Genomic DNA, 131040 nt, shown 5'->3' with positions numbered 1-131040 from the left:
CATGAAGAAGCATCCTTCCACACTTTAAAATAGGGATGTTAGACATAAGGCCCTGGGGCCAGAATTGGCCTAGCAAAGGCTCATATCTGGCCCACTGGATGGATGTCTTTAGAAAATGTGAAGGAAGTAATTAATTTTTGGACATTTGAATGAATGCTAATAAGTTTTGCAGCTTTTCCTACTGATAAGGAACTGCCCCTTGGTAATAGATAAAGAATTAAATAACAGAAAGGTTCAACTTTCACCATTGACTATAGAAACATATGTTTTTACACTGGATCTGCAAAAAAGGGGCATTTTCTGTGAATTAACAGAGACCTTCTTTTTTATCTGATGAGCTACCAGGATTGTTTTTCTGTAATTTCATACTTTTATTTCTAGCAAGTTAAGCCAAAAAGTCTTTCTTCCATTAATGAGAGCAGCATTTCTTTAGCATGCGGAAAAACTAAGTTGCACTGTTGCAATTACTCTTCTTTTTCTCATATTAAGATAGTTCTTGTTTAGTATTAAGATATTAAATGTTTATTTAAACTTATTTTCACTGACAGAAAGGGGAGTTTCACTGGTCTGGCCCTCTTAAGATCAAAGTGAGCTTGTGACCCGTTATAACAATGAGTTGAAATTCCTGCTTTAAAACCATGCACGTTGGCTAGATTAATTAGTGATTCGAAACTGACTGTAGGTGAGAATGTGAGTGATTGTTTCTCTTTTTGTGTTTGTCCTGTGATTGATTGGCAAGCTTACCAGGGTGAAGAAAATGGATGGATGAACAGTTTTGGGTAGTGTGATATTAGCAAACACGATTCAGATGCAAAAAATTGAACAAGTTGGCTACAAGATGGAGGAAGGTGGAATGTTACATTTAATATTTTAGGTAAGTATGAAGAAATTTGGACAGTTATGAAAAAATATGGCAACATGGAAGGGCATCTTTATAGAAAAAACTCCAAGACTGTCCTTTAAGTACAATTTTGACCACGTGGTATGGGAATGTCCAAGAGTGTCGACTATTTTTAAAATGGTTAAGAAAAATCTCACTGCATTGTTACATATTTTTGTGTATGTATATGCATTTTTTCCTTTCTTTCTTTTTCTTTTTCTTTTTCTTTTTTTTTTTTTTTTTTTGGGCTCGGTCGGATGAACCGGAAGTGCTTTTTCGTGGCCTGACCTCTGCAGTAACGCTGACAGGGCTGTATGAAGCTGAAACTCAGCTCAGCGGAAGGTGGTCAGGGTTTATCTTCTGATATAAAGTAAATACTTTTCCTCTCTACGGCCTGGAAAACGGGACTTTGACACCATGAGTACCATGTTCGCAGACACCATTTTGATCGTCTTCATCTCAATTTGTACAGCGTTGTTAGCCGAAGGTGAGCCAAATCTGTCTGACAGGTCGAGGCAGGCGTTTTACCGTGCTCCAGAAAACACTGTTATAGCTCAGAATTTTACATTACTCCGGATTATATGGTAGGGAAACGTCTTCAATGTTATTAATATTCAATAATTCGCAATTTTGTTGCTTTTGTTGACCTGTACTTTGTTAATGACTGAATACAGCTTAACGTTTGTGTCTTCCGGTTAATTTCGCAATAAAAGCCTGAACTTACGTTTGAGACGCTTTCCTCGGGGAGAATATTGACTTCCTCGCTATCTACATTAACAATTTGAAAAAGATAAATAAAAAAAATATTTGTTACAATTTAATTTTGTCTAAATGTTTAGTTTAGATACGGAAGTAAGACATTATTTAACCACATTTGTGTATGATTTACATTCCAGAGTAGAAGTAGAAGTCTTTTTGTTGTATTTTGTCAGCCTATTAGAGCGAGTGATGAAGAGAATAAAGAATTTAAAGATGGGTAGTCCAGAAGACATACCTGTGGCAGTATGGAGATGTTTAGAGGGGAGAGAGGGCAGTGGACTTTTTAACTACACTGTTTAACACAATCTTAGAAAGTGAGAGGATGCCTGAGGAATAGAGAAGACGTTTACTGCTACCAGTTTTAAACAACAAGAGTGATGTGGAGAGCTGTAATAACTGCAGAGAGATAGAGTTGATGAGACATGCCATTAATCTATGGGAAAGAGTTGGTAAAGCTAGTCTAAGAAGAGAACTGATCGTCACTGAGCTGTGTGGACCATAGAGGAGGTCCATGGATAGAGTGAAGGAGGAATGCAGAGGGTTGGTGTGACAGAAAAGGATCCAAAGCTTATTGGATACTGTGGCTGCAGAGATTTCTTCTGATTCAGGAAAAGGTTTCAGAAATGTGCAAAAACTTCACATATTGATCAGTGTGAAATGTTGGAAACTTCAGTGGCAGTTTTCAATTTTTTTTAAATTTTATTTAAACAATCGTATTTTCTCCTCAGGGATTACCTGGGTTTTAGTGTATCGGACTGAAAAGTACAAGAGGCTAAAGGCTGAAGTGGAAAAGCAAAGCAAAAAACGTAAGTGACTCAAGTGTTGTCTTGTTAACTTGCTATTTTTTTCAGATTGTTAAAAGATTAATTTTGTCCTCTCTGATACTAGTTGAGAAGAAAAAGGAAACCATAACTGAATCTGCTGGACGCCAACAAAAGAAGAAGATTGGTAAGAACCCTGTAAACAAACCGGTGTTCTGCTTTTATGATCGGCCCTTCTCCTCTGGATAACAGTGTTTTGTGAATGATTGTGTTGCAGAAAGGCAAGAGGAGAAGCTGAAGAACAACAACAGAGACCTGTCTATGGTGAGAGATGTTTTGTTTCCAGTTAATATGCAGCCCAGGCTTAATGTCTGATACTGGGGTTGTCTAGTTATCGTAGTTTAGCGAGGTCATTCCATTTAAAGTCAACTGAATCTGAAAAAAGTTCCCACACAAACCCTTCAGAATGACCATTTCGTTTTCATTTCAACAACTGTAGCATATTTTTTGTTCTTAAATCAGTTGAGAGGCGGGTCAAAATTTTGCCCGCTGATCATTCCAGTCAAACCTTATATATTTTAATTTAAGTGTTTATGGTTAAATGTATGCGTTTTAAATCCTGAGTGTTTGTTTTGTAGGTACGGATGAAATCCATGTTCGCCATTGGTTTCTGCTTCACAGCTCTCATGGGCATGTTCAACTCCATGTAAGTTACTGCAGGGTAAAATACTGTTTCACATTTTGTTAAAAAGCTTTCTCTTTTCATAAAAAAAAAAAAAAAAAACATCAGGCAAAATATAAGAAAGTAACTTGTCCAGTCCATTGTTTTAAACAAGTTCCTTTTTTGGCTTTTTATGTTACGTTCAGTTTCGATGGAAGAGTTGTGGCCAAATTGCCATTTGTGCCACTGTCGTATATCCAGGGACTGTCACACCGCAACCTGCTGGGCGAGGATTACACCGACTGCTCCTTTATTTTCCTCTATATCCTCTGCACCATGTCCATCAGACAGGTAACGTCTATACTTTTATTGTATATCAGTGGACATACTCACCAGGAACGAGTCTGACTTATTGCTGGCAATATGGACAGAGCTTTCACTGCAGCTGTACAAGGACTAAATACTGTTACTCAGATTCAGCATAAACACCTCCAGAGGATATTATCTGGTTTCCACAGGGAGACCAAGGCAGTTGAGTTAATTTAAGTAACATGCTGTGTTCTCTACTGCCACCCTTAGGACAAATTCTGTATTGTTTGTTGAATACACATCTAACTGGTGTTAGCAGGAAACTGTATGTGTAGAATAATATACAGCAATATATCAGGGTTAATATCGTGCATACTAAGTGTTATCAAATGTATATTCTGTGCTGGTTTGGGTATTTGTTTTAGAGTTTCTGCTGTTTTCTTTTGTTTTGTTTTTTCCTGTAGAACATTCAGAAGATGCTCGGTCTTGCACCCTCCAGAGCTGCAACCAAACAGGCTGGAGGCTTTTTAGGACCTCCTCCACAAGCAGCTAAGTTTTCTTAATCAGCAGCCCAGACGTTCCTGCACTGCTGCCTGCAGTCATAGCGCCCCCACCAGCGCACAGACAGAACTGCTCCTGCTGAGGTTAAAAGTCTTACCCTTTGCAGCTACAGTACCACTACTTTGTTTGATTTCTTATTCATTTTGTTGTTTATTTAACATTAAACATTATAACTGTTTTGGTTAGAAATTATAGGAAAATTATAGTTCATTCTGTTGATTATTAAAGGTTACAAATGTCAGCTGTGCATTTAGCAAAATTCATGGAGTGTTTGGAGATTTTAAATTAACGATTGACACAGTAACATCTGATCCAGTTTCAGTATTATTGTATGTCATTGTGTACTGTTGTGTCATGCATATTAATAAAGTTTTATGATTAGATTTCAGGCATGTCTTTTTTGTTGTTGTTGTTGTTGTTTTTTTGTCCCTTTGTACTACCATCTAATTTAAAGGGAAGCTATGGAGTGAAACTCATTTGAGTGAACAAGATATTTTTAAGGGAAAACAAACAAGAGTATGCAGATGCTGCTGAACTAAATCAATCAGATCTTTTTTTTTTTAATTGTCAGTGACTAAAAGTTGAAACAAAAAATTGTGGGATGTAGCACAAAAACTATCCTTCCCATTTAAAATCTTACTAGTTATTGTCAAGTAATTTGAAGCCCATTAAATCATCAAGAAAAGTGTTTACTGAAGTTGTACATTGAGTAGGATGATGGTTTTCCCTCCCCATCGACTTCTATATGCAGTAACTGGCTTCTTTATGCATATTCAGGAGTCACTTCCTGCTGGCTTTAAGAAAACGTGCAGGTTTAAAGCACCAATCAGAAGCCACGGTCATGTTTTGCATACAATCTGAGGTCCCGAAAAGTGAACTCTGGGATATTACATTACAGAGCAGGTCTCCACCTTATTAAATTATCAGTGCATTCAGTTTTGCACGGGTAAACTCCACACATGCTATGGATACATTTCATGGTTGTATGAAACAAGCAAGATGCCACAATCTGGGCAGAAATTAAAGGAACGGCAAAAACATCAAACATCAGTTCTTGCTCCTTTCATAAATTTGCTAACAAGTAGATAAATACATTAATGAAATTCTCAAAGTATTTTAAACACTTAAAAATAGTCTGAACAGTACTTTTATATAGAGCTTTTTAATCCTGCTCTAATTAACACATCTCTCATTTATAATGTCTTTAATTCTGCTGCTGGATATTTTAATCTTTGCACCCGTTACACTGCCAGTATTAACTAATAAATCATCTTGTTTTAAAAACAGACCTGCATAAATTTTTACGGTTGTTTTTTTGACCTCTACTCGGAGTGTGTAACAGAAGAAGGCGTGGTCTTCTGGCTGCTAAACGGGCGTGAAGGTGATTAGCGTCTGCCTTCATTTCCAGTCCTTCTGCGGGAGCATAAGCGGTAAAACTTCAGCTACTTTTACTTGTCTGCTATCATATTTAAAATCTGCGCGCGCTGCTTTTCTTGTGCAAGTTTAGCTAACTTAATGTCCGTGCTAGCTTCACGTTAGCAAAGGGAGCGACCAGTTTCGATCACTTGTCCTAAGTTGCGCATCTGTTTTATAACTTTGCTACATAATTCCCTGCAGGCGCTTTGCATCTGGAAATGGCCCAGTCAACCCTCGACTCGATGCCCGGAGCCTCGACGGGGACCGTGGTTGTCACGGAGCCTCTGAACTTCTGGGGTGGAAAACGAGTGAAACCCAGGCAGGAGAAAAACGCTGAGCCCGTGTTTGAGCCTGCAACTGGTGAATATACTGCTCTTTAAAATCTGCTTTAGCCTTAGTGCTCCTGCTAAGGACACGTATTCTGGGGAAAACAAGTGACGGTGGTTTAAAGGCCTGCGGTTTTTCTGAAATATATTTGAAACGCTCAGATTCTGCTCAGACTTCTGTTAAGTATTGTAACATAGACATTTTGCCTTAACTATGTGCAGACTAGTAGACAAACAAAGGGCTGTTTTTTTCCCTTTACTTGATATTAGTATAAAGTTAACTGGATTTCATGCTTTCAGGTTATAAAGGTTAGGGATATGCACAGTAATGACAGGCAGGCATAAACATTTCTGAAGATTAAACAATGCAAGGGTCTGTTTTACATTTTAATGTTGCACAAAGAAGATCACTACTGTTAGTGAGGGTGTTTTTACTGATTCAGGTTAAAAATGTCAATTGTTAGAAATTGAAAAGAGATTTGATACAAAAAAAAAACAAACAAAAAAAAAAAATAGAAAAAAAGAAAAATGCATGGTGTAGAGCTCTGTAACCTGGTGTTCTTCTGGTCTCTGCAGGCCGGGTCCTGTGTCAGATGGTGCCCTGTGGGGCTGAGGAGGTGGACGAAGCCATACAGAGTGCCTATGCCGCCTACCAGAAGTGGAGCAAGATGGCAGGCATGGAGAGGGCTCGGGTGATGTTGGAGGCTGCTCGCATTATCAGGGTGAGACGGCCAAGCTGTTGTGTAATAACCACCAGCAGTCCAGGAAACTGTCTAGTTCAGTGTTTGTGCAATATAAATTGGACTTGACTGTTGGAAGCCTGCAATAAGACATTAGTTATTCATTAAAATGCACCCCTCCCTTCTCTGCTGGCCTACATTTGAACCAATTTAACCTTTTGTGTGTCTCTATTGTCTCTCGGTCATTGCATAATCTTAAAACAAGACATCTTGTTCCACAAAATTACTGATGAGTGTCAATTAAAATACTTCCATGCTTTTTTTTCCCTTTATGCATGTTAAAAAAATAGGAAAGGAGGGAAAAAATTGCAAAGCTGGAAGTGATCAACAATGGGAAATCCATCATTGAGGCTCTGGTGGATATTGACATTGCCTGGCAGAGCATTGAGTACTATGCCGGCCTGGCTGGTACACTTGCGGGTGGGTGCACCAATGCTTCTGTGTTTGTCAAAAGGTGCAAAAACCTCCGTTTGGTATTGTTTTTAACATTGTGCTGTCATTTTGGTGCAGGCCAGCATATCCAGCTCCCTGGAGGAGCATTTGCTTACACTAGACGGGAGCCACTTGGTGTGTGTGTGGGAATCGGTGCATGGAACTACCCTTTCCAGATTGCATCATGGAAATCTGCTCCTGCTCTGGCATGTGGTGAGTTTTATAACAGCATGTGTATCATCTGCTGTCAGTAATCTGCACAACAGAGGATTGCGACATATAGGAGAGCAGGGGACTGAAACAAGACAGACTAGAGAAGACATACTTTTTCATAGATGTGGGGGGGAGGGGGCAGAGACAAAACGGCAAATGTCCCTCTTTGTCTTAACAGAGAACAGGTTTATATCATATTTTAAAAAAAAAGAAAAAGAAAAAAAAACAGTAGGACATCTTCAGTGAGCAGTAATTGGTGAGGGTCCATTAACAAGAAGAGCCATCAGCTTCAACTTGCTGCGAGTGTGAGAGGCAAGAAAAGAGTGGAGAAAAACAAGAGTGAGAGAGACAAAAGCAAAAGATTGGCAGTTTAACATGCGAAGAGCCTGCTAAAGATAATGTAGCAGAGCCACAGAGCCTCTGTCACATCACTGATGAACACTAGTCCTATCAATCCACCTGTTGTACAGCTTGTTCCTGTCTGTTTGTCTTGTTTCATGTGACCATTCACAAAGATAGCTTTGCAGGATTTAATTGTGGTTGTGTTTTTTAGGTAATGCCATGGTATATAAACCCTCTCCAATGACTCCGGTGACTGCTGTCATCCTGGCTGAGATCTACAAAGAGGCTGGGGTACCTGATGGGCTTTTCTGTGTGGTCCAAGGTGGAGCAGAGACCGGCAGCTTGCTCTGCCATCATCCAAAAGTTGCTAAAGTCTCTTTCACGGGGAGTGTTCCTACAGGCAAAAAGGTACAGACCAGTACAGCATTGTTTCCCACACATGGACTGTAGTTGGGCTGCCCAGATACACTGAACTATTATTATTATTAATATTATTATTATTATTAGTAGTATTATATATTTTATTTCATTTATTTATGTTTTTTTTTTTTTTTTTTCAACCAGGCTGTAAACTGAATTTAGTGCTGTGGACTTGGACATTTAAACATGGGAATTTAGGATGCTCCCTTTTGGACTCACTTATTGGGTATTTATACTCCTGTGGGGAAATCTACACCGTAACTATATTGAAACCACAAACCCCTCTAAAATCCTACAGTGCGACCTGATTTGCACCTCCCTAGAAATGTAGTGTTATGGAAATTTTAACAATAACCTGCAAACACCTCGGTGAGCATTAGTTGAAGTGAGTTTAATAACATATTTCAATATGAAGAGAACCACTCCAATCAAACACTAGGGTGATCTCTGAATTGTGGCCGCCGATGCAGATCTTCAAGTCTACAATGAACCTTCTGTGAAGGTGCAATAAAACTTCAGGCCCACTTGTGATAAGTTTCCACATGCATGCATACAATTGGTGTCAGGAGTTATCTTGCTATACTCACTTGCTATATTGCTTTACTAGCTATACCGCTATTGTGATTGGCCTGTTCAACAACTGTTGATTCCTCATGTGCATTTCAAGTTACAATTTTTGAACTTGTCAATGAGAGAATAACAGTCATGATCTCAGTATAAGAAAGAAAAAAAGCGTAGCATCCAATTTTCTCAAATTCCTGGAACGAGAACTGAAGTTATAGGAACTGACATGACGGAATGTACAAAGAAGTAAACGATGTCCGTTACAAATATGTTTGCCCCTAAAAAGAAAACTGACTGCAGAGAGGCAGTGGGGACCCAGGAGGATAAAAGTACTGCATATAAAACACCAGGACGCAAACACACTGTAGTTAACACATAATGTACCTCAAACAAGCATTAATGCTGCAGGCTCTACAAAGATTTTCTGCAGAAATCTAAATCAGTCCTCATCCTTAAGTCTGCATTGGCTTCACTGTTCATCTTTCAGGATGTTGTATGAATTGGACAGACTCAGAGTACACCAACCTGGAGGTGACAACTCATGATCTCATGTTCTGCTCATGAGATCTCCTGCAGGGTGGAGGAGGGTCACCCTAACCAGCCTTAAAGATCTGCTGTTTTATTTTAAGCTAAAGGTGACTTTGTTATACAAGCCCACAGACCATGGCTGCTCTCTTTACTTTCAGGTCATGGAAATGTCTGCAAAGAGTGTGAAGCAGGTGACTCTGGAGCTTGGAGGGAAATCTCCTCTCATCATCTTCAAAGACTGCGAACTGGAGAATGCAGTGAAGGGGGCACTAATGGCAAATTTCCTGACACAGGGACAGGTGAGTCTGTACGTTGTACTTTTGTGTACTGTGCAGCCTGATGCAAGACAGACTCTTGGAGGTTTTGGTGTATTAACTTTGTGGTGAAATATGCAGGTGTGCTGCAATGGGACCAGAGTGTTTGTGCAGCGGGAGATCATGCCACAGTTCCTAGAGGAGGTAGTCAAAAGGACCAAGGCCATCCCTGTTGGTGACCCCCTGCTCGAGAGCACCAGGATGGGAGCTCTGATCAGCAAACCACAGCTGGAGAAAGTGCTGGGATTTGTCAGTCAGGCCAAGAAAGAGGTGCTTTTCATTAGAGGGAGTGGATTGGCTTTAATAGTTTGTGGTTTCTCAGTTAAGCACAAAGAATCTGTATTACTGTGGGTGTTCTTTAACGTAGCTCTTGTAATTATTTATTTATTTCTAGGGAGCCAGAGTGCTTTGTGGAGGAGATCCCTTTGTCCCCAGTGACCCCAAACTGAAAGGGGGGTATTTCATGTCACCATGCGTACTTGGTATGTCTAACACTTTGGTTAATGGTGGTACAGCACACTCAGCTTTGTTTTTTAACACACAAAGTCTCTCGACACAGATAACTGCAGAGACGACATGACCTGTGTGAAGGAGGAGATTTTTGGCCCTGTCATGTCCGTTTTGCCTTTTGACACGGAGGAAGAAGTGATCAAGAGAGCCAACAACACCACCTTTGGACTGGCCTCTGGGGTCTTCACCAGGTCAGTTTGTTGTGAGTCAGCAGTGTGGTGCAACTGTTGACGGCTTGCTCTTTTAAGATAATGAGTTTATTGCCTTCTGTTGGCTGTGGCTCAAGGTCTCCACAGTGCGGCCAATTCACTGCACAGTAGCAATTTCAAGTTGCATACCGACTGCTTTTCTCTGTATAAAAGTCGGTTCTTTTCCTCCTCCTACAGGGACATTTCTCGAGCCCATCGCGTGGCTGAGAACCTGGAGGCAGGGACCTGCTTTATCAACAATTACAACATCAGCCCTGTAGAGGTGCCGTTTGGAGGATACAAGATGTCGGGTAAGATGCTGTCAGCTTTTCATGGTCTGGGTAAATGCTGCATTTGCTCAGTAAATTAACCAGTTCTCTCCTGATCCCTGCAGGCTTTGGCAGAGAGAACGGCCAGGTGACCATCGAGTACTACTCCCAGCTGAAGACTGTAGTGGTGGAAATGGGTGACGTCGAAAGCCTCTTCTAAAGTTTTACACCGCTGTGCCAGAACTGTGACTAGAGCTCTTCACTTCTCCCTTCTTACTGTGTTAGGCTGACACATAATTAATGCAAAGTGTGTGGAACATGATGTAAACAAGCATAGATGCAGAGCACTCCCCCTCCCCCCCCAAGTATTCAGTACTTCATTATTACATCAGTAAGTGAAGGATAGCTGGATTTAAAAGTTGGGGTTTTCTGAGGAAACACAAGTGTGCAACGATGGAACCAGCATTAGAGGAAGACTTCTTTGTACTGTTGTTTGGACAGCTGCTCCTTTGTATCAAAATAAATTGTAGAAGCAAATTCTTTTTCTTTGTTGCTTGTGAGGTGAATGCTATACTACGGTGGCCCTGAGATGCCAAACGGACTGCAACTTAAGAAAACACCAGCAATAAGAAAAACGGCTCTTTAGTCTTATACTGCGGCTCCGCGTGGTTTCGGGAAATAAATTAGAAGTATTTAGCTGAAGTGTATTTTATTTATGTTAGTTTTTTTTAACTTGTAGTTCCAAATTGGAAGATTATTGTGACATTGAAATATAAAAAATAAAATCAGATTTTATTATTTTGTTCATCGCTCAAAATAAGCGTCACACTCGCGGAAGCCGGTGTACCCGCCGAAACGTCGTGCTTTTATCGAGACTTTCAACCCCAGGTAGGCCAGTTATGGATCTTCGGATCCACATTATGTCAGCAGCTGTTCTCCACCGTGAACTATGTTAAAAACAAACACCGCTCACGCCTCACAGATGACAGCTTACAGTCCTGCCCCGATTTGCAGACGCTGTGCGCAAAGGTTCAGGAGCAGAAGTCCCATTGTAAAGATATCACGGCAGACCCGACGATGTTTCCATGAACATGCTTTTCAGCATCTCTTTATTGACCACTTTTCACACACGGTTGCTGTACGCATACAGCAGGCTGTAGCTTTTCAGCTCACAACCCGACACACACCAACACAACAGCATAGATGGCACAGACGTTAAGGCGGCGAGGCGTGATTGCGGGTGCCGCTCAGGTACGTCCGCCTCCCCTGCAGCGGTGCTGCAGACCGCACCCGACCACACACATTAACCTGGTAAAATACATATTTAGGCAGTATTTTTCATCTTTTAGCAGCATAGTGCTTTTTTTCCAATTATTATTTTAAAAGTCAGGTCAAGGCTCCAAAAGCCCAAAGGCGATATAAGGGTACTACATGGATCATTTTAGTTCAGCTGGGTGTCTTTCCTTTTGTTATATTTCTGAGTTCAAAATGTGTTAATTACAGAAATAAAATGTAATTTTCTCTGTAGCACTTCATGGATTTCATAAGCAACACACCTTAGTTGTTCACACAAAGCAATAAAGGTAAAAAACAATATATACAGTGTTATCTTCATTTTAGATGTCAAAAAGTATTTGCGGCTCCCAGCGTTTTATTTTGCGTGGAAACCGGGTCCAAATGGCTCTTTGGGTCTTAAAGGTTGCTGACCCTGGTGTAGGAGCCATATGAGTTGTTCCATTTTTGACTAAGTGGGTTGGTTTAAATGGACTCGCTGTATTTGGTGCACGGGTGTGGGGCGTGTCTCATGAGTGTGGTAGATGATAAATGTGGTTGCACTCACCTGTTCACGGTACCTGATGTTGATGAGCAGAAAGGTATGAGCATGAGGCAAAACCTTCTCTTGAGCGCAGCTCGTATTATTTTCATGTATTTGACTGTAACTTGATAGTTTATGTATATTTGTGCTCTAATTGATGCCATTTGTGCACTAATTGATGCCATAGGCCAAGTTGTAATTTGGCATTGTAATTAGTAGTGATGGGCAGATGAAGCTTCATGAAGCACTGAAGCTTGTCATCCAATTGGTTCACCCCAGCGCAAAGCTTCTTGAAGCTTCATTTGCTCTAGTAGGACACCTACTGGACGTAAAAATATTAGTTGGCATGAATATGAAGAGTGTGTGGCCTTTTGCACACAGCCTGTAAATGTCAACAACAAAAGGAGTGTGTAAAACATCTATATTGTAGTGATGGCAGTATACTGTGTATATTTATACTGGCAGTATGGAAAATGATTATTTGGAAATGCCTAAAATGGAAATGATCATTTACTGTGAGGTGAGGTGTGGTTGGGGTGTGGACAGTGGTTGTGCTTTTGTAACGTTGAGGTATGGACAGCTACACACACTGTAAAATCTAATTAGTTCCCAGAACTAAAAAAAATTGAGGAAACTCGTTGCCTCAAAAAAAAACTAAGTAAAGCTTACTTAAGATGACTGTTAGGACAACTTATACATTGCAAGTCTGCAGTATTAAGAATAACTTGATATTTCTGACTGTACAATACTAATTGTTTACCTACTGACAAACATTTCAAGTTCAACTAAATGAAAAAACTCTTTGTGGTAACCTGAATATGATTAAAATAATTAATGCTCCTCTGTCTTATAGTGGACAGACTTTCTTTTGGGGGGGGGGCGAGTTGCACCAAAAATTCTGCTGCTGGTTCCTTTAACACCTTGTGTTTTAACAGCAGAAGTGAGTGAGTCAGCAGAAATACGGGGTGGTAGCATGAAGGAGGCGTGGTGTTGAAATAGACTGTGAAGAGCCTTTTCCAGTCCTTCTGCGGGAGCATAAGCGGTAAAACTTCAGCTATTTTATTTTGTTGCTTTCATATTTAAAATGTGCACGCGCTGTTTCTCTCGTGCAACTTTAGTTAACTTAATGTCCGTGCTAGCTTCACGCTAGCAAAGGGAGCGACCAGTTTAGATCGCTTGTCCTGAGTTGCACATTTTGCACATCTGTTTTCCAGCTTTGAAACATCCTTCCCTGTATCCCTGCAGGCGCTTTGCATCTGGAAATGGCCCAGTCAACCCTCGACTCGATGCCCGGAGCCTCGACGGGGACCGTGGTTGTCACGGAGCCTCTGAACTTCTGGGGTGGAAAACGAGTGAAACCCAGGCAGGAGAAAAACGCTGAGCCCGTGTTTGAGCCTGCAACTGGTGAATATACTGCTCTTTAAAATCTGCTTTAGCCTTAGTGCTCCTGCTAAGGACACGTATTCTGGGGAAAACAAGTGACGGTGGTTTAAAGGCCTGCGGTTTTTCTGAAATATATTTGAAACGCTCAGATTCTGCTCAGACTTCTGTTAAGTATTGTAACATAGACATTTTGCCTTAACTATGTGCAGACTAGTAGACAAACAAAGGGCTGTTTTTCCCCCCTTTACTTGATATTAGTATAAAGTTAACTGGATTTCATGCTTTCAGGTTATAAAGGTTAGGGATATGCACAGTAATGACAGGCAGGCATAAACATTTCTGAAGATTAAACAATGCAAGGGTCTGTTTTACATTTTAATGTTGCACAAAGAAGATCACTACTGTTAATGAGGGTGTATTTACTGATTCAGGTTAAAAATGTCAATTGTTAGATAAGAGATTTGATGCACAGAAAAATGCATGATGTAGAGGAGCCCAGCTCGCTTTTCATTCGTAGCTCAGCTCTGTAACCTGGTGTTCTTCTGGTCTCTGCAGGCCGGGTCCTGTGTCAGATGGTGCCCTGTGGGGCTGAGGAGGTGGACGAAGCCATACAGAGTGCCTACGCCGCTTACCAGAAGTGGAGCAAGATGGCAGGCATGGAGAGGGCTCGGGTGATGTTGGAGGCTGCTCGCATTATCAGGGTGAGACGGCCAAGCTGTTGTGTAACAACAACCAGCAGGCCAGGAAACTGTCTAGTTCAGTGTTTGTGCAATATAAATTGGAGTTGACTGTTGGAAGGCTGTAATAAGACATTAGTTATTCATTAAAATGCACCCCTCCCTCCACTGCTGGCCTTGTTGCATGTTACACATTTACCTGCAGTAAAACTGGACTCCTTTCAACCATACATAGCACAAACATTCACATTGGGAAGACAGGTCAGAGAGAGGTAGAATGTAAGAGAAACAAAGAGAAATACCCAACATCAGGGACAAGAGGAGAGAAAAAGATCTCTGCTCAAACTGAGTTCCCAGTGGGAGAGCAGTTTGAGAACAGTACAAAAAAACCCCCAAAAAACAGCTCAGCACAGAAAAGCACATGGATCTTCACATCTTACACCATGTAAAAAGGGCGTGACATGGGTGGGGGGTATGAAGGAGTGAGCCAGTGTAGACAACAGCCATCCTGTCCTGCAGCTATGCTCCAGCGCGGGACACAGACCTGCCGTGTGTGTGTGTGTGTGTGTGTGTGTGTGTGTGTGTGTGTGTGTGTGTGTGTGGTCTTTCACCAGCCGACACAGGTGGCCTTTTAAGGATAGTGTCAGACAGTCACAGCACAGTTTGGGAGAAATTGTTGTTCCAGCCAGCCATTTGACCTTGGAGCCTTCTAGCTAAAATTTAAATTTTATTGAATTTTTTATTTATTTAAATTATTGATTAGCATTCAAATATCTCAGTGAATACAGAATAAAGATTACCACAAAGCAAGAAAGCATGAGACAAGGCTAATCAAAAGGTATTGGCTGAAGCATATGCTTATTACGCCAACACTTTTAACAAAAGATCTTTTAGCATGCAGCTCATGTACATAGAGCTGAAAGCAAAGAATAAAACAAAACAAACAAAAAACAAAACTAACTTTGCACCTTAGATGAGTAACTACATTAAATTAAATTTCATTAAAATAATCAAAGCAAAACAACCAAGGGTTTCAGCATTATTATTTTTGCTCTTTTCATTCTTCTTTATTTTTTTCTAATACTCTATTTTTAAACAAGGAAAACAGAAACACATCTCTGCTTTATGTTTGTCCTTCTCTTTTTCTTTTTAAAGAAATCTGTTCCCCTTAAGTCATATTGACTCTCTCTGACTTTAAACAGCTTCTGAGTACTGCGGCAAAGCAAGTTATTTTGTGTTTTATACATTATCTGTGCCAGCATTCAACTAAATCTTAAAAATTCAGGGTATTCAGATTAATAAACAAAATGTTAGTTGGTTCTATATAGTTTGATTGATTTATAATTCTTATAGCTCCTTTTTTTTTTTTTTTTTTTTGTAACTTGAAAATAGGAAGAGTATTTGTTTTATATGCATTACCCCATATCTCCAGACAGTAAGTCATATATGGAAGCAACAGAGTACAATAAAGTGTGTATAATGATTTCTTGTTCAGGACATGCTTTGTTTTGGAGAGAATAGCAATGGTTTTTGACATTTTTGTTTTCACATGGTTTATATGTGACTTCCAGCTAAGCTTATCATCAATTATCACTCCAAGAAATTTATTTTCATGTACTTTCAATTTCAATTCCATTAACCCTGATTTTAGATACATTTTTCATTTGTCTAGTGCCAAAAATAATACATTTTGTTTTGTTTATATTTAATGATAACTTAAATATATTAAAAAACTGTATTGATATAAATAACTCCTTTTCCACTGTAGTCAGAAGCTGTTCTAGGTTTTTACCTGAGCAATACAGAGTGGTATCATCAGCAAACAATACACATTACAGAGATAGATAGATAGAGATATAAAGAATAATTTAGGGCCCAGCACAGAGCCCTGAGGAACGCCACAAGTTACCGTCAACTGATTAGATTTTACATTATTGATTTCGACATATTGAAATCTGTCATCCAAGTAACTTTTCATCCACTTGTATGACATCCCTCTTATACCATATCTCTCTAGTTTATTCAATAATATAGAATGATCAATTGTGCTTAGGCTGCTGCCCCCGCAACCCGGCCCCGGATAAAGCAGATGAAGATGGATGGATGATCAATTGTATCAAACGCCTTTTTTAAGTCTATAAAAACACCAACAGTATATTCCTTATGATCTATTGCAGTAGATATCCCTTCAACAAGTTCCATCACTGCCATCCAAGTGGACCTTTTCGCTCTAAAGCCATATTGGTTATTACTTAGGAGATTATGCTTCTCAATATATTTATCAAGTCTATTAACAAATAACTTTTCTAAATTTTTAGAGAACTGTGGGAGTAGTGATATTGGCCTGTAATTGGTAAATTGACATCTCTCTCTCTCCTTTTTATGGATTGAAATAACGTTTGCTATTTTCATTTTTGAGGGAAACCATTTGGATCAATTTAACCTTTTTTGTGTCTATGCAATGACAAAGAGACAATACAATCTTAAAACAAAACATCTTGTTCCACATAATTACTGAAGAGCTTCAATTAAAATAGTTCTTTTTTTTCCCTTTATGCGTATTTTGAAAAAATAGGAAAGGAGGGAAAAACTTGCAAAGCTGGAAGTGATCAACAATGGGAAAACAATCACTGAGGCTCTGGGAAATATAGACTTTTCCTGGAAGAGCATTGAGTACTATGCCGGCCTGGCTGGTACACTTGCGGGTGGGTGCACCAATGCTTCTGTGTTTATCAAAAGTTGCAAAAACCTCCATTTGGTATTGTTTTTAACATTGTGCTGTCATTTTGGTGCAGGCCAGCATATCCAGCTCCCTGGAGGAGCATTTGCTTACACTAGACGGGAGCCACTTGGTGTGTGTGTGGGAATCGGTGCATGGAACTTCCCTATCCTGCTTGCAACATTGAAGTCTGCTCCTGCTCTGGCGTGTGGTGAGTTTTATAACAGCATGTGTATCATCTGCTGTCAGTAATCTGCACAACAGAGGATTGCGACATATAGGAGAGCAGGGGACTGAAACAAGACAGACTAGAGAAGACATACTTTTTCATAGATGTGTGGGGGGAAAAAAACAAAAACAACAAATGTCCGTCTTTGTCTGTGTCTTTTTTGTTAAAATATGCACATTTGAAAAACTAGTTCTTCTGCATGTGCTTAGCTTGAATAGCTTAACAGAGAACAAGTTTATATATCATATTTTAAAAAAACAGTAAGACATCCTCAGTGAGCAGTACTTGGTGAGGGTCTGTTAACAAGAAGAGCCGTCCAACACAACCAGGAAGGGACAGCAGTCAGCTGCAACTTAGTGTGAGAGGCAAGAAAAGAGTGGAGAAAAACAAGTGTAGAGAGAGAAAAGCAATAGATTGGAAGTTTAAAATAGGAAGAGCCTGCTAAAAATAATGCAGCAGAGCCACAGAGCCTCTGTCACATCACTGATGAACATGTTATTCTTTTAAAACGTTACTTTTGGCCTGTTTAATACTGGATTCTACCACACGTTCCTATCAATCAGCCTGTTGTACGGTTTGTTTCTATCTATTCGTCTTGTCTCATGACCATTCACAAAGATGGCTCTGCAGGCCTTAACTTGCAGGATTTAATTGTGGTTGTGTTTTTTAGGTAATGCCATGGTATATAAACCCTCTCCAATGGCTCCGGTGACTGCTGTCATCCTGGCTGAGATCTACAAAGAGGCTGGGGTACCTGATGGGCTTTTCTGTGTGGTCCAAGGTGGAGCAGAGACCGGCAGCTTGCTCTGCCATCATCCAAAAGTTGCTAAAGTCTCTTTCACGGGGAGTGTTCCTACAGGCAAAAAGGTACAGACCAGTACAGCATTGTTTCCCACACATGGACTGTAATTGGGCTGCCCAGATACACTGATGACCTTCAAAGTAAATTTTGTTCTTTGTTTTGTTTTTTGACCTGTCCAATATTGGAGTGGGATCTGTTTACTAATATAGAATATTTTAGTTTAGAACATAGATGCACATAGGCACTGTGATGTCTCCATGTTAAGCATTAGCATTTTGTCTGCTGCTGTGATGTTTTGTTTTAAGACAGAAGTCAAGCAGGTAGAATGCAGTTAGCAAGCTGCCAAAACTGAAATGGTTTAAGAAGAATTATTGACTTCTTTATTCTTCTTCTTCTCATTATTATTTTCAACCAGGCTGTAAACTGAATTTAGTGCTGTGGACTTGAACATTAAAGATGGGAATGTAGGGTTATTGGCTCACTTTTGGAGTCACGTATTGGGGTATTTATTCTCCTGTGGGACACAGCCCTGACCTACTGTGATTCGCCTGTTTAGCAACTGTTGATTCCTCATGTGCATTTCTAGTTGCGATTTTTGAACTTGTCAATAAAAGAATAACAGTCATCATCTCAGTATAAGAAAGAAATGGAATCAAATTTCAGCAAATTCCTGGAATGAGAACTGAAGTCATAGGAACTGGCGTGAGGGAAAGTACAAAGAAGTGAAACGATATCAGTTACAAATATCTTTGCCCCTAAAGAGAAAACTGACTGCAGAGAGGCAGTGGGGACCTGGGAGGATAAGAGTCCCAGTGTTTTGTTTCAGTCAACTGGTTCAGCATATAAAACACCAGGACACAAACACACTGTAGTTAACACATAATGTACCTCAAACAAGCATTAATGCTGCAGGCTCTACAAAGATTTTCTGCAGAAATCTAAATCAGTCCTCATCCTTAAGTCTGCATTGGCTTCCCTTTTCATCTTTCAGGATGTTGTATGAATTGGACAGACTCAGAGTACACCGCCCTGGAGGTGACAACAGTAGCCCTTGTTCTGCTCTGGAGATCTCCTGCAGGGTGGAGGAGGGTCACCCTAACCAGCCTTAAAAATCTGCTGCTTTATTTTAAGCTAAAGGTGACTTTGTTATACAAGCCCACAGACCATGGCTGCTCTCTTTACTTTCAGGTCATGGAAATGTCTGCAAAGAGTGTGAAGCAGGTGACTCTGGAGCTTGGAGGGAAATCTCCTCTCATCATCTTCAAAGACTGCGAACTGGAGAATGCAGTGAAGGGGGCACTAATGGCAAATTTCCTGACACAGGGACAGGTGAGTCTGTACGTTGTACTTTTGTGTACTGTGCAGCCTGATGCAAGACAGACTCTTGGAGGTTTTGGTGTATTAACTTTGTGGTGAAATATGCAGGTGTGCTGCAATGGGACCAGAGTGTTTGTGCAGCGGGAGATCATGCCACAGTTCCTAGAGGAGGTAGTCAAAAGGACCAAGGCCATCCCTGTTGGTGACCCCCTGCTCGAGAGCACCAGGATGGGAGCTCTGATCAGCAAACCACAGCTGGAGAAAGTGCTGGGATTTGTCAGTCAGGCCAAGAAAGAGGTGCTTTTCATTAGAGGGAGTGAATTGGCTTTAATAGTTTGTGGTTTCTCAGTTAAGCACAAAGAATCTGTATTACTGTGGGTGTTCTTTAACGTAGCTCTTGTAATTATTTATTTATTTCTAGGGAGCCAGAGTGCTTTGTGGAGGAGATCCCTTTGTCCCCAGTGACCCCAAACTGAAAGGGGGGTATTTCATGTCACCATGCGTACTTGGTATGTCTAACACTTTGGTTAATGGTGGTACAGCACACTCAGCTTTGTTTTTTAACACACAAAGTCTCTCGACACAGATAACTGCAGAGACGACATGACCTGTGTGAAGGAGGAGATTTTTGGCCCTGTCATGTCCGTTTTGCCTTTTGACACGGAGGAAGAAGTGATCAAGAGAGCCAACAACACCACCTTTGGACTGGCCTCTGGGGTCTTCACCAGGTCAGTTTGTTGTGAGTCAGCAGTGCGGTGCAACTGTTGACGGCTTGCTCTTTTAAGATAATGAGTTTATTGCCTTCTGTTGGCTGTGGCTCAAGGTCTCCACAGTGCGGCCAATTCACTGCACTCTGTATAAAAGTCGGTTCTTTTCCTCCTCCTACAGGGACATTTCTCGAGCCCATCGCGTGGCTGCGAGTATGGAGGCAGGGACCTGCTTTATCAACAATTACAACATTAACCCTATAGAGTTGCCGTTTGGAGGATACAAGATGTCGGGTAAGATGCTGTCAGCTTTTCATGGTCTGGGTAAATGCTGCATTTGCTCAGTAAATTAACCAGTTCTCTCCTGATCCCTGCAGGCTTTGGCAGAGAGAACGGCCAGGTGACCATCGAGTACTACTCCCAGCTGAAGACTGTAGTGGTGGAAATGGGTGACGTCGAAAGCCTCTTCTAAAGTTTTACACCGCTGTGCCAGAACTGTGACTAGAGCTCTTCACTTCTCCCTTCTTACTGTGTTAGGATAACACATAATTAATGCAAAGTGTGTGGAACATGATGTAAACAAGCATAGATGCAGAGCACTCTTCCCCCCCCCCCCCCCCCCCCCAAAAGTATTCAGTACTTCATTATTACATCAGTAAGTGAAGGATAGCTGGATTTAAAAGTTGGGGTTTTCTGAATAAACACGCAAGTGTGCAACATTGAAGTAATCGGAAGAAAATTTCTGCCTAACAGCTGTCACATTTATGTACTGTTGTTTGGACAGCTGCTTCTTTGTATCAAAATAAACTTGTAGAAGCAAATTCTTTTTCTTTGTTGCTTGTGAGTTGAACTGTATGAATATGCTATACTGAAATCACTTCAACAGTCACTTCAAGGTGCTTTATAATGCAAGGTAAAGACTACAATATTAGACAGAAAATGCCAACAATCAGGGATCCCCCCCCCCCCCCCCGGGCGAGATGAAGAGCTTCCTTTTAACAGGGAGAGACCTCCATCAGAACCAGGCCTGTGGAAGAGCAGCCATCTGCCTCAACTGGAAAGATCAAAGGACAGCAGACCAGCGGATGAAGTTAATAACATACAATACATGAGTGAAAAGAGCTGAGTGGAGAAAAAATATTTAAAATAATTTGTTAAATAAGTTTAATATGGGAAGTCACTCAGCAAGCGTGGTCTAGTGCTGGGTCACCTGACCAAGCTCTAACTTTATGAGTTATAAAAACTTTCAAGGCCAAATTCAAAAGTAGAGAGGGTGCCAAGACTCTCTACTTTAGCCGTTTGGCTCTCTACTCAATAATTATTATATTATTGACGTAATATAATAAAAATATACTTTTATTACTATATGTGAGGAGAAGGATTTTAAGTTCCGCATTTAACGGAGTCAGTAAAGAGTTGATATTATGGGAGAAATATGATCTCTCTTTTCCGTTCCTGGTACCTGGAAAATGGTACTATTAATTGACATTTTAGTTATTCTGTAACTGATGTTATTATTGTTGATAATACTAATTAGCAGGTAGAATTAGGATTTTGGTGGTGTACAACCACAAACTTTGACAGCGCATTTGATATTATATGCTACCAGGTGCTTTCTAAAATTGCAGATCATTCACTCATAATGGTCTGCAATTCGTATGTGTTGTGCTTCATGTTGAAGCAAACTGAAGGTCCTGGTTTCTTTCTGCGTGCTCACGCTTCCTCCCAGAAGCATGCATGTTAGGTTAACTGTTTATGTCTGTGTATCTAGATGATTGTCTCGTGACAACATGGTTCATATTGTTAAACAATAACTGCTTTACTGATAAGGCAGCAGCACCATGTTGTAGTTTAAAAGCAGTTGTATGTTGCTATATCTCAAGTATAGAAATAAATGGAGCATTTATAAAGTAGGAATGTAATTGAGAACCTGCAAAGCGTTATCTGACACACACACACACACACACACACACACACACACACACACACACACACACACACACACACATATATATGTATATGTATATATATATATATATATATAGAGAGAGAGAGAGTATACAGTTAATGTACAAATTAATTACTATAGTAATATAGATTAATATAGATATACATTCAGTTTTTACATATATCACATTTGAACTCTAAACTCTAAACTGAAATGTTTGCTTAAATATCGCATAAGTTGTGTACTGGATTATTTGTTTACGAGAACATTTTGAATAAATAAACGTTATAGCGTTTCCGCCATGTTTAACCAGCAGGCTTTTACTTTGACAGTGATGAACCGGAAGTGCTTCTCTGTCGCTTGAGGTTGGCTAAATTCTACTTGAACAATGCAGGTAATAAATATGAATATATATTCTGTACGACAGTATAATGCCTTCTTAGATGCAGTAACATTCATTAAAATGTTTATTTTGTCTGATGACTCATTTTCTTGTTGTTTAAGTGACTGACTCTTAAGTGGCTGAGGTTATGCACTCTTTAGCCGTTTGGCTAGCACAGCTGTGTATTTGCAGTGTTTGGGAGGTTTTTAATGCTTTTGTTGTCTTTTAGCAACGAGAAGAGAAACAGTTAGAGGCGTCAGTGGAGTCTCTCATTTCGCGGGTGGCTCACGTTAAAAATGCTCTGCACAGTTTCATTTACAAACTAGAAAACGAGTACGAGCGTTTGACGTGGTGAGTAAAATTATTTTCATTGTAAAGCAGGCTGTTTTGTTTTAAAAGAAACGCGACATAGATTTAAGTCGAGCTAATACTTTGTTGTTCAAGCTGTTTTTGACAACAACATATAAACACGGTTTGTTCCTTTTATTTACAGGAGCAAATTTGACAGAAACTGTGGAAAATCTTGTCTTGTGGATATACAGATTTGATCTGAAACGCGTGCTTTGTGGATTATTTTGAGCTCTCACAGATGTGCCCTTTTTTGTCCTATAGGCCTTCTGTTTTGGATAACTTCGCCCTTCTGTCTGGTCAGCTGAACACCATCAATAAACTGCTCAGGAACGAGAAGACACCGTCCTTTCGCAACCAAGTTATAATCCCCCTGGTCCTGTCTCCAGACCGAGATGAGGACTTGGCAGTGAGTACCACAGCTGATAACACGTTTCCTCTTTTGAAAAAAGAAGTAGTTTCTCTGAGCTGTCTGTTTACCTGCTCTCAGAAACTCACGGAGCAGCGCGTTCCAGTGTTCAGCCATGAGATCGTACCGGACTACTTGCGGACCAAACCTGACCCAGAGGTGGAGGAGCAGGAGAAAACGCTGAGTACAGAGGCAGCACGTATTGGCCCCGATGTGGCCCAGGTTAGTTTGGACTCGCATAAAATAAAATATTCTGTCATTTTTGGGAATATTTTGCAATTTTTGTTTAAACCTTCAGGTTTTATTGTCATGAACAGAAACAGATCCAGGCTTTGAATAAGATTTGCACTACTCTGCTGGAGAAGCTAAGCAACCCTCGTGAGGACAGAGATGCAGAAAGCGCTGGTATGTTGCACTTCTGCTGCAGTTTTCTTTAATAAATTACACAAATACAATGGTGACTCTCAAATTTTATTTTATTTTATTGTTTTTACACAGCTATGCGACAGAGCAAACCGTCTTTCAACCCTGCTGACACTAACGCATTAGTTTCGGCCGTTGCATTTGGAAAGGGACTTTCCAAATGTAGGCCTCCTGGTCCCGTGGCCCCTGGACACCAAGGACAGGGGTCCATGATGAGTGGAGGTCCAACCTTACAGCAGGTCACTATTGGTGGGGGTTCAGGCCAGCAAGCAGGTATGGGAGGACCTGTGGCTCAACAGCAGCAAGGTCAGACAGGTAGGAGACTTGGAAAGCTGAGTTAGTATTTTACCTGAGCACAGCATCACAGTTATGTGAGAGCCAGCCATAGAGTGCTTTGCCGTGTTTCTTCAGTTTTCTTCAGTTTCAACATTTTACCGATGACAGTCATTAGTTTTTGAATTATAATGAATTAAGTGTGATGCTCCATTTAAAAATGATGGTCACTTTAAGAGGTAGGAAGGTGAATTATACAGGATATGTTAAAGACAAAGTTTTAAAACACCAGGCTAATAGCAAAAATGCTCAGTTCTAGGCTTCATAACAGGATACTCAAACAATTTTACATTATCATGCAGTTTAATAAATGGCCTTTTCCAATATTTAAAAAAAAAACAATAATATTGCACAAATGAAAAAACATTCTCAAGCTAATGTGCCCATTTTTCCCATGCAATAATCCATCTATGCTTCCACCCAAATGCAGAGGCTGAAGGGACCGTGGCGCGTACTGACGATTAGCCCTTATTAGGGGGCATTAACAGTCATATCTGATATATATATATATATGAGTATTACAAAGTAGTTGACTGTCATCCCTGGCTTTCCAAACGTGGACATGATTTAAAATAATAGATGGCATTTTGTCATAAATTTGGTAGAAATGCTAACATTTCTGCATAGAATTCATTTCTGTGGTCTAAGTATAGTTGTTATCATGTAGTTTACAGCTTAAAAACATGTTAAGGTGTGCACTACCTGTTTCATTTAACTTGAAATGAGCTTTCACCTCAAAGTAATCCCCATATTAATGCCAGGAAACTTCCCACCCAACATTACATTGTAATGAGATGATAATATTCATTTTCATATGGAAACTGCTTGTTTGTTTAGATGTATTGATACTGCTTTGAACTCTACAGATCATTTTCAAGAGTTTATGGACCTCGAAACTTGCACATTGACTGCTAGCTAAGATTGTCACAATACTAGAATTTATTGAGTATATACTCAGGGAACTACTAAATACCATTTTTGAGACCATGCTGACGATTTTGACCCCATCCTGCAACAATAGTAAAGAAAAGTAATAGTGAAGAACTCACATTTCAAAAAACATGTTGAATTTTTGCAAACTTTTTCAAAAATAAGTTGGATTCAACAAAATAGGTTTTTAAGATTCATCTGATTTCTTTTATTAATTAAAAAAAAAATGTTCTTCTTGTTCACAACTGCAGCCTCTCTGTCATCCACCATCCACTCTGCAGCTCTTTGCATCCTCAGCTCTGCTCTTCAGGCCTGAAACCCATCTGAATAAGCTACTCTTCTCCAGATTTGACTTTTTATTTTCTTGGATTATCCACTCATGGCTGTGCAGAGCAGCCTACTCGATTCACCATGTGTCCATAACCCGACTTGCCACAACTCTATATTCAATATGCCATCTGTCATTCATAATCATTACAGGCTAACTACAGCATGCTAGCTGCTGCGTTAATGAACTGTTAAATACTTCAGTGCTGTTGAAACAGACGATTTACTGACCTCTGAAATTCCTCCTCAAGTGTTGTTCAGTGTTATGAATGCTAACAACTTTAGTTGTTAGTGAGGGGAGGGGCTGTGTGCGTCACTGTCTGCAGACTGTCTTCAAAGATGGAACTGTTTGTATCGATACTATGGCAAAGGAGAATCTCAATTTGATAGTCATTTTGGAGTTGATTAATATTGGAGTATTAAATTAAATAAATTTTTTTTGACAACCCAGCTGTTAACACAGGATGTTTTGAATGATTTATATCTGCACTTGAAGAAAGAAAAAACCTTAAAGATGCATATATAGGGTTGATCTCTTCCCTTTGGTTTTCTCTCAGGAAAAATGCCAAGCAGCATCAAGACAAACATCAAATCTGCGTCTGGGTCAATGCATCCTTACAACCGATGAGCGGCCTTCTCACCTGTTACCATTCGGAGACTCACCTTCAGAGGTGCCAGCATTTACAGTAGAAAACTGTCACTTCTGTTTAATGCAGGGGTGGGCAAAACATTTTTCCAAGGGGCCTCATGAAAAACTGGGACTGTTGCGTAGGGCCCCCATTTATAACTTGAACTGATCATTATGATCTCATTACAAGGTTATTGTTACGTCCTTCCACAAGTTCAAGTTTCTTTTGTGGCGTCTTGGAGAAATGATTCCCCCATGCCTGTTTTAGTGCGTTAGTTTCATGGAGAATAATAAATACAAAAACAGCATGGGGATTTTTTTTTCACATGTCACTGAAGCTGTTGTAGTTTTTCATATCACATCTAAATGTCAGTGTTTGTTTGAACCACTAGATGGCAGTCTGCTTTCATTTCTGGAATTATAGTTTGGAACTGTAATCAGGACACTTTTTTCAATTAAAAACAATGTGCTCAAAATAATTCCTTGTTGTGTAATTAATCCACTGTTTACTGTTGTTTAATTATTATTAATACACTGAAGGTTTCTATAAATTAATAAATCTTAGTGCCTTGATGCGGAAGCTCTCGTTCTCATCAAATGACCATCCCCACATGTTAGATGTGCACTATGATCTGATGTCTGTTTCACATTTCTGCCCTTTATTTTTTCTTCTGCTCCTCTTTGTCCATTTGGCTGCAGTACCAAAGGTGAGAATAATGAGGGTGGACGTTGCTCTGTGTGGCCTGATAATGTCAAAGTGTTTAAGGGGGGAAATGAGGAAGTATCGGTGCTGACGTGTGAGGGGGGCCTCTCTCTGTGCCGGCTCTCTCTGTCCACTCCAATCCCTGTCCTGCTGCACAGCACAGTGACCGTGCTGCTGTCACAGCATGCAGACCCATGCCTGACCTACATACACCCTCTGTCCCCAAACAGGCGGACGTCTCGCTGTGTCAGCCGCCGTGGTCAGATGCTCTGCTGAGACAGCTCAAAGCTGCACAAGGTCACACTTGTGTCCGTGGATGAGGTCTAAATTTTAAACAAAGAGCTAACGGGCAACATCCTGCGAACATCACAAAACAGAAAGGTTCAGCTGAGGTTATCTGCCAAACTATCATCCAAACTTAGAGACTGCAGAGGACACACTAGGATGGACTGTTTTCATACCATCCTAGTGTTAAATTTGACTTTATACACAGAAATATATCCTAGATTCTTTGCAAAACATGTTTGTTTTTTTCTTTCATGATTTCTGCAAATAAAGTGACAAACTTGTGAGGCTCTTAGGTTTTTCCTGTTTTCTTAGATGGTCCAGTTACATATAATTGGCATATTCCAAATAGTATTAGATATGATGATAATCCAAAACCAGTCCTCCCGAAAAAGAACAAATGATTTTTTCATATATAAAATAGTCTATATTTTGACATATAAATCTACTTTTATTTTTAATTTAAGCAGTGATATTTACTTGCTGTCTCTGATGCTTTTATCTGCACTTCAGTCAGTTTTTTTTTCTTTTCAAACCACCTTTAAAGGGTAAAAATATATTTAAGTGCTTATTTTTTTTAAATCATTGCTAATACTAAATCTAAACAATCTGCTAAAGATCCCTCCCATTTCAGTCAGCATGCCATCCTGCTTCAGATTTCAAAATGAGTCAAACAAATCGTTTACTTTTCCTCTTTAGTGGTAGTTCATGTTAAAAGATGGCCATGACCAAGTTGACCATGCTTCCATTCTTATAATTTTCTGTTGAACATTATAAGAAAGTTTCTTCTTCTCATATAATAATGGCATATTGTAAAGAAAACATTGGCTTTCCTGATTGTCCAATCATTTAAACAGTTGCAGCGATGTAAATTGCACTCCCTGGTGAGTGCACATATAGTTCTGACACACTATCAGTGCCCCGAAACCACCGTCGCCACCGCATCTGAACCTTATTACAACAGCTAATCGTCTCTCTGTTGTGCAATTAGAGCGTTCATTTACTCCCCGTCATAAAATATGAATCTGAACAAAATCCATTTACGCTGCGGTACAAAACCAAAGTGAAGCAGTTTTATGAATTTGGTAAAAGTTATATTGGCACCAGAATCTGATTTTGTGCCTTACTACAAAAATGATTTTGGATTAGACACGCAATGTAAAGTCATTAACTTTATGGCAAAACAGCATAAAAAGTGTAGGAAAAACTGTGGACAACACAAACCGATGTTGTAAACCTTCAAACTTTTCCCTGCATCATCTAAAAGAAATAGTTTTGACACTCCAGCCTTTTAGTAATTTAAATGATCATAAATAAATAAACAAATAAAACAGTAGCTTAATAATTAGCAGCCAAGGTAATACGACATTCATCAGATACACTAGTTTTGCTTAAAGCTACAGACTGACTTTAAACTGTGCAACTTTGCAGGAGGAGAGCAACTCTTAAATCACGTCTAATTAAATATTTCATTTAGCTGCCTTATTAATTAAAATATATTTAAGCAGCATATTGAATACAGATTTCCATGGAAGCCCGTTTCTGCCACAAAAAAAAGTATCCATAACTCAAAATTTCGACTTATTTTCTCGAAATTTCGACTTATTAACTTCAAATTTCGATTTATCAACTCGAAATTTCAAGCTAGCTCTGCCAATCAGTAATCTATCTGGAATGCGCACTAAAAATCCCCATCGCAACAAATTGGCGCTTTTCGAGAGTACATTTGCTGAGAGTAACGCCATGTGATTCAGCTAATAACACAAGCCACACAAATCAGCAATTTGTGCATTCATGACTGGTTGTAATACTGGTAGCTTAGCTATAACATTTGTAGCTTAGAGCTTCAGCTTCTGGGTAACAAGGAAATGACATCATTCACGTAGATTGCTGATAGCAGTTAACATCGAGATATTAACTCAAAATTTTGAGAAAAGTAAGTCAACATTTCGAGCTACTTTTCTCGAAATTTTGAGTTAATAAGTTGAAATTTCTAGAAAATAACTCAAAATTTTGAGTTATGGATACTTTTTTTTTGTGGCGGAAACGGGCTTCCATAGATTTCAGTGCACTCTTTATGAAACAGGGGGCATGTCACCGTGGAAAAGTACACTCTTGTCAAGATAGAAATATACAACTATAGATGAGCAGTACTTTGTAATGAAACAAGTAACATGCCCCCTACTCCATGAAAAAATTCCACCAGATCCTCTCATTATTCGAGGCCCATTTGTGCCAGTATCTGTTGCACATTTTGTATATGAGCCTTCACATGATGTTTCATAAGCTTTTTTTCTCATCTCCATTGTTTCCTTTAATGATTCTGCCTTTGTATGACACATCAGGTCACAGAGACCATAACAGGGGTCATCAGCGTTTTACTTTTGGTGCACATTGAGGTTTGGGATTTGGCCCATTCTGTAAAATGATCCCTGAAATTACTGTTTTGACAATTAATTGAAATTCATAAAATCAAGACTGTGTGCGAGGAGAGCCTCAGAGAGGTTTTATATCACATCCAGTGCCGACTGCCTCTGAGCCTCGCTGTACATAGTGGATAATGGGGAAACTCAATATGACAGCTGCCTCCTAAATTACAGTATACACTATATAGCAGGGTACACAGAGCAGGGGTAACTAGACGGTTTTTAACCAGACACAAATCCGTCCTGACAACATAATCAGCATTGCTATCTTTTGAAAAGACAGGATTTCCCTCTGAAGCGACACACTGCAGTGACCAAATGTGTCAAATGACTTCATGTCCAGAAATGCAGGAAAAACATTTAAGAAGATAAAAACACAGAGACACAAACCCCAAATAAATGAGCTCACAGAAACAAGCGAGCAAGAGAGTGGACGTGAATAATCCTTGCATATGACTGAGCTAATTATTCCAGCAGCCCTGGATACGGATGCTCTTCATTAAATATTTTTTTGTTTCATTTCTGATTTATGTTTTGGAGAGATAACTTTCTCATTTATTTAATAAGAGCATCTCCTGGCACGGTTTTAAAGGTTTTCTTTATTTTTCCTGTAATTGAAGAACATGATAAGGTCCATAACTTGCTCATTATGGAAGCTTAAGGCAAATATAAAGAAAGAGTTTACAGCCTTAAACTCCCACACCCCAAAAAAGGCTCAAATATTCTGCAGAGTCTAATTCAAATGTTCCACGGTTGAAGTCACTTGAAAGGCTCTGATGACGCACGCGGATCTGTGAAATCTTTTCCAAATGTCTTCTTTATGAAAGTTGGGATCAGAGGAATTCATTAAGGATCTGTGGGTGGCATAGGCAAAACGAGTACTGAGGCTTTGCCAAACTGAACTGTTTCCAAATCTGAAATCTGCAACGCTGACTGGAACACACCCACAGTCACTAATTACTTGACCCTATTCCTGCGCAGCCTTGTGGAGTTATTTTGTGATTCATATACGGTCTATCAGGAGAGAAGACGACTTGTTTCCTTGAGACAAAGCTTCTCCACCTCAGACCTTACATCGTCTACTTCAGAAACCATTCCCTCAGGCGCATGTGTGCAGCCTTGTGAGTGTGTGTGTGCATCGTGTTGGCAGATGCTGTATCGGGTGCACATTATGCATTGTGAATAATCCTGCCTCTTGATGAGCCTTATATTGTCATCGATATAATGTGAGCCCTGAGCCCTCCTGCATGTGCCACATGCTTTGTGGTCATTGAGGTTGAAGAAGATTGATATGAAATTCCATTGGCTTAGATGTACTAAGATGAGGTCAAAGAAGGCAGATGTGATTATAATGAATGTTTGTCTTAGCCTATAGAGAGACACAATCCTGTGCTTGTTCCCTGTCCGAGTGTATAGAGCAGAGAGCTGGATTAGACTCTTAATCTAATAGACACCAAGGTGCTTTAATTAATTCATTAATTTTTTCTTTCAATCAAAAATGTATTTTTACATTTAAATTTCTTCCTCGAGATCTTAAATTTCTGTTATTTTCTATTTTTAAGAAACAGCATAAATGAGAAGTCTCCCTAGTTATGATTAAACAACATGGAAAGCTGTAGTTGCACATTAATCCTATACACCATTTTATTGTATTGCATCTTATTACTGTTCAGAGATGAATGAAAATGAAACTGCAGAGTTTGTGGTCAAACTGGAAAGGGACCATGGGATACATCCTTGGCTCAGCTGGTAGAGCTGGTTTGATCCCCAGTCTCTCCACTTGCTGAGAGTCTCAGGCCACCAAACCCCAAGTTACCCTGCAGGGCATCAAAACACCTTGCGTGGTTATGTGTGTGTGTGTGTGTGTGTGTGTGTGTGTGTGTGTGTGGATGAGAAACACACTTCAAATACTTTATAACACTGCAAAGTTTAAAAGGACTATATAGGTGCTGGCTATTTAAAATTTTACCCTGCTGCCACTGTGACCAAGCTGCCTATCCGGTCGTTAAGTGATGACGTGACGAATCCTACTTCCGGGTCTAAAGTAGTAGCGTTTAATATAGCTTTTGTGTTGTTAACATGTTTAATGTTTTGTATTTTCTTCTATTTAATCTCAAAAAGCTCCTAAAACAGTCAGTGATCACTGTTGACCTCCCTCGGCTTTTATTACCGCTAATCATTTATTTAAGCTCAGTTTTTAAAACCTTAGGATGTAACTACAGCCCAGCCCATGCAGCAGTATATGAATGACTAACCTCGTTATCTCAGTTGTTCTCCTGGCTGAAGTTTGGTCCTTTTACAGCATCCTGCCATGTGATTACATTTGTTCCTGACCACCGAGAACACTCACGTTAACTTTTATCGAGTGGGAAAAAGTTAGCTTGTTTATATTATGCTAACATAGCTGTGTCGCTAGCGGTCACGTAGCACATCATTATATACCAGCTAGCCCAACTTCAGTAACCCTACAAACGTCACTGCTGTTTAGTTTCCTGTCTTCATTTATGTTGGAAGTGATAACAGAGCTGTACGTTTTAATTTGTTTCCAAAACCCCGCAGTCAGGACATGCTATATTGTATTTAGATAGAAGCTAGCGAGCTAACTCCCTGCTAACTTCTAACTCCGTTAAATGTCATAAATTCCGTTTTCATGGATGCCTGGATGTTAAACTCAATTGTTACAACTGGTACAGCAGAACGCTGATCATTTTATTAAAGATGAAAGACTTTAGACAGTTTTTCAACTCTCAGTAATGCCATAGTGATCGTTTGATATATGGACCTGCAGCGGAGTTTAGGCCCAGACACGACTAGTGACGTCAGACTTAACGACCGGATAAGCAGCAGAAAATGCCTTTCAATTAATTAATCATTATTCAGACAATCAATCATTACTTCCTCTCAGTGCACAAAAATACAGCAGGAATTTTGGGAAACGGATACAGACATTTTACACCATTTGCATCATAAATCATCAGAGTCTGTACAGTAGTGATCAACATGTACAGTCCATCCAGACTGTGACATCACCCATGGGTTACAGAGTCCTGCTATGAATCCTCAAGCTGAGTGATTTGACAGTTACCAGAGATCACAAGTGACAGATCTGATGGCAATGCTACACACTCATACGGCAGCAGACAAGGTAGAGCTAACACTGCTTTATCTCTGATTTGACTCTAGTAAGTAAAGTTTATTTATGAAGGGCTTCACAGACAAACAGTCACAAAGTGCTGTACACAGAAAGAGTAAACTAAATAAGAACTTTAGTGCCATAACAGCCAATAAAAAACCCAAAACAAATAAAAACATATTTTTTATTTAGAAATGTTATGTATTTTCTTCTATTTAATCTCAAAAAGCTCCTAAAACAGTCAGTGATCACTGTTGACCTCCCTCAGCTTTTATTACCGCTAATCATTTATTTAAGCTCAGTTTTCAAAACCTTAGGATGTAACTACAGCCCAGCCCATGCAGCAGTATATGAATGACTAACCTCGTATTGTGGATGGATTATCTCAGTTGTTCTCCTGGCTGAAGTTTGGTCCTTTTACAGCATCCTGCCATGCGATTACATTTGTTCCTGACCACCGAGAACACTCACGTTAACTTTTATCGAGTGGAAAAAAAGTTAGCTTGTTTATATTATGCTAACATAGCTGTGTCGCTAGCGGTCACGTAGCACATCATTATATACCAGCTAGCCCAACTTCAGTAACCCTACAAACGTCACTGCTGTTTAGTTTTCTGTCTTCATTTATGTTGGAAGTGATAACAGAGCTGTATGTTTTAATTTGTTTCCAAAACCCCGCAGTCAGGACATGCTATATTGTATTTAGATAGAAGCTAGCGAGCTAACTCCCTGCTAACTTCTAACTCCGTTAAATGTCATAAATTCCGTTTTCATGGATGCCTGGATGTTAAACTCAATTGTTACACCTGGTAGAGCAGAACGCTGATCATTTTATTAAAGATGAAAGACTCTAGACAGTTTTTCAACTCTCAGTAATGCCATAGTGATCGTTTGATATATGGACCTGCAGCAGAGTTTAGGTCCAGACACGGCTAGTGACGTTAGACTGAACAACCGGATAGCTCCTCGGTTCACAGTAGCATCGCTCAGCTAACATTCTAACAGCACATTTGAGTTATTCACCCCCTCCTTTGCTGTGCTGAATCATAGCGTAAGCAAATCACTCAGGACTCACTAACCCCCTCCCGACCCCATCTTTATATTTCCTTTTTTATATATATGAAAGTTGCTAATATGTAAGGAATGTCTATTCTCTGAATGTGTAATATATGGTGCATTTTGTTTGTATGTTAATTTTACTAATAAAAAAAAAAATGGCGCAAAGAAAAAAACAACAAAAAAACTAACCCCCTCCCTTGCTGTGCTGAATCGTAGCATAGACGAATCACTCACTCACTCACCCCCTCCCTCCTGGGTCACGTCTTCTTCTTCTTCTTCTTCTTCTTGGTTGGCAACGAATGTTAAGGCGCATGACTCAGGCTCCCCTGCTTCAGAGGTGTTTCCTGTGTGCGCAATTACTTGTGCTCAGGCTCGTAAAATGGGTGAGATTGTGGATTTGTCGGGGTCGTTTGATGAAGACGACTCTTTCGTGTCACCCATTGATTCTGTAAAAATCTCCACATGTGACGTCCCTGAAATGATTCCCGAGGACAAATTTTGATTCAAGATGGCGCCGAGTATGGCAGCCTCGTCGCGAGCTCCCCCAAGCAACAGCTTTTTTCTGTGTTTAATTTTACTTTTCCTTCATTTTTTCGCGAGTAGCACATGTCTCCTTGTGTACGACCGACAAACCTTACTGGACATAAAAGACGGTCTTTCTTATAACTTTCCGGAGTTCAAGTTTTGCAACACGGACGCTCCGTTTGCAGACCCCCCATTCATCTCACCTGAGACGCCTTTGTTCTCTGGCCCTGGAGGCCGCAAACGCCGACGCAGAGGGAGAAGATCTGGCGTTCTGGTTCGACTGAGACGGCGCACTAACAGACCACCGTTACCCAGTTTATTACTGGCTAATGTGCAGTCTCTGGAGAACAAGCTGTGCGAGCTTCGGGCACGGATCTCATTCCAGCGAGAGATGCGGGACTGCTGCGTGATCTGCCTCACAGAAACCTGGCTATCGGACAAGGTACCAGACTCCGCAATACAACTACCGGGGTTCTCCGTGCATCGCGCGGACAGGTCACAGGATCTTACTGGGAAAAGCAGAGGCGGTGGTGTGTGTTTCATGATCAACAACAGCTGGTGTGATTATGCGAACGTGCACCCGGTCAAATCCTTCTGCTCACCGGACCTGGAGTACCTGATGATTAAGTGCCGGCCATTCTGGCTACCGAGGGAATTTACAGCAGTGATTATTACGGCTGTTTACATTCCCCCACAAGCCGACACTGACCGAGCGCTCAGGGAACTGTACAGCGCGATCAGCAGCAAGGAAACCGCACACCCAGAGGCAGCGTTTATCACAGCCGGAGACTTTAATAAGCGAAACCTGAAGAAAGTCTCACCCAAACTCCACCAACACATCCATTTTAACACTAGTGGAGACCGGCTACTCGACCACTGCTACACCTCTTTCCGGGATGCGTACAAAGCCCTCCCCCGAGCCCCATTCGGCCAATCAGATCACCGCTCCATCCTGCTCCTGCCCGCCTACAGGCAGAAGCTGAAACAGGAAGCTCCAACCCGGAGGGCAGTGCACTGTTGGACGGACCAATCAGAGTCTGCGCTGCGGGACTGTTTTGATCACGCGGACTGGGAAATGTTTCACGTGGCTGCTAGGGACATTGACGAGTACACAGACTCAGTCTGCGGATTTATCAGGAAATGCGTGGAAGATGTTGTCCCATCCAGAACAGTTAAATCCTTCCCAAATCAAAAACCCTGGATTAACGGAGATGTTCGCGCGGCACGGAGCACCGCCTTTGCCTCCGCAAACACATCAGACTACAAACACGCACATTACCAACTCCGGAAGACGATCAAAGCAGCCAAACGTGAGTACAGGGACAGGGTGGAGCAACAGTTTGACAACCCTCGGAGTATGTGGCAGGGACTAAACACGATCACAGACTTTAGAGGGAAAACCAGCACACCGCAGACCACGGCCTCCCTGTGTGAGGATCTAAACGTATTCTACGCTAGATTCGACACAGCGAACACCATGAGACCGGACAGTGTGCGCACCGCGGAAGACGTCAGTGCGCACACTGTGTCTGAGGAGGATGTGCGGAAGTGCTTCAGGAAGGTGAACGCACGCAAAGCTACTGGTCCGGACGGGATTCCCGGCCGCGTCCTCAAGTCATGCGCGGCTCAGCTGGCTGGAGTGTTCACGCACATCTTCAACCTTTCCCTCTCTCTGTCTGTAGTCCCAGCCTGCTTCAAAATGGCCACCATCGTCCCTGTACCCAAATCCTCCACCATCTCCTCATTGAACGACTGGCGACCTGTAGCCCTGACCCCCATCGTAAGCAAATGCTTCGAGAAGCTGGTCAGGGACTTCATCTGCTCTGCACTACCCGACTCACTGGACCCTCTACAGTTTGCATACCGCCACAACAGGTCCACTGATGATGCCATAGCCCTGACACTACACACTGCCCTGTCACACCTGGAGAAGAGAGACACGTATGTGAGAATGCTGTTTGTAGATTACAGCTCAGCATTCAATACCATCGTTCCCTCGAAGCTGGACAGGAAACTGCAGGATCTAGGACTGAGCAGCTCCCTCTGCAGCTGGATCCTTAGCTTCCTGTCTGACAGACGCCAAGTAGTCAGACTGGGCAGCATCACCTCATCCCCCATCACACTGAACACTGGTGCTCCACAGGGGTGTGTACTGAGCCCTCTCCTATACTCACTCTACACCTACGACTGCACAGCCACTAACAACTCCAACATCATTGTGAAGTTTGCGGACGACACTACAGTGGTGGGTCTTATCACCAATGGTGATGAGACGGCTTACAGGGAAGAGGTCAGCGCCCTGACCCACTGGTGTCAAGACAACCATCTCACCCTCAACGTCGCAAAGACAAAGGAGTTGATAGTGGACTTCCGGAGGTGCAGAGAAGTACACACCCCCATCACCATCAACGGCGCTGCTGTGGAGAGAGTGAGCAGCTTCCGGTTCCTTGGTGTACATCTGGCTGAGGATCTTACATGGTCAGTACACACAAACAAAACAGTGAAGAAGGCGCAGCAGCGCCTCTTCTTTCTCAGGAGACTGAAAAGATTCGGCATGAGCCCCCGCATCCTCAGGACCTTCTATCACTGTGCCATTGAGAGCATCCTCACTGGATGCATCACCACCTGGTATGGCAACAGCACCGCCTACAACTGCAAAGCTCTCCAGCGAGTAGTGCGGTGCTCTGAACGGATAATTGGAGGTGAGCTTCCCTCCCTCCAAGACATCTACAGGAAGCGGTGCCTGAGGAAAGCGGGGAGGATCATCAAGGACTCCAGTCACCCCAGCCATAAACTGTTCAGACTACTTCCATCAGGAAGGAGGTTCTGCAGCATCCGGTCCCGTACCAGCAGACTGAGAGACAGCTTCTTCCACCAGGCCATCAGACTGCTGAACACGTCATAGACACCTCAGCTTCACTACTGGAACTTTAACATTATGCACTCCACACTGTACATTAATGCCACTGTTTTGCACATGTCTCAACTCTGTATATTTTTATATATTTTATTTATTGTTTACTCTATTTAATTTGTAAAATATGTGTACACACACACACACACACACACACACGTAGAAAAATATTTAGTATACACATCCAGAAATGCATATACTATTATATATTGTACATATATTTATTAGTTTCAGATGTAGCCATTCTTGTATTTTGCTTGTTTACATTATTGTATTAAGATAAGATAAGATAAGATAAGATAAGATAACCTTTATTAGTCCCACACGTGGGAAATTTGTTTTGTCACAGCAGGAGTGGACAGTGCAAAAGTTATGAGGCAAAAATTAGAATACAATAAGAATAAATACAGTACACAACTGTACAGAATAGAATAAAATAAAATACTATATACAGTAGAATAAAATAAAATAAATATACAATAAGATAAAAATAGAATACAAATACAAATACTATATACAACTGAGTAAAAATACAACGATGACAGAAAGGATTATTGCACTTAGTATTATTGCATATGTATGGATGTGTGTGCTTGATCAGTAAAGTCATTATTATGGAGTCTGACAGCAGTGGGGAGGAAAGACCTGCGAAATCTCTCCGTCCCACACCGTGGGTGCCGCAGTCTCCCACTGAAGGAGCTGCTCAGTGCTGTCACAGTCTGCTGCATGGGGTGGGAGATGTTGTCCATCAGGGATGACAGCTTAGCCGCCGTTCTCCTGTCACTCACCACCTCCACTGGGTCCAGAGGGCATCCTAGAACAGAGCTGGCCCTTCGGATCACCCTGTTCAGTCTCTTCCTGTCCCCAGCAGAGATGCTGCCGCCCCAGCAGACCACACCATAAAAGATAGCAGAAGCCACAACAGAGTCATAGAAGGTCTTCAGGAGTGGGCCCTCCACTCCAAACGACCTGAGTCTCCGCAGCAGGTACAGCCTGCTCTGCCCTTTCCTGTAGAGGGCGTCTGAGTTATGAGTCCAAACTTCTGCACAACTCTGTTGCTTGTGAAGCTCGCACACAAGAATTTCACTCACATGTGCTGCACCAATGTACCTGCACATGTGATGTGACAATAAAAGTGATTTGATTTGATTTGAGTTAATCAGAGCTTGAATATGACCAGAGAAATGTTGATCAAAGCACAGCAGGGTGATCCTTCACTGGTGCCTTGTTTTTCCTCTGTTGTGGACAGAGAGGGATCTAAAGCTCCAGTAAAATATTTCATTTGTTCTAATTTGCTATGACCTCAGAGTAGGGCTGTGCGATGTGACCAAAATCACATATCCCAATATAAGCATCTATAGCCCCGATAACGATATAAATCACAAAAATGTAACATTTTCTGTAAATTCTGTGAATCTCGGGCAGCTCGACTCAGCTGGGCGTCGTATACCTGCGATGCATGAAACGATACATAAGTTGTAACGGCCGCCGTTTTCTTCGTGAGTATTTATTCAACTGTTCTAACGTTTGAGTCTAAGGTTTATTTTTAGCACTTGGCGGCTCTTTTTTGCTTCTCATCTATGGGCTCAAATTGTGGTCATAAATATTTTGTTATTTATTTGTGGGGCGGTCGTGGTTCAAGAGTTGGGAGTTCGCCTTGTAATCGGAAGGTTGCCGGTTCGAGTTTCACATGTACTTTTTGGCTAAGTCCACACACAAATCTTTTTTACACATACAAATCTTTTTTACAAGTACAACATATTTATGACCACAATTTGAGCCCATACTCATCCGTAAACACTCTTTCACGTCATTCAGTTTATTTTGAAAAGTCTCAACAGGATCTTGAGCTTTATTGTGAAAGGGAAATAAACAAGCGTACACGATGGTTTTACCGTCCTTGTTGCTAACGACAACACATAAAAACAGTCGCTACACCCTCTCCAGTGACATCACACTCCAGAGCTGACGTCGGTGTCACGTGATACATATTCAGCTTTGATCTGGTCCTACCAGCTCATAAATAGGGGCGGAGGCAAGGCAAGTTTATTTGTATAGCACAATTCGACACCGAGGGTTTGCTTTGCAGAGACATTAGAAACAAAAGTTATTACAGACACTAGTAACGGGATCAGAGAACAGCACAGAAAAAAACTCAAATGGATTCCTTTAAAGGAGACAGTCCACAGGAAACCAGGCCCATAGAAATATCTGAAGAGGAGATGCAGACACTTCTCTTCAAATCCGTCTTTATGACCCGTACACGGGCAGAGAGACGAGAAATGGATGAAAAAAACTTTATCGTTCAGTTTGTTGTAAAGCTTTCAAACACCATTACAACAAAAACTAAATTAGTCATAAAACCCATCGACATGTTTTCACTCATCAAAACAGTCACAGAAAAAACTGCAGGAAAATTACCTGCAGAACTGCCAACATCTATAAACAGGGTGGTTAAGTCTGTTTTCCATGGACTGCAGAAGATGTACAACTCCAAGGACTTGCTACGATTTTTCACTGTATTTCGTCAGTCAACATTTGAAGAAAATGTCTCAAGAATTTTAATATCAGAGATCAATAAGGTAAAGGAGAAAAGGATAAAGGGTTCTGTTGTTTGGGAAAATCAGACCAGTCCTGCTGAAACGTCTGAAGAACAGATCCCCAGTCCAGGGCAAAGGACACAAGAAACTAAAGAAAGAAACTTTATAATTCAGTTTCTTGTTAGGCTGAACAACATGGTCGCCTTAAAGACAGGCACAGCAACAAAGCAGGTCAACATTTTTGCCATTTTAGAAAACGTCATTGAAATGGCTGTGGGTAAACTACCCGCACAACTTCCAAAATCTTTAGGCAAACTTGTTAGAGCCGTTTATAAGAGTCTAAAGAAGACATATAAGTCTAAACTGATGGTACAGACTGCCATGGAATTCAGGCAGTTAAACTTTGAAGATAATGTAGCAAGAACGTTGATATCTGAAGTGAACAGGATGAAGGAGAAGAGGATTAAGGTTTTTGTTGTTAAGGAGAATAACAACAATTCATCTGAACAATCCTCTTCAAAGACCACTAGGAACTGTTGTTCTTTTGGGAAATTTTTGAAAACATTGTTTCCCTACAAAATCATAGTCGAAATCAGGCTATGATTTCGACTATGATATATACAATTCACAAGATTTCAACAATTTTAAAATCCTACAGTGTTGGTTCTGTCTCGCATCAGCCCCATCCAAACAGGTCGCGGCAGATGGCTGACCCTCTCTGAGCCTGGTTCTGCTGGAGGTTTCTTCCTGTTGAAAGGGAGTTTTTCCTCCCCACTGTTGCCAAGTGCTTGCTCGTGGGGGATTGTTTGGGTTGGAGCTTTAATTTTGTAAGGTTTTTACCTTACAATTTAAAACACCTCGATTCAGAACCTCTCACTGTTGTTGAAATTGTTTGGCCCTTTCTGTGAGGGCACTGCATGTTCTCAATCTCATTGGGAAATGCTAAATTTTGCACATGAATGCAGATTTATTCTAAATTGCAAAATGCATTTGCTAAAAATAAACAAACTAAACTAATGCATGGCTATGGTGTATTTTTATGAATCTCGTACTCAGGTAATAAATACTTTTGTCTTATTACTGAGCAATAATAAAGTTTAAAAAAAAAAAGTTAAATGTTTCCCATGTTTGACCCAGCTAGGACCTACTAAAAGTGCCCACTTGGCATTGCCCATATAGGTTTAATGTGAAGAACCCAAGTAGGCCCCATACAAAAAGCCCAGTTTGAGCCCATGCCCATATGGTACCCATCCAGCCCGAGCAAAAACCAGGTGGGGCCCATATATACATGTTGGCTGGGTACCGCCCCTGGCTCACAGCTCAGTGGACATTTAGATGAGAAAATATATTTGACACATTTAAGGAAAATACTAATAAAATAAAAAATAAATAAATGTTCCCTTTCAAATTTTTTATTTGCTCTTTTTTGCTCTATAAAATAGCTGTTTTCTTTTACAATCATTCATCTTAGCAGTAGGATTTACATTAAAAGAGAAACAAATTAAGTTTGAGTGAAAATATAAATTTTTGCACTCTCTGGTCAACTGACTCAGTGACTCAAATGACTCAGGAAATCCAATTCACTTTGGTGAGTGACTCATTAAAGCTCGATTCAGTAAAATGAACCGAATTTGCCCGTCACTACTGCTGCTGACCCACAGCTCCTCCCATACCTGCTTGCTGGCTTCATCTTTCACAGTCGGAAACTACACCCGTCTTTTTAAACGGTCATTGGTGGAGATGAGATGTTGAGGTTCCACCTCAGCCCAGGTGATATGCCAGCTATATGCCAGCTTAAATCACTGGATTTGCCTTGAGCCATCATGAATGCTCAGTCTATATTTATAATTTACAAACTAGCTAGCCACATGTGCATCAACTACCAATTTGCTATCTGGGCTCTTAACATAGTAGTAACGACATGACTTACTATTTATCAGCACAAACTTATTACTGTAGAACGACACCGTTTTTGGTACAGTTAATTAAGGATAAATTGTACAGTTAAGTAAGGAACAGCCCTTCGTCATGTTTGAGTAGAATTCCTGAACATAGCTCAACAGACACGTTAACAACTACTTATTTTACAGGCGGCGCGGGGTTTATGATCTCTACAGCACCTAGCCACCAGGGGCAGTGTAGATATGTTGCCAGTGGCTCTGTTGTGCATTGTCATTAAACAAAACTGACAGCACATGAACTAGCAGGTACAATACCAGGAGCAGCAAAATGAAACGGGAACTTTGATTTTCTTTCTCTGTGCCTTTTGTTTTTATGTTGGTGAAATGAGAAAAGGTAGGAAAATGTTTCCTCACAAACTTAATATATAATAGGTATCATATACATTAAAAACCGTTGCTTATTAATGAGTTTTAACCAGGACAGCAAAGATTTTAACTTGCGAATCACCAACTAAATGCTTACTGTGAATGGTATGCCCTTATTAACCTAATAATAATACCTGCCAATGGATTCTTATTAGTTTTGAAAAGGATTTAAACCAGTTCAATTTAAGTTTTTAAGAAAGAAAGGGGGTAATGTTCTTTAATTGCTCTTAATCTAAATCCCTTCCCAAGGTAAGGTTAAAAGAGTTAAGGTGGTCCAGATTCTGTTGCTGATTGGATTTATACTTTCATGATGTAAAATGAACAATGATCAGTGCAGTCTTCATAAAAACCTGCAGTGCATTTGTCACGGTACAGCATGTTTTACAGCCTTTTTTTTGTTAAAGGACTCAGACATTCAAAAGAATGCACAGCGATTTTACTCAGAATGGGATTTACACCTTTTCACCATGTAATGACTGAATCAGTCTCACAATGCCTTTTTTGGTTTGCAGGAGAACATGAATAAATTAAAGCTACACGTCCAGCACTTTTTGCCTTTCATTCCTGAAACACTGGCTAAAAGAAACCCTTTGATAGAAATAAGGAGGCCTCTCCATGTAATTACACTTGATCATGTTTGCATATGTCACTCCCACAGTCTCTGTCACGCTCCCTGATTTTGGATGCTCCTGGGAACCTCTTCCTAATCCACAAGTTCATGTTTCAGCCCCTTCCTTCTTTTTATTTTTTTTTTCCAGAGGAGGGATGAATTGAAGAAGCAGAATCAGACATCCTGTCTGGTTTATCTGGAAGAGAGAGATAAGTGTGGATTCCGCCTCTTTCAGGGAACGCACATTAACCATGCCTCAGAGGGAGCGCTGGGTGTGGGGAAGGGTGGTGGGGGATAGAGGAGGTGTCTGTCTGCCGGGAGCACACAGCTTTCACTCACTGTGAAAACTGTGAAAATGTCCCCTTCACACCCTCGGCAGCTCAGGCCAAGCTCCGGTGCTATGTTAGTGGTGATAAAATGCCTCCATGCCACAGCCTAGTTGGAAGTGAGACGTGCAATGCTATCCAGAGGTGTTGGACTGACAAGTCTACAATGTGTTAACTTGTATCCTACAGTGACTTCTGACCCTGACCCTGTTACAAAAGTCTGCTGGAAACACCGCGCTCAAGTTTGTGGTGGAGAAAAGCACAAAGAGCAAACAAAACTTCACCAGAAAAATGACAAAACCTCCGTTTATGCAACAAAAGAAACTATTTATTTGGGATACGCATTGCCAGTACAAATTAAGAGACCATAAAACCTACACCTTTCAGCTATTTTTCTCCACAGAAAACAAGTTTTGAATCGGAATTAAAAAGACAATAGTTTTCCATTTGATACCTTTTTACATACGCAGAGATCTTAAAAGTTAAAACCTGTCAAGAAAAAGGCTCCACGATTTCACTCTGAAATCCTTATAAAAAAGAAGTTAACATTCAAAACACTGCAGTACGTTATTTTATTGAAGAACAAAAAGACATGCAACAAATAAAACATTTCATGTTTTACAAATTGGTCATCTTTCTTTTCATGTCCCTTTTACCTTTTATATTCAAAAACTAAAAAGCATCATTACATGAAGCTTCGATAATATTTGACAGGCAATGTGAAAAGTAGAGTTAAGCCTTTTTTTGAGGGGTGCAAAAACAATCCTCGTGTTTGCCTTGCATGGCCGCCGCTGTCAGTTCACTCCAATGACTTCCAAAGACACGACTGAGGCAGGTTCTGTGCATCATTTCAATGGTGCTCGCCCCCTCGGCTGTAATACTGAGCAGGTGAGTCGAGAGGGGAGCCGCTCTGAGTCATTCAAATGAGTTTGTCTGTTGCCATCACGCCGTCGTAGATCTCAACGCCCAAGCTCTGAGACATCCATGATTTCATACGTGTGTAATAAATACTGTTAAAAAAATACCTGTGGTTTTCAGGCTGTTTGGGATCTCGGGACTGAATTTTCTCTCAGGGTTCAGTTCAGCTAAAATAAAAGCCAAAGAGAGGGCAATGTTAACGCTAACTTTTCACGTCACCTTTAATGGGACAGTAGCCATTTTGGACGCAGGGTTGTAACATGTGACATGAGTACAAAAGAATAAGAAGGATTTCACCGTAAATCCAACAGGAACTCAAAGAGGCTGCGTTAAAATAGCTACTGTCCAAATTCAAAGATGCAAAAAAAGAGTAAAGGCGCATATCTACATACTGTATATAGAGCATTCTTGGGCAATTCACACATAATGGTAGCATAAAAAGAAAAACAGTCAAAAGAATATCAAGTGAAACAAAAAAGATGACTTATTTGCAAAATGGAGACACATAAAAATATATCCAAACATCTTCTGGATTTGTGTGCCATCAGGGTATTTGTTTTCATTTGAATTTATATAAACACTACTGTATTCCAAGTGCATTTTTCTGGCTTTGGATACAGAGTACTGGAGCATAATGAGATGCTCACTAGCACTGCAGATACTAAAACCATTCAAAAACAGGAAAAAGAAAACCCTCGATAAAGCTGATCCCAATGAGGAGGATAAAATTCTGCCTTTTTTTGGTATCAAAGTATGTAAATGCTCATGAGGACTATTGTAATCATGTATACATTGTACTGTACATACGACAAAGGTCACAAATTTAATTTCACATTTCAGATTGGCATCATGTTCATGAGTGTAGTGTCATTTTAAACAAAGAAAAAAGTGAATAAGTGAGAATATAATTACTTTCTAACGTCAGACGTTCTCTCTGATGTTATCAGAGGTTACAAAACAGGTCAGGCAGATCAAGATGAACACATGCCGATTAGATTTGTGACTAAATCCTGAGGATTCAGTGAGACATTTTGAACAGAAAAAAAAAAAAAAGAATATTGCAGAGACATATCTATTACATTTTTTAGCATGTTCCAGTTTTACAAACTTTAATAGGAAACGATTATTTATTTTTATCAAATTTTGCACATTTTTATTGACTTTTCCAATTTATTTATTGGAAAAGAATAAGTTGAGCAAAACCAAAAATCTTCTGTTCTCAAAATGATTCGTCTCGTGCTCGGACTTTTGGCACAAATGTGATTTCATACATGAATGAGAAAGGACATGCGATGTGTTCAATCCTGATGACATGATACCTTAAAAACTGAATTACTGTTTGGTTACCAGCAGTATTTGGATCCGTTTGTCTCACTGTTAGATTTAAACAGTTTTTCTTTTTTTTCACATTTACAAATGCTCCCCTTTGACTTTAATCAGTAGATGTTATTGTGCTTTAATATATACGTCTTTGAGCTCAATTCCTTAATTTCTCGCTTTAAGATTGTAAAGTCTCTGCACTGTTGTACCGCGTGTTAGCTGAAACGTAGCTACTATGGCACAAAGCAATAAAAGGTCTTAAATGTCAGTGTCTGCTGTAGAAGTTCTGAATACAAACAATACAAACCGAGGCTGAATACTTGGATATCAGCTTACTAATATAAATGGACTAACATAATAATAATAATAATAATATGTCACAATGTATGGCATGAGAAATTTAAGGACATGAGACAACAATGTTTTCAAAATTCACCTCCAGAGCTGAACTTTGGCACAATAGGTAAAAAAAAGAAAAGTAATCTGGTATTGAAAACAGACGTGTAACGATAGGGCTCGATGTGGTGTCTGATAAATTTGTAAAAATACGAAACTTTGTAAAACCGAAGCCGTTTAAATTTTGTTTGCTATGTTATTATTTCGAATAGAGGTAGTGTGAAAGCATCTCAATTTACAAGATGTGGGCCAATACGCTGCTGTGAGCCTACTGTGTGAATATATACTGTAAAGAGAAATACAAAGAGGCAACATGGACATCAAGTGGAAACTGTACAAACTGTGTGGTGTGAATATGAGTCCCCTACGCAGGCTGCTAACGGTGCCGCGGTGGTCCAGATAGGAAAAGTGAACAGTTTTATCCGTAATGGTGAAAACGTCATCTCCAGACCCCGACTGTGCCGCGCCGTTTCCCATCCAGTCCCAAAAAAAGGGGGTCAGGGTATAAGTTTTGGAAGGGAGAGTTGTGGTGGATCGAGGAAAGTGGGAATCAAGAGGAAGCAGGTGGGTGGAGGATCAGTTGGAGGTATCGGAGTGAACGCTTCCAGGTCCTTCTGTAGGTGATGTCACTGATGAGGGGGTTGGAGCATCTTGCCAGCCGCCGTTTGCCTGGGAGGGGAAAAGAATCAGAGAGAACCAGAAGTGGGGCGTGAGTGAGTTGCTCTTCTGTTCATTACTCGATTCAGCTCAAACACACTGAGATAAAAAAACGAATAGAAGTCCTGAGGGCAAGATAGTGCACCAACGCTGGGATACTTTGAACTACGCAGTCAAACACAGCCTTAAGTCAAACTGCCTCCTGGATTGGCGGAAAAGCTAACACAGCTCACATTACAGCTAATAATTCAGAATAAGACTGACATAAAAAAAAATACTGCCGTGTTTCCAGCTGAGCAGAAACAGAATTACCCCATCATACACTGCACACTCACTCATTTAAGCAATGACAACAATAAAGAGAGGAAAAGTCAACTTGTGCAAGATTTCGTCTTGAAATAAATTCCTGCTGCTGTCATTTTAAACAATATGAATATATGTAAATTGTATGGAAGGGCGTCTGAAACAAAACATGCACTAATTACGATGCTGACAGTAGGAATTAACATACAATAAGAACTCTGGAGGTCCTTTTCACCGCCAGAGACAGGCCTGTTAAAGAGCATTTAGGGTGTTAATAGCGAATTTAAAACCATCAGAAAAATTGGAAATGGTCCTCGACAGCCTTTCATTTCACAGCTTGTAATGTGTAATCAAAAGTGGAGGGGTCAGATTGTATAATGTAATCACCCGCAGCAGTCATTATCCAGCAGGCTTTTTTGTATTAGACACAAGATTCACTAAAGTCTGTCTTGACAAGTCTCTAAAACTGTTTGTTTTTTTCGGGATACAGGTCGTTCCTGCATTTAATTAACAATGAAGTTATAAAAGCGTTGCCATTTTCGATATATATATATATATATGTATATATATATATATATATATATATATATATATATATATATATATATATATATATATATATATATATATATATATAACTTTTATGCAAAGACAAACCAAAAACCACTTATGATGTATTTTGTAAATTGTACATTACAACAAAAGTGCTTCTATGCCCTGAATTCTGCAAAATAAAGGCCAAAAGAGGTTGAGATACCTCAGTGGAAAAAATCTAGTTTTCTACAAAAGACAGCTTTGTCATAACTTACTATTATCTGCTAAAACATTATATCAAACTAAACTGTCGTGCATGGATTGGAGAAAAAACAGGCAAGTGAAGAGCAGAGATTCCTAATTTACCAGCCTTAGCAACATAAATCACAGGCAAACAGGCTGCCAGACAGATATCCTGCTCCTACATTATGCATTGCAGAGCTTCTTTACAGGGTATAAAAGTGAATAACACAGCATACTGTGGCAGTGTAAGATGTGGTAGAGCAAGCAGGCGTCCAAGGAGAACCGTATCTGTGAGGTCAAAGGACTGAGAAAGAACAGGGCCTGAATACGTTAGCGTCCTCTCAGGGTTAGCACAGCTAGCTGTGGGATGCGCTCGGAGCAGCCAGGAAGCCTATTTGAATACACATACATGTTTTTATACGGGAGACATTTCATCTGATTATCATATGGCCAGTGAGGCACGACGACGACAGCGGAGGAACCCAGCCGCGGCTGTGACCGTCCTCGTCCTCAGCGCGGCTCGCTGTCAGGGCCATTAGTGTGGCAGGAACATGATCTGAGCAATGCGCTTGGATTGCTGTCCCAAGTCCACACTCTGCTCTCCTTGTGTCTGTCTTATCGATTTTCCCCTTTACGACACGGCTTGTCGCTGTGAATTTCCCTACTGTTTGCCGCCGCCAGCTAGCAACCCCCACCCCACCCCTCATACCCCCACATCTAAACCCGAACTCTGCAGAAAAATAAGACAAACACGTCGGGGACAAACCCCTATGGCACATGAGGAGTCGTTTCCAGGAGCGTGAGGTTTTATTTTTAGCGGGACGGTGCTGATGTCTCCTGTGGGGCATTAATGGGAACTTCTGGCCTTGGGGCTGCTAATCACGGGTCAGGTGGTCAGAGGGAGCTGAAGTCCAGAGCAAAGAGGTGTCACCTGTTTGTGCGGCTCTCTCACGGCTGACCATACGTGGCTGCAGGTGCTACTCCAGGCCTGATTGAACATGACAGGCTCAGAAGGCGGCTCTGCATGTGTGTGGCCAGCACCACGCCTGCGTACGGTGGGTACCGTGCTGCCTGTGGCACGAGTGCTAGAGAAGCAATCAACTAGGTGACCATGGAGTGGAGACAAGTCCTACTAAGTGGCATTCTGAGCCCTATGGCTTTGAAATAATTGGTAGGGAGAGAAAGGAAAAACAAAGGGGGAAAAAAGGAAAGCTTACATTGATGCCCTGCGGACTGTACATCTGGTTGGCTGTGAGTCCTTCACTGTATCCGCCTGTCTGACTGATAACATGGCGAAGGGTATCCACCTGAAACATTCAGAAAGAGCAGACAAAGCAAGGTCAGAGTCAACACAAGAGAAGCACAAGAGAAAAGAGAGAGATGACAAGACAACAAGAGAGACAACAAGAGTACACTGCTGCAAGTATGTCCTTGGAGACAACAAAGTCCAAAACAAAAAGGGAATTCAGGATAAAGAGATGTTTGGTTTTTGCCAGCTGAAATCAAACTGTTTGTAGGATGAATACAGGATGACAAATCTTCTGCCCTTGAGACTGGGGTATTAATGACTCTTTTCCATCAAGGTAAAAGTAAGCAGCTGGGTGTTTTCTTTTGGAGGGGGTGTGCATGACAAGGGTAAAAAGGAAGTTTATTAGAAAATAAGTTGAACACATGCTCTTATGCCAGCAAGATTAACAATATTTAGATTAAGAAGATTCGTCATTAACAGCATGTGCCAGTCAAAGCAGAAATCATTAAAACATGACAAATAAAAGGTCCCCTATTAGTCCCACAAATGCTATCCAAGTCCCACTATAGAAAAAGGGTCTGAATCTTATTTTGTTAACAAGTAGTGTATGAGTACAAGTAAGTGCACAGAGGTAGAGGGCAATTAAGTCCCGCCCACATCAGAGGGGAAACAAGTTATTAGAAGCCTCCATGTGAGTTTCATCTGTTAGAAGAAAAAAATAAATAAAAAAAATTCCCAAAAGCACCAGGGTGATGGAAAACAGTACCAACAGGTATAACCCACATCAGTTTGACTATTTCAGGCAGGACTGTGCTTAATTATTATTAATGAGAGTCATTATTTGTTGTTAATAAGTCAAATATCAAAATGTCAGTTTTACACCTATATTTCTGTAAGTTAAAAGCTACTTGTTATGCATTTCCTTACTTTCTGCTTGTATTAAATATGGCAAACATTTCAGATGCTTTTCTTGTCTTGGCTCGGGATGTTCTCACTGAGAGGGGATACTCTTAATATGATCATAACGTGAACACAGAGGCTCCACCCACTGCTGTTCAGACCTATTTATAAAAGTGGCCAATCAGGAGGAAATTGCAAGGGAGGGAGCTAAACTGAATTGTTTCAGACAAAGCTTGAACTAAAAGGCTGCACAACTCCTAGTATAAAGTAAATACAGATGATGATGTTGTGGTTCATGCAAAGCTATTCTAAGAATAACAAAAAATGGAGTTTGAAATGAGAATAACAGTTGCATAACTTCCATTGTAGTGGAATGTGGATGACTCAGAAAGCATAGCTGGTGATAAACTTAGTTGACTAAAAGATATCTAACCTTAGCTTTGTAACTGCTAATTAAATACTGAATGCTAAAACACAAAAGTGTAGCATCAACTGAATCGTTTCCCCTCCAGTGGGCGTGGCTTTTTGAGGTTGAATCAATGCAGTCCATCTTGCTAGCTTCCTTGGAATTGGCTGGTTTGGCTGTAGATGCACTGTCATATTTCTGCAGTTCTTTTAAGCTAATATAAATTAATTTAAGCATTATCAGATGCTTCCTGATACTACGAGGGTGAAATTACCCTAGTTACTAGTTAATTCATCTAAAACCTGTGCATGACGAGTCTGGCGTTACAAAGATCAGTACTCGATCCGCCCCTGTATCACCTTCTGTTCTGCTTTGGGGCCCTACCTGCGACTGCACGTTGGCTCCCACCTGAGCCCCCTGGTACGAGTCCCCATTGAGAGACTGCACGCTCATGAACAAGTCCCCCGAGTTTGACATGTTAAAAGAGCCACCAGAACCTGAAAGGAGAGAGGGAGCAGTCGAATCACAGAGAGACAGAGAGCAAGCAAAGAGGAGCAAGTCAGCCCGTTCAGGAAGCAGCCTGGAGGAGCAGCATGCAGAGGGTTAGCTAGCAGCCGTGCAGGCTGTTAGACCAGGGGGGGGTGAAGTGAGGACCGAGAAGTAGTGTATCAGGTATATGTTTTACCAGGTAATCTGTTTACATATTAGCAAAAAAGAATTAAGAAAGGAGCCCAGATTAATAAGAAATGCACTCAATTGCTGTCTCATCCAAGTAGCCTGGACTGCTTTCATTGAAAGACAAAACTATCTTTAGTGATGGTGACTTGTTGTTGTGTTTTTTTGGAGAATACAACATTTAAAAGACATTTTAAGAAGCCCGAAAAAGCCATTCTTCTTCTTAAGTCTGATATTTCATCAAAGGAAGACAGCAAATGATAAACATTTCCCAACAACACTGGACTGTAGAAAAAGATAAGTCTGGCATTCTTTCAAATTTTTACTACTTTATGCAATACAGAGGCAGAGGGTTTGTCTGCCTCTGGAGAAAATACCACAGAAGAAGAATGATATAACGCTTATGCAAAAAGTATGGGGAGAGATGTTTTTTATTTTGACTGATTAAGATGAGGGGGAGCTGTTACTACAATAAACGTGTGGCTAGGGGGGGTCACGGTGACAGAAAACAGCCTGGGAATCATCACAAAGTAAACATGGCAACATATCAGAGTCTTAGTGTGGTACTAGGAGGATTATCCATCACCAGAGGGAGCCATAACAAGGGGAATAGAGGCTAATAAGATTTCAAGGTTCCAAGATGGCTGCCACGCCAGTCCCATTAAATGTGTGTCAAGTCTGCGAGTGATATTTAGGTAATTTAGGCACAGGCAGGTGGTCCTTTCGATCCACCCTCAGACCTAGGGGTTGCACATCTTTTGATGTTACTGGATTACTGCTGAACTCTGAAGCTGGTCAGTTTGAGGCCTAGGGCTACCTGGACTCCACATGCAGGAGTGTAGTTAAACTACCGGGAACAGCAGTCAACAGGTTTTTATATTTTTTTCTCTTATTTCCATTTCATTTGCCATTTATCTGTTCAATGTTAGTCCTGAATTAAGAACTACTTCTGCTAAAGAGGGATTTGGCAAAGATTTTTAAATCAGCTGCCTTTCCTGACACAGAACTTTTGGGTATTTGTCTTGTCGCAGTCTTGAATGGGATCTTTTACATGTCAGGCACATGTGTAAACCACTACACTATGATTATATAAATTATATTTCTCCTGGCCTGAAGATCATCTTCACTATTCAGGCTAAAGCTCTATATATCTATCTAAACATGCGAGCTGAGCTTTAATGTTGTGGCTTAAAATGCAGAATTACGACTGCTAGACATTAAAGCAAACTAACGCTCTGTTTTCAATCTTAACGTTGTTATTTGGTAAAAACCAAACAATGTTTTTGTTAAGTGTTCCTAGGTCAAATTAATATCCACTACAAAAATTGCTATAAAAATTGATTACATAAATTAACTTTCATTCTTAACTAAAAATAAGTAATATCTCATAACAGCAGGGCATTGCAGTTTTTAATAAAGGCTACTAATTAAAACACGTAGTGTATTTAATTTTAAAAGCTTTATTTCACCTGTGGCTATTTACACATTTAGCAAAAGAAAAAAGAAAAAAATTGATTAAATATTAATGTCCTGTAAGACTTGAATCCTTCATTCTACTAATGAAAGAGGCAACTTTAACATTTTTCTATATATTTTAGGCAATTTAAGCAAGTGTGAATTGAAATTTATGTTGCAGGTATTTTTCATATGAACATGGTATAGGTGGTATATTAAAAAAAACCCAAACAAACTACAATGTGTGTATGAAAGGTAAAAAAAGGAATGTAGATGTGATGGTTTGATAGAAGGTGGCAACGTTAACTCTAATTCTATATACCGGATAAGGCAGAAATAGACTTTTCTGGAAAACCTGAATAGTTTTGATGTATTTCGGTTGGAATGATACGTTTTTTTCCTCTGATTGGCAGCACTTGGTAACAGTTGTAAAAAAATATGAAGTACATTTTTTGATTGCCTAGGATTAGGTAATCGTGATGAGACGTCAGAGTTAATCATCTCTGTACACTAATGTGGCTCAACAAGAAAAGTAAGTGGGGTCAATTCACTGTTAGTCTTTTTTCCACTGTTATTCACCAAAAATAAGAAAAATGTAGAATACTACCAGACTTATCCTTAGAGTGTCAGCAGAGACCGTGATAAATACAGAGTTTAATAAGCATACATGAAGAACAGGATTAATTGAGACCCAGACAAGAGGACAGTGAGATTATGGAGACTTGGCACGGGGTTCAGGTCGTCTAATCGGACATATTTTAGTACTAGGGGGGTAATTAGAGTCGTGAAGGGGAAATGTTTAATTTGTTCAGCAGTAACGATGGTGCTTTGTCAGGTTTTAGGCATGTTCTGTGTATAACTGAGTTTGCCTGACAGATCTACTTTTTGCTCCTTTACAAATTACCAGCATCAGCAATGAAAAAACTCTAAAATTGACTAAGTTGTAGTACACAGAGGAGGCACATATCTAATAGCTGAGCAGAGCCAGGGACTTCCTGTCTCACCTGCAGAGTTTGGAGTTGAGGGTGAATTTGCTTGGCTTCCATGTGAGGATGCATTAGCCGCATTCACGGCAGTTCTCGCAGCGTACATGTTGGCTTCTTCTTGGAACTTACCAATGTTTTTCTTGTATCTGATTCTTTTATTCCCGAACCAGTTGGAAACCTGAGCAGACAAACAAAAGAATATAGTTTAATTGTCACGACATATTACCACACAGAGGCTCTCAGAAAAACCATGGCAGTGTTTAGCTTGCATGGCCTTAATGGCATGCAAAACACTGCAGAGAGCCTCTGTCAGAGGTATGGGCTTCACAGACTGGTGCTGTGAATCTGCATTAGTGCCAGAATGGAATGATTGCCAATAACAGTCTCATTATGTCACCATGACTGCAGCTATCATCAGAACTCACGCAAGCACCAATCAGTCAACATCCGCTAACACCCATTACGGCTAATGGACTCCCAGATGAAGCCGGGGGGGTAATCCCAGCGCTAATGATAAACAACATTAAAATGAAAACCAAATCAATCCTGCAAAGTTTCCAATGCACAGAGTAGGTAAACATTCTCCTTTATTATGGCCAAGAAACGGAAACTCTACAAATCATTCGGCTACCGAGCTGCTTCCACAATCAGGCCCAGCTGCACCCTCCAATCATTCCTTAGAAATTAATGAAACCAATTGAGAAAACAATCCATTCCCAAATGATGGATTCAAAACACAAACTGCTGTTTACCTTGGTGTTGTCATTGCTTTCCGTATTATCAACTCTCACAGGAGTGAAACAACCTGAGTGCTGGAATGCAAAGATGTTTTAGTCTTCGCACTCGCCATGAGACAGATGTTGGTTAAGTTACCGTTAGATTTAATCATCAAATGCCTCAAATGATCCCAGCGCTGAATTTCACAAGCTGAAAGCAGCTGCTGATTAATCAATTAGTTGCTTTCTCGAAGATGTTCGATTAGAAACTTCAGTCTATTTTATTTTCACTTCGTTTACCCCCCAAAAAATACGTGCACAAAGTATGCTGGATTTCTCACCATTTGTGTCACACTTTGTAAAAGTACTTGGACTGTATTTAGAATTTATGTTGCAAGTGGTGCATGTGATCCACTATAAGATTAGATCAATAAGAACTATGACAGCTGAGTTGTGCTTAGCTTGCATTACTTCAATAGGAACACTGTGTCACTGGTCAAAAATAGCTTTGTCTGGTTTGATTTACGAGATTACAGACTCATGACAAGGCGTATTTATACTTTAAGCCCTTTGTTGTCTCAATGAAAGGCACTGCTAAAAGATTAGAGACGCTGTCTGTACTCATGACAGTCACAAAACATATTATTAGGTTACTTGCCAAGACGCTCTGCGCCAGCTTCATATTAAAACTCGTCTTTGTCCTGCTACTCTGTGTACGGCAGTGTTCCTACAGGTGCTGTGAGGTGGCGGTGATCTGCGGTGTACCTGGGCCACTGTGATGGCGCACTTCTTTGCCAGCTCTTCTTTAGCCTCCTCGCTGGGGTAGGGGTTACTGAGGTGCGAGTAGAAATATTCATTCAGGATCTCTGTCGCCTGCTTGTTGAAGTTTCGTCTTTTTCGTCTGCAAAGAGAACAGTGAAGGTTCAAACGGGGATAAAATTAAGTTTAGAGCAACGATAACAACATGGAACTGGTAAGAAACGCTGGGGAACTATCATTACAGAGAGAAGTCATAAGCGCTCTGATCTCAAAATCAAATTTGCTTATTTCTCCTCCAGCCTTTATCCACAAGGTAACAGTTTGGGACTTTTCCACTGCAGAGATGTTTGCTTTCTCTTAAATATAATGGGACGAGACAATCGGGGAAATTGTAAAAGATGGATGGACGTGTCTTTTTTCTTTAGTTAGCCAGCCTCGCCCTCATTGTCTGTAGTTTGGCAGAAAGAAAATTGTTCCTCCATAAAATAGCTCATGACAAAGTTTGTGCATTCTTACTATAATCAGGTCATGACTTTGGAAAGATGCATCGCTGCTGAGTTTTAAAATGTATTCTTGGCACTTACGCACCACAATGCAAGTGTCATTTAGTTCCAATGTATTCATAAGACGGCAGTCATTTCTACAGCGGCCATCTCCAAAACTGAGGAAAAATCTAAAATAAACTGCACAACAACTACAAATGTAACCTTATCCGAAATCTTGGATTCACTTTTAAACATGACATTTCTGCAAGTTCACCCTATTAAATATTGTGGTTGCTTTAATATGGAGGAAGTGGTTTTCAGCACGCCGATACCAACTCAAGCCGGTCATCAGTTATAAGCCGAGCATCCGTGATGTTGGCTTGACACCAGCACGGTCTCTGCGGGTTTATCTGGCCTTGATGTGGATGTACATTACCCCCCTTTGTGAAAACCTCTGCTGCACCAGAAACTTTCAATTTAGCTGCAGCTTTGCACTGAGACACTTTGTCAGGACTCAAGAGAACAATTAGGCCCAGAATTGCTGCACTACAGCTCTGTTTATGAGCATCTGAAGAAAGCATTAGGGCTGGCAATAAAAGCACATAACTGGGTCATAATAATTAAGTCAATATCTACTATTAATTGTGGGGAGATAAAGAAGAAATCACAGTCTCCATTTTTTAAAAGGTTTAATAGCAGTGTTTGCCTTTTGAATATTCAGACATACAGACGTTAAAACCAGCCAGGGTAGGGCTCCGCTTTAAACCGTAACACTGTTTTGGGAATATACTGACTATGACTGCTCTGGATTTGTGTACTTGCTCTGTGATTAGACAGAATTTTTTAAGTTAAGTGTTTTTTTCCCCTTTTAAATATATATGTATAATTAAAGGACAACAATGGAAATCTTATTTTACAGTTTTAAAGTGTGCAGTTTAAACCTAAACCCATTCATTAACATAATATTTAACTCAAGAATTATCACTGGGATGTCAATTAAACGTATCATAAATAATTGTGCATTTGCACATGTCTTTTTTGCATTCATACTCACAAAAAAGAGATAAAATACGCTGAATAGTAATTTGAGTAATCTCTATGTTTGATAATATAATTTCAAATTTCATTGTGGTGAAAATCTGATATTCTGACTGCATTACACCAGCAAATATGGAACAGCTCTAGCATTTATTTTATTAATTACACCTTATCTAGGAGGAATTAACTATTAAATACGTCACTGTTTTCAAGGATAAAGGATATATCTGCAGTATAGTAATGTACAGTGGGTTGATCAATAGTTTTTTTTAAAACAGCTATAAAGTTAGTGAGAATAATAACTAAATAAAGAATTTGCAGGTGACAAAACTAAAACTACAAACTGAAATATGTTACAATGTTCCCAAACGCTTAGAGGAAGTGTACAGTTCAGTAGTAATGCTCTCGATGGCCACGTTTGACATTGTTCACAGTTAAAAAAACGGAGGTCCACGCTTCAATTTTAGAGCAGTTTTAAATAATGTGTCAAAAACGTGCTCTGGTGTCAACAGTGAAACTTGGGTTACAAATTTTTTTCAAACTGCTGACTTTATCAGTCATAACTCTGCATTCTCTCTCTTTATAAGCTTTTGATCACTTTTTCGATCGCTCATGAAAGGTTTGCGTGGTTACGTTGTTGAGATGCAGCTTCACTGAAATAGCTTTTTAAAGCTCACCTGTATTTTTAACAGCTTTAACTGAATTTTATTGCAACTTTATTGTATGTTGCTGTTTTGTGTGTGTGTGTGTTTACACCCATGTAAAACCTCAGCAGGAAATGCTAACACGCATTCTGTCATGCTTTGAATATGAAAATGAATCCAGCGATATCCTGCCAACACCACACCTTGAAGCAGACAGATATCACATGCTGGTGGCTCATGAGTTGACCGACCCCTCCATCTCTTGCACTCATCAGGTCATATCTGCGTGTGCCACGTCTAAAGAGGGCTTTACATAAGCTGGAGGGGAACCCTGGAAAATCTCTTTCCGTGGATCCACCGGTGAGGAGATTTGTGCTAAAATCTCTGTCCCCCGCTTCGAAAGCCTGGATGAGAATATGTAAATGTGCACAGCATGGGCTCTAGCAGCCAGTAGATTAATCAGTGGAGCTGAGCATGGCAGTGCCTCTCAACCAGCGAAAGCTCTTCCTCTCCCTTCCCCTTCGCTGCTGCACCACCACAATCATTTGCAAGAGAATAGATAGGGAGCTTTGTAAGGCAGTGCATGCCTCATTTAAATGTTATGCCTCCAACTCAGACAGTGAGTGAGATTTATCCTTAGAGAAATGTATGCAAATCCAAAGCACGCATCAAAGAGAACAAGCGATTACATTAAAAAAAGGAAGCAGTTAGTGTTTTGGATCATGCACGAAGCTCTCATTGGCCAGTGTTGCTGGGTATACAAGTCCAAATGGCACCCAGTCATGCAAACCAGTCCAGCATGTGTGGTAAACAGCATGTGTTACACCACATTTATGGCATGATAGGCCTCCTACATCAGCCATTCATATGGATATCAGGCAGAGAAGGAGAGCACACGTAGAGGATTTTGTAATTTGCAGCACAGAGCGTGCCGTGTACGACCTGAACCTGTATGCAAAGGCACACACCTGGCATCGAGGAAGCGGGAGCGCAGGATCATCACGGCCTCGCAGGTGCTCTGTTTGAGCTGCATCTGGATGGCGCTGAACTTGCGGTGGATGATGCTCACCATGCGCTCGATCTCTTTGGGCGAAATGGGTCGCGTGCGTGACTGCTCTCTCAACAGGTTCATCACATGGGTAGTGAACTCGTTACACGCCTGTAGGGAAGATAAACACACACACATAGGATTACGTTCAAGAGCACACTTCACTTAAGGTCAGACAAAACTGCAGACGAGACCTCAATTTGTCAAATTTGCCGCGCAGAGTCGAGTATTTAAAATTCACAAATCGTGCGCTTTTCTTAATGTAGTTCTGGGGCAAGCTTTCTCGCAGAGCCAAGGGGGAATATAAGCACTGATATATTTCATATTTAACAGAAATGGTGATGGCAGTATGTTGAGAGGAACCAATGACAGCTGTTCCCCTCTCAGACACACTTTTTACAGCATAGCCAACCCTGAGAGACGAACATGCCACAACGTTTTATTCATCGCACCCCCCCATGTGACACCAGCCGTGAATCTGCCACGATATTACACTCCGACTCCGCGCCTCTTACTGCCGCCTCTTCTTTATTTCCTCTCCTCCTGTCGATCTCTCCCTGGATTTCGCCGTGTCAGGCTTTGTCTGTGTCTGTCTATCTCTGTGTTCATCTGTCTTACTCGCCTCATCTGAAAGGGATGCTATTGTCATGAATGCATCGGTTATCAAGGCAATGAGAGAAAATCACCCCCTTCCTTTAAAGCATCCCTTCAAGACTATACTTGGAATACACACAGAGGCTGCATATGATGGACTATTCTGGGGTAAAGACACAGTCTAAAGTGAATTCTTACTGACGTGTACTGAGGAAACAGTCGAAGGGTTGCCACTTGATTTAAGAGTGATCCTGCCTCAGCGAGGAGTAAAAAAATCTGGATTAAAGTTCAGGAGGGAAAAGCAGATATAGGAAGATGGACCAGCTCAGCAATATATAATCAGTTTTTGAACTGATTTTGTACTTTCTGTAGAAGGACTGCATCTTCAAAGTGTGCAGAGCTGGAAAACCCTGAAGTAAAATGTGATAAAGTAGTAAAAAACATGTTTTTCTCGTCAAACTCTTGGAACTTCATAATATTCCATTTTCTATCACACATAAACCTGCAAATTGCCACATTTGAGAATCTGAAACTAAGAAAAGTTTTGGTCATTTTACTTGACAAATAAAATAAATCATTGCTTACTAAACATTATTTTTCTATCACGTTTCACAGTTTTTAAAATCAAACTGGAACCTCATCAAGATCCATCTTACAAGGCAAAGCTTACAAGCTGCCTTCAAATAGCTTCATCCCCTGCCAAGTCATCCCAGGTGCATCTCCTAAACTTGCTCATCACATCTTATTGCATTCTTTGTTTTTTGTGGTTCACGCATAAATCCGCGAGGAAAGATATATGGACCGCATAAAATAATAGCTACTCGAAGTATAAAAAGTATTAGAACAAGTCTCACATAAAAACAGCATCTCAAGTTTAAAGGGCTCTTACAAGTACATATAAGATGTTTCATTATGACCTTATTTAATTTAAAGACTTTTAAGGATACACTGAGAGCAGCTTTAAGCGGCAGTTAAGGCCATTGTTTAATTAATCGAACTGTAGCTCAATAACCTTGACTCAAACTTGAGTCGCTTCAGGCTTCGCAGCACAGAATATATCACTGCTTCATTCCTTTTTTCAAAGTTTTCAGCAGAACTTTTTCATCTTTTCCAACTGTTGCAGAAATCCTTCCCCCCGCGCTGTCTGGGAATCTCTTTGCTCTGGCAGTTATGTATCATAAAAAATGCCTTTAGAGACCACCGTGCTTGCAGGCCTGAGCCTCTAGCCCTGCTGTGGTGTGCGTGCCAGGCTACAAAAACGTGGAGATGCACGACAAGCTAAAATGGCATTAAAGTGCACATCGTGATGTTGCTTTTGATGTGTCCTGCTGTCACAGCAAATGCACAGGAAACTCCCTAACATCATTAAGCTGGTCATACGTGTGTGTGTGTGTGTGTGTGTGTGTGTGTGTGTGTGTGTGTGTGTGTGTGTGTGTGTGTGTGTGTGTGTGTGTGCACTAAAAACACTATTTCAAAAAATCAGTGTGTTATGGTTCTGTGGAAATTCTCTATACGTCACAGCCCTATTTTCCCACTCTGTCAGGTGTTGGTCTAAGGTGCATCGTCTGCTCTTACCTGTTCATACTTCTCCAGCTCTGTGTGGTAGATCTGTCTGATCTGGGTCAGCTTGGCCCTGTAGTCAGAGTGCTCTGCTGAGTTGTCGGCCCCTGCCCCTCCAGAGGCGGCCGCTGCAGCCGCCGCTGCCGCAGAACCTCCGCCTTTCTCCGGTCCGGACACGCCCTCTGCCAGAAGCATGTTGTCCAGTCGCATGAGCTGGGGGTCTGGGGGCTCCTCCTCCTGGGCGCCGCGAATGCTCAGCACTGCGATGACAGGAGAGGGCCAGAGGTCAGTCATAAAGGTCGCACCTGCAGCGGTGTGATGCACCGTAACAAGCCGTAACCGTGCAGCTGACACCCCTGAGCTGCACCCACACATCCACCAGCTCAGCGTGAGCCGTGCAGTATAACAAAGACCGACACACAGGCTGAGGGAGACTGAAGTCTGCCTCACTGAAGGAAACATGGGGTCTGCTGTAAAAAAGGACCATTTGAAGATGGTGCTGCCTCCTCTCATTTATCTATTCAACTTTCAAATTCAACCTCCTAATTGGTTTCACGTTTGTTTTTCATCCAAAGCTACTTCCACAAATACCCCAAGAAATTAATGACTTTGACAGGCCTGAAGACGATCTATGGAACGAAGCTCTCATGATCAAATTAGATACACTCCTTTTGGAGACATAAGCTTCTTTGATTTGCATGTTTTAGATATTTTCCACAATTTGTCCACTCTCTCCCCCCCCCCCCAAAAAAAAATCGCACAGCTCTCCCATCAGGCTTCTGGTCACCCACACTTCCTTTTTTAATCAGCTCAGCTGGCTGCCAGATTCACTTGAGCTCAAGTAATTAGTCCCCTTATTTGGTTAATATACTGACAGAATAATAAGCAACAACTGTTTTGACAAATATTTCCCTATTCTCAGTTTCTAGGTTGTGGAATTCGTTTATTTTTTCTTGGGTTACGTCGTCTTTTTTTTTTTTTTACATTTTTTAAATTTTTTTGACAAAACCCGACATCTGAAATAATATTTTGTTTCCTGTTATTTTAGTCAACCTTTCTTCCTTAAATGGATATTAACATTAATTTAAAAACAAACAAACAAAGCAGAAAGAAAACTGCTCTTCCCATTTGATACAGAGTAATCCAAATTCACGGTTAAAAAAGGACCCCAGACTTTTTTAAATAGTCTTTGTTTGTCCTTATATCTTGACGTTTTTCTATATACGAGTAGGTTTGAGATAATTTCTCATTTTTCCAAAACAATGCTATAATCATTTTGGGAATTAAAATCAAAATGGGTACAATTTGACTATAATCTTGCATTTAAATCAAGTAGAAATTGCACTGAGGCAAGTGGAAATTCTTTTAAGAAATATTCTGAAAGTCACTCTGATCACCCCCAATATTTTAAACTTTTCACCAGGACTTTATTTATTCTTTACAGCACTCATTCAGAGTTGCAGCTGTGTATGTGCCTGTGTGGGTTTTAGGTGTGAGCTGATTTCACACCTAAAACAGTATGGTTTAAGTATTAATAGCGTCAGTAAACAATCTGATCAAATACTCCTCTTTGCCACTAGAGGTCTCCCTTGCCATTCTTTAGGACATCCAAGTCCCCACCTTCCATTTTCTGAGGTGAAAACACAGGCTCAGACTCTTCCTCCTCCATCTGAGAACCATCCATTTCAATATAAAATCCCTTCTCCTGTGTGAAGCGTTGTGCTGCTAGCATTCAAATTGACCCCAGAGTGGACATCGAAGGCACTCTGACGGCAGCTGGTGTTACCGTTATCGGACCTAACAGGAGCCCTGACTCTGTGACTTTGCGCCCCTTGAGTGTCGATAGCCATTTAAAACAATACCACTTGTCATTTGTCTCGTTGTCATTGAATGAGAAGGGACAGGCACGGAGCACTTCATTAATTCAGAGACAATAGGAGTGCTTGGTGCATTAACCCCAGACTGCTGTCCGGGTTGGTAGTCCTGGGCAGGGGGTCACTGGGATGAGAATGAAGCCTGCTGTACTTGTAGGGGAAGAGGAGGGGGGCTCCCACATTCACCCCCACCTTTGCCTTTAAGTGGACTGGAAATGCAAATATGGCAACTGTTGGCGAGTGGAAGAGGTCAGGGTTTCAGGCCATAGACTCAGCGGGAGGTAGATTGAGTGTGGGAGGAGTATTGGAGGAGAAATGGCGGCGTTGGGGGGGGGACGTCTCTTGAGATGGCAAGACAGTACAAACATCCTGTCTCGTTACCAAGACTCTTTCATCACTCCAGTAATGTATAGACAGGCTTAGAGGGGAAAATCTCAGATGGCTTCACACGCGCCTTACCTCCACACCGTCACAACTGCTGCCACGTTATGACCCAATCAAACCTGCTCCATCAGAAACTCTAAACCCGCCTGTCTGCTTTAGTTAACGTACATCAGCAGTGGCCCCGCCGCCGCTGCCGCTCCCACGGCTCTTGAATGCTCACCAGTACAGAGAGGCACTTTTTCTACATTTACCACCTCATAAATGCCGATCTAAAGTGGGTGTTAAAATAGGAGCACACCACAATATCCCATGGACTAGCTGCCCTTTCTGGAAGTAATTTTTAGTAGGAAAACATCTCACAGCAGTACATACTTAAAGAAGAAAAAAGAAGGCTGACAACTTACATTATGGTAACACTGAACTGAAAACAGGTTGCAGGATTTATAGGTCAAGCCATACTGAAACTATCTATCTGAGTTTTAGACATAAAGAGTTGACTTAAATAACACCTCTTCAAAATTAAAGCCTGTTAACGTGCTGTGTAAGTAGAAGATTGATATTTAAGTGGAGCTATTTGATTAATTAATGTTGGCAATGGCCGGTGTTTCTGTTTTGTTACATCATTTTTCCTCTAGTTAACTGTTCAGACGGTGTGATGATGTATTAGACTTTAAAACCACTCATTAACTCATCAGTTATGAAGATGCTTTGTTTCATTAGGATAAAGGAGGAAATGAAGACCAAAATCAGCAAAAAAACAAAACAATGCTTTCTAATGCTGCCTTATTAGTTGGTTAGTTATTGGTTATTATTAATGAGACATTCAGTTTATTCACTATTTATTAAACTGCTAGCAAAGCAGAAGAACACAGCATTAGTCCAGCATTCTCTGCAGCAGCTCTGGTTTCCCAATGACAGTTCATTTAAAGGAACACTGGGAATGTGCTTTTATTACATGAATATCATAAAATGTTGTTAATTTAACAAAAATATTGCTGTTTGGCACAGCTGCCTGAGATTACTGACTACAGTAATTCTAAAACGAATGCCCTGATTAATTTTAAGTGGGAACTGGAATGTCCCCTCAAGTTGGATCTCCAACTCGGAAAGCTGGAGAACCCCCAGCAACCTCGGCTTCACAATCCAAGATGGTCACAGAGCCCCTAAATCTTAGTAAATCTGTGAAACGTGTAATCTGTGCTGCCACTGTTGTGTATTTGCGTCTCACTAAACAAGCCATACACAGAGTACTGTATATGGCAGAGTACAGAGTGTTTTTGAGCAAAAGATTACAGAAGAATAAACATTAGACAACATAATGTGTGACACATCTCTAAAGTGGCTAAGACAAAAACTATAATGCAGTTTGGGTGTTTTGAAATTGGCCCAGGACTTTACATTTGGTGCATCTGTAATAAAAATGATCTTTTCAAAATTGACATAAAGCACATGGGACAAGATATCGTTTCCTGCTTCCCAAGTCCAGGAACAAAGAGTAAAAGTCCAGAGAACATCAGCATGTCTTCACAGATGTTTCAGGCAAAAGTCCTAGACTAGATTTCTTCCCTAACCCATAAAATGTCTAGACTGTCAAATGAAAATGGAACATAAAAATTCCCTGTGTCCACAAAAATGATTCAGTTCATGTCTGCCAAGTTCCAGCTTAACATTCAAAGTGTTTATTTTACTTGGCTTGAAGCTCCTCCAACATCAGTCTTAGAAGAGTGCCTGTTGCAGAGAAGGTCATTTCTTAGGAGATCTCTTGGATGGGAAACAGAAAAAGTTCTAGCAGGCTGACATTTTTTCTCTACGAATAAGAAAGGTCATGGACAAATGGAAAGAAAACGACTGCATCCAGCAATGCTGCTTATTCAAAGCCCTGCATTGTGCTCAAAATCAGTAGGTAACGCTGTCTTAAACTGACAATTAACACAAACTCCGACGTGATCCCCAGGCCTCGCTTGTTGACACGTGTATACCTTCGCTAATCAGCCCGCATATCATATCCTCCCCTCGTATCCCGGCTCCATTCTTGCTGCTGATCCAGCTGTCTTGGAGAGCATCTGTCAGGAGGGACCCAGGAAGGAACAATGCATTACGCCATGTTGGCTGTGTACTGTCATCCCTCATTGACAGCACATTGTCACACTTACAGTGTCCTCTGAGCTGGGAACAAGCTAAGTAGCTGGCTGCCTATAATATCAGCTCTTCCTGGCATCTTATCGCAGAATCTGACGGGAACTCGCTCTGAGTGGGGTTAATCTGGATTTCTGCATTCATTTTTAATTTAAGTGCCTAATCAGTGCAGTCATTGCCCCGCGATGGGTAGCTTCCCTTACGGTGAGAAAAAACAAAACAAAACTGCAGACCTGCAGTATTTGGAAGTGATTGAAGCAAATGATGATTTATTTCTTCCACCCTGAACCTAAAGCGCATAATTAAAACCATGGAGGGATTATCTCAAACAAATACAATTAATAAGGAAAAGAAAGGGATAATGTGCCTCCATAAAATTGGCTTTGCTGTGGGTCATAATTACACGACTCAGTGAGGGCCACTTTATTGGCTAATGGCAGCCTAATTGATTCATCCTAATGTATTTCGAGCCTTGGGTCTGGTGGGCACTCCCTGTCCAATAGTGCTGGTGAACTTACTTAGCCACCCGCAGACAAACACTGAAGGTTCTCTCAGGGATAAACAATTATCTGTGGATGTGTGTGCGAGAGATTTCCCCCCACTGCTCGTCGACAAGCACGCGTTTTTTTGTATGTCTCTAATGGATGCCATTTCTCTCTTGGAGGTGTTTCAAAGATGGCTTGTTGTCAGACGATGCCTTATTCTCCCCCCCCCCCTTCCTGTTGTTGACAAGCAATTCTCTCAAGGAGGCACGCACCAGGCTTTATTGCTTTGCTTATGCGTTAATAAAAACATGGGATTTTTTTTTTTACCACAGTAGCTGTTGTTATTAATGAATTTATGAATCGGATGCACAATAGATGATTTTGCCGGGAAGAAATCACGTATTCATGGTGTCTCTGTGTGGATGGATTGGGAGAGGATGGTTGGTGGTTTTACTGCTCTGTGTACATGCTGAGAGACAAAATGTCACCGGCTGAGAAGACAAAAGTAAACTGGAATGGGAGAACACGACATTTGTTTAACTTCCCAACATCTGGCCTTTTACAAATCAAATCGATATTTAATAAAAGCCAAGGGCAATTGGCTTTTGGAGAGGTGGATGTTTAACTGTCTGGTTGTTTCTCTGGGAATATTTATTTCATTTCCGCGAGGCTGAGGGAAAAAGCTTTTGCTCTTTGAGGGTAAGCTCGGAATATCATGCTTGGAGATGATTAACGTCCTTGTTTGGGGGAGAGCAGCTTGCCTAAACCTCCTCCCGCTCCCCCCACGTTGCTTGTTTTTCAGCGAGCACATGTGTAACATTCTCCGTTTCCCATTTATTAGTCATCCGAGAAGACTGGCTCATGGCCTTACATGAAGATGTCTGTGGGTATTGAAATATTAATTGAACAACTTGCAACAGAGATGCACCATTTCAGAGAGGCTCTGAGTTTGGGGTTGGTCTTAACTGAACAAAGACCAGAGAATAACCCGTCTTCTCCCTCTGAAGGAGAACGAACCGTGGCAAAATGAAAGTGGGCCGGTAGCCTGGGGCAACAGAACTAGTGTCTTTGGAGAAATGCTGTGGAAGGACACAGGTCCATTATAGATTGTCACATCATCTCACCATACTTGATATGATTCAAGAATGTGCGGAATATTAAAATTGACAGCAAATACAAGCCAGATCCAAGTCTAAAAATATACTTTTGAGTCAGTGACAATATTTGGGATTGTATCAAAAGCTTGTCAGGGGATTAAGATTTCTTCCAGGACACTGCCTGCATCTTCGAAATGATTCAGTTTTTTTGTGGCATAACAATATCAGACTCAAAGAGTTACTGCACACCATGCTCTGCAGTCCAGATATCTTATCCTATCAGATTAACAGAGGCAAATGGCAGGCTGTCAAAAAACATTACCATATGTAATCCCCTTCTAGATTTCGGAGGCATGTCGACAGGGACTGTTGGCATGGCAGCCTGTCACGGAGATCGGGTGATTGGGGGGAAGCCTTATGTTTAATTAATGACGTTGGGCTGGTCTGTCATAGTTAGCGAGATGGACGGTAAAACATAAAGGCCTCTGACAGAGATTGGATGCCTTAGTTCAGACTGGTGGAGACCTTTGGAGGCCTCCCATTCTGCACCCAGATACTGTGAGCTGCACTGTTACGTCACGAGGAGCGGCACGGGGAGAGACAGCCAAAAGTGACACTCGATACCGGTCAGGTGACAGCATGCTCAGTCAGATCAACAACTGCCTGGTTTGACATTTTGAAGAGCTCTTTGCCAGCAAAGACTTCAGCCGCTCATGTTTTCAGTCAGTTTTTCAGTGGTGCACAGAAGATAGGGCTAAAAACACAGAGTAAATATGTATTTGGGTTGATACTTCTATTAAAATTCAAACTTCTGCTTAGTTTTGAATATAAAACATCATCTTATCTTTCTATCCAGCCTATCTGATGCCACTTAACTTACTGAGGTTTTATTTGCTCAAGCATTAAGCAAGCAGTCAGCAGTAACAAGAAAATGCATAGAAAACTTCACAATTTAATCAGAGTAAAAAATTCCGGTATTTCTATATTGACTAATTTTCTGTATGCATATGCATGAAATATGGCAGCTACTCTGCTCCAACATCTGTACAGCTACGATGCTATTCTGCCACATGTGCTGCAGACAGAGCTGAGCATACTGAATAATGGAGTCCCTCTGCTGGACAAACTAGCCAGAAAGTTTTCATGTCGATCCACATCCATAACAATTTATTATTAATAAGCAAATGTCAACTGAAAAATGCTGTACATCAAGCTGGCTCTAGTTTACAGGCTATACTGCTGGATAAAACTTTCAAATCATGCTGAAAGGATGAGACCAAAAAAGAAATGCCAGGAAAAACTTGCAGTTATATTGGCTTGTCACTCTGGCCTGGCAGAAATTATTTATGGCAATACGACAGTAAACTGCTGTGGATAATTTTCGTTATGTGTGTTAAGAATTTGCTTTAAAATACGGCCTTATCTTGTACCTACAGAGACGTCGTTTTATTCAAATGATATTCCATTGTAAACTTGGCTGTAGGAACTGTATCAACGGTGTACATTACTGTGTATAAATGAATCATAAAATATAAGCTAGTGTATGCACGGTGCTGAAAGCGTGAGCTAAACAGTAGTGTGTTGTGAATGACGTCTAGCAGAGGGAGTCATGCTAGGACAAGGGACGGATTAATTGCACTTCAGGAAAGTGCCTGAAAAAAACAAGTGAATGCTAATGTCATCATCTCACATGGAAAACTGCCATTTTAAAAATATGGTTATTTATTTGTGCCATTTATTTATGACTGCAGTCACTCAGTAGCCCTTTTTTAATCAGAAACATTCCACCAAGCAAACGCGTCATCGTGACCGACTGTAGTTGAAATCCAGTAGTTGTTAACTTATGTCGTTGTGAAAATATTTTAACTTCAGTAGGTTTTACATTTTTCGCAACTGTAAAAATATTCTTATCTTCTCTTCGCTTGAAAAATAACAACTAGATCATTAATTTGGAGCTTTCAAAGAAAATGCATGTGAGTAAAATCCCTATATTTTTAAAGTAATAAACAGAATGTGGTGTAATCCTGCACTAAACAGTCCTTCTTTAAAACATTACTGTGTGTCGGGTCAAAGCCAAACGCTTTTGCATTATTAACCCTTTCTGGTCAGGCAGTGGTCGAGCCTGTCTGTCTGGATTTGCAGTGACGGGATTGGCCCTATTTGTTTGTATTGGTGCTTCAGTGGACACACTTCATTGTGGTTTTAGCAGTTAATAAATCACAGTAGAAGCCCCCTCTCTCTACACAAGCCTGTGCTGTGGTGGTCCTGTCACAAGGCAGGCACCAGAGCCGAAGCGACAGCTACATGCTAATTCAACATCGGCATAATTCATTATACAGTCGCAAGTGTACTGGAATGGAAAGAGAACCAACATACACCAGGAGGAAGACGACAGGCATCAAACTGTTAAATCCTGCTCTCCTTAAGTCCCCTCTGTTTGCCTTTGTAAGGACTCAAGGATCGCTGCCGGTGATATAAAATTATACTTCATTCATAAGATATGCACAAAAAGTGCTTTGGGATGTGTGAAGAATAAAATTATTTTACAGCATTTACTTTAAATGCATAAAGTCTCGAGATTCATTTTAATTGAGGAAGGTTAACAGACAATATCACAGAGGTTAATGGACAATGGCGACAGTTAAGTGGCAACTGAGCTCCTTTACTGTGTTGTTAAAAGGAAATCTGCCTTTTCATGAAATATACTAATCTATACAGACACTTCCTGTAAGTCACGCAAAAGCCAGTGTAAAATGACATATCAAAAGGCAGAATGGGAGTTACTGCACTAAAGGGGAAATTAACAAAAAGATAAAGAGTCAATTAAACCGATAAGGCCTCGTGCTCTTCAGAAGGTGAAAACCAAGGGGAGTGGAGCTGACAGCCTTCACATTAAAGCGCTCCGCTGCTCTCTCATCCACCATGTGGTCCCTCTGCTTTGTCACCACCAGTTCAGAAGAGAAAGAAGCAGCATTGTCTTTGTTAGGAAGTCCTGATCGCACACACTGCAATCGTCTACTGATACCACTAATGGAGGGAATTAGAATTGGATCCACCGAGGTCTTAGGGCCACTAATAACACAGCAGACAAAAACTTACCACTTAAAATTTACAGGGGTTTTTTTTTTTTTTAGTATATAGTTGTTCTTCTTCTGACATTTTAGAAAAAAAAAGTTTTTTAGCAAAACTAAATGCTTGACCTAATCTCCCAGCATCCAGGATGAATTAGTTCACTGACAGCCTCGGGCTTCCATCTAGTTCCGTTAATATCTACTCAGCCAAGAACGGCGAAATTTACTTTTCCAAAGAATATTTCAGTATATCTGATTAAATTAAACAAACCATCTTGAAATCCCTGTCATAGTTTGAGCAGTGAGATGCAATTTCTTTCATGTCATTTAGAAAAGTTGCAGAAATGTATTTTGTTACTAAATTAGAAGAAAAACCTCAAGCTTCACTCTTTTCATATTCTTCATTGGTTTGTATCCACTGCTGGAGATCATGAGGTGCAGACAAAGTTTGAGCTCTTTTTACATGGTTGCATTTTCAGCTCATCTGCACAGTCTCACGAGGTTCTGACCCACAAAGTGTAGAAACATGTATAAAAAATTACCCCTCCCCACAAACTTCTTGTGCTGGGTTAAGAATACCAAACAAATTCAATGTTCAGTGTAGGCAATTAAGAGGAATACCATAAACTGCTGCCTTGAATTGGCTTGGAGACAGTATTATGTCATTAAAAAGGAGCTATAAGAGGCAACTTTCAATGAGAACAATGCAAACAAACTGTAGTGTTTTAGATGATCATAACGGCTTTCTTTGTCTGGAAAAAAAAGCTTAAAAGTGAGACCTGGTTTATTCTTTAGCCTGCTTGTCTCGTTGCCATGTGGCATACAAAGGAGTGCACTGTGTTCCTATTGGTCAGCTAATGGACTTGTGGTGAAAACTGATGCCAGAGAAGATAACTGACTTTCTATTTTTGCTGTGGGTGGCATTCAAAGATGTCCTCTATGATACTCTACATGCGATCATATGCTGATGCAGCCATTATGATATAAAATACCCACTGGGTTATTAAGTCCTGCTTCAGTGACTTGATTTGTAGTATTATGGCTGTCAGTATCCTTCTTTTTCTTTTTCCGAGTTAGCAGTGGCCATATTTGGTCAAGTGGGTGAAGTGTTATTAGCAGAGCCTATTGAGTTTGGTTTGGAAGCTGCACACATAAACACTGCAGGTATGCCCCTGTACTGACTTAGACAACTATTCAGGACCTCTTTGTCAGATAACTGCATTAAAAATGCACCAAAAGACACCAGTGCTTAGTGACTTAAACCACCGACAGCAGACAGCTAGTGACTACAGCTGGTAGTGTTAACACACTAATATCAATTAGAAAAGCAATGCATTAATATTGTTCTTAATTTATTTATAACTTTTGTGAGATATAAAAAGATTAACCCTTTATGCTGTGTTCAAGAAAGTGAAAATGACCTCCAAAGACTAAAAAGTCATTTTTGTACAAGCCTGTAAAATTTTTACTTATCCTGTTGCTTTGCTGTGTCGCACAAAGCTTTAATATATTCTATATAACACCTTAGCATAATTTATAAAATACTCAGCCATTTTGCATTTATAATGGTGTACCTTTTGATCATGTGCTTTCAGTTCATAAGTATTCGATCCTGCATAAAATTAAACTGACAAATATCAGTAACAAAAGGCACAAATATAAGCCCATCTGCTTGGGTTCACTCCACTGTGGAACTTTTTCATACGACACTTGGATGGGTAGCAGTTAAAGAGCATCCAGACAAGTGTTCTAAGTGTCCCTCATGAGACACTGAGCGTCCAGCAGCATGCACCAGACTGGGGCCATCCAGAACCTCGGGCACTGTGTTGACTGGGCCTGCCATGTCATTAACAGTCGCCTTGATCTGCTCCACCTTATTAAAACCATTCCTTCAGGAGAGCAGACGAGCATGTCACAGTGTGAAACCAGGCCAAGGAGGGAAGGTGACCACACTGCCACCCTGAGCTTGTGCGGGAGGGGCGGGGGTGGGGGGGTACAGTGCAGCGGCTTTGTTGTCAGCCTCACCGCGGACCCCCTGATGTCCCTGTGATTCCCTTGTCAGTCTGTGTTAATAGAACTCCCAGTGGTTTTGCTCCTTCACATTCTTATCTCCTGTAGCAGGACAGTCACACGGCCCAGCAGTGTCTGTTTAGCCTCAGCTGACCAGACACAACTGCTGTGTTGAATATTGACAACGCCTCTCATGTTACTAAGAAACATGCTCCCGCTTCGGTATGCCGAGACTTAACCAATCCCCACATATGTTCAGTGAAAACCAAACTGGCACCACACGACCAGAATTAAGTATTATTAGAGGTTGACTTCCTTATACTGGTGAACTCTGGAGTTAAAAAGCTACATCAGAAATGCACAGAAACCCGGGACTGAGAGGCCTGGCAGCTTCCAGCTCTGTCCCATTCCATCTATTTGACTACACACAGTGATGTGTGGCATGTTTCTCAGAGCACAGCTCTCCTACCGCCAACCAGTTTATGTAAAAGTGATTAACAGTAATTAATCCTTAATCACCATGATTAGCCAAGTCGCAGTAAATTAAGCCACATCTGGAGCAGCTGAGGGCTCGTGAGTGGCAGCAGGCATGCTGAGTGTAAATGCCACTGTTTACTGAGGTCTACCTGAAACATCTGAAAGCAAACAGCACAAATATCACCTCAGTTGCCTTGTTTGGGCTTTGTGCCTTTGAGAACTGATGATATCCTTTGAGTTTTGTAACTTAAAAACAAATTCAGTCCACAGATATCTGTGCTGTACAATGTAATTCAACCTACCGCACTATTCAAAAATGGGTTCACTAACTGAGAAATCTCTCAACACAATGTGATAACAAAGTAGCTTTCAGAGGCTGCTAGTCATACATCACAGTTTAAGTTTTATCCGCCTAAATTACAATTAAAAAGGATTGATAAAGATGCTGTAATAAGCGGGACACTATTAGAAGTGACAAAATCATTTAATCTGTTGATGAAAATGAAATTAACTGGCAATAAATTTGATAAATTATCCCACGTCCATTTTAAAGCATAAATTATTCACAGCGTCTGGTTCCAGGTTTCTGCTTTTCCCAGAGTCTTCACTGATGTTTGAGGCCAACACAGTGAGTCTCACACTGGCTTACCAGGAGTATTTTCCAAAAACACATAAAATAAACAGTAATTTTTATAAGGATTCCTTGAACTGTGACCAAGTGAGGCTCTGTGTGAGAGCTGAAGAGTAGTTTCTCGCCACAAATCAGCAATACGGCATCTTTTTCTGATTTTGGTGATGCGGCTAATGTGTTATCAGTCAGTGTGACAAACTTTGTAATTCTGCAGCATGTAAATGTCAATGCACCTATGAACATATGTGCAGGAAACGCTTCCGTTCTAGTCAGCTGAATGTCACCTTGGCATTTTTGACATGAAAGCTGCTTTGAATAAATTATACTACCTTAAAAAGTCAAACGTGTAACTACAGGAAGTGACAATGAAGTTGAGGAAATGGATTGTTAGGCACTTTACATTCATGGTGGGGCTTTTTGGTTGAGCATTAATTGCTAAAGTTAAAACAGACAGAGGTGTAGGAGCGTGGTCGTAGTAGTAGCTGATACAATTTTAAAAACATACAAAAGACATTCATTGGGATCTTTTCCTGCTTCTTTCATACTTTTATTTGCAAAGACTATCTAGTATAATTATATTATTATAACATTAGTTGTGAATAAATTATGTAATAAATTTGATTAGTTAGCATACAGCTAGCATCGTTTAACAGGACTACATTTATTAGTTTTCGTCGGTGCAAATGAGACTTTTTCATATGATTTAAAAAAAAAAAAACTCATCTAGGTGGTACAAAAAAGCCTCAATTACTTAAACGGTTAACTGGGTTTAGCTTTGAGCATCTACAATAACTACATAGAGAGCACGTGATATTTTATCTGTTTTGACTGTGTGAAGTGGCTTTGTGGAGCAGTATTAGCACTAATGTAAAAAAGCGTTGTGAAACAGCTGAGCTTCCAGTGACGGAGCATGTAATCACAAACCAAAGCAACATATCTGATGTTTAATGGTTATAAAAGTAGAAACTTTAAATTGGGAAGGTAATATGCACACAAACACATAAATATGACTTCAAAAATATAATTTTTGTGTTGTGTTGTTAAAGCATAATATATTTACATGCCAGTAAAACACTGAACAGTGATTCAACCTATACATTAAATATCGCAGTAACATATAACATGTGCGGCTCTTTAATTACGACTATGTCAATTATTTGAATTAAAAAAAAGAACTTTTGGATATTTGTATTTTTGGATTTATATTTTGCAGGACGTACATGGCGACTAAAACCGCCTTCCAAGAAACTGACCTCCTACATCTTCCATAAACAGACACCAGAACAGATTCTCCACATTCACAAGGACGTGCAGGCAAGCACAGAGTCCACAGAGTGCCTGCCCCTGTGTGTACCCGTGCTGAATTGTTGATTGGCTGAGTTGCCTGAAGATGTCTCGGGTGTAGCAGCAGAAGCGGCGGCGCCTCTCTGTGGCTTTTTTCCTGCCAGATAAATGATGCAGGAGGACTGGTTGTGTGCCGGGAAACTGGTTCCATCACAGCGGGTGTGCTGTGTCTCTTAGCCCAATGTTTCTCTTGTGCCCCCCTGGAGAGATTTCTCCCTGCGCCCCAGTCTCTCCCTGTTACACAGCTCCAGATTAATTACACACTTTAATGAGCTGAATTATTAATGGGGCTCTTACTTGGCAGTTTAAGGAAATGCAGAGGAGAAGATGCCGTTGAGCATCGGGAATCGGGGCTCTCATTAAAACATCACACAACGCCTTTGGGACCAGTGTTATTTAGCCAAAGAAATAATAGGATTTGGTATTTTACATATCAGGAACAGTGAAGCTACTTGAGTGTGAATCCACAGTGAGAGATAGCAAGACGTGCCCTGCAGAGGCCCGTGCACAACATTATGTCATTGAGACTGCAGGCCCGAGGAAAATGAGAGCCACAAAAGAGGCTTCCTTTCTGATTGTTCAGCACAGATGGGAGCAGTAATATCTGAAATGAGGTGGACTAAAGCAGGAGTGAAATGAATAAAAAGAGAAGCAATTTCTAGGTGAATATGTCTTATTCTTCTCTCCTCCAAAAAGGAATGGTTTTTCTCTGGAACGCTTACAGCAGCGAGAATGTTCATCAAAATCAGGATTGTGGGAAATTCTCATTATGAAAGCTGCAAAAAAAAGCTGCAGGAAAATGAGATTATTCACATGATATAACGCATGCTGATAAGAGAAAATCCCACAGTGAAGAGACAGGAAATGAAACCAGGAAACAAGTTCCAGGGTTGTTCCTGAGTCTAAATTTATATTTCTGCTGGAGCTAAATTCAATCACCTCACTATTTCTATGTATGATATGCATGCAGGTATTTGTGTGATGTCTGTCTATTCAATAAGATGTTACAACATTAGCAATATTGTACAGCTCATATATCCAATCTGACAGTGCTGTGTAAGAATAGAAAGAGGCCATTTGTTCTCTAAGTGCACTTCAGTGTATTCAGAGCTATTTTTTGACAAAGCATCTTTATCAAGAAAATGTTCATATTTCCGATGTCATGATGCGTGTTTATCAGACAGGTTGTGCTGCACTAACATTCGCTGCATGTCTTGGGAGCAGCAAACGGCTTTCACACTCGCTCGTGGAATCCACACTAGGATCCCAGGGGATCTCTCTCTGTTTGTGTACAAGCTGCTGCCAGAGATGACTGTTCCCGGTGTTTGGGAGGAAACAATAACAGGCTCATTGCACAGTCAGATTATATTACAACCCGGTGCTCTGCATGGCTACGACTCTGAATGGATTTTGGTTTTATTGCCACATTTGAGAAGACACTTCAGGAAAACTGAAGACAGAGCATCTGACAAATAAGATTGAGATCTGAGTGATGATTTCGCTTCTGCGTCTGAGCAATATTAGCACATGCCCCTGATTAGTAATCACCGTGAAGAGTAATCAGATGACCCAGAATGGCCTGGGTGACCATGCAGGCAGGCGTCTGGATGGGACGGTGCTTTTGTGCAGCCGTGCAGCTCCAGACACAAAGCCCTGGGGACACTGCTACCACAACACAGTGAAACGCAACCACACAAGTTGAGTGCTGGGGATTTTTAAAAAAATGACCAAGCAGCTCATTACGTGGGCCCTTTTTGGGTCACGGAGCAGATGCAAATGTAGGTCAGAAGGAACCCCTGTTGTCAATCAAGAAAGAACAGAGAACAGGGTGGAGTAATAGTAGAGGACGGAGAGGGTGTCTCCTTCGGTGAAAGATCGCGCCTGCTGCTCTTCACAGCCCATCCCCAAGGACAGAGGGGATCAAATCATCCACAGACGAGAGGAGTGGTGTTAAGCTTCAATGAGGAAACTTAATTAGACTCTTGCTTGTGAGGTTAATTTGAGCTAACCGACGCGAGTAAAAAAGCATTAACATTTTTCTGTAGCAGGACTGGTCCAATATCCAGCTCTGTCTCCAGCCTCGTGTCAGCGTGCCATATATCACCACCGCACCAATAAAGCCTGTATCCTGCACGGTTTGCAGTTGGATGATGAGGCTGGTGTGACCTACATGCTGCAGACCTCCAGAGAGTCCAGGATCTGACTCCTCCAGCAGCCTGACAGGGAGTAAACTGCACACGTTAAGTCACCTTGAAGCAAGATTCGCTGTCACATTTCCATGCTTCAATTCCTTTAAGATGACTTGTGTTTTTTTTTTTGTTGTTGTTTTTTTACCCCTCTTTGAGTGCAGAAACACTTAAGTGCATCATCTCCTCTTACTCTTACACTTTTGGCCAATTCAGGCTCCTCTCGGAAAATCTCGGCATGAGCAGCAGCAGCAGCAGCTCCTCCAACTCTGTAGCACTTCATTTCACCTCACACTGAGCTTAGATGCAGCGCTAACTGCCTAGAGGTTGACACTTGTCTGAATAATGTTATGCTAATGCTCTAGTCTACCTGTATTTACCCCTAAGTGCAGCAAGCAATCTGTTGATTGCGAGAAAGCAATTTTCCTGAAAGAGGGGGAGAGCGGGCTGCGAGAAAGACTGAATGAGAGGGTAACAAGAGATCTTCTTTAAGCTGCGGCAAAAGCAATTTACAGAGGACGACAATTTTCTCTGGCTGTGAAAGGAGTGCTCTCTCTAATTGCGCCTACGCAGAGCCATCAAGATGGGGATACAGAAAATAGCAGAGCAAGGCTGCACATATCCCACAGCAACTTAGAGGTATAAGCAGAAAACAGGCTATAAAACCCCATCCCTTTTATTTAGACAACGATGGGTTCTTTTTTTTATTTAAATGAACTGAGGTGGCCATTCATACATAAAGAATAGCTCCCATAAATGCAGGCTAAGACTAATTATGTTTAGGTGCTACATTATATATAACAAACTACAGCAAACATGATGACATGTATAAGAGAGAATGGCTTCCATTTCGCTGCTCTCGTTTCTTTTCTCATAATGCAGCTCCAAATGCTATGATGATGAATGGGGACATTGTCCTTTTAATTTGTTTGTTGGTCCTTGTGTTGCTCGAGAAGGCAGATGTAGAAATTAATTGCTCTTTCTGACAGGGAGCGGGGCTGGTGTTTGTGTAAATGTGTGTATGTGTGTTGGGGGGAGGTTGAGAAGGCTTCTAAAAATAAAGCGGCAGAACCGTGTGTGTGGTGCCAGATTGGGCTCAGAGCTGTGCTCGTCTCGCTCTGGCTCGACTTCTATCTGCCCGTGTGATAAAGCTGCTAACAGGCCTTTATCAGAGAGCAAGGGGAAATATGCTCCTGCCAGATTAGGCCCCAGACTCTGCCAAGGTTATAAACAGCCTGTTATCTGTGTCCCAAACAGAGTAATCCACGCTCTATCAGCACCCAAACATATGGGCCACACAGAGCAGAGATAGCCACTGATGGACACTTGGTTTTAATTGCAATGAGAGCCAGCGGAGCATCTCTGGGTGAGAAAAAGGACATAAAAAAGGTCTGTTATTGTGGACATCTCCCAGGCCCCAGAGTAGCTGGCCAACATTCACAAAGCCCAACCTCGACCTTTCTGCAATGCTGCACCTGCTCTTCCCTGTGCGCCGAGGCGATATCATGAATGAGCAGGGCAGCATCACTGTTACATTTCCAGGAATCTATTAAACCCCTGTTGGATATTTGTTTCCCTCTCAAATTAATATTTTCCCTTTTCATCCCGTGTCATTTGGTGTCTTTGTGCATTTCTCCAGCATGCTAAATTAGATCTTGGCAGCAGCAAGTACGCATTAATTTGGTTAGGCGCTGATGGGCTATTTTCAGTTCTCGACACAACACGGGCTATTCTTCAGCCGAAGCTTCGCAAAACATCAGTTCTCAGATGCACTCTGGCTCCCTAATCAATAACAGACTTAAACTCCCCCGGATGCAGCCTTGGTAAACAAGAGCCACTCAGACGCTCTGTCTTTCAACACAAAACGCACACTCAAACGAGCTCAGAAAAAGTCTGAGTGAAGTGAGGACAGCAGACAAAGATGATTGAGTGTGAACTGAGTCTTAAAGCCCTGCAGGAACCATGTAGTGCTTGTGCTGAAAAGGCTGCCGTTAATATGAGCTATTATCTATATTTCAGACACCAAAGAATACCTCATCTTTTTATTCAGCTTGTTTTGATGGGCTGCTAACTGACGTTTGGACACTTGTTAGCATAGACACAATGCAATGACGTAGCATCTTAGAAATGTCATGGATGACCAACAGGAAACTGTTTACACGTCCCGCAGAACAAAAACGAAGATTAGCATTAATTTAGTGTCATGATTTTGTTCAGTATTAACTCATTTCTACCTCCTTTTTGATCTTCACCATCTCCCGAGCTGCTAAATGCTCCACCTTGGGACGAAATTGGTGAGCACGTAGCTGAGTCAGGAGTCAGGACCACTAAAATCAAAAGACATTAAATCTTTCCATCTGTAGTACTTTATATTTTGCTGCATAGTTCTGGGATCTTGCTCCTTTTCCACATGCAGGTCCAGACGACAGGAGAGCACACGTTTCCGCCCTTCCGTGCGCATAAGGGAACATAAAACCCACCTGGTGTAAAACAGAGCAAATTTATCACTGAGTAGCAGGGGTGGAGGTGGGTTGCAAAGTGGCTTGCAGATGCAATTGCAGGGAGGCAGGTTAAATAGGGGGCCCACTGTAAAAATTGCCAGTTACGTGATTGGAGGGCATCAGCTGAGACGTCAACTAATGCGGGCTTTAATTAAGATCAGCTGATCTGCTGCAACTGCCTGAACGAATAAATAAACTTCTCTGTAAAGATGAAGGAAACTGCAGATAATTGTTAGTCGATTCATGGCAACAAGAGAGCCCTTTGACGTTCCACCCAGTCATGTGATCCACTATTAATATAACTATAATTGACAAGGGCAGTTTTTAGCATAATTGCTTTGACAAAACAGGAAATTATGCTGCCCTTTGCCAAATTTATGTACAAAGGATCCCATAAGTTTTAAGGTAGTATTTAAAAGAACTTTTCACCATCTAACAACACTGCATTCTGTCTGCATCACTTTGACGATCAGACATTCACATGCACTTCATTGTGTGACGTGTAGGTCATAAAAGAGCTGGACACTTTACATCTTTTCATTGTTGCTCGGCTATGCGAAGCACTTTTCATGCCTACGACGCTATCAGCATCTCCATGAAAATGCATCATTCTTCTGTTTTTTTTAAGCATTACCATATCTCCACCTGCCCTCATCCTTCTATATAATAGCAGTGTTTTCATACTGCTCTCCACTGTGGCCACTGGCAAACACATTTGATATCAGATAAGGTTGCGTGGCACATCTCAAAAAACTATTTGTGAAAGACCGCAACATGGCTCTTCCCAGCTTCCAGCTGCCATTACTGGAGCACTTCGAAGTAATTTAAGCTCAAAGATCAAATGGTTTTGACCTAATTGCATCTTGGGAGTTGTAGTTAATGTTCAGTTTTTAAATACACAGTCTTACACTTTGATTGATGTTGCTTTCAATTTAATGAATTCATTAGAAAAAGTTTTAAGTACATCTAACAAAGCTAGTTCTCTAAGCTGTGTGGGTAAGCTGCAAACACATTGCCTTCTTTGGGATTAACAGTTATCTGAATCTGAATCTAAAGTATGACCAGCTGCAGCACTTGTAATCGTAATGACACGGTCAGACATATTGCATGCATTGGTTTTAACTGCTTGATACACTTATGCCAGTATGGTTCCAGATTTCATCAGTTGTTTTGAGGAAATGTTACCAGTGTGAAATAATGACGTGAATATATGTATTCAAAATATAAAAAATGTATTCTTCCTTAAAAAGGATTGCATTTAACTGATGTAGCCCATACGAACTGAAAAATGCACTCAAGCGTTACCTCGTGTGGATGCATGTATTCCTACATTGCAGCTTAGTTTTGGCATCGCATTATAAGAAGCTATACATACAGCGAGTTGCGAGCTGTAACGAGCAGCAGCTCCTGCGTTAATGAGGACTGAGGTAAATCTGGGAGAGATTTAGACCCTCTACTAGTCTCTGTCTCCTCATATAAGCAGCAGCCTGCTCTTTCTGTCAGCAGAGCTGTGATCTGAATACCTCTGCCTTCATAAAAGATTCAGGCTATATTGACTTCCTACTTTGGTTTCCCCGCAGAGCCTACCTCCCTGCTTCCTTTTAAATTCTGCTCTCGTGGCTAAGGATGCGCACCTGCCTCAGGAAAGAAAGAAAAAAAAAAGTCTCCGGCTTAACATGGTGCTTTTATAGCCTTTTCTGAACCACATCTAGAAGATATCATTCACTATGCAGGATGTATACGTCTCGGCTCGGTGCATCATGGGAAGATGACCCTGAAAACAAAAATAAAATCCTGTATATCTGACAAGAAGGTCCTGGCTCTTATTGCTGTTTAGTTAAATGTACTAATCACACGGCTGTTACAGGCTTACAGGGTCAGTTGGGGATTACTGGCATTATAAAATGCCGTATCACATCTGCTATGCTAAATATTGATATATCATGTTCCTTTTATTTCAGCATCTGTTACCTGCTCTTTACTGCACATCATTACAGACACCGGCTGGGCTCATCTGTCTCGCTATACAATATTTCAAAGAAAACCTACACAAAAGGGCACAAAGTCTAATAAATTCCTCATTTTATATACTGCTCCCAGATTTCTTAGTCCTGTCTAATAAAGTTTTAAATGTCATGAAGGACCTATAATATGGATAGTATAAACTAGAGCCAAGGAAACCATACAGTGCTCTGTCCCGTATCTTTTTATCCAATAAAGTTTTATATCTTTGAATCAACTATAAAATGGTTTTGAAATAGTCAACAAGGGGGTAATTGGGCGATTTTATTGTTGTGGTGATCTGTCCCAACAGGCTCATTACTCTTTCCTGACAGTAAATGAGAAAACTGTATAGAGTAGTCTTTCAATAAGCCTGTGCAGTCTGAATTACACTAATTAAGATGTATTTAATTTGTCTTGCAAAACAAATGAAGTGAGAAAAAAGCAAAAATCAATGATATGTGATAAGGATATGGGCTCGGTTGGTCGCTTATCTTAAATCTTATATATATCTATATAAGAAAGGCTGGATTGAAGCAGCGCAGCATGTTTTTGACCTCTAAAAGCAGCGATAACCTTCTGGCCAGGATCTCTGAGTTGAAGTGGTCGAACAAACAAAAGCAGACCAGCATCTCCAAGGCGCAGCATTTCACACTTGGGTAGAGGCAGAGGACGGGCCTTTAATGACACACACACACTCCCCCAATCCCCCCACCCCCAGTCACCTAGAATGAACACGCTGTGCTGGAAATAGACCGGAAACTCTGCCTCCACGGAGGCCAGAAACCTGGTGATGCCTGCCTGCCAAACAAATCCTACCACCCTAGCCAGAGACACACACCCCCCCTCTCAACTACATCTCAATCATCCAAACCAAACATGATCGAAGCATGTTATCCGCTGAGTTATAATGCAGACACCAGCACTGAGCAAAATGTGCACACACTTCCATCAGCTGATGTGCTGTCCACTGATGTGTGATAACGTTGTGGATGGCACAAAGCCCAGACTTGAATTTTCCTGTCGTGTTGTGTGCAGCTACCAACAAAACATTACACTCGCTGTACAACAAAATCCTCATCAAAGCAAAGAGACTATTTCTGTAGCAGTGCATCTGCTCACTTTTAAAATCCAGGCTGTGAAGTTTACAGTTAAATGAACAAATTTCGCAATATCACAACAGATATCTGAGACTATGTTTTAAACCTTTTAAAATGAACTGGCCATTAATACTGAATGGAAACTACTTTAAGGGAGCCCGTGCAGTATTCAGTATAAGTTTCAAATTATACACACTGAAACAATAACTCGGTTACAGATGAGCCAACTGACAAAAACTGGGAAGTATTTTAAAAATCATGCAATCATCAAATTACATTTAAGTAAAAGTGCCAAAAACTGCCTAATTCTAGCTTCTCGATTTTAAGGGATTTGTCTCAAGAGGTTCTAAAGTGAATCTATTTATTTTTTGAATTGCAATAAAATGTTTGCTTGGCATAATCTGGTTTGCAAAATAGCACAAAATAGTGAAAAATGCCCTCAAAAGTGAATGCAATTAAAATCCTTAAAAGCCTTTCCATAGTTGGTAGTTTCATAACACTTGAAACTACCAACAACTAAAATTATATTATTTAAAAAGACTAAGTTAAGGCATTCCCCTGTTGGCTTAACTTCTCATGTCCTTTGTTGTTGTTGGTTACACTATTTTAACATGTTCTAATAATCAGTTGACACCCACACAGCAAATGTAACTGATGATAATTCATCGCTCGCCCTAAACTAATTATTTGTATTTCAGGTCAAACTTCTTCTATTGTTCTTCTGTTGTAACCTTGTTCTGTTAGTAAGGCTGCATACTTTTAACTGTTTTTTTTTTGGACTGGTGAAACTACACATGCAGTGTTTATGCCTGGGTGCCCACTGAAATTACACTTATTGCAGATAATGTTTCAAAATAACTGCCAAAATAGGTGCTCAGAGGGGGTTTCAATATGGCTGCCAAGTGGTGAGATTTGCTTGTGGAAGGAGTTTAGTACTACAGACACATTTTGATTTGCACTAAGCACTCAGCTCCAGCTTTTTCTAAGCAGTTATTTTTAAGATTTTGATTTCAATCACTATTTCCATCGACCTTTTTTGCACATTTAATATGACATGTAGGTTGCTTATATAGTATTAATACTGAGTGCATTCTCACTGATTGCGCTCCTTGCCAGTAAAAGTGACATGGCTAGTTTGCTGTTTGGAAACAGGCCATTTCATACATAAAGCAACTCACCTGTGCCTCTGTGCAAAGGCTCCCAATATTAAATTCCACCTCCCAAAATGGATCCAGCCCCCCCTCCCGCCACTCCCGCTCCGAATTCCCTGGCTTCCACCAGTCTGTTATGACAAAGGGAGTAAAGGCAAGCAGCACTGGGGTAAAGGCTCCAGTCTCCTAATGAGCTTCTCTGTTCCAGTATGTTGCATAAACCCATTACCTCCCAGCACATTACCTCATTCATTTCTTATATGTGGATAGCTCTCCTCTCCCAAGAGCATGGCATTTCAGACACGGATCGTGGTATACTGCATGAACATACACACTTGTAAAGTCTCAAAGTAAGAGTCTATAATGTTTCTATTTCATATAGCTATTGAGTTGACCCTGAGATATCAGCAAAACACAGAGGGGGGAAAAAAGAAACTCCACTGGCAGGAGATCTATTATTCGGAGAAAAGACAAAGAGAGAAAAACAGAAAGAGAGAAGGAAAGAAAATGTCTCCTCTTGCAGTAGCATTATCTCAGTATGTGGCAACTATTGCAGTGTGGGATGAAAGACACAGGAGGGAGAGAGCGCCACTGTGCCTCAAGCTAATCTGTGGATGCAATCCAAGATGATGGGGTCCCCAGATTATCGTGCAATTTGTCTGATGGTTGAGTTTAGTAGGTTCTCAGATAAAAACAGGGATTTCAGTAATGAACAATTCTCAAATTATAGCTTGAACAAATAAAGCAGATGCTAAACAACACTAGGGTTCAGAGGAATTTCGGGGCCTTGTAATGGCACACATGATAAGTATGGATCAATGCACATTCCTCAGCTCTAATTTCACCAATAGTCATGCATTTCTAATCGTGTCTACTTTGCCATTTTCTTTTTCAATCACTGCTGAACAGCGGTCACTTCCTACGGTCGTCTGTATCGCATTACTAGAAAAGGAACAGATTTTGCTCCTTAAACTGCTGGAAGTCTTTAAGCATCTAGGCAGGACAAACAAATCCATCAAAGAAGAAGCAACTGGAATTTCCCCATTCAGCAGATGAACAATTTTCATTCACTAATTATTTTCAATGGCAGTCACAATCACTGTGATGGAAAAAAAAAACCATTCTGCAGAATGTGTTACTGGAATGAGTGGGATTACGCTATTCGAGCCCTTGGAAGGCTTTTAATGTGAAGCAGCTAAACAGGAAGTATTGCAGTAAAAAAGATCAAAGTAGTGGTAGTAACTGAAATTTCTGTGTTTTTAGCATAAATAATCTTTTCATTTACTAATTATTTCTAATTTTACCTTGCAACTTTATCCAAAACTCTTCCATGAGTCTTCCGATTGCAAAAGATGGGCATTCGTAACGCTACATTTTGAAGACTAAATATTAGCATTTTCACCATCACCTTGTTGGTTTTTGGAGCCAGAAGAAGAGGGCGGGGTGTTGCCCGCTAAGTTACCCATTAATGCTAGCATGCTCAACAAAACTGGAGCACAGATGTCTGGGGCATTTGTCAAACAATTCAAATAATCAAATAGTCAAAAGTCAAATAACGCCATAAAAGTGTTTGAGTGATTCAAATGACTGTAGTTTAGCACACAGCGGTCGAGTCCTGCTCTCTATGCTAGCTTGTATTTCAGTTTAGCAGCCATGTCTCCTAAAATGTTTTAAATGAAGGACTTTTTTTTTTTTTAAATCGTTTCTGTACAGTTGTTACTGTGCAAAGGTGAGATTAGCCACAGAGGTCAAATCAGTTTCTTGTCTGTTAACATTTTTCATAACATTGTGAATTAATATGGGGATTGGTTTTTGCACCCAGCCTCTTGCAACTTGGTTATATCCAGCACATTTACAACACTGAGCAGGATGTACTGAGAATTAATTCTGGAATAAAAATGAAAAGAAAAGAAAGACAGAGAGCGATTATAGGAAGTTATTATGTTGTACTGATGTAAGTAGTGCTATTTGTGTGCGGAAAATGTATTTAAATATATAAATATACTTGTAAAACAGGAAATACTAAGACTAAAGCTTGTCTCCGTAGCTCTCATGACAATTTACGCCATTATATTCAGGCACAGAATCATCAACGAGACACACGTCTACCTTAAAGAGACGCAAATGTGCACATAATCTTTCCAAAGTCTTCGTAAGCATGTATAACACACTTTGACCCACGCTTGTGCAAATCAAAGATATGACCGGCTTTCATGTAACAAACCACTTTAAAGAGTGTTGTCTTGATTGATTGTGGAATCACAATGAATAAATCTTGTCAAATATCAATTAGGCCATACTAATCCTCTGTCTTTTCCCAACCAGAGAATATTTATGCCCGTGGAAGACGATATTAAATTACTGCGACAGCCGCTGCTATTCACAGCAGCTTCACATGTGCCGTAAACTGAGAACACGCGTGTTAGCTCGCACTCTCAGAAGCATTTATTCAAATTCTCCAACACCTTAGCGGGAGATCGGGCGAGTCTTAATTCCAGCTCCGTGTCAGAACACTTTATTTTGTCGCCATAAATCAAAAATGATCCCAGAAACAATGGGCCTATTTCTCAAGCGGACACCGGCTCGTTCCATACTGCAGAGGGAGACTGTGGCTCTGAATAAAGCACTCAATATGGCACAAGTGTTCACATGGATATCAATATTTAATCAGAGTTAAAGGCAGCTGCAATTCACAGAGACAATAGATGGGAGTTTATATGGAGTGCCATTGCCATCAGCCAAACCATTTTTGGAGTCTGCATGACTTCCTTGGCACTTAAATGGAAAAAATAAACAATGATCCAATCAAGGCCAAGTGGGGATTCTGTACCATGTTCCTGAATGCAATAACTAAATCTTCCTACATTACACGTGATGAAGAGAATAACGTGAGATCTTGTCTTGTACTTAGTTGATTCATCGCTCATATTTACCACTTCTATGGCAACGAGCACAGAGGACACTGATGTCTGTTGTCGATGTTATTGTTTGTCAGGCTGAGTCAATAAGTAATGTTTCAATCTGAGCCATTTGGACTTCGTTAGAGGGCCGATCACAGCCCTCACACATCAATCAAAGGAAACACTGTGAGCAAATGTGTCCCCTGTTATAATTGGATGCAGCCCTTTTTTCTATCACACAGTGACAGTGTACGCAGCGCTGGAAAACTGTAATGCAAGCCGCAGTGAATCATTCTGTTTGAAGCAGGAATGTCTGCAATATGAAATCCATATGAATGTTTCAAAACCTCCTCCAAGTTTCCATTAAAAGAAAAAGAATCTTCTAATAAACTGCCACAGAAAATTGTCACCATCTTTCTCCTCCTTCTAAAGGAGGGATGTGAGGTTTGGTTTGGCTACTGTCCCCTGCATGTGGATCCCTTCTCGCCTTCACTTTCTTCCAAAGCTAAGTTAGAGAAAGAGCATCAAAATCCCAGCTTTAATAATTGAGGGAGAGACTGCAGGGTACTCTGCTCAGGCCTTCTTGATGTGAACAGTCCTTAAAAGATGCATGGATGCCTCCCCAGAGGGAGATGGAAGGGCTTCATGGAGCCAATGCTCTGTACACTTAAAGATTATGTGTGCATCCGCTAAAGCAAGATGACCAGAAAAATGCTCAGAGGACCATTATTCTCCACAGAGTGGTTTGAGGGATGGGCACCGAGCTAATAAGATGCTATCAATATTCATGCCTCTAAATCAATTATATCCACATGTACTTCAAATGCAAATCGTTTGGCAAGCGAGACATTTTCAGAGTGACTGTGCAGACTGCAATAATTGAATCCAGGAGATACAAAGCTAGGTAAACAAGCACTTAGACACAGACTTAGCTTTAGAGGAAGCGCAATAAGGATTCCAGTAAACATAAATGTGTCAGCTGTTTACAGCAAACACATTCAGGGGTTTCTAGTTAACTCCGGCTGGAGCTCAGGCTGTGCCTTTAAAATGTAATCTCTGACTCAGATGTATCGCTTTCTTCTCACCCCACCATTAAGGCTAGGGCCTAAATTATTGATCCCCTGCCTTCATCAGCATAGCAGTCACGTCCGAGCGCAGGGGATCTAACTCCGGCTGTGTCCCCACGCTCCAGCCACTGAAATAATTAGGAGGAGTTCTCATTAAGGGAGAATGAAAGGTTGAGAACGAGAGGAGGGGAGAGCAGCCTGAGGGGCATTCTGGGTGTTTAATGTCTTCCCCTGGGCCTCCAGATCATTCTGATCAAATCCTGAGGCTGTGTCTAAAGACGACAGGCCGTGCCTCAGGAAAATATGTGCTCTGCGTGGACACACAAATAATACATCAAGACATCAAGAGAGAGGAGCAATGCACGAATAAAAATGCAACCTTGTGCTACTAGATTAATAATAAATTGTCACTATTTGGATCAATAGCATGAGTGCATAACCTCATCTGTATACATAAGACTAAAAAGGCTACTATACATGCAGTGTGTTTAGCAGTGTGAATGAAGTGGAGCTCAGCTTGTTTTATTTTTGCTGCTGAGGGAATCCACAGGGCTTTGGTGCCCCAAGGTAGTTTCCTTCTTAACGCTTAGTGAATCATACAGCCAAATATTCCACACGCTATCTGTATACATGTGTGTGTGTGTGCTGTAGAATGCAAAATGTTGCCTCTAAAGAGAGGTTGAAAGTATAAAAAGAACATGAATTAATTGAGAATGGCAGCGTAATGAATATTTGATTTGTAACTATTTATAGAAGCCAAAGACATTTTAGACTGTACCGAAAATAACAGCATGCTATATGTGCCAACGCTGCACAGGGGGAAAAAAATCACCTTTGATTCTAGTCACTCTAGGACTAGATTAGACCAAAGAGCTGGCAATATGGAACTTGCCTCATTCATTTTTCAAAATAAGAGTGCATTACAAAGAAACTGCATTGTCATGTCTCTCTGTAGAAAGACACACTGAGCAGTGCCTGTAAACTGAGTTTGTGAAGGAGCGAGCACAGGAATTTGCATGCTACAGTTACATTCGTGCCAAAATGGCTTTCCCAACGACTAGTGAAGTCCATGAATCTTTTTGTCACATTGTGCTTTCAGTGTCGGCTCGCCTCATGCTGCGACTCCCGAGCTCTCTAAGTAGCTCAGTGTCGAGGCCACACCCCTCGTTAGTGGGGAGGGTTCATTATGCAAATGATCCTGCTGGAGCGGTATCAACGAGGCGCACGCTCCGTTATCATTTTCTGCCGCCGGGGCTCTTCTTCTCCCCGATCGCTCATACGGAATCATGGCCTAATAGCATCCCATTAACATAATTGCCAGCACAACTAGTGTTCCGTGTCTCAGAGCCACTCTGCTGCTCTTCCAGCCGAAAAAGAGGGAAGACGATGGGTGAGGGTGAGGATGGGGGGGGTTGAAAAAAATTTAATTAAGCCAACGCATAGGCCACTCCCTCCCACAGTAAATGTGTGTTTTCCTTTCTTCTTTTTTCCAAACAGGCAAGAGGGCAGAGCTTTTGTTTCCAGGAGACCTTGAGAGTCTCCCCGTGCTCCTGAGGAGCCGGCGAGGTGCTCAATATTCCACTGATGAGCTCACAGCAGACGCCAGAATCATGCCCAAACCCAGTCTGCCAGGCAAAATAAAATCCACATTATTTTTTAATTAATCCTTAATTAAAATATATTACAGCGCTGATTCCGCAAATCTCTCTAATGTGAAGATGCAGCCCATTCGAGCATATTTACACATCTTTAATTAACGCAGCACATTCTTTTAGCCTAACAAGCCGTGGACTAAGTGCCGAGGTGGACCAAAACACGGTCGTGACTGTGCAGCGTACGGAGATGCTGTGAAGGAGGCCCCTTCAAACACTCCCACGACACAACACAACGCCATCCACTAAGGATGCACCACAGGGTTCTTTTGTAGCCGGTGGGTGTACCGTCACTCAGTCCATTAAGGGACTGCAGCATCAGCTATAGCAGTGAGGGGGAATAGTTGCAGCAGGAAGCCACAATCATGCGCTGCGCTCCTCCTGCATGCTGCCATTACCACGCCCCCAGCTCTCCTCTCTGCACAGCCACCCGTGCTGCTCTGATGAATTGATTGACACCATTTTCCATCTTCCTGCGCTGTCAGAGAGAGAGAGAGTGAGCCACACAAGGAGGCCTGCTCCTCTGGCTCTCAGGCTGCAGCACTGTGGTCACTTCTGAAAGGTCTCCACTGGGAAATAGACCCACACACTTTGACAGAGAACCGGCATCGCTTTGCCTCAATATGTGTCTTGTATACTCATAAAGTAAAAAGAAAAAGAGAGAAACAAATGATATTGCAGATTTACCAGAAACACAAATGCTCATCATGAAGGCGCTTATCAATGTGGGCTGAATGTAAGAAATCTGTTTCCCCACTGCAGCCTCACAGCTCAATAACACGTCTGGCCTCGTTACGCTTATCACAATGACAACTAAATAAGCACAATTAGCAGTCACCCGGGCATCCACACTGCTGCCGATTTCACTCCCCAAATTATCCCGGAGATCCCGAATCTTAAAAAGCAACAATTCCTCATCAAGTGAGGCTTAATAATCACACACATCGAAAACCAAAAAGAAGGTTAAAGCAGCATGTCGACATCAGACACAGCTCTTGTGTTGTAGCATCAAACTCATTGCTGCGCCACAGAGGTGTTTTTGTCTATTGTTGTTGGCTCATTTTTAATTAAAAGATTAAAAGTTCGCTTGTTTCTGGTGGTCAGGAAATCAAGGCTCTCTCAGTAACAAACTTAAAACAAACATAAACACACACAGACACATTCAAACCGTTTCCTCTCTCTCTCTCTCTCTTTCTCTCTCTGCAGCCTGCTTTAATTTGACACCTTGAGCTGGGGTAACTAGGTGGGGAGTGAGGAGCCGCAGAGGAATTCATTAGGCGCGCCACTGCAGGGTCCTGGCTCAGAGCGTTAATGACATTGGAGGATAGGGAAACGAGACAGCCCAGACGTAAAATGAAATAAACATGAGGACTGTCAGTTCTGACAGCACCAGCAAAGGGGACAGAGTCATTTGGGCCGGAGACCTTCAGCCCGCAAGATCAGACCAGACGGCTTATGGACCAAAACAATATTAGTGTGGGAGCACAATCATCCTCACCAGGCACTTAGATTAACACTGACAGATACTGTGTGTGTGTGTGTGTGTGTGTGTGTGTGTGTGTGTGTGTGTGTGTGTGTGTGTGTGTGTGTGTGTGTGTGTTTGCCTGCATTGATCTTTCAGGGTTTCGCTCTTCATATCATTAAAAATATCCATCACTTGGTGCTCCTGCAGCATTCAGATACACGACTGCAATTAAATTATTAATGTCACAGCAGCCCCCACCCACCCCTTCACCTCCCACCACCACTGCCATACAAATGCACTCTTAATGTGGCTGCTGAAAGACATTAAATATACAGCAATCTTTGTCTGGCTTCACCCTGGATCAATTTAGATCACTGCAAAAATAACACATGCAGGGGAAAAATAGAGATGCTGGCCGCATAGCATGAAGACACGAGAACGGGGATAGCGCTCACTATTTCATGTCACTTCTTTGAATAAAAATGTCATGCACTGGCAGGTAGATCAGGAACAGAACAAGGACAAATTTGCTTCAAAAATGAGGCAACGTTACCATGTTTTTTTTCTGCTCTCTTTGTCTCTCAGCTTAAAAAAATCCAGAGAATAATTTTAAATGGTAAATGGACTGCTATTAATGCTTTTCCAGTCTTAACAACCCTCAAAGTGCTTTAAAACTACACATTCAGTATTCACACTGACTCACACACAGTACTTTATGCACTTACATGCTTTATTTATTGCACACATTTTTATGCCAGGGGAAATATAAGGTTCAGGATCTTTTCCAAGGACATTTCAACATACAAACTTGAGAAGCCTGGATAGGCGGCCTGCTCTGCCTTCTGAGTTGCACCACCCACAGGTCATTTTATGGCCATGTTCAAGGTGTACTAGACTCATGATCAGTGCTGACTCCACAGTCCGCTGAGGCCCTGAGCAAAGATTCATAATAAAAGAAATGCGCACTTGGCTCAGTCACGTCACGGCCAGCAGGGCTTGACTACTACGCTACGTTGCTAGCTATCTAATGTTAAACGTCAAAGTAAATAAAAGAAAACTTGATGATAGTGAAAGTTACGTTACTGAAGTGTCTCTCCTCAGAGTTACTATTAGAGTAGCAGCTTATTTGACTTATTCCGCCTTGTATTTGATTGTTATCATCAGCCACGCCTCTGGTGATGATGAGTCGGCAGCCTGTACTTTCAAGAACTGCTGTAAGGTTAAGTGATTAGAGGATTGCATCTGCCATCAATGACTGACATGAGTTTTATTGTGTAATTTTTGCTAATTTAATAGTTTGCCTCCTTGAAAATTCAAAACATTAAATAATTAACTTAAACTGAATAACACTCCTTCTCTTTGTATTGGCCCATAACATACAGAGATACTCACTGGGATTCTCATCATATATGACTAGTGATTATAGCCCTGTGGAGAACTGCCATTGCATGGTCACATCACATGGTCTCATAGTTAAGTAGTTAAATGGAATAGAGCACCAGTGTGGAAATAGGTATCTTACTAGTTTCTGAGCTAACATGCTATCAGAGCTCCTGCTAGGCTAGCTTGGTAGTTTTTAACCGACACTACCATATATTTAAGGTTTTCCCTCTTGATCATCAAATAACACATATTACCCTCACATCTCTGCTCATGTAAAGTTGGCAAAGCTCATTCATTTAGGTCCTTAGGGATGCCAGTTTTCTCTGATTTAGAACAAAAATAAAGCCAAATATGTCAGTTTGTACTAATTTATTACATTAAATGAATATGTAAGAGTGTGAGCACACAGAGGGAGTACTTGTACACTTGTATACTGGACCGATGGTGGATGATTGGAAAATTTTAACATAACGCCCAAACCTACACTGTAGTACAGTTACACAGTATTCTAAATGCTATTCCTGAAGCTTTGAAACCAAAGCTAGTCAGACTTCTCCATAGCTGCTTTTGGACAATTAAAAGAAAATCGTGTTGTCAGCTGAAAGACCTGGACTCTACACAAAGAAACAACAATGCATACAAAGAAACGAGTAATTCTTTTCGAGCACGACCGAGTGCGGTCTGTGTTTGGAAGGCCTCTTCATAAGAGCCTTTTATCCTCGTTCCTCAAAGGACACAATAAAGCTGTCAGTCAGTGTGTCAGTCAGTCAGGACTCAGCCCCAGTCTGTAATGCTTTCGGACCGGGACAGTCTCCTCTGGTGGATGCTTCGTATCTGACACGAGCGCTCTCACACAGCTGATGGAGCTGCGGTCTCTTGCGATATGGCGACTGTGAATGGGTGGCACAGATGACCCTTCTTTCCAAGCTGCTCAGCTTCAAATATAAGGCTCTGTTGCAGCAGGCATCTGCCTCGACAAATGTGTGTGTGTGGGGGGGGAGAGGTGAAGGGAGGGGGGGGGGGGGGGGGGTACGGAAGGGGGAAGTTGCTGACACCTGTCTCTCCCAGGATGAGCCCGCCTTTGTGACGTGGGAGCCTTGGTTGGCTGCCGGGACAGGCCCGAGACAGATATGACAGGGCCGCTGACAAGGGCCAGGCTGCACGCTGGGAGCAACACTGCAGTCCAACACAAACAAGACTCCTGCTCTCTTTGCTGGGCCTGCAGTGAGAGGCAGCTGAGAAGCTTCAGTCAGCGTGCATTGAAAGCAATGCTGGAATCTCAGCGCTGGTAATCAATGTTGCATGGATGAGCCTCTAAAACACAAACGCTGAACATCAAATGCGGCTTTAGCTGTGTTAGTGGCAAAGGATCCGTGCTTCTCTGAGACTTCAAACTCAACAAAGGAGTGCTCTCCTCTGTGCTGGATCTGTTCGTTATGTCAGCCTCGCTTGGCACGGTTATGTATCTGAGCTCCATTCCAAAGCAGACGCCTCCTAATTGTTATCGGGTTTGTGCTGAGACAGTCTAAGCAGAGAGACGCTGATAAAAACTCCCCTGGAGCTGATGAGACTTCTCACAAACAGTTGCAGAACTCAACAAGCTCTAGAAGTCAAGGTACAGTGGCGGGTGGGAAGGCAGCAGCAGCGCAAGTCGCCTTGCTCTCTGACCACAGTTAGAACGATATGACAAATCGGCCTAGTTTTTCTTTTAATTAATCATGCCTTGCTGACAGCTACCTGTGCCACACATCATCATTAGTCAGGAGGAGAGGAAGCCCCAGCCACATATAATAAGAGAGGAGGACACACCTCATTAACTAATTTTCCTCCATTTATTTTTCAAAGTAACAAAACTATGATAGAAGCAATATTTACACCTGAATCTGATTTACCTTTTTGTTGTCTTTTACAGTGAGTCACATCACTCTGTCCTATTAATACTAGCGGACTATGCCACAGTTTTCACATGTTGTCTGACTCCAAGTTCGATGACCAGTATAATAAATCAGTGTAAAACTGATTTTTATCAATAGTAACTGTTCTGTATTACAGCCCTGATTTTTAAATTCGTTAGATTAGCTAAAATAGGAAACTACTCTCAGGATTTTATCATTTTATTCATTTATTTTAAAGAATAGAGTTACGACAAAATGCAAAATACACTAATAATGAGACAATGACGATTTAAAATAAAACTTTTGAAGCATTCCAACATGTCTTTTCTTTATATAATAAGCAATTATTCCACAGTCAATTCCTGCTATATAGACAAACCTCTACATTAGCCACAATTAGCTGTATTTTGGTATTGGGATATTTATTTTTTAGACTAAAGTGAAATCGAAGTCAAACCTTTCTCATAGAAATTCTATAAAACAAAACACCACAAATAGTGATAGAAGAAAAAATATACCCTTGAATCGACTCCATCACTATATACATCTAAAAATGATGCTATGCTTCTAAATTTAACCGAACCATTTATGCACCACTCGCCAAAAACCTGGGAAGACGATTTTACTGGATGTCTAAACAATGTGGGATTTGGTTAACCAGTGACCAAGGTTAAAGCAGCCAGTGGGTTTGCTGTGAGACACCATTCATCACCATGCTGCACTAGCATGTAGCAACAATACGTTTAGACTGTCCAGAGGATAGATAACCTCACCATACAACACAGAATAAGCTGTAACACCATGAAATCCATAACATTGCATGCAGATGTAACCAGCAAAGCAAGTCTTTATATTTAAAAATAAAAATGCTGCCATCTGTAATGCTACTCTGTGTATGAGGAGTAAATGTTGTGTGGCTGTTTAATCACAGTCGTTTCGCAACCAAATAAAACGTCAATCAAGTGTTGCATCAAAAAAAGATACATGATTTAAGCCAGACAATGGCTAGGTGTGACGTGGGCGTCTACTAAACCTTCATTTTTAGATTTAAATGGACGTGTTTTTAAAGGGAACAACTGGCCAACCAGAAAACAACATCCAAAGACATCTGGTGCTTTGTGGGCAGCAACGTGATTTCTAGGAGAAACGGTTGCCCAAGTTGTAATAAGCTGTCAAAAAAAGCCCAAAATGGCTTGTATGTCCATCTTTGTATTTGGTCTGTTCAATTATTTAGACTCTCATCTGTTTGACTCCTTCCAGACTGAAAGAATGAATTTAATTAAAGGGCAAAACGCTGTCCACAGACCGCTCCACAGAAATGCACATGTGTGACAACAAAAGTCATTGTTCCAGTCTCTCACAGAGAGCTGATGCTGCCTCTCAGCACTGGGAAGCCTGCAGATGATTGACAGCTCCATCTTTATAGAGGCCATCCAACAAAAAGGCAGAGAGAGAGAGGCCAACCCCGCCCACTGAGCTGAAGGCGCTTGGAGACCAGTAGAGATAAAAAAATAAAAATAAAAGCAAAATCAACCGTCTTAAAGGCAAACAAGAGAAGCATGGCACCTCTTTTAGATTCTCTTTAACGCTCGGTAATACTGATCCTCAACAACTTATAATTGGACTCATTGTTTATCACAGTCAGTCCAAGGTTTACCTTCCATGCAGACATTTTAACAGGCTTCCATATGTTGTCTAATCCACAGTGTTTTTCTTATTTTACCCATAAGGAGATAATTACCAGCTTCATAAGGCAATAAACAGCTTCTTACATCGAAGCTCTTGTACCCAAAGATCACGTATCCAGGATGCGGTAGGTACAAATAAACACAATCGAATCACTTCCATTTGCAAGGCAAAAATATTTGAGGTGAGATAGACTGCATGAATTTGGAAAGAGGGTTGATGGATATCATCTACAACATTGGAGAAAAAAAAAGCTGTTAGGGTAATAGCCTTCCTGAACTCACACAAATAAATGTTCCACAGCCTGTTCTGACACAGTTAAAAATGAAGAGAAATGTAGCAATGTAAAATTCTCTACAAGCTGTTAATATTTCATGAGTAGCCATTCTGACACTGTCAGTGCCTACCTAATTTGTATGGCACGCAAGGAGAGGGGAAGGGAAAGCTGGAGAAGGGAAGAAAAAAAAGAGGGCGAGGCGGATGGAAGTGGGAAGAAATAGAAGAAGATATAAGATAAAGGTGGAAAAGTGTCTCCAAAAAGATTTCAGTCTGCGCTGAGCTGGCTGACAGTGAATTTTTTGGAAGTCAGCATGGTACAAAGAACATTTGAAATGGCCCATTTAACAGCACCGTACTCCACTCCCAGCCGATGCCACCATTTGCATACTTCATATCAGATGAAGATGGATGGTGAAAATCAGTGTCACTGAGATGAGCGTTTTATCAAGGTTACACTATCCTCCAAACTCCTTAAACCTCTTTATCTCATCTCTGTTGTCGGAATATTAACTTATCAACACAATCTCTTTACAGCGGAGGCAGGAGCAGAGCGGATTTATCAGCTAGAAGAGCAATGACAGGTCGGCCAGTTGGCTGTTAGAAATACAGCTAATGATTATGTTGATTATCAATTATTATCCTGATGTTTTTTTTATTTGGCTGATTAATTGTACAATTAAAAAAGGTGTAATGTTGGAATAACGGTGCAATAATACTGCTAGAATAAATAAGAAATTAATCCAAAAATGATTTGTCACTGGTTGGATTTTTTTTCTTCTTCTTCTTCTTTTAAAATTGGTTAGTAGGATTATCATAGGCTAATGGAAACTGCAATGACCCCTGCACCTGATGTTTTCCAAGAGGTCTGTCAGCGGTCTAACTTCACTTTGTAAAATGTAACTTTGTACAAGACAAATTGCAACATTAAAATACTTCCTCTTATTAAGTTACCAACAGAGTCTGTCAGATAGCTTATTTTAGCTAGTTTTGTAGCCTTTTCCAGTTATGCTTCTTGTATCTTGTATAACAGTAGACACTAAACACCATTCTGAATTCCTTGGTAAAGAAAACCCAACTAAAACATGACATTAGTATTGGAATTACATAAAGCACATTCACGTTTCATATTCCTTTGGCAACGTTAGCATCACAGCTAAAGGTATGACGGAGCAACAGGATAAATGTGGATGAAATCTCATTTAGAAATGATTTATTTGGTATATTTATTTAAAACAAAAAGTGTAAAAAATGAATGCATCTTCAGTTTTATACCATGGACTGTTCAATCAATTAAAATTTATTACATTTGTCAAGTCGTGTAGCTGTCACAGTGACAGTGTAATAAAACGAACGTGATTTTGCAAACTGGTTTAGTTTTATTAGAAATAAAAAACGTATTTTATGCTGACTTCCTGTAAAATTCAAATATTAGCCTCGAGAATTAGTTGTACTTTGAATTTTAGAAAAATCTTTTGTGTTTTGTTTGTACTGAAAAACAATTTTTAACATACAAATGTAACATTTCAGAGCTCAGTAGGTGCACGGCTTTAACAGAAGTGCTTATTGTCTCGCTTGGATGGAGCAGTGACCCCCTTGTAGAGTATTAATGAGCCCATTTCTCCTCCTCCAGACAATCCTGGCTCAAACAATGTTCACATCACAACCTTTCCAGCTCTGCAATCCATGTTTAGTGAAACATCATTATACTTTTCGCTGTCAGCCTACAGAAGCCTTCCCTTTGTGTGCATGATTAGCTTCTGGTTCCTCATTATAGAGGTGCAGATCCATTTCAAGCCTTTGTGACTCCCACCTTTACTTCAGTCCACTAGTCATAAAAATGTCATAGCAGCTATAGAACACACTGGCCACAGCGAGATCTAGCAGGAATCACACACTCAGGGCCAAATCCAACAGGGCAGACACGGCTGGTGGTCACACTTTAGAGGTCGGTAAGGAATCTCTGCATATGACTTTCCACATGCTCACCCTTTCCAGCCTCCTGACACCAGTCTGAAAGTGACTTCAACCAAGAACACATCCTCCGCTCACTTCCCTGGTGTGATGTTGCACCGCAGAGAGAAAATGACAGACCATTTATAAAAACAGGAAGAGCAGCTAACTACAGTAAGCATAAGCTATTTCTGGAAGAGGATGTCTGCAAGTAACAAAGAGCTGTCAAACTCTAACAGGTCCACAGTGAAATGAAATAAGTTGAAATAATTGCAATTAAAAAGCTATGTCAATGCAGAGAAACTTCACGTTTTACTTCTATGTTCCCACCTGCTGCGACCCCTGCTGATGCTGCAGACAATCACACTCCACGCTTTAAGTTTCCCTCCACATCGCTGGTGTCGGTGCTGGGAAGGCATCCAAAGCCACAATACATTTCTGCTATGGAACATTTGTTTCCTTTCAGGGGGGCACAGGGCCCCAACATGCTCCTTCTACATTTTTCTGTCCTGCCACATTGCATGACAGTTTATTTTGGGAAGCGCAGGTTGGCACCTGAGACACAAAGCTGACAAAGCACTAGGTGTCACTTCAATGAGGCCAGTTGGTTCCATGACAATGCCTCTGGCCGTGCAGTCCTACAAGATGGACAACACTGCGCTGAATATCTTGGCAAAGTAGGAAAAGAGGCATCAGCTGTTTGCACAATTTCATCTTCAGAGGGGGATAAAGCGACACGCAGATTCTAAATCTGAGACTGTCGCAGTAGGGGTTCCACCTCAGATTACTGGACATTAATAAAATCTGAACTGCTGTGATGGACTGTTCACCCGCTGAGTGTGTTTCCTTGGCTCCCACCCAATGCCTGCTGGGAATAGATCCAGCACATCCAGCTCCCTAAATAGGAACAAGTGGGTAAGACAATAGCTGGATGAATGAAAATCCAAATGGTTGTGAAAACAACGCACACAAAAGAGGACTGTAGATCTGAGGGAGGGAGGGGGTGGGGGTGGGGGTGGGGGGGGTGTTTCAGCACCTTACTTGAGTGACAAATAAGGACCAACTGAGAAATTCTGGGCTGATGTCAATCTTTGAAATAAGCTTAACCAATATCCAACGCCAAGGTCTATTTTTCCCATCTGTCTTTTTTGTTTTTGTTATAAATTTGAAACTTAAAGAAACTTATCATAAAGAAATAATTCTTTCACAGCTGACAACTCATGGTTAAAAACTGGCCAATCAGCTTCAGATATAAATGATTCTCTGGTGATCATATTAACCTATGTCACATCTCCCAGGCACTAATTGGAATCACTCCAGTTGGGAACTGATTTGGATAATGTCTCCAAACTTGCTTTCTCATGATGCTAACTCTGTAAAGTCAGTAATCTGGCAGTGTAGCATTTCCTCTTTCCTCATCTTCATGACTGCCAATCAGTTAACTGGTTCTGAGGTCTTCTCTTTTCTTTCTCTTTTGCCTTACTCTTCTTTAATGTTTATTAGCTCCAACACTGACAGCAATCCTACCGCCAACTCATGTTTTGAATTTGTAATTACAACGTAATGAACAGGATTTGGGGAAAAAAATGGAATGAGGAAATCAGACTTTTAGAAATCTAAACAGCAGTGGGTGCATCTATAGTGGCATGCTAATATTACTAGTAGGCTGTTGTGTTTTACAACTATGGAAACAAACTTACTTGCATGACTTTGTATATTTAAGATTTTTCCATCTACAGGTATTGTGTCAAATCTAAAAATGTTATGTTATACGACCTGGAAGTGCTCGAGGTACAGCATCTGACAACCACATCAGCTAAATTAACATTAGTCCTATATATCCAGATATCAGGAAGTAATGTCAGGAATTATTTTTAAACTGGAATTTTTAAGTGCTCGGTTTACTGCTGATGGATTAACCAGAAATATCCATAACACTATCGGATCATGTAATAATTTTCAACAATTTTAACAGTCCCTAAAATTTAATGATGGTGAATCGTTACATCATCCAGATGTAGTTCTCCTCATTATTTCCTTCCTTTGGTTGAATTACTTTGTCTGTCCTCAAAACTTCCAGTGGAAAAATCACACTGCATGAATAAATACTATTATGTACCAAAGCATCAGAATCACAAGAAGGAAAACATTAAAATTTCCTTAAGTTGCAGCAGCATGAGCCTCAGTCAAGATATAATGTTTTCCATGTTTGCCCCATAGTTACAGTCAGGATATAGATGCTGTTTAATTTTGTTCATATTTCTTATTAATCGCCCCTGTGAGCGTTTTTTTTATCATAGCTGGTGGAATGACAAAGAGTCGTGCAGCATCAGTGGAATTGTGACCTGCATTAGCTCGGCCAATTATGAGCCTTCACGGGACACTTATTGTTGCTGTGCGAGGCTGATGGTGGAGCTGAAAGAAGAGTCAGCAGATCCGAGTGCCAGTCACTGAAATCAAAGGGAAATTTACGACGCGCACGATAAGCTGAATGGATACTCGGAAAATGCACACGTGACACCTCGGAGTTCAGTTTACTGGTGGTGGGAAATCTAAAATACTACTTTCCAGCAAATGAAGTGCTGTATAAATACACAACTTGAAACGTGCACACATACACACTCCTGACTGAGCAGTGAATGAATATCCTGTTTCCCATAATGCAGTGGTGACTGAGTGCAGATAAGATTACCAACTGCTTCAAAAAGACACACGCGTACAAGAGCCCGCGTGCACGCGCTCATACGCTTGTACTGTAAAGTGACAGAGCAACTGCTTTGCTGTGTTAAATATCAGATGCAAATGAAAAGAGAAAATCTATCATGACTCTAATGTGGCCTGATAGGAGGGGGCGCACTCTTCTCTGAGGAGCCGAGCGGTGTGAGGAGGGTGATGTATGGAGGAGCTGGATGAGAGGTGAAAAGCGTAGCGAGACGGACGGAGGGAGGGGTGGATTGCTGGGAGGGAAGAGAGGAGGTAAGGGAGGGGGGGCAGGCAGTCCTGCCAGACTCCTGAGAGCCCAGGGCAAAAGTGGAATAAATGTTGATTAGTGTTGATTTTGTCCAACGAGCACCCGGCAACTGACAGTGGGACTAAGCTGCAGCGAAAGGGAACCATTAATCTTGGTCTGGTTTAAGTAGTGTATATTAATTTGTGTCATTTCCACTACGTGGAGAGAGGCCTCTCTCTCCCTCTCTCCTTCTTTTCTCCCTCCCTCCAGTGTTTGAAAGCTGTGGCAGTCGAGCCTCCTTCGTGGCGAACATACAGTGGAAGCCTGGAGGTGGCGTCTGCAAGTAGCAGCAGGGGAGAGTGGAGGAAATGAGATTCCAAACACTACATTATGGAAAATGAACTCCTGGGGGGTTGGTATGGCAACCACATTCGAATGTGCCATTGCATGTTCAATTTAACGTGCATAACAAATTTGTAGACTTGATTAAATTCGTAACATATTAAGGAGGCCAGTATAAAAAAAGGCAGAGCAAACCTGCAGGGACTGAGATTGCAAAGAGAGCCTTGATCGAGGTAAATGGCAGAACAGTGATATTTAGGCGCAGGAGTCGACATTCAGGTAAAAGATTGAGGCCCGCGCTCTTTTACAAGTCTGCTTGGATCTCGCCTTCAGTCTGTAATCTCCACACTGGCAGAGCTGCTGGGAGCTAAATGTAATTTTTTCTACAAACTGCATTCCAGTAGCCTTCAGCAGAGAGGAAGAAAATCATTCATCAGTTCAGGAAATTCAAAAATATAAAAACGATGTAGAGCTGCTGCTTCCTTTTCACAAGGATGAGAAGAGAAATGTGTCCTGGAAAAAAATAGATCACTTTCCTTCTACGTGTGATGTCAGTGTTAATTACCAAATCGCAGCACACTAAGATTCCTATAATTAAGCTCCTTAATATGATTAACATGTATCAATTAGGCGACTGACAATTTGCATAATGTATAATGTAACCACATTGTTCTATACTGTAATGGTATTAGCTCGCCATTTACAATGCTGTCACTCGCTGATGATTCTGTGATTACGATTCTGCATCAAATGCAGCACCGAAAAAAAAAGTCTGCCTTATGTTGGTTAATCAAAACACATTTTCCCCAGTCGTCGACATCCTCAGAGCAGAATTAGACTTCAGCTCTTCCTCTCTCTCAGTGGATGATTAAGCAGAGCGATTGGGGAAACAGCTGTGGCGGCGAGCTTGGCATTTCTCTCCTGCTGGATGCTGCTGTATCAGCACGGGGGAGGAAGGATAAGAGGGAGACAAAGGCTGCACGTATCTGCATCCACCGGGAGACGATCACGAGAGGGGAGGCACGGCCCCGTGACATCCACCTCGACATGTAATACAGTACGCGGAAGGTAATGTGTACTGTTACTACCTGCTGCTTTGCACTTGCAGTGACTCCCAACAAGCCCTACAAACGCTTAATTGCTGCTGTAATGTGGCTATTTCATATATCAAGTCCACGTGTATCAGTTTGGTAACCTGAAAACAGAGCCTTCAGCTAACTCCTTTTTTTAACAACCTTCTAACATGTAATAGACCAAACCGTCAGTTTATCAGTCAGGCACATATTCAAGAAAACAGTTCATAAACAATTTAATTGTGATTGATCTGTCAATTGCTTCATTTAGTGGACTGAAAGGTGATCACAATTTTCCAAGATTTTTTTCAGATCTCTCTTTTGCGGCAAACTGCAAAGACTCGTCAATTATTTGATTAATCGGCTGATCGAAATGTGTCGAGACCTGTTTAAAGTAATTGTTTGAGTATAAAAAACCAATAAATTGACAACTCTGTTTGCTCGCATGGGAGAATTTACTCCTTTTCTTGTTCTTAAATTACAGTAAATTGAATACTTTTTGACTGATCCCATGAAACTGCATTAAGTCACTGATTTCTAATAAGTCACAAAGCTAACCAATTCATTAATAAAAACAGTCAATAACAAAAGCCATTTAGTGGCAAAAAAGCAAAAGATATTCCTTTTATAAATGGATCCTCACGTCGGACATACTTGTATTGTTGCTTTAAAGGTGATTGATCACATATCAATGCCAGCGGTGATAGATTTTCTGTCATCTTACCAATTTTTAAGTATTGACCAGCGGTTTCAGCACTGCACCAGCTGTATCACGTTTTAAAGGTTACATCATACCCGATCACCTCGAAGGCTGCTTCAAAGCGTTTCGCCAGTGACGTGCAGAGCTGAGCCGAGTTCAGCCTCTAATACAAATAGGCAGATGCCAAGCATCTGAATGGTCTGACAAGTCAATGTAGTGTAGGCTTCCACGCACCTTCCATAATCAGACCTCTGGCTCATTTCATCCTGTCAAACACTGCTCGGCTGCCCTCTATAAAACACCCTATTTTCACCCTTCAAAAAATAACATTACATCACTCGGCTAGTCATTTTTATAAATGGAGGATCCCCTAGGCTTGAAACCTTACACTACACAAACACGGGCCACGAGAAAGCTGGCCTTTTGTTGAGGTTGAGAGGAAAAAAATTAAACAGCGAGTCAGCGCAGCGCATTTACTGAGCAGCTCAGTCAAGGAGTGGTTTTGTTTGACACTGCCAGAGATTTACGATGTTGATGAAGTGTTTACAGAGGTCAAGGCGGCTCATTTTCCAAATCAGTTTGTCAAGCCTTTGCTTATCTAAAGAGGCATTTTCATCAATCATAAAAAAGTAAAGGAGAAGCCCAAGAAAAAAACAGGGCACCTTACAAATACCTGTGATAAAGATACATTAATAGACAAATAAATAGCTCACTTGATATATTCACCTTTGACACCCTGCTAATTTAAAGAAATCGGTTAGTGAGAGGTAAAGATTATATCGTCCAATGGCAGTGGAGTCCAACTGTTACGACATATTTTTGGAAAGTATCTATGTGAAACTACAAGAGCTCAGCGGCACAGCTACGATGAGCACTAACACAGAGAAGCTGTGCTGCTTTTACCTTTGCTCCACATTTGAGATAAATACAGTCATATAATTAATATGCTCTATATATTTTATGCTTTGTCTCCTCTTATTAATGTATGATGCTGCACACGCACGCGCGCACACACACACAGCATCAGGAAAACAGCATTCCTTTGAAGTAAAATAGACAGCCCAAATATGCCCGGAATGAATCTGGGTAAAGTCAGAGCCGCTGCCTGTCAAAAAAGGAAGAAAAAAAGCAACTAAAAACACTGGTTTAAATAAAGTGTTCCTTCCTCCTCTTTTTCCTCCCTGGTGTCGGTGTTCTATTGTGCTTGTTTATACTGCACAATATTTCTGTTGGCCATCGCTCACTTCTTCCCAGTAAAAATACACAGAGCAGGTCACAAGTTCAGGCCCTAGATCAGCACTGGCATTGTGTCCTGCAGGTGCTGTCAGCGGCTCCAGGGATGGAAAATATACACAAGCAAACAGCAGCTCTGTGGATACACACTGTCTCTGCACTCTGATGGTTACTGAGGACAAAGTTACAGCCGCACACTTGCAGCTCCGAGCAGTTGCTAAAGCTGCGCGCTGAAATATTTAAAAGTGGCTCATACTGATTTAGTAGTAATTTCAATATTGAAATGTGAAGAACATCTAAGCAAAAAGGTGTGCCAAAAAAATGTAGTAAAAAGAACCAAATTTACACTTTACAGTAAACATTGAAGCACCTTTGAACATAAAAGCCAATTCAGCTACTTTGTTTTGCCAGTATAGCCTCAGATTTGTGTAAATGTACATTAAAAAAAATTCTTAACTTCAATTACATTACAATAAAAAAGATATTAAACACTCAGTAATTCCACTACTTTAATTAGATTTCAAAAGAAGGGAAAACCACTAGATGGAGCAACAAGCTACGACTTTTTCACAACACAGCAGAGAAGCCTTTTACAGCTGAAATTCAAAAACTGACCCAAGAAATATTCATTCATAATATCGCTCATCGTGTACAAATGCACACTGCTGGTCTCATCAAGAAAGGCAAATATTATTGAAAGGATTAAGTCAAAAGAGCGGGCACAACCTTTGTATAATGGCGCCTAATCTGTCAGTGACTTGATGTGTTACATGGAAGGAAGTGTTTTTCACACTCCATACTTTATTTACACTAAACTTGACTGCACAGCTGAGGTGTGAGAAAGGAGAAATGCACAGTTACTCTTTGCTGTAGTAATCTCTGAGCTTTATTTCTACTGTGGCATTTAAAGTGTATCCGAATTAGTAGAAACTGCATAAATGTTTCTTTCTAAACTAGAACAAAGCTGACTGGATAAAATGAAAAAAAAAAACTACAATAACACGACAGGCACCAGATCTCCAGCACACAGCTCCTTATGCTGCACCTTGTATTTATAGGTTACCAGCTGAAAGCGAAAACAAAAGGGAGTGCAGGCAGGAAGGGGTCCAAGTTACTTTGTACTCTCAGAAGAGCCGAACTTTAGATGAACTCCGAGAAGCGCCAGGGAGTAAAACACTATGCATAACTGTGTCACTCCCCTTCGATAAAACCTACCAAGACAACAAAACTGAGAGTGAGCCAGCAGGCTTCAAAAGGCCCCCCTGCTCTCTCCTGAGGCAGTGGCCGATTCAAGATAAACTGCCACGCTTGTGGGGGGGGTGAGCAGCGAGGTGATCTTCAATGAAAGCCTCAATGAAAACATCCATGAAAGCACCAAGCGAGGGTGGGATCACACACACGAGAAACAACACAAACAGCACCAATCACCGCTACCACAAAGGTCAAGTATAAGCAAGTGCAACTTTGGAGACAATGAAACAATATCTTCTCCCCCCCCCCTCCCCCCCTTCCATTTGATGTCATGTACTAATGAGTGGGAAACACAGAAACCCTGACTCTTGCTGCCATGGTTTTGGCAACTCGGTATCTCAACAATGTAAGTTTGCAAGAGTCCTAAAGCACATCGGTGTAAAGACAAGGAAATAAAAGACGAGGTGCACGCTATCAAGCTGAAGTGCACTGAATTCTCTCTGTGCCAATTTCAAAAATGTCACAGGGAGAATGATTTGGAAACATGACTTACGCCTCCTATGTTACGTTATTTCTCTCCTAGCAATTATTCTGCTGACATGCTCTCTCACAACTGCTTTAATAGAGAGACACAATACATAATAGAAAGAGACTATTCAGCAGACTTGACAGTTAACTCACAAGGGGAGACATCAACGTGCTTGTGACAATTTTTGCTCAATACTCTCTATTATTCCACAATAGCATCAAAAAAGAACCTCATTCATATTTTGACACAATAATTGATAAGGACTGTTGGAGGTAATTGTCCACAGTTCCTATTGTGAAACCGCTAAAACACGCAGACTTTGGCGCTACATGAGGAAACACATGTCTTACATGTCACTGAAATTTATATGGTGAATTGTGTTGTGACTGAATCGAGCCTTCCAACGTGAATTTGAGCCTCAATAGCAAATTAGACTCTGGTGATAAGGAGAGCAGGTACTGTGCCTCTGTGGGTTTTTCAGCTACTTAATAATACAGTGTGTGCACTTTTGAATTCCCTTCACCTGTGTGAGGATATTTGGAGGCAGCGACAGAGCAGTGGTACACACTCCTGCGAAATTAGTATGAACATACCTGTTTTTTCTTTGATTTCACACAAGACATTGAAAAGAGCTGGCTTCATTCTGTGACAGTTCAGAGCGTGTTTCCTGAAACAGAAAAGTGGCTTTATGAGCAAACCACAGCAAGGAAAAGCATAGATTTTATCCTGTGTTAAATTACTGATTAGAAACTACCGATTTAACTAATTTAGCAGTTAAACGCTGCAGAGCAATCACAGGGGAAAAAAGTAAATTATTAACAGCTGTATGTGTACACATGTGCTATAAACCCTTTGATAGTTACCGTTATGTACGCTCCAATATTTACACTAAGAAAATAAAATTATATCATTATAGTTCATCAATTTAAAAAACAAACAAAACAAAAACAAAGATTTTTTTTAATGCATAACTTCATCTTCGCTGAATTTAAGGCGGAACACACAAGATGGGTGAAATCCTGAATTATGTATCACAAGTAAGAAAGTTGCTCTGCATTTGCTGTGAACTGCACAACACTCCAGAGACAGCGCGGGCTGTTACTCGCTTACTCCATTTCATATTTAGAAATAAATGATGAGCTTTATCTGAGTGCACTAATAAAAGCAGCTTGACTGCGCTAAAGTAAAAGTGTTTCAAAAATACCCTCAGTGGGCGACACGTTGGCAATAAACGCCATATTCACACACTTTAATTTTCTGCTGAAGCGCGGCTGTCGAGTTATTTTAATTGGAGCAAAATCGGTTGTGTCGGCTTTTGCACAGAAACGCACCGCCTTTACGTTTCTACTTTCCTCTTCGCCGTAGCGCTCAGGAAATTTGAAAATGTCCGCGCATATATTTAGAATTTGTTTCTTTATTTTTAATTTCACCATCTTTTAATTTTAGTTTTTTTTTATCTACTTTGCCGCCGCCGTCTCTTGACAGCGAACCAGCGTGTGTCCTTTACCTGGCTTGGGCTTCATCCAGACTTTGATCCGTGATGGTCATAATTTGCTGTAAAATGTCTCCAATGTCCTGCTTTCTTCCGTCACCGTCCGTTCCTCCGGTGCCTTCTTGCATATGCTGCGGCAGGCCGGGGTGCCCTGCCATGCCTACCCCCGTGTGAGAGTGCATCAACCTCGGCTGCTCGTCCATCTCTTCTTCTTCTTCTTCTCCCCTCTTATCTAATTCTCTGTGGTACTCTCGCTGCTGAAATCCTGCAAAAATACATAAAAGAAAAAAAGGAGGGAGGGAGGTAAAAAATAAAAATAAAAAAAATCCCGATAACTGCGCCGCACACCCGGGTTTTTCCTCGCTGGAACGGTCAGTGGCGCTCAGGAAAAAAGGGGGTTTCGGAGACGAAAGCGGAGAAACGAGCCCTCCTGCTCTCTGGCTGTCTCTCTCTCCCTCTCTCAGCTGGTCGGGGTTGAATGTGAAATCTGATCTGAACTGCTGCTGCCTTCACTGGAGTAGGATATGCGTAAAAGAGACAGGCAGCTGCTTTCTACTACTAAACATGCGCGTTTTCTTGTAATGTCGCGCAGAGATCCAAACCCCCCTCTCCCTGCTAAATTACCCCCCAAAAAGTGGCTGTGAGAAACACGAAGTGTAGGTTTATTTCACTCACTCCATCCCCTTGCTTTTGTCATGTAAGCTATAGTAGAAGCTGGGCAGGCAGCAACATAGCAAAGAGCATGAGAGTCAGACTCCGCCTACGCGACATGATTGGGAATATACTGTAAGACCATTTAGCCCCACCTTGAGGTGCCTCTCGTGAAACGTCTATCATTGGACTGTAAGAGTGGGATTCAGTGGAGAAGCTGGAAGATGTGGTTGCTGCCTTACAACTAGGGAGACTCTGAGGACCCGCAGTGATGGATAGAGCCTGAACTCCAAATAAATAATAAGAGGTCTGCTTTAGCCTCTCCTTCTGACCTCAACAAGAGCCCCAGCTGGCCCCGTGGAGACCATTTCATCTCCATGCTGTGCCAAGATAAGGGGCACCAATCAAAACTATTGACCAGCCTTCTCATTTGTTATAAATATTAGATAGATAATGTGCATAAAGATTTACGACTAGAAAAATCCATCTACTGATGAGACGCATTATGAAAAACACCTTTCTGATGTCATTAATATTTCATTTTGATATCAGAAACTGACTTCCCAGTCAGACATGCTTGTTTTGTTGCAGTAGGCACAGCGACTTTGTTCATTCATTTTCAGGTATGTTGCAGGGCTCCGCTTGGCTGACTTTGGCAGGGTCCTCCTAATGTAAGGCGGTGACCCATGTTGCGCAGCCAAGCAGCAAGGCCTGAGTGTGTCTGGCCAGGCTGAAAAGTGCCCTTCAGGCCCAGTGCTGCCTCACTGCTGCTGCTTCCCTCCACCACTGAGAGTCTTTCAGAGGGAAGAGAGAAGAAGGAGGCAGAAGAGGAGGGGCAAAAAGAGCTCCAGAGTGGAACTAAAGTAAGGACAGTGCTGTGCAAATCACTGGCCTGGATGTATACATGTGTGACACACATAAAATGGAGCGTATTTTAATACATAAGAGTGTCTTGGTGTTTTATTACAAGCAGAGTTAAAAGACAGCTACCTGCAAACTCATCTCCACTCTGAATTCAATTCAGCATGAAACATTTCTGCAAATCTTTGCAAACAATGTGCACTTGAGCCAGTGCATTAGTGGACTGACCAACACATTTCATATAATAAAACAAAACCCTGAAGCCTGCATGAATACATTGCATTATCATCAGTATGTTAAAAGTAGTGTTTTCTCAAAATTTAAAAATAAAAAAATTGCATTCAGTGTCAATCACCAAATCGCATTGAGTTCATTCAAATTCATTCTAGATTTTTCTTCATAAAATATTTGCAAAAACACCCTTACTGACCATTTAGGAAAGCATGTGGTGTTCGTATGTCTATCTTTGGTCTTCAGCGGTCTTTTTCAGCCCTTTGACAGCTTTGACAGCTTTATATGTATAGTATAAATAAACATGAATAGCTGCCATCAGCCATTAGTTATGAAGAGGTGGTTTTTGCATTTTGGCTGGTCATCTCAGTTTTTCGGAGCCAGAAATGAACATATTTGAATGAGAAAAGCTATTATTATTTTTTTACTTTTCCCCAAAATCTATTTTTTAAAAAGGATTTTCTCCTGAAAGTTATATATATGTCTTCCACTATCTTTGCTGTGCCGACTGCAGCCATGTGTGTATTCTTAACTTTCAGTCAAAGTAGCCACAACCATAATAATTCATAACGTAAAAGGACAGTACACCCTCCAGTGGAATTTATATAATATTCCTCAGGTTCGTAGTTCTGTGTATACATCTATACTGTTTGATTCGACCTGGCCAGTTTTGGATTTATCTGCTGCCTCTACTTCATATAATGGAATTATAGTTCTAACAAATAAAAACCTAAAAAACAATGTCTCTCCAAAAGTCATGATGTGTGCCAAAAAAACCAAAAAAAAGTGTACATTGTGTAGTCAGTTATACACATATTTATTTACACTCTATATCTAAGCATTTTGAAATAAGGATGCATATTACTGACTTGTTTATTATATATTTATTTTTTGGAGCCAGCCGTAAGTGGCTATTTGAGGAACAGCAGTTTGTGGCATCACATGTTGGTTTCAATTTTCAGCCCTGGCGTTTGCTGCGCGTACATGCACAGCTTGTACAGCTGTGTGTGTGTGTGCATGAGACCAAACAAAACTGGAATTTATGTAAAAATACACTGGCCCCATAGTGCTACTAGTAATCAAAAACTAAATTTGGCTCCTTTTAAATATTCACTACAAAATATCCACAAATCAGGACTGGAATTAAAACGCACTCACACACAAACTATAGATAATCAGATAATACTTAAACTCAGACAGTCACAATTGATAGGACAGCTTGATTCAAAGTGCCTATTCAGAACACACCCATTTAACTGAACAACACAGTTTTAGCTCTGGCAGACAGCTGTGGACTTGTGTAGGAGACCATGGATAATAGAAAGAAGCTGAATGAGAAAATAGGTCTTCGGGGCATTTTAATGTTAATTTATTTTTGAAATGCCACCACATGTAAATGCATCATGCTGGAAATTTGAAAGCCTGATAAGTGATGGATGTAATAAAATTGTCTATTTTATTCATCTTATTAAGGCTGTTTCATCGTAAAACACTTCCTGAATGATATGAAACTATTTAAAAATCATCAGGCTGCAAATTTTTCTCCCTCTCAAATCAAAATATACAAAGTGGAATGCACCCATTGGAATTCCTTTGTACAACCATTAGCATATTTGAGCTTGAGGTGTAGTGGCAGTGACATCTCAGACTCTCTTCCAAAGCCTCAGGTGGAGCTGCAGTGCAATCCTGGAGCTAGGAGCTCTCCCTGTAGGAGCTCCCTTGAAGCACCAGCTATGTAAATTGGGAGCAGAATATGTATGATGGATAATAGTACGTGTGGTAAGTTTCCTTGCCATCTGCTCAGTAGTAGAATAATGAGAATACCTGAGGGGGTCTCTGTTACACCAACATCCATATGACTCCCCAACATCTGCTAAGTTATGTTAGCAGGGCATTTAGAAATCTAAATATATGCTGATACTTTCAGGCTACATGGCAAAGCAAACAAATCACAGAGCTGGCAGTGATCTTCTTCCATTTATTGCCAAGCTGACACACGATCAGCTACACACTAGTGATGAAACAGGAAATGCTAATAGATGTCCTGTAAAATGCTTAATTTTCAGCAGAGATGTAAGCAGTGTATTATGGAGTGCTGAGCCGAATGAATGAATTTTTCCATACCAGAGTGCCATCGACCCTAGTGGGATTCTGTGAAGCCATCACAGCTATTAAAAGTAACAAAGGCAGACTCTAACAGTGGTGGCAAATGTAACGCTCAGGTGTAGGACATGACAGCAGCTTCAGCTCTGACACCTCTGCTCTGCAGATCCTCAGGAGCACCAGCAAAGGACAAAACCGGACATAAAATGTCTTGACCGTGGAACCTCAGTCCAATAGTTGGTTCATAAAGTATCCTCAGCCTTTGGATTTTGCACAGTTTATATAATAATGAATAGACTGCCTGTTAATCTAAATTCAGTAAATCAAAAAGAGATAGTGGGTCTTCCCATATGGAAAAGATATATATAAATCTTATAAAGTTTTTATCTGTCTTGTATGAAACTTGTATGAAAAGCATACAAGAGTGAAAACACATATAAGATCCCTTGAAAAATTATACAATGAAACTTGTATGTTTTGTATACTTACTAAAAAAAAAAATGAAAGTAATGAGAAAGTGGCCACTTTCATGAGTAAATCATATATGTTTTTACTATTTCTTTTCCATATGGTTTGCGCCATTTCTGTAAATCAACTAGAAATCAAAAACTGAAATTATTCATATACAAACATATCAATTCAGTCATTTCAAGCCCCTCTGGGAGCAATTACAGCAGCTTTTACGACAGTATTTTTGGTTAGAAATACTATCTTCAGATGTTCTGTGAGGTTTAACTCTGGATTATAGTTGGGCCACTCAAGAACAGCAGGAAAATTGACCCAAAGACATTTCCAAGCTGTCTTGGTCATGATTACACTCAAATGTGGACCATCTGCGCAATCTCACACTGTCTGCGCTGCTGAGCAGACTTTCTTCTTTCTTTGTCTGGCTTTTCCAGTTATTAGTCTCATGCACTCAGTATGACCAGTTTCCCTACCACCACCACTGACCAGTACCTTCATAGCATTATGCTACCACCAGCATACTTCAATCTAGAGGCAACATGGCATTAGGTGGTGTCTGGTGTTATTTGTTAACAAAAGTTTTAGTTCAAGCCCACCTCAAAATCATTGTTCTAAAGCTCTTGGCATTCCCATAATACAATTAGAAATTCCCAACAGGTTGTCATTTGTATTTTACTTAGATTTGCTTTTGTCTGTTTGCACTACCTGGATGAGGAAGTGCTGCAGAGATGCACATCTTTCCAGCAGGTCCTATCATAACTGACTTTTTAAGCAGTGAGTGACCTTTAAGTTCTTGGTGACCTCCACGATTAAGGACCTGCCTACTTGGTGGTTCAGACAACTGTCTCTAGAAAGAGCCCTGATGGTTCTAACTTCTTGCATTTCATAAGTACCGAGGCCACCGTGCTCAAAGCCCCGATCTATGCCTCACCACTCCTTCTACAGAAAGGTCTACAGAGAGTTCCTTATCAATGGCTTAGATTTTATTCTGACATGCAGGGTGAGTCATAGCACCTTGTATACACACACAGGCTTAGCTTCCTAAACTAGAAGTCCACTTCGGAGTGAGCGTCTTCTTTCCTTGTTTTTAGAGAAAGTGATTTGAAGCCACATCAAAATTTAACGGGTTCTTCTTTTGTCAATATTTCACCTCTCCACCATGTTTCATGAAATTTGGTTGGGTAGTTCTAGCAGTAATCTTTCTGACATACAGTGAAATGACAATGTTTACATGTTGCCACTGGTGGCCAGTTCCATTCTACACATAATTCATTATCACAAGGATAATTAAAGGAAACAGGATGAACTTGATGACAATTTAGAGCATTAGTATCCGATTGTTCTTTTTTAATTAGAAATTTTGCGAAATTTGAAATTTAGAGATTCATAAAAGCATGTGTTAAAATTCTTACAGATTTGGAATAGCCTTTTAAAAAACTCAGACATTCAACAGGCCTCAGAAACCTCCACAGGAGAAGCACAGAGGGCGAATGGAGGACGAAGCAGGACAAGCAGCCAGAGGTGGGCTGGTTTCCATGGCACCTGAGAGAGAGACCTTTCTGCTCCAGGCCCTGGGTCACATCATGTGATGAGGTTGTGCAGATAAATCCTCCCTTTCATCCTGCACAGCTTTTAGGCTGTGTGGAGGCAGCTCTAATGGAACAGATTCAAACACATAACCCTCTCGCTGATTCTAACACACGTTGATTCGGACAACTGCAAGGCCACAAAAATGTAAAAAGTTACTGCAGTTGGCTTTTCATCATTATTATCTGTTTTGTTTTATTCCTAATAAATGAAAGATTTGCCTCTGTGTAACACTTCTGAGTTACTATGGGTGCAAGTGTAATGGCATGTTAATTATACCATGAGTAACCTGGCAAGTAGCACTAACGGCCCTAAATGCATTCACTTTATGAGAGAATATAAAGTGAGACTGTAAGATTTTCAAATGAACTTTTTTCCAAACAATGCCTCTGCGTCTTAAGACACGTTGATGTGGAGAGAATAAAAATGATGTAGTCTTCTAAAGATGCAGATGATAAGATGGACAACAAAGTGTAAGGGCTGGGTAGCTTTAAAAAACAGCACGTTTTTAATTGTTGTTAACATTATTACTAGAGTAAGAACTGTGGTGGAGAGCTTAGTCTTTGGGTTTTGCGCAGACTCTGTTTCTTGCTGCTGAGTGAGAGTGAGCATTAGAGGAAGATCCATGGCACAAGCTGGTTTGAGCAGAGTGAACACCAGTGGAGTACATTCGGGAGGAGGTCTGAATGGATCAATACATCACAGAACAAAGGGGAACTGTGCTTCAGCAGGGGCACCAGAACAAGACAGGCCCATTGCTCAACTACTGTCACTGTAGTGTATCACAGGCATCTCACATGCACCTTTTCAGAGCTCGAGCCTCTGGTTACAGACTGGGGATAAAGATAGATGTGAGAATGGGTGGATAAACAGCGGAAACCTGGGACACAACCAGCAGATTGACAGACAAACTACTCCATGACAAACAAACTCAAGTCAACACACTTTATTTACTTTTACAAATCTCCTTCCAATAAAGTTGGAAAATCAAATAAATTGTAAATATAAACCTAATTGGTTTCCTAAGATCAAAGACAACAAAGACTTTTTCTTTTTCTTTTTAATAATATCTGAATTCGATGCCAGCAGCATTTTTTTTTCCTTTTTGTAAAGCTGTAACAGTGGAATTTTTTCCCACTAACTTGTGGCTATAGGTATTATAAGATTCTTTGAATTGATATTTTATTATCGAGATAGTAGAGGGGCTCAGTCATTGGCACTCTGTCTCCTCACAGTGAGTGGGTTCTGGGTGCAAATCCAGGGCCTTTCTGTGCTGAGTTTGCATGTTGCTTCTGTGCTTGTGCTTGTTTCTCTGGGAGCCCTGACTTCTCCCATGGTTGGACAAATATGTTAAGTTAATGCTTCCTTGTTCAAATAACTATAAAAAGTTAATGGTGAACTGGACTTTACGCCTAGGCAAAGCGTAAAGTGATTTACGAGCCAGCTGGACACGTTTGCAAAAGAAACTCTTAATATCATGAGTTACCCTTCCTGTTTAAATAAACACTCTTTTCCTAAATTCTAAAATTTGTGGTGAACTCCTCCCCATCCTAATTTCTGAAAGACTCTCTGTCAGGCTTTTTAAAAATACCCAATCATGTTAACTACCCGTTGCTTTATTAGCTGTGATATGCTCCACCATTTTTTTTTTAGTGTTATGCCATTGGAAGTAGATTACCAGCATCTATTCTTAAATTTTCTCACTTTCAATATAGGTTTTAATATTTTTCTTTAAATTATCTAATTATTTCCTTTAGATTTTACAAAATGTTTCAGCTTTCCGTAAATAACAGTGTTTTAACAGTGGCTTAGTAGCAGTACCATACTCAGTGGCATGTTGCAACAAGGGTTTATTATGTAACAAGGCAGATTATAACTTTGATATTTTGGGGATTTCCTTTCTTTAGTTTCATCTCAGGGCAGTGGAAAGTATTCTGTATTTTGTTAGGTTGGAATCTCAGATATTGGACATTCTGACTCGCAGACCCCAGACCTGCATCAAATCAAAAACCTCCACGGATAATGTACCCGACCTGTTTAGACCGAACAGACTTTGTTCTGTTGCCTTTCTGCTTGATAAGCAGCAAAACTCTCTAACACAGACTAAAAAAGGATTACCATACTAAATAACTGTAAGTGTGGTAGTCTTGTAAGCCCTGTTGTAAGTGTGTCAGATAACTAACTTTAAGTATTATTTCTTTTTATTATTTCAATGTTATTGATCATCTTTCTTTGCAGTGTGACCCTCGTCTACAACTGGTTGCACGCGTGAATATATTACCTGAATCTTTCAGCAATCCCAACTTATATCCAATGTAAATGGAATAGCTGGGTTTTTTGATTATTTTTTAAATTGCACTTTGTAATTTTTTCTTTGTTCTTTTTTCTTCTGCTTCTTTGTTTTAAATGAAATTTTATGTTTTACATTTCTGTTGCCTTGACTTTAGTCTTGATTCTGCTTTGTTCTCCCATGTGTATGAAAGGTTGTTTAAATAAAAAATACTAAAATTGCAGCAACTATATCACTCTTTGTTGAGAAATTTCAGAATTTCTGTTTCAAATCAATGACGTTCTGTTGGAATTGTAAATAGTTAATGTGATTTTCTGTGTTTGTCCTGTGTTATACCGGTAATTGTTGAATAACTTTTATAGTTTTTCAGATCTTTGAATGCCTATACAAAAGACACATACGAAGGCCTTTAAATGTGTGATATGTATAAAATATATTTCAATAAGAAATCACGTTTCAGGTCACAGAAAAATAACTGAAATGTATTTCATTCATAAAATTCCCTCCTTTGGTGCAGGATATTAGGCTGTGCCTGATCGCTGTGTTTCCACCTGACCAATCCTTAATGTGATAGATACAATGTCAGCCCATCACGTAAAGGTTACTGACAGTCTAGTTACCCTTCACACACCAGTAGCTGCATGCCCTTTCTCTCATTCATTTCAAGAAAATTCTTTGTTTCTTTAAACCCCCTGTCATGTTTCTTACAATATTATTTACCTTTTATGTCAGTTCAGGTCTGCCGTGTTTTCATACAACCTTACAGTCTAACCACCGATATATCATAAAAGGGAAAAGGGAAATTTGAACAGACTTATCCTTTCTTTTAAATCTAACCTGTTAACTTTTTGCTGGTGGACTCCTGCAGACATGAATGAAGCTATAATCAAACCCAAGATAAATTAAGAGAGGAGCGTTGACTCAGCGTTTTGTTGCCCCAGCGATCCATTGACCCTGAGGAGCGGCAGCGGGAAAATTGAGGAATGCTCGTTTTAATGCCTATCCAATATATACGGCATCTACCTCGAGATGGGGCTGTGCAATCAACCACTAATCCATTAGACAGAGATGTTTTTCAAAGATTGACGCGTTATTGTGCTGCTGTCTGCACTGGCTCACGTTCAAGGTTAACCTTTTAGAGACGCCTGATTGTTGCTAGAAGGTTAAACAACACATTAACATGCATTAAAATATTAAATTATGGCTCCATTTACTATATGAGAGAAAAACAACAACATAAAAAAGGCTTTTAAAATTATGAAGGCAATTGATAAAGTGGGTGGCGATCAGAGGCGTTCACTCTCGGGGTAAAACAGGGTTGTGGGAGTGAGATAGTTTTCACATGGGCAGAGCGGGTGCATTTCTGGCAGAATGAGGGCTTCTTTTATTGCTGGGTTAATGAACTGATGGTGAGGTCAAGTATTGAAGCCTTTGCAATTAAGGTGACTTTTCCCAGAAGACCTGGCCAATACACCGGGTGAAAACAAATTGAAGCAGCCACCTCTCTGGCTGACATTTTAGTCGAATTTTTGCAGCAGCCCGCATCGCATTGGAGCCTCACAAATAGCAACAGTGTGCGGTGGTTACATATAATACATCTGTCTTCAGGCAAGAGTAAATCCACACTGCAGGAGACCAGACAGAAGCCCTTGTGTGCCACAATATATTGACAGTGTGAGGACTTTGAATAAGCGAAGCCTCCTGTCTGCTTCAGTGAAATACAGCCTCTACCAAGTTGCAGAGGATAACCAATTAACTAATCTAAATGTAACAGTAGAGCTACAGTGGCAACATGCTCTCCTTTCCTATCTCATCCATTTAAGTAATTGAAGGATCAGAGAGGCATTCCGGTTTTGAACATTATAAGGAAACAATCCCATCATGCATGTCTTCACCCCGGCATCTTGAGCTGTTTCTACTTTGTGCAGTTCCAATAGTGGTCAGGTTTAAAATTCACGTATCTGCAGCGAGGTTTGGAGGAGAGAAAAAGGAAGGGATGGGGTTATAGTGCAAGTGGAGAAATGACCAAAAACAGTGAAAAAGAAGAAGAAGAAGCAGAGTGGAGGAGGGGGGGCTGGGGGGGCTGGAGAGAAAAGACAGAAAGACAGAGAAGGAATAAAGAGAGGAGACCCTGTCACTTGGAATCACCATCAGGGAGCAGGTGAAGAGAGATAAATGTCAAAGGACTCTCGGCGAAATAAAACAACAACTCGCCTGCACTCATCCAGGCAAGCGCAAGTCAGCCACAGTTCGTGAGTCCTGTGGCCTCTGGTCTAAACAGGCACACAGACATGCAGCAGAGAGAAAAAATCCATATCCCAATTCAAAAATAGAGGGTAAAAGGTTTGGCCAGTATGCACCTATTATATATAACAATTCAATAGTTTAACCCCGATTAATGCTTGTAGACGTACTAGTTTTTCCTACTAGTTTATCTTTTTGAAAGCAAATCTCAAAAACAGTATTCACTGTTGTGATATGAGCAATTATACCTGGAAAGGGCACCTAAAAGTGCAGGAAGGGCTCCAAAATTTGGTCCCATGTGTGTGGAGAGTGTCACAGCTGCGGTGTGACAGGTCCTCCTGCAGGCCCTATTCTCACAAACACACTGAGGCTGCTTTTATTAACACCCCCCACCACCACCATCTTTTACCCCCCCACCCCCCCAAAAAAGAAGAAAAAACAGAATGGAGCCAGGACTCTGGAGCCAAGTAGCTGTTGCTGGAATTTTTCTGGCCTAATTTGCATTAATAAAGAGGCTGTTCCTTGTCGGAATGTGTTTTATCCAGCTCAAAAAATCCCTGGGCGATCCCTCTCCGCAGAGCACTGGGAGAATCCGACTGTCAGAGCCGACAAGACAAATGAATCCTGGTGTCAGCGCAGAGTGGCTCCGCGTTGACAGATTGAGAAGAACTGTCCCTCTGTCGACAGGCATGCTTCATTTTCAAATTAATAAATCTGAATAAAATATTTTACCCTTCATTATGAGTGCTGCCGCTGTGACAGCTTTGCTGAACAGGGCTGGGATGTGGCTGGGGGGGGTGGCAGCGGTGGGAAGGGGGGAGTTGCTGCCAGTGAAAACAGCTTGCACCAAATCCACCTGGGTTTACGCTGTGTATTTATAATGTTTGCATGTGTGCGCCTGTTTATGATGTGTGGGTGTGTTTTCTGTTTGCGCTTTCTGTTCTTTTGTGCACATGGGCTTATGCTTTTTTCTTCCCATTGATCCTCTGCTCGCACATATTCTGCTCCACGCGCTCCCTGAGCCCCCCCCCCGTGTTCTACCAAAGAGGATGGGACAAACAAAAATAACTAGGGCCGCTGCGGTACAGTAGTGATAGATTCTTCACATATTCTCCCCTCACACCTGTACAGCCATATGGAGGCACGTCAACATGGCAAAAATAACTTTTCAATGAGATTGTTGGGCATGACGTAAATACAGCAGCATGTAGCTTGTGGCTAATAGCAGCAAAAGAAATGTTTTATTTTACGGCGACGCCTGCTCAAATGTGCTCTGCATGGAAGTATATTTAACGACTCACTTGCAAAAATTACGTCTTAATGTGTGCCACGTGTAGGCTGCAGTCAAAATCTTCTGTATTAACTAAACGAGGGCTGATCAAAAAGTGTTTAGCTGTGAATGAACAGATGAGTCTCCCGGCTAAACAGTGTGGTGGGTATAAGTAGATGTTGAGTGACAGATTGATGGGATGAAAGACATAATTGCTTGAGATAAAAAGGAGTAGAAAGAGGAGGGGATGGGGGGGGGGGGTATAAATATAACACACAGGACTCATAATCTTGCAATATTACCCCTCCAGGGTGAGAGAAGAAGGCATAAAGGAGCATGGAGGGTTGAATCCAGTCAGTCATCCTGGATGCTAAATTAATATGCAACAGCAAACACTAATATGCCCTTTGAGGAGGCCCGGCATATTGTGCAAGACTTTAAGCTTGTGAAATTGCCTAAAGGCAAATTCATATGAATAAAATAAAATACAATATCCTGCTCTGTAAATTGTGGGAATTTTATAGTGCTGTGTATCCTGTCAGTTGCTTTTTGCTCTCTTCTGTTGACTTTTTCTAGCGCATTTAAACTAATTTGATAAAAAATGAGGCAATGTAATACCAGTAGTAAATAGCTGCTAGTATGCCTTCTCCAGTAATATAAACTGCATATTAGTGGAAAACACAGAGACAAGAGTGATCTGTCCAAGGTTCGATGTCTTTTTGACCATACACTTAGAAAAACACCTGCACAAAAGCTACAAGGTATCCCGTTTCCTTTAATCAGTGTGCAAAAAAAGAGTGCTATCCAGCCAATTAATTTGCACCAGCTGACATGTGTATAATAATGACAGGCAGCACAAAGGACTCCATGTTCCTCCTTATGTAGGCCTTCAATATTTAAAGAAGAGTACATGTTTTTGGCAAGGCTACGGCGATGCTTGTCAGTTGAACTTCTTAGACGTCAGCCCTCCCTGTGAACATCACATCATCAAAGATGACATTTCATCAACTAACTCAATAAATAATAGAACATGGTGTCTGCCATTTGAACCTTGGGTGACAGCCTCTGAGGAAATTGTCACCCTGTAATTTGTTTTCTTATGTCTTCTGTCATCTTTTATTAGAGTTATCACCTGTATTTGAAACATCCCGAGTACAGTACGTTTGCGGTTACATACATACATTTCATCCAGTTACTTGTGACAATTAAATTAGATCTGCAAGCAGTGGGGAAAAAAAGCTGCTCTCCTTAAGAATATCAATAAAGCAAAAATATTTAAAGACATCCCCAGACTCTGACTCGATTTGACATTCTTGCTTTGACCATAGATAGATAGAAATCAAGTAAACAGAGCGGACAGGGAGTGACAGCACTGTATTTGTGATCTCTTTCCAGTGGATGGGGATTGTAGGGGAGGGGAGCTGGAGAAATGCGCTAGCCCTAATGCCTCATGGCAACTCGTGCTCAGCTGATAACACAATATTTCATGTAGGGTCAGGGCCAATAAGAAGCCTTTTCAATACCACAGAGATGAACAGGGCCTGACTGTGATGATCAAAATGCCAGCTACACATCACAGACACACACATAGAGTTTAAACAACAGCTTTCTTTACTGTAATGTAGAAAGATGGCAGTATATACAGGCAAGAGTGTGTGTCTCCGGGGGCCTCCCAAAATACTGCTTTCAGTTTAGACTTTGCCAACTCTGTGTTGGCACCCTCCATCGAATAAATGCAACGATGCTCTTTTTATGGGATTCTTTGATTAATGTAACCTCCTACTTTAGTCTACTGTTGATTAGCTTAAGAAAAAATATGTAGGTCAGGTCTGAGGTACAAAATCTATTTTTATTAGCTTCTACATATGGTAATATTAAAAATTTTTGGGGGGGAAAGATTAAAGTTTTCATCACATGGACTCAATATTTAAAGCTGAAGCACATCCTCTAGTTCATTCAAAGACTCCATTGCCCCCAGTTCCCTTAAAGGCAGCTACTCCTGCATCTGTAACCACATAAATATTAATGAAATGAACATGATGCATTTGATTTTTTCATAGTTGCATATGAGCTACATAAAGTACAGGTACATCACTCACAGAGTTGAGTCAAAGTGATACTAATTATTGACATATTAGAGATTTGAATTTGAGCTCATAACACAGAAGTACAAAAACAATTTAGACTGACTTGAGCTTTTTCCCCCCACAAGAGTCAACACAAATCTTTGAGCCAGTCGTATTTGCAATTTGATGGTCTGGGATGGTATCCTCCCTAGCGCAAAGTCATTGTGTCCGTCCAGGTACTATCAGACATTTTCAATAATTAGAATACATCAGATGTGAGCTATCTCCTGCTGTGTGTTACATATGAGAGAGGAAAACTTCAGACAATGTCTCACCTGATTTTAGAGACATTGTACAGAATTCATGTGTGAAACAAATTAATATACAAGTGCTTTGTCATTACTTTCTAGTTCACTGAAGGCACAGCTGGAAACAAGGCTGAGAACTGGAAGAGTCAACTAAAACGTAAGGCCACAACAATGAGGTGAAAAACAGAAATGGTTCAAAGAAACAGAAACATCTCTTTTTGAACATAATGCATCTTTACTTTCTGAAGCTTTAAATTTGGTGAATATATAATAATTACTATAACTCCCTAAAAAGCATGTGAAGGGTACATGCAGATGGACATGTACAGTCAGACTGTAAAACAGTTGCTGGGATGAATTCACTTCTTTTTGGCTGCAATGAAGTGTTTTGAAGATCTAAAATCCATCTGATAAGTTTTGTGAGAATTGATCTGAAGATCTGTGGAAAAAAAACTTTCCATAATTGAATTATGACAGAAATCAAAGGAATCTGTGAACCCTTTCTAACAACACCAGATTTTCAATATCAGAACCTCTAACTTTGATCTATTTATGATACTGGAATAGTTTAGTCCAGGTTGTGGAATAATCTACGTGCTTGATTTGAAAACTTTTTAAAATGCTATGATTCCCAATGCAATGGCAGAAGATGAGCGAAGAGGATAAAGCTATAGAAGCCACGGGTGCCTACGCAGCTTTGCTGTTTGGCCCCCAGTTAGACCCTGTATGTGACTCACAACCTGGTTTTCATGTATTCATAAATAGTGTCTGTGTTCACGGATGATAAAATGCAGATATCAAAATAACATTCTGCCCACATGCTGGTTTTGTGTACTGATAATTGGATTACAGGCCAAGGAAGGGTTAAACCTGTAAAGAGATATACGTACCACAGCTGTGACCCCTTGCTCTCCAAGGTATCTCCCCAGTGCAGGATTCTTATTCAACTTCAAACTGACAGTGTTTTTAATCTTTTCTTTGCTTCTCTCTTGGAGATTGGGGAAACAAAAATCAATACGCTGTGGCAGGCGATCTAGAGGCCTGTGAATTACAAAGCCGGGCCCTGGCTGTGCCGCCTGCTCGGCAGCCTTGAGCCAGGGACCATGGGAGTATCATCAGAGACCAAGGGGAGGTCACAGGTTCAGGTCAGGAGTACCTGGAAAAAAGCAAAGTATTTACTGTCTGCACACGAAAATGAGAAATAAGCTCCACATGTCACCAGGGGAGCTTCGAATCTTCTCTCCTAATTTTTTTCGCCTTCTTGAAATTGCAGCGGTCGTCATACTGCTCTCCTGCCACACTTCTTTGCTGACTCCCTTGGATGATATACTGGGCCCGAGCCTGTGATAATGCTCACACCACAAATCTGAGTGCAGAACATATCGACACCCGGGTCTGTCATTATCCGTTAATCACGCTGCTGACGTACGTTTCAATCCAGGCTTCTTGGCAGCTCACCAAGCTACAGAAATGACCTCAGATAAATCCACAGGGCTACAGAGCACATACTTTCATCTGAACTCAAGAGACTAACCAAACTTACACACTGAAAGTCATCAGCTGATTCATATAAAATGAAGGGAAATGTGACTTTATTTTTTTACTTTTGGAAGTTTTGTTAAGATTGCCAAAACTTTTAAAAGATTCATGCTTTAAATCTGTTATTGCACCTCTCATATTAGCATTGCATGTGACCATATTTGAGCAACATGTTTAAAAATGACACAGCCACACAACTCCGCCTAGTATTTAAATGTTGCGCTGATCCATCCAGTCAAAGAACACAGAAGTTCTTTGACTTTTTTTTAAAATTTAGTTGTACTTTGATTATCAGCAAAAATATATTTAGTTATAGTCTTGTTGCTGAAATGACAACACTATCATAAAGCATGTATAAAAAGTGAAGCCAATGTGGAAGTGTCTTACACCTGTATTTCTTTCTAGTGACCATCAGGTGGCGACTCCTCTGGTTGCGGTTCATCATGATAAATGACTCTGCTGCACAGTTGATCTATGACCTCAATAAACACTTTCCTGATGAGTTTATCATCTCAGTTGCTTGCTTGATCACAAAGGGGGGTGTACGGTTTAGTGTGTAGTCATATTGTGATTGACAGGTTGCCACTACACGAGCTTGAGGCATCCTCAATTCCAGTGACATCTGATTTAAGACAAACAGCAGCACCCCCCCCCCCCCCCAAAAAAAAACAAACAAACAAACAAAAAAAAAAACACAACGACAACGCAACAATAAAAATGCTCTTTCGAGGGTTACTAACAAGACTTGAAAAATCAATAGGTAATGCACGGAAGCTGTTTTTTATATACAGTCTGTGGAGTGCATGGACAGGGAATCATCAGCATGTTGTGCAGAACTGAAGGCTGTTGATGTGATGAAGAGGACTGTGTTGCCTTCACAATATGCTTGTACATTATATTACTGTTTGCTGTTGTTTTTAAAAAATATCAAAAACTTTCTAGACAAAAATCTTACCATGGTTAGTATTTTTTTTTTTTCAAAGGCAATAAACCATAAAATTAATTGTCAGTTTCTTAGGTACACCAGCTCCATTCAGTACAATCCCATTCACAACAGCCCTGCAGTAAATCTCTACGGCGCTCATAATGTTCGGTTACACTCTTTAGATGCAATTATTTTCAAGCCAAAATTAAAGCCTCATCAATAAATCTGAGGGACTGTTACTAAGAATGTATCTCAGATACATTCTTAGTAACAGTCCCTGTCTTTCTTTCATTGCATTTGCTATGCAGATACAGTATCTGCATAGCAAATGCAATGAAAGAAAGACACATAATGTGTCCAAAAACAGACAGACCAGCTTTGGTTTTACTGATAGCCCTTTCTGATATTTTGCAATGTTGAAATCTTCACCCTGAAGGTGGTGGTATGACTCAGATGTGGAATGAACTGGAAATCTTGTACCGAGTTGTTAGATGTCCAGACATCTTCAACTCGCTGACTGGATTGTGATTAGAACCAGTCCTTTACACTGGATGCCTCTACGTCACTGCACAGTGATTCATATTCTCTGATGTCATCTTATGTTTAGCCAATAATCTAGTAAAAAAAATTGATTTGTAAACACCACATCACGCACATCACATCAAATACAGAACAGTTTGATATTTAATATTTTTCCTCAGCAAAAATAATGCTTGATTAATTTCTGTTTGAAAGTCCAGCCTTAAGCACTTTGATCAATATGTGTGCAACTACCTGCCAATGCTGGACTCGCTGAGTAATTAGCCAATGTGCTTGGCGGGCCTGACGGGGGTAATGAAGTCGCACAGGCTAAGCGCTGCCAGAAAGAAAATCAACCCAGTCCAACTAAAGACAGTTTCTCTTCAAAGCTCTGCATGTATACACAGATAAATTAAGCGAAAACCATAAGATGCTTTAACATCACAACAGCACAAATCATCTTTGAGCCACATACGTTGACAGAAGTAAAGAGCCCATTCATTTGCTCAAATATTAATTCCATCCAAGATTGAGGAAGAGTGCTATAAATATCTGCGACCGCCTGATTACTCTGGGAAGATCAAACGGAGACAAACAATGTACTTTCTAAACAGTTTGTTCCGAGAAAATTATGACAGAAATAAGTGACAGCTCTTGATGAACAGGAACATCCAAAGATCAGACAAGTTTTTATTGCATCAGAAATTAATTCTAAAAATGATACATCACTCAACGGGTGTATTAAAAGCATTCAGCTCCCGCTTGAAGAATTTTTGATTTCCCTGACAACGGAGTCTAATTAGACCAAACACATCTCTGTTTGTCTGACTGAAATAACTCAATTATAGAAACTCCAAACATCTGGCTGCACACTTGCAGAATTGATTAGAACATTTTCTCCTGAAATGATTAAATAAGACAGTAATCACTTTAGAGCCAGTTCCATCTCCATTAGAAGTGTGTAGAAGTCAAAAGACGTAGAACCTCAACTAATCCAATCACTGCTGAACCCACACTCCTCATTATGTGCCGTTGCATTGGAGGATGACAAACAGTCAAACGCAACTGTGTGCACAAAACATCAGATCCAAACTGGTTATGTTTTACTTAGCTTGGTCTTTCATCAGTAATGCGATGACTTCTTACTGCTTTTATTTTTAGGTTGTTTTGCTTGTTACAGAGCAATTGTCGGATTACGATTATACAAAAGTTACTGTTCGCTATATATGTGTCGTCCAAAGCGTCCCAGGGCATCAAATGCTGCCATTCTGTCAAATTCCTTTGGTGTTCATAGATATGAACATTGTGTCCTTTGGTGTCAGTGACTTGATGAACTGGCAGTATCAATATTAGGCACCAAGATTTGCTTTCAAAGAACACAAAGTCTGCATTATAAGGCTGGAGGGTGGCGGCGGAGTAAGTCACGAGTTTGTCAGCTAGGAGACTGCGGTTCATGTCCTGTTTGGGAGTGTTGTGTACTTTGTTTCACTTTGGTTTCTTCAGAGGGCAACCTCCAATGCTGAATAATGAAGCCCTGCCAAAGACTGCAGTTTCATGAGTGCCAACTGCAGGGTGGCTCCAAAAGTGAGTCAGTCACCACAGACCCCAGTTTACAGCAGAAATGAAACCCCAAGAAGTTTTGTCTCTTACAGATACAAGGCCGTAAGAAGGTTTATGACTCGTCTACACGCTAACACAAATCCCTATCCTAATGATGACACATGGGATCTTTCTTTTAGTGTTTATGCATGAACACAAAGCCAACAGCACAAAAGAAAGCTGAAAGCCAGCTTCGACTGGATTGCCAAAGTGATTCTGCTGTTGAACCATGACCACGAACACAATTAGAGGCTACAATGCTGCAAGTCTGACTGCGCCAAACTGCCTTTGTTACCTGCACAAGGATAATGTGGACAATGGTTTAGGATTGCATCACACTTGCTTTTTTCTTCACTTTCACCCTCAGTGGAGAGTTGCTGGGAATCACCTCATGTTACTTGTCTTAAAGTATGCCCCTTTCACAGCAAAAACCATGCACATCAAAGAATGATGCTTACCAAGTGTGTGAGGCCATGGGTTCTTTTATAAGCGTCCAGGCATGATAAATGTTGCCATATCCTGGTGCGTCACAGCACAGACACCAAGAACACATTGTGCATATCTGTGAAACGCCACCAGATTCCACATAGCAGCAGTACTTGACACTCTGGCAATAAGAACATACTGTATTGAAGATGTATGCAAAGATTGCTGTGAACATTTTTAAACACTAGATCTTCAAAATGCTTTGGCTGTGGGTTTGTAACTGGTTCTCCTCACTGTGTAGCCTCGGCCTCCAACCCCATTACCCATGACAGGACAGAGGAGAGGAGGACAGAGCAGAATCCACTGTAGCCTTTAATTTCAGGAGAAGCAAGGAAAAAAAGTAATTGAAACTTTCTCTCAATGATTTGCTCCTTGATTTGACACTAGACTTTCCCATTGTCACAAAATCAATAGCGGCAAGACAGGCAGGGCCTAACTGGAAAAGGCTTTTGGCTTTTCATGCCGAGTGAAGGCGGGTGAGAGCGTCAGGGTTAAGTGATGTGTTTCTGACGCTGAGTGGGTCTGGGACACCCCATTCGCTCAGCAGCCCTCTGGAACCTGTGGGCCTAATAGCAGGGCAAATCACTGGGGGGAAGGGGACTGACTTGGTGTGATGTATGTGTATGTGCATATGAGAGTGTGTGTGTGCTTATCTGTTGTCCATGTCTGGATATTTGTTTGTGTGTGAGTGGAGAAGAGAGGAGAGGAGAAAGCCTCTGGGGAATTTGATTGTTCATAAAACCAGGCTAGGGCTGCAATATAATGACTTCACTCACCTCCCAAAATCAAAATTAAAAAGTGGGGCACCACAATGGACACAGCCATTATCATTGTCAGAGTGTAGACATAATCTGCCAGCTGTTGTGTGTGCAAATATACAATATGTGTGTATGGGTGTGATAGGGCAATCTTTTTCTCATCCCTTGTGTCACTTTTTATCTAATAAATAAATACAAATACAAGACAAATATCACTGTTGTCAGGCAGAAAATCTCCAAAATGTCAACTTGACAGGCTGTGTCAGTGAAGTCGAAGCTATAATCCTTAAAATCCTGAAGATTTTTATTACATTAAATCCATTTTTTACTATTTATGGTAAATATGGTATTTATGTGTGTTTGTATTCTGCTGTTATTATTGTAACTGTCTACAGACTAAGATGGATGTCTGGCGGGATTAAAGCTGGAAATAATGACGTATTAGAGGGACTAAAATTGTCTGTTTGTTCAAAACAAAATAGTTGGTACAAAACAGGATGGATGTAAAATTGTTTATAGGTGTGGTGAGAAGCAGCTGTAGTGGAAAATCACGGAAGAGTTTGGGACAACGTCTTCCTCAGATTCATTCATTAAATGAAAAATTAGATATGGAGCTTGAAAAAAATAAAGCGTCAGGCTGTGTAGCAAGAGACCATTGTTTATTCCAATTTCCTACAGTGAATAGTTCCTTCTTTCAGTGACCAGGACCAAGAAGGTATTGTCTTAACCAGGTATGAAAACATACTTTTAACTAAAGTGTCACATAGATAAAAAATCTATGTCTGTACCTAAACAGACCTTAACCACAAAGGTATCAGACAAAGTTCACATGAATCATTTTGCATCAGTCATTCAGCTCTATACGGGTGTCAGCTCAGACGTAAAACACTCATCACTCATGAGACGTTTTGGGAAGCAAAACCTACTTTCGACTGGTCCCTTATTCACACGGGGTCACCACAGCGGGTAGCTGCGCATATTTGATTTAGTAGATTTTTCAATGGATTGCCCTTCCTGATGCAATTTCAAGGGGATATGAGCCATCCTGAAAAACAATGACCTAAAATGTATTTACATTTAGACACTTTTGGCTCATTCATTATATAATAGTGTTAGATTTTACCAGCAGAGTGATAACGGGTGCATGCAAAAAGATTTCTGATCATGAGCTCAAAGATTGCTCTTTTTTTTTTCATTGTCAACATTTGGGACATTGGTGTATTTTACTGACACAAACTTCAAAAAGAACTATGGAAACTGTACAAATGAAACAAATTTGGTGTTACAACTTAAGAGGTCTGTACTATGAAGCAGGATTACAGGCTAAGCCAGGTAGCTGCAGGGTTTTCTTTTCAATGTTACAAAGGTACTTTGCACTGGGGCAGATCATCACGGAAACTTATCCTGCAGACCTCACTTGTTCCAGAAAACAGCCTCATGCCCTCAGATCTCAATGCATAAAGTTTTTAATTACCATCTTTGCCTTTCCCCCGCCATCATCAATAAGAAATATGGATTCTTAGGAACAACCTTTTTCCTTGCTTTTCCCTCTGTTGGTTGCAAACAGCTTTAAAGCAAGTTTTGCTCCACAAGCCTTAGTTATAATCACAACATTTTATGATGTGAGCTCTGGATTTGAAGTTTTGATTTTGTGCTATTTGAATGTTTTTAGTCCCTATTTTGATTTCTTTATCATTTTAGTAAATTGTATGTTTAATTCCTTGAGACTTTAGTGAGTCTTTGATTTTTGTTTTTACGTCGTGGTAACTCTAGTGCAGAGGTTTATCTTTTTCTGCATTTTGCATTTAGTGGTACCCGTCTCGTCGTCCCTTTGGCTTGTCTTTCCTTTGGTTAGCTTTATGTTGTATTTTGTTCTAGTTTTACTTTGTTTTTTTTCCTCCCGTGTGACTGTCAGCGCATCCTATTTGCCTTCACCTGCATTAATTACTTTCAGCTGTGCCTCGTTCCCCACCTGTCTCCTGCTGTCTAATCAGCCCTCTGTGTGTATATAGTCTTGTGTTCCTCTTTGTGACATTGCCTTTTTTATGTCCCCTCTTGTGCTGTCCTGGTTTTTTTTCTTCTTTAAGTTCCTATTTTTCGTGATTTAACATTTCTGATTCTTTACCCTTTGGACTTTGTTACTAGTCTCTTTTTTCTTGTTTTTGAACCGTCACAAAAGCAGTTACCTCCTGCATCTGCACCCTCACCTCTACTCTGTACACTTTATGACAGCCTTAATACCCTAAAACAGCCTTAATACCGTAAAACCTAAGTCTTCTTTACTTGCCTCTTTCTTACGTGCTCTTGCATCTAAAATTCCTGTCACACACTGAAAAAACAAACATGCTAATATATGGGAATGCAATAATAATCAGATATCGAAGAGCTTAAATGTCGGCTATGGAACTTTTACATTTGACATTAATTTCCAGCTTTCCAGCTTCAGATAGACTTTATTTATATACCTCTTTTTCAGCCTTACACTCCAATGTGTCTAGAATGCATGAAATGCATGCATCTCACTGCAATGTAGAACCTATTTTTAGCAGCATCACTATGATTAAAAACAAAATGGTTACTTGGTATTATAGAAACTAACAGAATGATGCATTACTCTATTTTAATGACGTGAAAGATTTGACATATTAAATTTTCTTAAAAACCTAAGGTCCTTTTAAAACAAAGGGGAAAAAATCAAGTTTTTCCCATTAACAGCTACAAGATGCAAAACAGATTCGGCTGACCTTACTATGAATGAGTGTAATGAAGCAAATGACACTGAGTTCAGCATAAAGAACTAGTCAAAGAGCTTTGAAACAGAAGCGTGAATTCCCGAGAAGCTTGAGTAAAGGCTCTTAGGCAAATAGAGAAGGCCATAGCCATTTGGGTAAGTAGAGAGCAATTACACATGGGCATGATTTAGGGGGATGCTGTCACTGTGGTTAGGAGGCAGGACCTCTGCAGATGAAATGAAAATGGCCTGTATAATGGCAGAAGCGACAACGCACTCACTTTAGATGGACTGACTATTAGAGCACGTCAACACTGGCATGAAAAAGAGCAAAACTATGAGGACGGCAATTAGAGAACATGAAAGAAAATGGATCGCAATGGCATCGATGCTGAGGGGAACCTAACAGCGAAGGACTTCTGAGCAGGAGCTAATGCTGTGATTTATAGAATTTGTCATCACAGACATGCATGTTATAAATTTCCGCACTGCAGTAATAGCCATAATGAGGTCACCAACTGCACAGTGTCATCTCAGCACTTTGGGGTTCAGACACAGAATTGAGAGAGGTTACCTGACCAGCATTTGGAATCATTAGAGGGTGGCATCAGTCACCAAACATTACCTTAATGCAAATGTCAGTCTGACTTTGAGCACGTCTCTGCTTTGTGATAACTCTGAGTCACGCAGATTCGAGGAAATGCAGCAAGTGATCAGTAAGGGAGGGTCATCATTCAAAATCTACAGCTGAGATAGGAACACTCATCAGCAACATCATCATTATCCACACGACCATCATCATCATAATCATTATGTAAATACGCTCTCAACATTTTGCAGTTTGGATCCTGGACAGCACAGCAGGGCCTGTCTTACATTTGCATGTGCATATTTCAGTGTTTTACTGAGAATGCGCTGCAGCAATTAACACAGGATTAATTGGCATCTTTATCTCATTAGGGCCAATCTGATCAGAGTATGATGAGGTTTCGGCACGCTCCCATTTGTTTAAGCGGATTGTGGTAATTGCTGTCATTATTATGGGCTCTTTAGCGTCATCCGTGGCCCTCCTCTCCCTGCCTGGACCCCATAAAGCCCAGCCATGTGTCACGGCTCAGTTTAGTTAACCCCTGGAATGAGCCCAGTGGTGCCTGCGTGTGGTTAACGGCCGAGTGGTGATTAGCTCTCACACATTAGCCCATTAACACGTCGCCCCTCCCCTCTCAAACTGCCTTTGTGTTCAGTTTTAACTGCAGTCCTACCTTCTCAAATAAAGTCTTTACAAGGCCCACGTGGGAGGGGAGGAACATGTATGCACACTGTGGAGTTTGTCAAACCTATGTTAACTTCAGGGTGGTGTGTTTTACAAAGCCCCGGGGCCTTGTTTGTCAATCCTGGACCGAGTGTGTCATGTATATGTCATGAAAACAACAGCTATTACATTATAGACAATAAGAGGGAATTATTGTCACTTCATGCAGCACTATTAAGAGTTGATATTTGGAAGGAGCTTTTCTACTCCCAGAATGTATGCTTTACAGCATTCTCACCGTAATAAATACAAGGTGGATCCAAAGCATATAGCATCAAAAGACAGTATTTCTGAGAGAGGGAGCTATTACTTCAGCGTGAACTCAGATCTACTACCCACCAGAGAGAAGTAACAGACGGAAATTGAGATATAGTGTACAATAGAAAAAGGGAGCCATTGATCCCACAGAGTGCAAACTTTACACTTGCTGCTAAGTTCTCTAAAGGGGGCAATCAAATTTTATATGCTCGTAACTATTTCACCCCCTCTAAATGTTAACAACTGTGCACTCACACTATATGGCCCGTCCCCTTTGTTGATCCATAACAGCGATGAGCCCCATCTTCATGGATTTGCAATATAACAACAATCTCTGTCTATGCAATATAATGATCCACTCACAACCAGTGTCTTAAAGTACATTCATAGGGCCAATATATTGTCCGCACAAGTCAGTCAACTCCTTTGGGCCCTCTACAAACACAGGGGAGAGGATTTATCTGTCAAAATCTGTGAATGAGGACAGAATAGAGAAACCTGAGAGCATTTGATAGATTTTTAACTTCCACAGTAACTTTACATCTCGGAAAGGCTACAGATCTGTTATAAAACACAAAAACAAAGAAGTAGTAGGAAGTGTGACTATTGCTATACAACCTGACTTTTGATGCAACCATAAAATATCCAAAAGAACATCGCCCCCGCTATGAAAATGACTTGAAATCAATGGATAATGGCATAAAATGAAGTTACGTCTTTCTTCAGAATCCCCCCCTAAATCAACCACCGTGCCAAAAAGATACTCTGCACGCCCATGCGAACGTATGAATTCAGAATTTTGGTAAGTTAATTGGTTGCGACATCCCTTTAAGACATCCTCACATTTTAACTTCTCTGTTTTGTGGACACTTTTGGCATAAAAAATTAAACCAGGCTTTGAGGCAAAGAGAAACAAATGCCACTTAAGTGTGTCATGAATGAGAGCCAGTCAAAATTAGACAACCATGAGCTCTATCAGAGCCCTGACAGTCTGTCTTTATGTGACAGCAGCTGCCACCAGTTGTACCCACTCACCTATGCCTCTGAGCACAAACAAAGCTTTGATTTTTCTCAAATTCCCCCAAAAGTACACCCCACCTCCACCATCCCTCAACCTCCACCATGTATAGAACGATGACAACGACAACAAACTCCACCCTGCCGCCCCTCATCTCTCTTAACACAATCTGAGAAGGCACATAGCCATCTGTACCTCCAGGGAAGCTTCTTCTTCTTCAAAGAGCAACATGATCAGCATTATGGCATCTGAAAGACTCCTCTTTGACTGGGGAGAGTA

The 131040-nt window shown here is 40.9% G+C and overlaps 5 protein-coding genes across 7 annotated transcripts; 4 read left to right on the top strand and 1 right to left on the bottom strand.

Moving 5' to 3' along the window:
* The first annotated feature begins 1139 nt into the window (after positions 1-1139).
* Positions 1140-4319, top strand: tmco1 (transmembrane and coiled-coil domains 1). Its single transcript, XM_026157633.2, has 7 exons — positions 1140-1367; positions 2368-2445; positions 2528-2587; positions 2678-2724; positions 3039-3106; positions 3268-3412; positions 3835-4319. Exons 1-7 carry the CDS (start codon positions 1298-1300, stop codon positions 3931-3933), a joined length of 567 nt encoding a protein of 188 aa, XP_026013418.1. The 5' UTR covers positions 1140-1297; the 3' UTR covers positions 3934-4319.
* A 903-nt stretch (positions 4320-5222) lies between these two features.
* On the top strand, positions 5223-10730 carry LOC113015595 (4-trimethylaminobutyraldehyde dehydrogenase). The gene is made up of 12 exons (XM_026157628.2): positions 5223-5361; positions 5549-5707; positions 6250-6395; positions 6704-6833; positions 6924-7058; positions 7612-7808; positions 9071-9211; positions 9308-9496; positions 9621-9708; positions 9786-9927; positions 10123-10235; positions 10319-10730. The coding sequence occupies exons 2-12, from the start codon at positions 5566-5568 to the stop codon at positions 10411-10413; spliced, it is 1518 nt and encodes a 505-aa protein (XP_026013413.2). The 5' UTR covers positions 5223-5361; positions 5549-5565; the 3' UTR covers positions 10414-10730.
* Positions 10731-12910: 2180 nt separating this feature from the next.
* Positions 12911-20664, top strand: LOC113015596 (4-trimethylaminobutyraldehyde dehydrogenase-like). Its single transcript, XM_026157630.2, has 12 exons — positions 12911-13051; positions 13255-13413; positions 13948-14093; positions 16645-16774; positions 16865-16999; positions 17688-17884; positions 19008-19148; positions 19245-19433; positions 19558-19645; positions 19723-19864; positions 20025-20137; positions 20221-20664. Exons 2-12 carry the CDS (start codon positions 13272-13274, stop codon positions 20313-20315), a joined length of 1518 nt encoding a protein of 505 aa, XP_026013415.2. The 5' UTR covers positions 12911-13051; positions 13255-13271; the 3' UTR covers positions 20316-20664.
* A 1400-nt stretch (positions 20665-22064) lies between these two features.
* On the top strand, positions 22065-26050 carry med8 (mediator complex subunit 8). The gene is made up of 7 exons (XM_026160007.2): positions 22065-22185; positions 22403-22524; positions 22786-22930; positions 23012-23152; positions 23248-23335; positions 23429-23668; positions 25501-26050. Exons 1-7 carry the CDS (start codon positions 22180-22182, stop codon positions 25569-25571), a joined length of 813 nt encoding a protein of 270 aa, XP_026015792.1. The 5' UTR covers positions 22065-22179; the 3' UTR covers positions 25572-26050.
* Positions 26051-42725: 16675 nt separating this feature from the next.
* LOC113015590 (pre-B-cell leukemia transcription factor 1) lies at positions 42726-106338 on the bottom strand. 3 transcript variants are annotated; one of them, XM_026157613.2, is made up of 9 exons: positions 105556-106338; positions 104642-104715; positions 59321-59565; positions 57072-57262; positions 53943-54078; positions 52591-52639; positions 49730-49842; positions 48008-48097; positions 42726-45722 (listed from the first exon to the last, which is right to left on the bottom strand). In XM_026157613.2, the coding sequence occupies exons 1-9, from the start codon at positions 105741-105743 to the stop codon at positions 45630-45632; spliced, it is 1179 nt and encodes a 392-aa protein (XP_026013398.1). In that variant the 5' UTR covers positions 105744-106338; the 3' UTR covers positions 42726-45629. The 3 variants fall into 3 exon arrangements, with proteins under 3 accessions (XP_026013398.1, XP_026013397.1, XP_026013399.1); XM_026157612.2 differs by having other exon boundaries at positions 52480-52639; positions 105556-106334; XM_026157614.2 differs by lacking the exon at positions 49730-49842 and having other exon boundaries at positions 52480-52639; positions 105556-106336.
* Between the last annotated feature and the right edge of the window lie 24702 nt (positions 106339-131040).

Source organism: Astatotilapia calliptera, chromosome 23 (genome assembly GCF_964374335.1).
Source record: "Astatotilapia calliptera chromosome 23, fAstCal68.1, whole genome shotgun sequence".
Lineage (NCBI taxonomy): Eukaryota > Metazoa > Chordata > Actinopteri > Cichliformes > Cichlidae > Astatotilapia > Astatotilapia calliptera.
This window is presented reverse-complemented; position numbering and strand designations above follow the sequence as displayed.

Excerpts from the sequence above, each read along its gene's own strand:
- LOC113015596 (XM_026157630.2), top strand. The coding sequence starts at position 13,272 with ATGGCCCAGTCAACCCTCGACTCGATGCCCGGAGCCTCGACGGGGACC. Across the intron at positions 14,094-16,644 it reads AGGCTGCTCGCATTATCAGG|GAAAGGAGGGAAAAACTTGC; the intron begins GTGAGACGGCCA and ends TTGAAAAAATAG. Across the intron at positions 19,149-19,244 it reads ATTTCCTGACACAGGGACAG|GTGTGCTGCAATGGGACCAG; the intron begins GTGAGTCTGTAC and ends TGAAATATGCAG.
- tmco1 (XM_026157633.2), top strand. The coding sequence starts at position 1,298 with ATGAGTACCATGTTCGCAGACACCATTTTGATCGTCTTCATCTCAATT. Across the intron at positions 3,107-3,267 it reads ATGGGCATGTTCAACTCCAT|TTTCGATGGAAGAGTTGTGG; the intron begins GTAAGTTACTGC and ends TGTTACGTTCAG. Across the intron at positions 3,413-3,834 it reads GCACCATGTCCATCAGACAG|AACATTCAGAAGATGCTCGG; the intron begins GTAACGTCTATA and ends TTTTTCCTGTAG.
- LOC113015590 (XM_026157612.2), bottom strand. The coding sequence starts at position 105,743 with ATGGACGAGCAGCCGAGGTTGATGCACTCTCACACGGGGGTAGGCATG. Across the intron at positions 54,079-57,071 it reads TCCCGCTTCCTCGATGCCAG|ACGAAAAAGACGAAACTTCA; the intron begins GTGTGTGCCTTT and ends TTCTCTTTGCAG. Across the intron at positions 49,843-52,479 it reads CTCAACTCCAAACTCTGCAG|GTTCTGGTGGCTCTTTTAAC; the intron begins GTGAGACAGGAA and ends CTCTCCTTTCAG.
- LOC113015595 (XM_026157628.2), top strand. The coding sequence starts at position 5,566 with ATGGCCCAGTCAACCCTCGACTCGATGCCCGGAGCCTCGACGGGGACC. Across the intron at positions 6,834-6,923 it reads CCTGGCTGGTACACTTGCGG|GCCAGCATATCCAGCTCCCT; the intron begins GTGGGTGCACCA and ends ATTTTGGTGCAG. Across the intron at positions 9,497-9,620 it reads TCAGTCAGGCCAAGAAAGAG|GGAGCCAGAGTGCTTTGTGG; the intron begins GTGCTTTTCATT and ends ATTTATTTCTAG.
- med8 (XM_026160007.2), top strand. Across the intron at positions 22,525-22,785 it reads GAGTACGAGCGTTTGACGTG|GCCTTCTGTTTTGGATAACT; the intron begins GTGAGTAAAATT and ends TTTGTCCTATAG. Across the intron at positions 22,931-23,011 it reads ACCGAGATGAGGACTTGGCA|AAACTCACGGAGCAGCGCGT; the intron begins GTGAGTACCACA and ends ACCTGCTCTCAG.